Below are 140000 nucleotides of genomic sequence, written 5' to 3' on the forward strand. Positions count from 1 at the left end.
CCGATGAATCCCCCTTTGTAAGCGTGTAGAGTGCTGAAGCACTTATCAGAAAATGACAAGAACACAAAACAAGGCTAGGGCTATAATGCTGAGGTATTTTTGTAATAATAACCTTCAACCACTGACTCTTCACAGACTCATCTTTGGGTTGGGAAAATAACACTAACTTCCCTCACACTACAGAGCACAGTGTCTTCGTGGCATGATTCAACCGGGAACTGCTACAGTGTTTGTCTTCCTCCTTTTCTTTCGACATTGTTTGTGGGCGGGGCCGGGGGGTTCAATTTTCCCAGAGTTTTTACTGCTGCAATTTATTCGAACCACTCTGAGTCGACTCTAGTATAGATGAATCAATAATTTCAAACACGGTGCACTTTCAGATTTAAGCCTTAAGGCTCCAACACACCAGGACGTTTTTAGTTTGCGTTTATCGTCAGTGTTTTACGAGATGTTTTTCAGTGTTCAAACCAAAGCGCTTTTCACTGGCGTCAAGCAGAAGAGTATGCTAAATCACTCTTTTGACGTTAGATGGCGCTGCACAACTATAAGCTTCTGACACCAGCTTATAACACAGAAGAAGAGGAAGAGAGGAAGTTCACATACTTGTTGTTTAAGTTACTGGTGACTCGAACAAGCATGGATGGTTCAAGTAGCAGCTCCAGCTGAAGAAATGATTATTGTTTACAGAGCAATAAGCAGCTCCACGTTCATATCGCCTCTGGGCATCTTCAATGTGCGCTCGCATTGACAGTTTTGCACTTGAGCGCCTCCAAGTGATGTTTACGGTAACTTCAGCAGCTCCGTGCACGTGAACAAAAGTGCCGATCTGATTGGTGGAGAAGGTTTTGACGCCGCGCCTCAAAACAAAAAAAAAACGAGCATGAGGCGTTTTTTTTTTCAAATGATGCTTTTGCGCCTTGTGTTTTCCACGTTGGTGTGCACGATCACATTGACACCCTTTATTTAGTCACGAGGCATTAAACGTCAACGGAAAACGCGAGCAAAAAACGTCTCGGTGTGCATGAGCCTTTAGCTGGATACTTCACTTCACACACCATGTGTTACCCATGTGTTAGGTAATTTTCAAAACCCATAATAGGGGCTCTTAAAAACAATTTGCCTTAGTAATGTTGGTATCCTTAAAGATTTCCAATAATTATCGATACCGAATGATGTGAAGCATTAAATCGTTAGCATTTTTTGCTGTGTCGCCAACCCCTATGTGTGTTAGCATGTTAATGACATGTCCTGCTTCTCTCTCAGGTGAGGAACATCGCAGTCAGTCACACCTTCAAGATCGAGAAGGCTCAGCGTGATCTGGGCTTCAGTCCTCAGAGATTCAGCCTGAAGGATTCGGTGGATCAGTATCTGCAGAGTCGACCGGTGCGCTCTGCCTCGTCCTTCAGCGCACAACACCTGATGCTGCTGCTGCTGATCTGCGGGTTCTTCGCTCTCTTCATGCACTGCTTAGCCTGAAAATGGCAAGCCTCACGTACAAACAAAAGCTAGCTGAGTTTCAGTTAAAAGGGGCCAGTTATGCAAAAATCACTTTTATAAGGGGTTTAGGCACAGTTGTGCAGAAATACTCTGTGAATATAACCAGCTTCTAATGCTAAAAATTTATTAATTATATTTTGTATAATCACACTTGATATTAACAATCTGCAGAAACAATTTGATTTACATCCTCCCTTTCTACATGTCATCAGAGGAGAAAAACCCCGCCCACTAGTGACCATCTCTCCCTCATAAGCATAGGATGTTAGTCTTTGAATCTGTAGCTATGCTGACACATAGGGATTTGTAGCTCCGCCCTCTTTTGAAAACAGCACAATCTCATTTGAATTTAAAGCGACAGTCACCAAAATGGCACAATTAGGATCAAAGCCTAAAAGGGGCAGTTTCAAAAAGTTATAACACATTATATGTGTGGTATTTTGAGCTGAAACTTCACATACACACTCTGGGGCAGGCACGTGCACACATAGGGCTCAACCTGTGCAGTGCACATGCCCTTTATAGTCTTGGATAGAAAGTGCCCTTCCAAAATGATCAAAAGTGCCCCTGCGACGCGGCACACCTTCGGTCCCACCCTTCAGTAGGCGCGCGACAACACCGCTCTTGAGTCTGCGCGCGACAACACAGCTGATCAGTACGCGCGCGATAACACCGCTCTTCAGTACGCGCGCATCCACTCTGCAGATCTGCACCTTGTGAAAAGGGGCATACTAGGTCCCCTTTAGGTCTGTTTTTTTAGAAACTTCACAATCTCCTTTTTGTTGAATGTCATACTTGATGACTCTGTTGACTGATATACGTCACTTCCTTGGCAAAGGAATGCTAAAAATGAGTTCTCGAGGGACTGCCCTGGTGGCTAGTTCCTGATTCCTTCTGATTATTCTTAAAGGGCTAGTTCACTCCAAAGATCTAAGTTCTGTCACGTAGTTATCAGGGCCGCCGCATCCATAGAAGCGACCTAGGTGGCAGAATAGTGAAGGCGGCGTCCGTGACCCAACGTTTTCGTCTTCACTTACGGGTTGAGGGCAGCGTGATCGTTCTTTGCTTAGTTCAGCTTGCTCCAGCCCTGGTAGTCATTCTCAACCACTTGACATGATACGTCACACTTCACTTAATATAGTGGCCGTGTTTATGTACACTAATAATCTTGAATCAAAACTTAAACTATTCGTTCAGCAACATCTCTGCCCGTCTCTGATTGGTGCTTACTGGTGTGTGTGCAGGGCTGACCTGCCACTCATGTCAGATCAACTAAAAGCAAACCACAATCATCCAATCAATCCCTCAAGTCCAGTTATTCCATAGTTTGTTTTACTTTTATGTATGCTTTCTGGAGTTACAATTCACTGTTCTCTTTTTTATTTTTGCGCACAAAATTGTGTACAATTATTACGTTTTATTATTGTGTCCTGTTATAATGGTGCATATAAATATAAACTATAATCAAAAACACAAGACGTTTCCTTGTGTTTTAAATGTAATAATGTTGGTTTGAGATGATTGATGGACGTTCGTGTAAATGTGAAATATAACTTCCTGGAAACTGTATCCAATTTTCAAAACTGTGACTGAATGAGGAATCAATTGCTAATTGATGTCCTTTAATATTATGCTAGTACTTAGACATTAATTCATGTATTTATTTATATCAATTAATAAATATTTCTTTAAATAATTGTTTATTAATTTATTTCTATTAATTAATTATTCATTCATTCGAATTAACTAATTAATGTTCATTAATTTAATTGTTTTAAATTATTTTAAGTCTGCACCTGATCTACATTAAGCATGGTGTTTGTGATGCCGGAAAAGTTGATGAACTCGGTGTGTACAGTATTTTGGGTGTAAGTGAGCAGATTGTTCCACAAGTCTTCCACAGAGCGTGTATTAATATTCATTGTAGGGGTTTCTCACATTCATACTATAAGAAATAGAGTTATATTTGTCCTAATGATCCAGGATACATGTCATACATGTCATTAATCAGATTTGAATATACAGACATATTCATATTAATGTTTAGTTAGAGAAAAGACAGACACTATAGATAGACAGACAGACACAGTAAAATAAATGAGAAGGTCATTTCATCTTAGTGTTATCAATGAAGTTTGCAGAATCACTTGAAGAGCCCTGTATGAACTGATGGAGTGTGTTTGGGGAATATGAGTGAGATTATTGGAGTTAATATGCTTTCAGGTATTACATTGGAGTTATGTTGACATTTCAGAAGTGACATGAATTTATATATACGGATGGCATAGATGCAATAGAAGAGTGTGTTTAGAAAAATATAGATGTAGATGGTTGATGGTGGTGTCATCTGTTAATGGCAATGTTAGTCTGTGTATCATGCTTCAGTGAACCAAATTTATATATTTAATTCAATTACATCTAATTAACCAAACATATTGAAATGTTCAGTGTTTTGAGGGATATTGAGTGTTTTCTGACCTGCAGTAATCTATATTTCAACGTAATTTTGAAAGATGACCTGTTTTTGTATAAAGCAAACGATGACAAGTTTGCGTTCTTGCAGTAATAAATGAAGAACTGTGAAAGATGGCGTTAATTTAAATGTTTAAATTCCATGTTCAAGCAACGGTGTCTTTTAAAACACAAAACTATGAGTAGAATTTAATTTACTTTTAGGCTAAATGTAGATAATACCTATATTTTAGAAAACTCTTGTAAAGTGTAAAGGCTTTTAATCTAATTAATGCATATTAAATCTCTTTAACGTTAGGCCACTGAGTGACTGATGTTGTTGGTTTGCACAGTTCTGACGTTCGTTTTCAAACCGTCTGCTAGTTATTATAATGTCTGAGGTTTGCTAGCTTATGTCAATAAATGTCAAACGGTGTTCAAACTCAAATTGGTAGCATTTAACTCTGAATAAAGCTGAAGTGTGCCTGTACCTGAGGTGATCAGTTGTAGTGTTGTTGTGCCGCGACATCGCTGAAATAAAAATCGTTTCTAAAATAGAAATTTCGCGCGTCTTTAACATTGGCGCGGTTAGGCGTTCACAATGGTACGATCCATAATAGGGGTGGTGACATGTATAATTTATATTCTCTGTTATTTTACTCAATTATTATTAGTTGAGATAAATATTGGAAAAATCTATTTCTCACTGACCCCGCATAAATGTTGTTTTGACGTCCTTCAGGGGATCAAGTGTTGATTTTGTTGATCAAGTGTGGATAAAATCCCCCTGTACTGTTTTCCCCCCAGTGTCTATAAAGGTTAATGTATGCCATTGAAATGTTTTATATTCTGAATCTGTACGTTTGATGGCACATGCAGACGGGTGTAATTGTTGGTTTTGTCCCACTTGTGTTTTCTGTAAGACTTTGCATGTTGTTTTATGTTGTTTGTCATGTAAGCTACAACTGTTGTTAAGTGTTTAGTGGTTATAAATTAATTAATTGTTGTGATTCCTTGTGCTTTATTATAATATGATGTCTATGAACATTTTTTCCACACTAAAGTGGTTCCAAATGCGTCTTTCTAGATAATCAGAATGTTAAGCCATTGATTTCCATATAATATAACATTTTTCAGTATATCTTCCTTCGTGCTCAACTGAAGAAGAAACAATGGGTGTTTTTGAACATCTAGATCAGGGATGTCAAACAATTCCTGAAAGGTCGCAGCCCCGCACAGTTCAGTTCCAGCCCTGCTTCAACACATGCCTGTAGGTTTCAAACCAGACTACAGCACTCAATTAGTTTGATCGGGTGTGTTTAAATCACTAAATACTAGTCATTAGTTACTTATAAGCCCCTGTGCAGGGCTGCGCCCCTCCAGGAATTGAGTTTGACATCCCTGATCCAGAGGATTAAATGACTTTCATTTCATCAACTAATATTTCCTTCAATGTACCACAAGAGGGCGCCACAAGTCATAAAATATCGCAGAAATTAATAATGTGGCAATGTATTTTATTATGGTTTTGTCAAAACAGAAGTTAAAACGATATTATTATAACAATAAACTTTCTTCTTATATCAAATAGAAATGGCTTAATTTGTAAAAATAATAATAATAATAAAATAAATAAATAAAAAAAAGCCTTTATGCTTGCTTGAAGCTGATTTAGAAAATGGTTAATGTGACTAATTGGAGATGGAAACACAATTGTGGAATGGATCCGGGTTTCTCAGTAGCGGAAGTCATCATAGCTGGATAAACTTAGAGAGCAGTGCATGGAAGAGTACAACAGATCATTTTTGTATAATCCTATTTGCTGAAATAGCAAAAGAAAAAACTCCATGATGGTGTTATCAAGACTTTCAAAAGAAGAGAAAAAAATAAACAGAGAATAATGTCAGATTTCCTGTCCTGACCCTTATACGCTGCATTAGAGATGCTTTGCATAAGCAGTAATTCATTCATTAATTTTCTTTTCAGCTTAGTACCTTTACTAATCTGAGGTCACCAAAGTGGGATAAATTTGTCCATTGTGTTTTTACGCAGCGGATGCTGTTTTAGCTGCAACCCATAACTGGGAAACATCCATACACAGAGATTTGCACACATACACTACAGACAATTTAGCTTACCCAATTCACCCGTACAGCATGTCTATGGACTGTGGGGGAAACTGGAGCAACCAGAGGAAACCCAGGGAGAACATGCAAACTCCACACAGAAATGCCAAATTACCCAGCCGATGCTCAAACCAGTGACCTTCTTGCTGTGAGGCGATTGTGCTACTCTCTGAGCCATTGTGACGCCCCCAAGCAGTTATTTGTGTTTTGTATTTTTATGCAAAGATGATTCATAAATAGATGTTCATACATTTTTTTATTCAAATATTAAAAGCTTAATACGTAATGCTAGACACTGATGACCATTAAACGTGTCATAACAGTTTTGTGAAAAGGGAAACTCTGACATAGCGAACATTAAACTCACCTGACAAATCAGCAGTCTCCATTATACTTGCCTTGTTTACCGCTGGTTGCTAGGTTACCAATACACATGTCAGCTGCTCTAACATTCATTCATACAAGTATTTTCTTTTTCGGCTTAGTCCTTTTATTAATCCGGGGTCGCCACAGCGGATTGAGTGCCAACTTATCCACAGCAAGTTTTTACGCAGCGGATACCCTTTCAGCTGCAACCCATCTCTGGGAAACATCCACACACACACTCATACACTACGGACAATTTAGCCTACCCAATTCACCTGTACAGCATGTCTTTGAACTGTGGGGGAAACCAGAGCACCCGGAGGGAGAATATGCAAACTCCACACAGAAATGCCAACTGAGCCGAGGCTCGAACCAGCGACCTTCTTGCTGTGAGGCGACAGCACTACCTACTGCGCCACTGCTCTAACAACTGGATAAAAAGTTTTGCATCTGGGAAATTGTTTGACAATTTGCTTCATGCTAGTATGGAAACCCTGATAATGATAATTTAAGCTTCATTATGTCACAGGGTATATACAGGGATCATAGAGTAAAATTCAATACCATTTAATAAATATTTTAAGACACTTTCCAGACATTTTAATAACCTCATCGCCACTTTAGGTCTGAACCAGTAACATTGGTAACATTTTAAATACATTCATTAAATACTTTAGCATACAACTACAATTATACAACTGTATTTTCAAAAATGATGAAAATTTATTACCTTAGTGACAGCATTTAAGACTTTTTAAGTGGCTTAAATTTCTTTACATTTATTTAGCAACTTTTAATACTTTTAAAAACCCTGCGGACACCCTGTGTCATCATTAGGGGTGTAACGGATCATGGTTAATTCGTGATTCAATCATAACCCACGCTTCGGAAGACACATGGCTCACGGATTATTACTTTTTATTTACTTGTAGATTAATCCTAAATTTGTAATGATTGCAGAGAGACCGTGTCCCACGTCATTCAAATCACACGTATGAAAGAATTTCCTGCATTTACAGGCTTTCCTAAAATATGAGGACAGAAGTAGTTGTGGTGGGTTATTCAGGATGTGGTGGGTTTCTTAGGTCATTAAAGGCGTTTTCTGTCACTACTTTCATTAAGGCATTCAGTGTAAGCAGCACGATTAATCATTGAAAGATCAGGATCTCAACACCCACGCAACACAAACTAAATGATGGTAATTTGCATGCCTTTATTAATTCTTCGAATCGCTGAGAAAGAGAAAGATTGAGTCTTTAGTTTACAAACAGTCAAACAAACACAGAAGTACTAGGAGAATGGTTTATAACAGATAAATACACGGAGGTTTATGATTAAAATAAAATCACTGATGTTCTTTAAAAGGTGCAGTAGGTGATTGTCTTCAGAAGCATTATTTGTTGTGCTGATTGAAAGTCTCTTCACTGTCCAATAATAACGATTACAGTAAATGATCTAATTGTGTTTATATGTATTTTTATATTCTGGGTAAGGCATAAAACTAAAAAATGCTCATCCAATCAAATATTGTCGGGCCGACATCTCCCATAATTCCGATAAGCAGCTCAGACTGTCTGTCAGCAAATGTAGATTCCGACTTCTTCGCATCTGTACACGCAGATCCCCCATTCGCGCGTGCCCTTCTGCATAAGCGCCGCGCAGTCACGAGACAGACCTGGAGAAATCAAATGCTTAATTGAAACTTTTAAAAACCTGAATCAATTTTTGATACAATAAGTGTTATTAAATCAATAAGTGTGGCTAAGTAATAAATGTAATTCCTGCACGCTGACGCCGCTGCCTAAACACTAACTAACTGGCGAATGACATGAACTAGGGGGTTGTCTGTCTTCTGTTGTGACACCGTGCGCACGCTCTTGATTTCAGGGGGTGTGGCTTTGAATCACAGTCCCTCCCCACCGTCCAAAGATAATATGCTAAGCGGTTAGCATTTCAGCAGATCACCTACTGCACCTTTAATTTGACACCCAAAAATAAAAGTTGTAGGCAGCAATTACATTATTTAACCAATGGGGTATATGCCGAAGCATGCTAATAGGACTTTTAACTTGCCAGTAACCTGGGTTAAGCGCTTCCGGCGAATTGAATGCCAATGCAAAATCAGGTGTGTTTAAGGTCTGTTTTCTTTAAAAATCAGCGATCTCCACTGGCTGAGTGATATCCGATTTAAAGTGGGTCTCAGATTGTACAAGAAGCACTGCATTAAATTACATTTCCCCCGCCATGTCTTTATAATATGAGCATTTATTTTACCCCAGTATATTCAAAGAGCTTTTGCGTTAGCCTGCCGCTTCTGACAGGCGCGTGCGAGTAAACAGCTTTTTGTCTCGTTTTACGCTTGAGCAACTAAATAAATGCTAAAGTTTATTTAACTGAATGTATTTTAACGACATTACAACATCGATGCTGTATAAGGAACCGTATAAAATGGAAAAAAGTTCACAATAACAGGTCACCGGAAGTGTATCAGCATGGGAACAGCACTAGCTCGGCGTATTGACCTTATTCTCCGCAGACGAGCGGGCGCTGCCATTTGAATCTTTTTGCCACGAGACTTCCGGTCTCATTCACTTCCATTTATTTTTAGACATTAAAAACTGCTAGTTTCGCTGTTTGATGTTGCAAACTGATATTTCCTTGTTATATTATTCTACTTGGTCTGTACAGTCATGCAAACATTTGTTTGTAGAGCAAGTAGTTTGACCGTTTTTTTGCCGTTTATTATTCCTTGTCATTTCTCCCAAACGGAAGTTTGGACAAACAGGAGCACTTCCGCATTTTAGAATAAGGTCAATACCCTATAGATGGCGACAACCAGCCATCAAAAAATGCCACAGAATAATTCTTCAAAAATTACACATCTCGCAATGAAACAAAGTTTTATGAGTGAAGAACTGAATCATTTATTGAAAATGAGACTAAAAATAAAAATGGGTTCTACAAATTATGTTAGATTAATACATTTAGCATCATTAGAAACAGTAGTAGTAGTAACAGTGACATTTTCACAATGCTGAATATTTTACACTTTTTTTATTTTTATTTAGCTGACTATTTCTTTATTTTAAGTTCTATTGGGTAAAACCAAAATTGTCTTGCACTACTGTTTTTGTAACAAATGGAAAGCAAATTACATCCGTCTCCTCCCCCTTTTTGGCTGTTTTGAAAAAAAAAACCCTAATGTGATCCAAACCGTGAGACTTGCGATCCCTATACACCACTAGCCACCATGAAATAAACACAGCACAACTGTAATCGGTTCATCCATACAGTTTTATTTCCAGGCTTTTTGGTAACCCAAGTTCAATGTTAGTCATGCTGTTACACACACACAGCGATCAGAGATCTTCAGAAAGGCATTGGGTCTAGTCTACACTGCAGTATTTCTAAGAAGAACCGCGCATATTCAGCACCAGTAATAATCAGATTGTGCATTCCTTCACTACGCATGTCAAATTTTACAATCATCAACCGCTAATAATAATAATAATAAATAATGTAGAAAACTATTCTTTTACTTAAAACATTGAACTCCGGTTCCAGGATGGCTGAAACAATCAACTCTGGATGGAGGAGGTAACCGATTTAATATCGTCAACAAATACTAACGTGGTCGTCGTCACCAGAAATTTGATTGTTTTCCCAGCAAGGTAGGTATTATTACAAGACAATCCCAAACTTGGTCTACATTTGGTAATTTAACCACTTTAACACTTTAATGAACACTGCTGAATGCTTTATTTTAATAATATTACAAAATCAAGAGCTGTATTTTTCCGCTGCACGCTATCATCTGATCATGCTTTCCAACACATCGCTGACCGAGAAGCACATCATCCTACAAAAGCTTGGATGGTGTATGAAAATAATGACAGGAGTTTAATGCCAAAAATCACTTATATAGCTGAAGGACGGCTGCGGAACAGTAGCACCATTTTCCAAAACCAGTGTTTCCCAACAGTGTTCCTGAAGACACATCAACAGTACACATTTTCAAGCTCTCCCTAATCAACCACATCATCAGAACATTAGAAGAGACTCCAAAACCTGAATGGGTCAGATAAGGGAGACATCCAAAATACTGTTGGTGCGTCTTCAGGAACAGGGTTGGGAAACAGCATTCATAACACTGAAGCGATAAGCTCAGAAATGCAAAACACCACTTTTTTCATCCCTCATAAAACAATCTACAATCTATAAACACCTCCCTGTGACTAAAGGAATGGGTCAAATCAAAAACACTTTCCGTATATCCAGTCTGTCACTATCCTAGCTGTCTGACGCTATACGTCGATGGAAAACAGCTTGTTTACACAATCAACTCAAGGTATTTATGTACTCAAAAAGATCTGAGTTACGTATTAAATATCACATGAGCAGTGTTATGTGTTACCAAACACATAAGCCAGTAATAATCGGGTATTGTGGAACTATTAAACCACAAACTATTTCATGCTACACTGTAAAAAAAACATCCATTAATTAGCATTTTTTTGTATTTTGTAATTCATGTTTTTATTCTTTTCCATGTTTATTTCTGCTTTTGAATTGCTTTATGAGATCTTGATCTTTCTTCCAACAACTTTTAACATTGAAAAGTTTGAAAAAGTGACTTTTATTGACATCTTTAATAGTTTAAGGTCATATATTGTTTTGTATTGCTACTAATACATTGTAATAAACTGCCATTAGGTAGTGATCTACACTAGTTTTTAACACTAGATGGCGCTCTAGGTTAGTTTTTACCACTAGATGGTGCTCTAGGCTAGCTTTTTTTAACAGTAGATGGCGCTCTAGGCTAGTTTTTTTTTAACAATAGACGGTTCTCTAAGCTATTTTCTTTACAGCAGACTGCGATCTAGGTTAGTTTACCATTAGATGGCGCTCTAGGCTAGATTTTAATATTAGATGGTGATCTAGGCTAGTTTTAAACACTAGATGGCGCTCTAGGCTAGTTGTATACAGTAGATGGACTTTATTACAGCAGACTGCGATCTAGGTTTTTAACATTAGATGGCGCTCTCGGTTAGATTTTATTATTAGATGGTGATCTAGGCTAGTTTTAAACACTAGATGGTGCTCTAGGCTAGTTTTTTACATCAGTTGGTAATCTAGGCTAGTTTTTAACACTAGATGGCATTCTAGGCAATTTTTTTAACAGTAGATTACCAGTAGATGGGGCTCTAGGGTACTTTTTTTTTTTTTTACAGCAAACAGCGATCTAGGCTAGTTTTTAACATTAGATGGCGTTCTAGGCTAGTTTTTAACACTAGATGGTGATCTAGGTTAGTAGTTTTTAACACTAGATGGTGATCTAGGCTAGCTTTTAACATTAGATGGTGATCTAGGCTAGTTTTTTTAACAGTAGATTACCAGTAGATGGAGCTATTGTTTTTTTTTGTTTTTTACAGCAGACTGCGATCTAGGCTAGTTTTTAAGATTAGATAGCAATTTAGGCTAGTTTTTACCCATTAGATGGTGATCTAGGCTAGTTTTTAACAAGATGGCATTCTAGGCTACTTTTTTAACAGTAGATTACCAGTAGATGGTGCTATTGGGTTTGTTTTTTTCCAGCAGACTGTGATCTAAGCTAGTTGTTTTTAACAGCAGGTGACGTCCTTACAAATGGTTTGTTAGACATCGTCTGATGCTAAAAACTAGCCTATCTGCAGTTAAATACTAGCCTAGAGCATCGTCTGATGCTAAAAACTAGCCTATATGCAATTAAATACTAGCCTAGAGCATCGTCTTATGCTAAAAACTAGCCTATATGCATTAAATACTAGCCTAGAGCATCGTCTTATGCTAAAAACTAGCCTATCTGCAGTTAAATACTAGCCTAGAGCATCACCTCATGCTACAATCTTGTCTATCTGCAGTTAAATACTAGCCTATTTAGAGTGCAGTCTGCTGTTGAATTTAACAATAAAATTAGACAGAGCAGAGATCAACATCCCACAATGCAATTCACAACTGTAAAAAAAACAAAAAAAAAAAAACATGGAAACTGTTAATTAAGAGATTTTTTTTACAGTGTAGTCACTTTCAATATCCGTCTATGCTCAAAACAAACACATTCATGTCCATCAAACTGAACTTTCTACTGCTGATCCTAAGCACAGGAGAGAAAAAAAATAAATAAATCTGAAAACAGTAAACGAACGGCAAACAAGAACATAAATAAAACCTCTCGACACTAAATGAAAACAATAAATAAATAAAAACGTAACTCAAAAATCCAAAAACTGACCACAGGTCTGTCTAAAGTGCATAGTATCACAGTGGTGTTTACATGAACGCCAAAACAAAAAGTGCTTGAGACTATTAGCTAGAGTGAGTGTGTTTGCGAACGCAGAGCCACGATTTGATCCGAACAAACTATTTACACAGATTTTCAAGCATATCGTTTACATTGACAGGAGCTGATTCCGCTAGCATATCAAAGCACTGAGGTAAAGAAGCAGCAAAACAGCAAACAGTATTGCTCGAATACAAGAGATCACCGTTAGTAACGTCATCGAAATCACATGCAGCATTTTCTATTATAAGTTAATAAGTATTGCATGTGAAATGTCTAGACACTTAAAATCTAAGGCTACATACACGGTCCTACTGAATTCCATTTTGTTTATATACGTATATATTTCTAATGTTTATCAAATGACTCTCATAAAAGAATATCTGGTTCATATTCCGTTATAAAAAGCTTGTCAATTTTTTTTTATTACTATTATTCCTGTAACAGTGTTTTCTCGCACAATCTTAGATTTTAAATTAGCGCATTAAATACTTCTCAGATATTTTTTTTTTTTACAAATTTAATTTGTGCATTAATGTAATGGCATTTAGATTATTATTTTTTTAAATATGCAAATAGAATTGGGGATATAAAGCTGTTGCAAAAAATTGGAGAAACCCATTCTAAGATTTTCTAAATGCATTATTCTCGATTGAATCAACTTTGAGCTTAGTGTTTAACAGCAGATGACGCTCTAGGCTAGTTTTTAACATCAGATAGGCTAGTTTTTAACATTAGCAATAGCAATTTAGGCATTTTTATAACAATAGTTTGAACTTTAGGTTAGTTTTTAGTATTAGATGGTGCTCTAGTCTTGTTTAACAGAAGATCGGCTAGTTTTTAACATTAGACTGCGATTTAGGCTAGTTGTTATCAATAGAGGGGGCTTTAGGCTGGATTTTAACATTTAATGGCAATTTAAGCTAGCTTTTAACAGCAGCTAGGCTAGTTTTAAAAAATAGCAATTTATGCTAGTTTTTAACAATAGATGGGACTCTAAGCTAGTTTTTTAACATTAGATGGTACTCTAGGCTAGTGTTTAATCATTAGATGGCACTCTAGGCTAGTTTTTAAAAAACATGGTGCTCTATGCTAGTTTTTAATCATTAGGTGGTGCTCTAGGCTAATTTTTAACACTAGATGGCACTCTAGGCTAGTTTTTTAATGTTAGATTAACAGTAGAAGGCACTCTAGACTAATTTTTTTTAAACAGTAGATGGCACTCTAGGCAATTTGTTTTACAGCAGACTGCGATCTAGGCTAGTTTTTAACATTAGATAGGCTAGTTTTAACATTAGCAATGGCAACTTAGGCTATTTTTTTAACAATAGATTGGACTCTAGGCTTGTTTAACGGCAGATGGCTAGTTTTTGACATTAGACAGCGATTTAGGCTAGTTGTAAACAATAGAAGGGGCTTTAGGCTAATTCTTAACATAAGATGGCGATTTAGGCTAGTTTTTAACAGCATTTGCTAGTTTTTAACATTAAATGGCAATTTTGGCTATAGCAGATAGGCTAGTTTGTAAAATTAGACAGCGATTTAGGCTAGTTTTTAACAATAGATGGGAAATGTAGGCTAATTTTTAACATTAGAGGGTGCTCTAGGCTTTTCAAAATTAGTCCAGAATGCCGTGTGTTGCTATAGCTAGCCTGTCTGCTGCTAAATACTAGCCTAGAGTGCCATCTGCTGTTGAAAACTAAGCTCAGAGCCGATTCAAGATAGAATAGAAATGCACTTCGCAATCGTAAAATCCATTCCTCCAAATGATTGCCACAGCACTAGGGGCATTCGTCATGAAGATAACGTGTAATTTCAAACACAACAACAAAAACGTTAAATTTTCCTAAAAAACTGGCTCAAATTTACAATGTCAATTGCTTTTTTGTTGTTTTTGTTGTATTTTTCGATGTAAAACCTCATTTTAGCAGCTTGTGTGAGGTTCACCAATATTATGGTATATCATGTACATCAAGTTAGTTCCATAACTGTGTTATGTAGTTGTTAGTACTAATAACAATAGTCTTCCTCCAAACCTGATGTATCTCAGGCGTCTGGTATGGCTGATTCACACAGCTTGTGTGTGTCGTTCATTAGAGTAAGACGTATAAAAGTAGAAAAACCCCATTCAGACCATTCAGGTTCTGGATGTGGACGGTTTGGTGTTGTATACTGTGTATAGGCACAGCTGTTATAGTGCAATAGACACACACACAAACACACTGTTAAATCACATTAGCAAGTGCAAAGTCACTACACTCAACTTAAAGGGACAGATCACCCAAAAACAATGACCATTTACTCATAATTTACTCAAGTGCTTCTTCTGTTGAACGCAAAACAAGAAAAATGTTGGGAAAAAGCAGCCATTGGCATCCATAGTAGGAACAAACAAATACTATGGATGTCAATGGATGTTTTCCCAGCATTCTTCAAGATATCCTCTTTTCTGTTCAGCACTCTTCAGTTCATCTTCCTTAGTGTTCAACAGAGGAAAGAAACCCAAACCGTTTTGCAACAAGCAAATGATGAGTAAATGGTGACAGAATTTCATCAGAATTTTGGGTGAACTCCCCCTTTAAAACAGCCACACCTTACTGGGCCTGCAAAGCCCTGTTCTCACTCAGGTCCTCTTTGGTCTTCTGAATGCAGGTGAAGATCTCTTTGAACAGGGCTTTGTACTCGGGCTGATGGAGCTGGTCGGAGAGGCAGGCGGTGTCTGTGGCGGAGCAGCTCTGGGATTTGGGCGTCTGGACGGCTTTATGGCTGAGGCTGTTGGCCCCGTGCTGGCAGCGGCGCAGCAGCTCCTCGTATTTGAGCTGCAGGGCGCTGTACTGAGCGTCCACCTCATTGAGCAGAGAGATGCCGCGCTGCTTGACGGCCTGAGCTCTGCGAATGCAGGAGCGCTCGTGTCCACGCCGGATCTCCTCCGCTCGAGCTCCTCTGACGTAACTATCACTGCTGCAGCGGCAGCGCCCCTGAGGAAACTCCGCCTCCTCCTCACATTCAGGCTCCACCCCCAGCCGCTCCTCTGCACTGAAGAAAACACTGTCAGGCAGCAGCGTGTCGGTCAGTCTGGAGCTGGAAGACTCGGAGCGCCACAGCAGACGCAGCTCCTCCACCTCGGCCTCCAGCTCCGCCTGTCAAAAGTGAAACCGCATGTCACAATGTGTGTCACATGTTACAAACACTAAAACCCAACCTGAAACTGTTATATAATGTCGAGCTTGATGAAAACACTCGCATTCTGCCTTTCAGCTCATAAAAATACTTTGGTCATTTGCAGAAAACATCATTAGCCTATGCAACAACCACATGTTTTTGTTTCATTTCATTTCAAATTCAACATCACTGAGTGCAAACAAAGGCAGCATGTATCATGCAAGTATGGATGATAGCTTGTTTTATTGGGCGGAATGTTATATAACAACTAGCGCTGTCAAAATTAGTGCGCTAACGCATGCGATTAATTTTAAATAATTAACGCAGGGGTGTCCAAACTACGGCCCGCGGGCCATCTGCGGCCCGCGATCAGTTTTGTGGCGGCCCGCAAGGCTTTTTATGAATATTTTATAGAAACTGGCCCACTATACAAAAATGTGTGTAATTCAATAAATAACCACCGGGTGTCGCTATTACATGCCTTCAATTAGGCAGCAGTTCCTGTTATGAAGTAAAACGGACCGAACAACAAACTGAAAGAAACATAATTCATAATCAGGTTTAGGCGAGCCATGGCACAAGCAAGAACAAGGAAAATCAACAGTGAGTGCAGGAAATTTCAGTCAGGATGGGGCAAAGAATATTTCTTCACAGAGGTCAGCGGGAAATGTGTCTGTTTAATTTGCCAGGAATCAGTTACAGTAATGAAGGAATATAATATTAAAAGACATTATAAAATAAATCATCAGGCTTTCAGCTCTTACACTGGTGCCGAACGAGATCAAAAAGTAAAACAAATAGCAGCTGGCTTATCAGCTCAACAACAGCAGTTTTTTTTCGTGCTAATAAAGTGCAAGAAAATTCTACGCTGGCTAGTTATGATGTAGCCCAGCTAATCGCACAGCACAGGAAACCTTTCACTGAAGGAGAATTTATAAGGGAGGAGTGTTGCAAGTGTAATTTGCCCAGAGAAGATTCAAGATTTTAAAAACGAAAGTCTTTCTAGAAACACAGTTGGACGATGAATTAAAATAACAAATTAAAATAATTCTATAACACACACACACACAGGCTACATACATACATACATACATATATACACATATACATATTCACACACACACACACACACACACACACACACACACACACACATATATATATATATATATATATATATATATATATATATATATATATATATATATATATATATATATATATATATATATATATATATATATATATATATGCACGTGTCTGTGTAATGTATTTAATATATGGCCCGGGAATAACTTTTTTTTTTTTTTGCTTCTGGCCCTCGGCCCAAAAAGTTTGGACACCCCTGAATTAACGGGTTAAAATAAATTTACGCAGTTGCAGGTTTTTTTTACTTCCTGTTGTGGTGGACGTGTGTTCAACATGCAAGAAATGTGGATAAGACCAAGGAACCACTTTTTGAAGGCAAGTTTCAGTATAAAACAATTAGTCGCATAACCAGGCTCTCCAGAGTTTCATGCAATTTCGGGTGTTTCATTTTTAACTTTCGACATCTGTTGTAAGTTGATACCGCATGGCGAACAGAAAGAAAATCCTCCGCATTTCGTGACTCGGTGTTGCTTTAAGGTAATAAAATCACTGCTTAGGCTACACGGTAGAATTTTAATAAGAGTATTATCTTAATCATATTAAAATCGGAGTATTGGTGTCTTATGCGAATGTACTCAGAAAGTCTCTGATGAAGTCGCGAGCTGTCAAAGACAGGGCATTACTCTGCCTTTCAGCATGAACCCTCCAAGTTTAGCATGTTTCCTCATTAAACGCAACAAAAGCGTATGCTTCACGATGTTGTGTCAGAATCCTTGTGAAATACAGTAATACTTTAGGACGCTTAGTTTAGGCAAATTTGATGAACGTGATCATGCGTGTTGAATCTGAGGGGAGTCGCTCCAGTATGGAAGGCCGTTGGGGCCAAAACGTCTGCAGCGCGTTGTGTGTGTGTCTGTGTCAGGCCGGTTGAAGGGTGTCAGGGGTGGAGTGAGCGACATATCTGAGTAGGGGCGTGTGCGCTCGAGACGTACCTGAAGGACGGTGGGGGTGAGTGGTGCGACATAGGCTACCTGAAGAGGTAGGAGGGATCCTGTCAAGCCAGGATCTTGATGGTTTATTGTGGGTATGTTGTTTACGTGAAGAAATCTGTGTTACAAGTTAAACAAAAATTCTAATAAACAATTATATTTTGAATTTTAATTCTAATAAACAATTATATTTTAAATTTAAATAGTTTTTGTCTTGCGTTTACATTAATTTTACATTTGAATAGCCAAAATTACAAGTTTCAGTATTTTAAATGCGATTAATCGCGATGAATTTTTTTAAAAAGGTGCGATTAATTAGTTAATTTTTTTTAATCGATTGGCAGCACTAATAACAACCAAAGTCTCTTTTAAGGGAAGCCATTTCACTCGGCGGCCATCTTTGAAACGCCTCTCGGGCAGTATGCTCAGGCATTCTGTCTGAGCGGAGAAACATCAAATTCATCAAAGCTTAAGATCTCATTACATATTTGGAATCACCAGTAAAATTAAACATCATCTGTCTCTTAAGTTTCATTTCTAAACGTCCGAATCGAAAAAAAAAAAGACATATTTTTAGGTTGCCCAAGCTAATGCGCTAACGGGTGGAGGCTGTACCTGTCTGCGGCGGGCTCCCTCCAGCAGGCTCAGGCGGTCCTCCAGAGCACTGTTCTCCAGAACAGTCAGCTCAGTCTCTCGCTCTGCCTCCACCCGTCGGGCTCGCTCCGTCGCCAGCTGCTGCTTCAGCTTGTGGAGGCTGTGCTGAAGGGTAGAGGTCTCCTCTTCCTCCTCTACACACCGCTCACTAAGCACAGGCCACGACCGCTCCTCATGCAGACCCTCTGAGGTCCAGCTCCTGCAGGACAACAGGCATTTCATGAGGGAAATATTCAATGTAGCAGAACTAGTTCACTGACTGGAGACATCATAAACACATCATAAAACAAGTGTTATGAATGTAAAGTTAAGGTACGATGTTTTTAAATTCATACATTCATAATGTACATGCAAGAGTATTAAAAAATACAATCAAACATCAAAAATCACAACCAAATTATTTTTTTTTTATAATAATAATAATATTACCAATAATACTATTAATAATAATAATTATTATAATCATAATAATATTAATATCAATAATAATACAATTAATAATATCAATAATAATAATAATAATAATAATAATATAATTAATAATAATAATAATAATAATAATAATAATAAAAATTAATTTTAATAATATAAACAATAATGATACTACTACTACTACTACTACTACTACTACTACTACAAATATTAATATTAACAATAATAATATAATTAATAATAACAACAGCAACAACAACAACAACAACAATATACTTAATTATAAAAATAATAATAATATGATTAATAATAATACTAATAATATCAGTAATAATATTAATAATCATAATAATAATTATTATAATATAATTATTAATAATAATTATATAAGTAATAATAGAAAATAATATAATATAATAATAATAATAATAATAATAATAATAATATCATTAATAATATTAATAATATCATCATTAATAATAATAATAGTAATAATAATAATAATAGTAATAATAATAATAAACTAAGCCTTAAGGACACATTTTTCCTTTTAACAGGAATCAAATTAAATTTGAGAAGAAAAAAATCTAAAGTATATTGTCAATTGTAAGTTGTATATTTATTCAATTAAACTGTAGTTTAAAGTGTTAAACAACAAATATCATAATAACAGACTTTGTTTACTAAAACTGACTTTTCCCATATATATATATATATATATATATATATATATATATATATATATATATATATATATATATATATATATATATATATATATATAATGAATATTTATATTATATTTATATTTAGGCCCACAGAGATATATGCATGTATCAAAAAACAAAAACAAAAAAAGTATATATATATATATATATATATATATATATATATATATATAAATAATAAGAGGGGGAGGACTATAAAATAAAGTATTCATTTTCATTATGGAGTTTATTTGTATGGAGCTATTTAGGTCACACTGTTTGAGAACGCATTCAAGAGCAAAGCAGCTTTTCAAAGTAACGGTTACTTAAAGTGGAGCATTCCAAGGTGGAGTTGACATTCTTCACAAGCCTTACAGTGCAAACAACACAGAAATAAACCATTTGATTCCCAGGTCTGGCTTCTAAGGCTTGAAAAAGAACATAAACTCCACCTTGGAAAACTGAAACTATACTCATGTTATGGTGATGCACTTCATTTTTATGTTAGGCATCAAAATTATAAAGTAGAATACACAAAAGACATTCATTTTGAGATTCCAGAAGTAAAACAAATAAGTGTTTAAAGTCCATGTGAACCCAAAGTTGATGAAACTTATATTTCAGCATGTTGATGTGCTTCCAACGGAAATGGAATATTGAGTAGGGGGCGGGGCTTTCTTTTGCACATCATTCCCTTATAGCAAACTAACGGTGTGAGGGTATTCATTTGCAGTTGCTATGGAAACCCTCAGGTTGACATCAATAGAAGGATCTCAACCCCAAACACGGAAGCAAATGATCAGATTTTGATTGAAGATGACCAAAACAAACACATTTTCAGTGGATTAACTTACACGGATTGATTATTTACCATAAAAATAACAATGAGAGCTAGCAAAATAAACATCGTAATTACTGAAGACACGTGATCTTAAAATTAAAAAAATCTTGTAATTTTTATTAATCAACTAATGTTAGCTGAAATAAGCACAAAAAATTCCCATTTTCAAGGTGAGGTGCTAATGGTTTAATCCATTTTAATGATCTATACTAAGCTAGGCTAAAAGTGCACCCACAAGAGCTAGCGATCGGCTGAATGGATTCAAATATAAGACTTTAATTGCAACAGCACTAATTAACATGTGAGCTGAAATGAGCATAAACAATTCCCATTTTTTAAGCAAGATGCTAACGGTCTAATCTAATTCAATGATTTATGCTTAGCTAAGCTAAAAGTGCTCCCACCAGACCTAGCGATCATCTAAATGGATTCAAAAATTAGGACTTTTTTGCAACAGCACTAATTAACATGTTAGCTGAAATAAACATAAACAATCACATTTTTATAGTGAGATGCTAACGGTCTAATCTGATTCAATGATCTATGCTAAGCTAAGCTAAAAGTGTTCCCGCCAGACATAATGACTGGCTGACTGGATTCAAAATTGGTAAAAATTTTTATTTGCAACAGCACTGATTAACATGTTAGCTGAAATAAGCATGAACAATTCCCATTTTTAAAGCAAGATACTAACGGTCTAATCTAGTTCAATAATTTATGCTAAGCTAAGCTAAGCTAAAAGTGCTACCACAAGACCTAGTGATCATCATAAAAAGGATTCAAAAATTAAGACTTTTTTTGCAACAGCACTAATTAACATGTTAGCTGAAATAAGCATAAACAATTCTCATTTTTAAAGTGAGATGCTAACGGTCTAATCTGATTCAATGATCTAAGCTAAGCAAAAAGTGCTCCCGCTAAACGTAATGATTGGCTGAATGGATTCAAAAATGGTAAAACTTTTTATTTGCCACAGCACTAATTAACATTTTAGCTGAAATAAGCATGAACAATTCCCATTTTTAAAGCAAGATGCTAACGGTCTAATCCGATTCAATGATCTTTGCTAAGCTAAGCTAAAGTGCTCCTGCCAGACATAATGATTGGCTGAATGGATTAAAAATGGTAAAACTTTTTATTTGCAACAGCACTAATTAACATGCTAGCTGAAATAAGCATAAACAATTCTCATTTTTAAAGTGAGATGCTAACGGTCTAATCCAATTTAACTATTTATGCTAAGCCAAGCTAAACTGGCTCCTGTCAGAACTAGTGATCGGCTAAATGGATTCAAAAATCTAAAACTTTTTAAGTTTGCAACAGTGCTAATTAACATGCTAGCTAAAATAAGCCTAAACAATTCTTATTTTTAAAACGAGATGCTAATGGTCAAATCTGATTCAGTGAGCTATGCTAAGCTAAGCTAAAATGCTCCAGCCAAAACTAGTTATGGGCTGAATGGATTCAAAAATTATTTATTTATTTTTTTTATTCAACACTGATAAACAGTCCTCTCTAATCTCTGAAAGTAAATACAGTTGGATATGTCATTAGCTTTTCACTGGCATTCAAAGAAACCGGTAAGTATCTTCATGAACGTTCCGCTGCACTGTTTTCTCCCTGCTCTGTGCAGATTACAGCAGGATTACTGGATTACAATAGAAGGGTCAGGTTAGATTATGATGTCTGGTTTGGAGGCCCTTGAGATGCCCAGTCAGCAGGACTGAACGCTGATACTCAGATCACAGGGGTCATCCATGAGCCGGACATCATGGAGAGACATGTCCACTTTAATTATCTCAGTGGCGGTAATGTAATTAAAGCCCAGACCCCAGTGGAGGAAAAACAACCTGCTTTCTGGAGACGAGCTGTTTTCTTGTGGAAAATACAGGATCTTAAAATGAACACTTCATTTTTTCAGGTTTTTTTTAAAGGTTTACTTTAACCACTTTTTAATCCATTCAACTGATTTGTTGGTCACTTTTAGCTTAGCATAATGAATTGAATCAGATTAGACCATTAGCATGTTGTCTTTCAAATCTCTGTGGTTTTAAGGCACTTTATTACACAATGTAACTACAGAAGGTTAAAATAGGAAAATGATCAACCCTTTAACAAAATGCTAATGGTCCAATCTGATTTAACTCATTATGCTAAGATAAGCTAAAAACAAAAGTGACCCCGCCAAAACAAAACTAATAAAAAACAATGATAAAATTTAAATAATCGGCTGAACGATTAAAAAATGGTTCAAATTAGCTGTTTAGCTCTAGGAGACTTTTAAAATTAGCCTTCTTTAAAATATGTTATTTTAAAAGTCTTCAAGAGCTAAACAGTTGACCATTTTTAAATCCATTCAGCCGATTTCTTGTCCTGGGGGGACCCTTTTAGTAAAAGAGAGTGATATACTTTAAATAAATGTCACTTCATGGGTGCATTTAGCCATATTTCTCAACATCTTGAGCTCAAAGCTAACAGACACAACCTCCACTTTTTCAGTACAAGCAAGAACTTCAGCTCAAAGTAGGTCAATCTTTGGCACGTCGAGACATGAGTGTATGACTGTGTGTGATGATGATGATGTGAATGATAGTGGTTTCTTGGCTCCACACTCACTTGTCTTGCTGCAGATCGTAGATTTCCTTCAGGCAGGACATGCTCTGGGCCCCGAGGGCTCGGCGTGCCGCTGTGAAATCCCTCCTGGACTGGGACGCCTTCAGCTCGTCCACCTGCTTCTGGAGGCTCTCCATATGAGCCTGCAGGCCATCGATGGTCTCCGTCAGGCTGCGGATGGAGAATAATAAAGTTGCAGATGCTGTGAGAACTGCTTCTCTAAAATAAGCAGCTGTGAAACTGCTGAGTTTTAACTTTGTTTCATGCCAACTTTAAACAAGTGAGACATGCACGATATAAAGAACGGGAGGGTCATTTATTTTTATTTTATTTTTTAAACCAGCCAGAACTGGCCTGATCCTCACCTCTGGATCCTGTGCTGGGACGTGCGGTTCTCCAGCACCAGCCGCTGGTTGCTCTTCTCCAGGTCTCGAGCAGCCAAGTCCAGCTGCTCGTACACTTTGGCGTGCTGGTCGTTCATCTGCCGCAGGAGATCCACCTGCTTGGTCAGATACTGAAGAGAGAAACAGACAGACAAAAGGCTTTCAATATTTACTCTTATCCAGATTCAGATGGACTCATACACACAATGTTAATACAATTATCGGTTGAAGACTGATGGTGAATTAACAGTGTTTAGTGTCAACGCTTGACAGAGGGCGTGTCTGAAGTTGGGGCTGGCACGTTTGTCATAGCAAGCGTCAGCCAATGAAATTAGCCAGCAATCAGCTACTTTCTGAGCTGGTGTATTTGCATACAGCGATCTGATTGGCTGATGCTTCCATCGGTGCTTGAAAAGTTGAGAAAGTCTCAACTTCTGCAGCAAGCAACGCCACTGAAGCAGCACCGACAGATCCACAATGCAGTTCGGCAATGCCTGATGTCACCCATTCAAAGTGAACGAGAAGCCAAGTGTGAATGGGGCGTAAATGTTTTCAGTCACCAAAATAGTACATATTCAATACAGCGTTACTGTCCATACATTCACTACATTTGTTCAGGTTATATTCTTATTTCCTCTTGTGGTGAAAAATAAATGACTGTTATATGTTTTAATAACAATTTTTAAAAGACACCCACTACAATGCCATTCGGTGTAATATCAACAGGCATATTCAGATTAAGAACAATTGATGACATTAACAGACTGTAAATATCATAGTTTTGCCCTTAAATACTCATTAACTATCATTTTAAAGCTTTATATTTTACATTCTCCCACAAACCACTAGGTTTTACCCATTTTTCAGATGATTTTAATTGCTTCAAATATGTAACATAATTAACATACAATAATTTTATATAACTCAGAATGAATATGTTTTAACTTTTTTCATATGCTTAATGTCATTGGAACTATTTCATCAAAAAAGTACATTAAAGAAGACAATTTATTTGCATGTAATTTACTAGATAAATACAACTATATATATATATATATATATATATATATATATATATATATATATATATATATATATATATATACATATATACATATATATACACATATATATATATATATATACATATATAAACACACACACACACACACACACACACACACACACACACACACACACACACACACACACATATATATATATATATATATATATATATATATATATATATATATATATATATATATATATATATATATATATATATATATATATATATATATATATATATATATATATACACATATATATACACACATATACATATATATACACACACACACACACACACACACACACACACACATATATATATGCATACTAGGGTTGTAACAATATACCGGTATGACGGTTTACCACGATTTGAACGTGCACGATTATCATACCATGAACAATTGCATATCAACGGTTTTAACCCTTAAAGACCGAGACAGCCGCCCGCGGCTAAAAATAAGTATTGCTCTTAAATGTTTAATAACTTTTGATCCGCTGATCCGATTCATACAATTCAAAGATTGGCATAAAGAAGAGAACCTCAGCTTTCCAGTGCTGTATCACATAACATTCGCGGACTTTCAGAGGCTCCGGAATCAGTGCGGTTACGTCATCAACATTTGACAACGCTGATTTGACAAAGAAACGCTCGTCACTGTGTCTCCGGACAAATCAGACATGATACATTGATGCATTGTCCCTCCTCCATGCCCAGATTGGTTCAAACTCGCAATATCACAACCAATAAGCATAGGTTTCACTTTTGTTTGTGGACCAAGCTTTTTGAACAACACGGAATGAGAGAAAGGCATACATTTATGCGCGGCTAAATAAAACGCAAAAAAAAAAAGTTTTGCATGAAATAATTCTCATACTAAGTACTTTTGCATGCACAGCAGCACAGAAACATGACAAAACAGTGACACAGCAAAGACAAACTGCTGCTCTTGCTGTTTTCAAAAGACGCAAATGAAGATGCAGCTGTTTGTCTGCATTGCAGACAACCATATCCATATCCATAGACAACCATATCCATGCTGGCACATAAAACCTAGGGATGTTCCATATTAAATCTAGTTTCGTTATGTAACTATTTATAGTATAGTAAATATTTATATCTATTTTTTACTGAGGATTTGCACCATGTTTATTTGGACTTTATTTGGACTTTGACACATTATTTATTATTTTCTTATTTTTATTTGTTCATTGTAAGTGGTGTTGTTTATAGTAACTAAAAATATATTATTTGGAAAAAGTCAAATTTGCTTCACTGTTCTATTATTTTGTAACATACCGTATACCGCGAAACCGTCAAACCGTGGTATTGTTTTAGACGATTATCATACCGTGAAAAATTCATACCGTTACAACCCTAATGCATACATACACACACACACACACACACATATACTTTTTTTTTTATAAATAGATATAGAGATATAAATGTAACAGAAAGGAGAATTTCTAGTTTCCTAAACAGTGCATCATCAGACCAGTCTCATGCTCGTCTCATGACTCCTGAGTATCTTCCTCACCATTGTTTTCAGTCTCCTCATTTAAACATTAGATGTTCAGAATACAAGTGTGAATCATTTCAGTGAATCAGATCACACTGGGCATCTCAGAGAATGTCTAAAAAAACATATTTGCATAATTATATTGAAATGCATGCTAAGCTTCTCCCTTACTTTGAATATTTTTTTAATATTGGCACAGTTCTTCAGGCATCCAAGAGTATTTTTCCAATTCATTTTCCCATAGAGATTTTTAAAAAGTCTTGGTTAAACCATCAACAAAGCCTTGAACAATTTCAAACCTGCTAGGACAGGGATGGCCATGGAGAGTTTTGATTACACCTTATCCAAACACACCCGAACAAGCTGAACAAGGTCTGGGTGTTACTAAAAAAAACAACAATTAAAAAAAGGAGTGTTTTAATTAATCAAGTCTGAACTTGCCTGTCTTTGTGCGAGGAGGAGTATCACAGCATTACAAATCAGACAAAAAGACAAACCAGTGAAACAGTGTTTAACAATAGAACTGATGAGAAATGACTGGAAATGACAAAACTCGACACTGTCCATTTAAAGGGGACCTATTATGCCCTCTTTTTACAACATACAAAATAAGTCTCTTAATGTTTCTAGAGCGTGTGTTAATAACTTTGACATGGTGTCTATGTTATTGCATCTTTTCTATAATATGTTTATATTGTGTATATACTTTTTTCTCTCTCTCTTTCTCCTTTATTATATGTATATTTGATATTTTTGGTATTTATGTTACGAAGTGTTCAGTAAAAGCGGAAGTCTTTTATTTTGAATTAATTACCATTACGGATAAAAACAGACACACAGAAAGATCGCACATGATCACGGCGACTCAGCTGTGCGGTCTGCTACGGACTAAAGGTTTAGCTTCTGGTTTGATTGGAGAACAAGGTACTAACACTTCGTTTAATATGTTTGTTTGTTTGTATTGAGTTTGTATATTGAGCTTAAGTGATGTCTGTTTGTTTGTATACGGTTTTCATATTTGCTTATATGTGGTTTCATTTTCTCTTTGTATACAAGCTCTTACGGTGTTTGCCGTATGGTGCAAGGTGTTCGGTGTATGGTGCAAGGTGTTTAGCCTACGGTGTAAGGTGTTTGATGTAGATGACTGCACTGCTGTGCAATGCTGCACTGAAAATAAATCATGGGAAAACACCAGTGAAAGAGTCAATCCTTTATTGAACCAGGGAGCTACAGTGTGTATGTAAAGTTTCAACTCAAAATACCACACAAATAAAGTTCAATAACTCTTTGAAACTGCCCGATCCTGTTTGTGTTGTTTTGGTGACTGTCACTTTAAATTCAAATAAGATTGTACTCTTCTCAAAAGAAGGCGGAGCTATAAATGCCTACATGTCAGCATAGTGGCAGATTCAAAAACAAGACTAATGTGATATGTTAATGAGAGACAGATGGTCATTAATGGGCGGGGCTTTCCTCCTTTGATGCATATCTGTCAACCGTGTGAAGTGAAAATAAGGGATAATCCATTTTGCGTTGTAAGGGCAACAACTCCTGTAATGGAAAGGAAGGGAATCCCGCCATTTTTATATTCATTTCAAAATGTTTTCATGCCTAAACAAAAATTAAAGCACAGAACAGATTCACATTTAAGAGCAAGGAGCGTCCCCTAGTGGTTTGGTGGTATGGGTTGCGTATAGGGAGGATCGGCTCTTATGTATATTGCCACCCTTCATAGAAATATTAAAAATATGGGAGGGAAAAAAAAAAAGGGAAAATATCTTTAGGGGATGATAGTGAGATAGAATATAGGGGAAATCCCAAAAAAAATAAAAAACAGGGTTGACAGGTAGGCTCTGATGACACGTACAAAGAGCGAATGTGAAAAAGTGTTTCTGCAGGCTGTTTCTATCAATTGTGATCATAAAAAATATAGTTAATTTTGACCATTAGAAGCTGGCTATATTCACAGACGTCTTCCACAAAACGGTGTTTAAAAGTGCATAATAGGTACCCTTTATAAAATAATCAACGCTCAACAAAGTCACAAAACTGCATTGGTTTTCAGAACTTTCTATGAAATTCCACAACTAAACGCCACTGCGGCTGTCAAACGCTTCTCTGCTCTGTTAATGTTTCACTACAAGAGACGGAAGAGAAAGTTCATGCTGTTAAAACTTCCCAGTACACTGTTTAATATTTAACTAGTGAGACAATGAACTGGAGAAAACAGTAAAGTATGTCTGAAACCATTTATTACAGCATGCAAACCAGTTACAACACAGGATTCAAGAAGCTTTTAATCCAAAGCTGATCAAGTCTTTTGGAGATGCAAAATCCCCAATTATTCGCCCTCCAAATATTTCCCAAACGATGTTTAGCAGAGCAAGAAATTTTCACAGTATTTCCTATCATATTTTTCTTCTGGAGAAAGTCTTATTTGTTTTATTTTGGCTAGAATAAAAGCAGTTTCTAACTATTTTAAAACCATTTTAAGTTCAATACTATTAGCCCCCACTTGCCTAATTAACCTAGTTAGGCCTTTAAATGTCACTTTAAGCTGTGTAGAAGTGTCTTGAAAAACATCTAGTCAAATAATATTTACTGTCATCATGGCAAAGACAAAAGAAATAAGTTATTAGAAATCAGTCTAGACAATTAGACTTGTTAGTGTAGTAAGAAAATTTGTTAGTTAGAAATCTAATTAGTAAGAAGCCATAGATATTTACATTAGATGTCGCCTACACTACTGTTGTATATTGGAAGGAATTCATCAAAAGCCGCCATTTTAGTACAGGATAGCGCTCCTTTGAAAATAAATGTGGAATCAAGGTGTAGAGGAGGACTTTGGCCATCCAGAGACAGAGATATACACATGTACATCTATCTATGATAGGAAGTTTTCCCGGTGGTCAATATGCAAATATTATTTTTGCTATTTACTATATCACTATTTTACATCGATGGCTGAGTGACCGCATGGGCATTTCTGACAAAGAGCGAGTGTTTGTGTGTATGGAAATGTATTATCTCCTTCCCTGTTTAATTTGATCTAATTCGCGTCCTGAAACACACCTCCTCTCCTGCTTTCACTTCTCATACTGACGGAGGGAGCGATTCGTTTGTGAATGAATCTCTGTTATGACTGACTTGTTCACTGAGCCGACAATAATACTAGTTTCTAGCACCGCAGCGTCTTGTTGGCATACTTCATTTACATTGTTTGCTTATTTTATTCAACCAAGCTAGCATAAGCAGAGTATTTAATGCAGGTTGGTGCTACTGTCCTTATGGTCAGTGCAGTAAGAGACTGTATTATCATTAATGCTTGTTTAGCACAAAAAGTTAATTACATACAAAAGTCTAAAAACTAAATCTTAAATGTTCTGCACTTTGTGCCTTTGTTTGCTTGTTACTACATCCATAAACAGCGCTAAAGTCCCCATCTTCACATTGTCTTTAGTCTAGACTAGTGTGTTTAAATGACATTGGTCCTGGGAGCCCTGTACAAATATGGCGGCAGCACTGAAGCATGCTCAGGATCCATGTGCGATATCTAATGATAATAATTCCTTACATTTATATAGCGCTTTTCTAGGCACTCAAAAGTGCTTTACACAATAGGGGGCAATCTCCTCATCCACCACCAGTGTGCAGCATCCACCCGGATGACACGACAGCAGCCATTTTGCGCCAGCACCAGCTGATTGGTGAAGAGGAGACCGAGTGATGATATGCCAATTATGATATGGGGAGGGTTAGGAGGCCATGATGGACAGAGGGAAGATTTGGCCAGGATGCCGGGGTTAAACCACTACTCTTTTTCGAAGGACATCCTGGGATTTTTAACGACCACAGAGAGTCGGGACCTCGGTTTAACGTCTCATCCGAAAGATCTAGTGTATATATATAGATCTATGGTAAGAAACTATTATATTTAGAAATTCCGTTAAATCAGAAATTGAGGGAAAAAATATACAGGAGGGCTAATAATTCTGACTTCAACTGTATATAAGTGTTAAATAAAACATTTCTACAGAGACCCCTTAAGGCTGATTTATACTTCTGCGTCAAACGCCGGCGTATGCTACGGCGCTGACGCATAGCCCTTCGCCGTGGCCGTCGGCATCACTGACGTGCACCTCTCAAAAAAAATGTAACTACACGTCACAACAACGGGTAGCGCAAGCTCTGTGATTGGTCGGCTTGGTAGCGCTGACGAGTCTGGGCGGGACCGAGAGCCGCGTGAATGGCGCGTGCGATTGTTTACAAGTGTGGAGTCCCATGAAGGAGCTCCGGATGGAAAGTTTTGTTGTGTGTTTACCTCATAGTTAAAGTTGTTGCACGTCCGCCGGTTCCTGCCTCAAAATGAGCGAGTTTGAGCCACTTGTACAACCAGGAAGTGTTCAGGAAAAGCAAAACAGCAGAGAAGAAACTCGACACAGAGGAACATTTACACCTCACTGCCAACTAGCGTTTCGGAAGTGTTAATGCAGACCAACAGAGACAGCTCGCAGAAGTATAAATGCACAGCTGCGCGCGTTGCCTGCGCCGTGAGTTACGCCGGTCACTTGACGTAGAAGTATAAACCAGGCTTTAGCGCTCACTTGTGTCCTCCTGGGGCTCAAGTCAAGCGCATTGCCTTGCGGGATGCAACGCAGGGTGCAAATTACTGTGGGGATTGGGAGGGGGAGGGGGGGGGGGTGTATAATTAACGCTTGATCCCCTCTGAAGGACATGAAAACAAGATGTATAAGGTGTCAGCCCTTTAATACCGAGAAATAGTTCACTCTGATCTGCATTTTAAATAATAATGGTAATAATTAAAATAATGGATAATATAAATATACATTTGACCACTCCTTTTATGGTTTATACCATTGTGAATGCATAATTGTGCCAATTTGTCTATGCTAGAGTAAAAAAAAATCCTTTATCAGTCTGAAACTGCAGATCTAAAGCACCAAGTTCTCGTAAAATAGGCGTTTGCTTCTACATATACCCTAATAGTAAACTCAAAGTAGATGCATGGTTTGAATAGCTTGACCTACAGTAGCCTCTGAAATAGCAAATCAGATGATAATTGCAAGTCGGAAAACACTAAACATTCCTCAAAACACTGTTCATATAATAATAATTTAGATGCAATTCAAATAAATACATAAATGACTGAAGCATGTATTACACAAACTAGCATTACCAAAGAATTTGCTTTCTGATGTAATGTATATTATAATGTACATAATGGCATTCTGTATACAATACTGTAGTAGCATGCCACTGTAAACATTACATAAGACTATACTGTCATGCCAAGCCAAACGAGACAGTGTTAATGTCTTTTTTCAGGCCTGGTGCCGTGCCAGACACACACACACACACACACACACACACCCACACAGAAATAGAAGACCTGCAGCACGATATCCACACAGTGAGGAGGAAAGAGGATCAAGCAGGAAATCTCCCACTGTTACTCACATCCCCTGAAGAGAAAGACTAGCGAAGAACAACACACGAACACACAATCCAGCCTGTTCACTAGACGACTGACTGGTAGACTTTTCAGGATTTTAGGTTACAACATTGTGAATAACTGTATTCTTGGGCCAATTAGCTCATCAGCCTTTTTGCCACTGATTTCTAATCTGACTTTTTCTCTGGGTTCGTCTCATTTGTTAATTTTGAAAATCATTCGGCTGAGTCAACAATATTTTATTTTCTCAATACGTGATACGATGTGATTATAAAAGATGCAGGCATAATTGTTAATACTATTGACATGCAGTGCATTCGGAAAGTATTCATAGCGCTTCACTTTATCCACATTTTTTTATGTCACAGCCTTATTCTATATATTGTGTATTATAGTATATATTAGGTCCTGCTGCTACCAACAATTCAATTAAAACTCAGCTAGGATTTCTAAGTAGTAATCTGCACAGTCACGCCAAAAATCTCGGAGTACTTTTTTATCCACTTTTGCAGTTTGACAAGCATGTAAATGCAGTTGTAAAGAGCAGCTTTTTCAAACTTGAATTGGTGGCAAGAATTAAATCATTTCTTTCTAAAAAAAAAAAAGATTTAGAAACTGTGACCCAAGCTGTAATCTCCTCTCGGTTGGACTACTGCAACTCCTTATACATTTGTCTACCCCAGTCAACAATCTCTCGGTTACAGTTTTGGTCCAAAATGCAGCTGCCAGATTGATAACAGGAACTAAGAAAAGAGATCATATCTCCCTTGTCCTCGCCTCATTGCACTGGCTTTCTATAAAATTCAGAGTTGATTTAAAGAGCCTTCTTTTTACATATAAAGCTTTGCACAATTCTGCCCCAGATCAAGTCAGTGAGTTTATTAGGCTATATACAGCTTGTAGACCAATAAGGTCCCATGATCAGTTTGTTTTGTCCGTCCCTGTCTCACTGCAAATCAAAAGGTGATCGAGCTTTCTGTGTTGCGGCCCCAAGGATTTCTCCATCAGGATTTCTCCATCCTTGGATACTTTTAAATCTAACTTGAAGACCTATTTTTACTCCCTTGCCTTTGAGTGACTCATACATGTACTTTCTATACGGTATTTTAGTATTACATATATACATATATTTCCTTTTCTTACATTTTTAATACAAGTTTTATTTTGTTTATTTTCTTAAAGATTTTATCTCATTGTAAAGCACTTTGGATCAAGTATGTTTGTATAAAATTGTGCTCGGTAAGTAAAGTTTGCCTATTCCAAAATGAATTAAACTCATTTATTTCCTCAAAATTCTCCACACAATACCTATAATGACAATGTGAAAAAGAGTTTTTGAAGTTGTTGCAGATAAATTAATTTAATCCAAACAGCATCTTAAACCATTACAAAAAAAAAATAATAATAATATATATATATATATATATATATATATATATATATATATATATATATATATATATATATATATATATATATATATATATATATATATATAATAAAATTATTAAATGTATAAATAAAATCATTTGATACAAAAGCAATGTATAAATATAAATAAATAATAAATCACTTTTAAAAAAATTATTTTACTGCCATAACATTGTTTTTTTTATTTATATTTTTTTAAATGCAAGAAACTACACTAAAAACACAGAATAAAAATGACAAAAGCATGCAACAAAATGATTAAAACTCAACAAAATTCTATCGTGAAATAATAGCGTTTTAGCTTGCAGAGCTTTTGCATAAAACTAGTGTGTTTAGAAAGGTTTTGAAATATCTTCAGCATTTGGTAAACATAAAATAAGAATGCAAGTTTCATAGGAGGGCTGATAATTGTGCAACTGTACATCAACATAAGCATCCAAGACCAACTACCCACTCAGATCCTCAGAAAAGAACAGTTTTGTGTTTGATTATATTACGTAGGGTGGAACTATATTACATAGGGTGTGTGTGTGTGTGTGTGTGTGTGTGTGTGTGTGTGTGTGTGTGTGTTATTTTCTAAGCAGTAGGTGTGTCTGTGTTTCCTCCAGTCCTCTGCACAGCTGTATGTTTCTGCTGACGCGACCGTGTGTATATCATGTTCTGAGCAGTGTGTGGTGTGTGTGTGTTAAGGTCTGAGCATTGAGAGAGAGAAAGAGAGAGTTTCCTCCATCAATATCAGTGTGTTATAGTCTGAGCAGTGAGTGTGTGTGCTGTGATCTGAGTGGGAGAGTGTGTGTTATGATCTGAGAAGTGTGTGTGTGTGTGTGTGTGTGTGTGTGTGTGTGTGTTTTGTTTATTAGAAGCTTCACCTCGATCTCCTGCAGCTGCTCGTGATTGGTGGAGTACATCTGCTGAAGGCCCTGCTCCAGCTCATGGTTCCTGTCCAGCAGAGTCTTGCCCAGCTCAGCAGCCAAGTGCAGATCTGTCACACACAAACACAGGAGAGTGCACAGTAAGATGGAGGAAAACAGCAGACGTCATCCAGCCCGATGCACAATCACAGCGGATATTTTAAAACATTTTAAAATCCTACCGATCCCAAACTTTTGACCGGTAGAGTGCATGTACACAGCTCAAAATAAGCATATCGTTTCATTTTAAATAAATAAATATTAAGCTTAAGCCTGTCATGATAAATTATTATTGTTGTGTGAAACAGAGCTCATATGGACAACTTCCAAACCATTACAAGATTGAGGAAAGTAGGGGTGTCAAAATTAATTGTTTCTTTGGTGCACCGCGATGCAGACGCGGACAATAAGGTATCAGTTCAGTAATAATCATAACCGTTTATTATATACTGACGTCATTTATCTCCTATGCGCTCTGTCGCGAGGGAGGTGAGCGCGAGTATTTACAACACTCAGCCAACTCAGGGCCGGCCCGTGGCATAGGCACCATAGGCAAATGCTAAGGGCGCTGTATATCCAGGAGGGCGCCAGAAATGAGCGCGGTTCAGTTGGTTTTGTTTTCAACATTCCTGACACACATTCAGTTATAGCGACAATAACTCAAAAACCTCTCACCCTAAAAAGATCTAAAGTGTGTTTCCTACAAAAAGACAAAGCTGGTTATGTTTCACAGCTGTCTTTCTTTTTTTTCGCTCGACATTACGAGCACTGCTTCGTTTAAGCCCTCGCAAATGTGTTTAGCCGGGAGAGCTCACGCTGAGAGGAGCTCTCAGTAAGGGACATCGCAAAAGTGCTTATTTTTTTCGTTTTTTTACGTTTTTCTGCTCTGCTCAGCGCGAGCTCTCCCTGTTGCGAGGGCTTTAGTGCGTGCGTGTGTGTTTGTTTGTTTGGTGCTGTCTATGTTTGTGAATGTGTTTGAATGAGAGACAGTGTGGTGCTGTGTGTCTGTGTGTTTATACAGACAGCTTGTTATAGCCTCCCCCCTAAAATATAACACTGTATATGGAAAGCATCGTCAATGCACCGTGATGCACCGAGATATTGAATTGAACCAAAGGCATGATAATCATAACCGAACCGTGAGACCAGTATAGGTTCACACCTCTAGAGGAAAGTGTGAAAATTCAGATTTTTCGACATTATATTGACTGAAAATGCTGATGGGATAAGGATAACTCTTCCTTGCTTTAATCTTTTATTAGTCATCATTGCTTGTGTACTTGTCTTTTCCTCTTATTTTAACACATCAGCTCAATGTCTCACAAATGTATCCATTTCAGTGTGCTTGTGGTCTTGTGAGGGTGGGAAAAGGGTGGAGGAGGTTTAGAAAAGAATATTTACACATATACTGGAATGATTCTGTAAATAGTTGATATGAAAATATGACAAGTTTTGATAATCAGCTTTTCTACATCCAGCAATAACTATTAATTGTTTTTAAACCTGAACTCTTTGACTCAAAGCTGAGATTAGATAAGACGACAGAGGCTGCCCAATCGAAAATTGCATCATCGAAAATTATTATGGTCATTTTTTTTGCGCAATAAGCTGATATAATGATTATTATTACCACAGGCCAGCTAATGCAGAATGATGCAACAAAATTCCACACATATCTAGATATTAATTCTTTATAAATGTTGTTATATAATATATCATAAGGCAGAATACTGTCTCTGAGACATATTCTGTGAATAACAAATCATTTAACATTTTAGACCTATAATGAATACACGAGTTCCTTAAAAACAAATACATATTACCACTGCTTTGGAGAGAAAGAAGGAAAAGGCGTCCTGCCAAGTGCAAACAAAGTCCCAGCACAACACTCACCCCTATTATTATCAGAGGAATGAAAGCATTATCTACATTATATTTACAAAATAAAACACTTTTCAGCATTAAATATTTGTATTTATTCTGAAATACATGAGCAAATAAAACACCAAATGGGATACATCATGTACAGTACACAGATTCAAATGTCCTTTGGCAATAGAGTAAGGCCTTATTTTTGTACATTAGTTAATATGTTAAACAAATTAAAGCAGGTCTTTAGCTGATTACCAGACGTTAACCACTGATCTTTAAATTACTGAAATTGATGATATTAAGATTAATAAATGCTGTTTAGTTAGTTAAATTAAAGGGCACATAGTTTATCCCTTTTTATGATTTAATATTAATATTCTGGTTGTTCTGAGTGTGCCAGTTCAGGTTCAGTTCAACACAGTTCAGATGTTTTCATTATAATGTGTTTAAAAGTATCATGTTGGGGGTGTGTACACCGCTCGCTGTTTTAGGGGTGTGTTGCTTCACATGAAAATTAGTTTCGGCTCCCAGCCAATGTAACAAGGGGGCGGAGTCAAGAGCTCCCACGCTCTGTGTTTGCAACAGACAGGCTGACAGACAGAGAGAGAAGCTAAGCTAAGCTAGGATAAGCATTTAGCCGTACATGTACGACTCGGACACAGATCATTTGTGTCTTGGTATAGTTTGTATAGTCTCGGTGTACAAGTGCCGAGCTTGTACACCAAGACTAATAACCACACACACTGAATTAACTTTGACTGAGGCACCGAATGCGCAGCGACACGGCACAAAACATGAAGTGTCCCTAATCGTCGTGCCAGGCATTCCAGAACTCCAAACACAAACCTCCACCAGGGCAAACACAACGGCGGCGCGACCATCGAGCCGCCAAACCGAAGCCCCGCCGCGTGCACCTTGACAGAAACCCGCGTCCAGAACCCCGAAAAGCACAGCGCTACGCAAAAGGTACAAGCAATAATTCCAATTAGAGCGATGATGTGGAGAATATTGAACTTGTGTTGAGCCCAATGAGCCTTTCATCTAAAAATAGAGCACGGGTGTTACTTTAGTGATATCGCTTTGACTCACACGCTGAAAATGGCAGACTTGAAACAAGAAACTGAGGATATGATTGTGACGCGAGGCTGTCAATCAATATTGATGGGCGGGGGGACCGCTCTCCTACGTAAAGTTGCGGTCGGTCTAAAAAACCGCTCCAATTGGTCCACCATTTTTATGTTGTTAAATTGAAAAACAAGGACTGGGTGTGTTTATATCACCCCTATATGACTGTTTATACACTAAACCTACACACGTCTGTCCAAACAGCGTGAAAAGTAAATTTTTCACCATAGGTGCCCTTTAAATACTTATTTAACAGTAAACAATAAAACAGTTGCTTGTTTTTATACATTAAAAAATAATATATTTATTGTAAATATTACAGTGCTTCTGAACCATACTGTAGTAAAGTTTATTATATTGTATATTTTATAGCATTTTCTATATTATTGACCTTATTCTTCAATGCTGAAGTGTGTTCGTTTTTGCAATTGATTTAGAACTTCTGATTCTGTTGCCTCTGAGAGAAATGACTAGGAATAATGAACGGCAGAATACAGTCAAACTACTTTCTCTACAAACAAATGTGTTCATGACTATTTTTTTATTTTTAAATATATATATATATATATATATATATATATATATATATATATATATATATATATATATATATATATATATATATATATATATATATATATATACACACAGGGACAATGTACAACATGACATCTGTAGTCCCTGGGCAGGAAGTAACAAATTTAACAGCAATAATCAATACAATATACACTTACAGTTTAATAAATACAATACATCATTGTCAATAAAATCAAATCAAATCAGTGCCTGCATATTTGATTTTGTTTAAGCCAAATTTTAAGAACAGTTTTAAAATGACTAAAAGTGGTACTCTCTCTAATATACACTGGTATTTTATTCCATCTATTCCGACTATACAGACAAAGAAGAGCAACAAATAATAAGAAAATATCAGTTTGCAACATCGAGCAGCGCAACAATTTGTTTTTAACCTCTAAAAATAAATGAAAGTTAATGAAAGCGAAAGTCTCCAGCCAAAAAGATTTAAATGGCTGCAACCACTCGTACGTGAAGAATAAGGTGAATTATATTCATTTACAACACTTCGGAAATGAACACGACAGCGTAGTGTAGAATAAACTGCAATGAACTAATAAACTGGAATAAATATTGAAGTATACTGTAGTTTTTACTACAGCAAACGGTGGTGTATTATGGTATAAAATATATAGCTGTAGTAAAATACAGTACAGGGTTTTCATCAGTTTATATTACTATAGTTGCTGTGTTACTCTTGCAACTATAGATTTACCTCAACAGATTGACTTTGGTATGTCTGTTACAACAGTATAAAGTACTATAGTATTTTTTTCATATGGGATTAAGTGATTTTTAAATCCATCAAACTAATTAAAGAGTACTTTAAGTTTTAAACTGCTCAAACAACATGCAACACACTCGTCTGTGGCACAAAAACACAAAAGCAAGCATCTTGAAGTCTAAAATGTTTCAGTGTTTGTTTAGGGATTTTACCAGCTTTTTTTATTTTGATAGGATGGTGTAGATTAGACAGGAAATTGTGGGGACGTCGACAGGCAGGTTTGGCAAAGATTGAGGTATAGTTGGTTTTATATTCTTCTCAATAAGATAACTTAAGAAAAGTAGTCTTTGCAAATACTCTAAATGGGGTAATCACATTTGCATTTAGCATTTTCAGCCAATTAAATAGTGCGAATGTTGTTTTAAAGTTATACTTGCATGCAATTCTAGAGCAAATATTCAAATTAGCGTGGGTAAACAATTTAGGGACTGAGTCACAAGTTGTCATTGAATGAATGTGCAAATATAAAACCAATCCTTTTCCGAATAAAGAGAAAGTTGAGGTAAAGTTTGGTTTTATATTCGCAGACTTATTCAATTTAACAGTGCCTATATTGTTTACCACACTACTTTGAATATTCAGTCTGAATGTTTCAATAACACATAACTATAGTAATATAAACTGATGAAAACTCACACTTTACATACCTGAAACTTGCCTACAGCACTTATTCATTGTTGCTCTTATAATTGTGTAAACTGCTTTCTTGTCCTCATTTGTAAGTCGCTTTGGATAAAAGCGTCCGCTAAATGACTAAATGTAAATGAGAAATCACATTTAAATATGACTTCAAAACAACATTAGCAGTATTTATCTGACTGTGTTATACTTTAATAGACATTGGCTGGTAATGTTTTCCTTATATTATTTTCTAAAATTATAAAATTAAGGAGAAAGTCTGAATGTGTAAAAATAAAAACAACTTTACCTTAATCGGAAACAGACATCGAGCCGGGAATCGAACTCGGGTCACCGTGAGCACCTCAGCACTATATGTCGACGCACTTTAAAGACTACCTTTCAAGCATTTCAGAATATATTTTTTGTTTGTTTGTTTTCATCATCATACTCCATCATCATCATCATCATCTTTTTTTGTTTGTTTCATCATCATCTTCATCATCTGATGACGTCAGCGGTGCGCATTTAAAGGGCTTCAATGGGCGTGACCTTCAGTTAGACAGATTACACACTGCTTAGATTATCGCCTCATTAACCTGCTTCTCATTCACATCACTCAACATTTAAACCCTACAGTTTTACCCTGAATATTTCGCCTGACCTTCGCGAAATTCAGGCTGTAACGTTATCCCGATTGATGCTGAACATAGTAGCCTGACTACAACCGTTAACTGCAACATTTGTAATAAAACGTTACGTTGGACATTTCTTTAAACCATCTTTTCCTGTAGCAGTCTACATGTGTGTGTGTGTGTGTGTGTGTTATTAATGATGCATATATTATTAAAGGAGTTTGTTTTACCGTGCTCCAGGTCTTTTCTGCTGTACCACAGCTCCTCCTCACTGCGGTCAAAATCCTCCTCTACTATCACGTCCGTCAGCATCTCGACTCCTTCTAAAGCTCCCACAAGTACCGCCTGTCTATTCTCTTTTTCCCGTGTATTTTAAGACATCAGCGCTCTTTGTCTGCGGTATAAACGCCGGTGAGTGGCTGCTTCGGTCCCTGGCGGTGAGAAGAAGCGGCGCCCGCGGCAACGTGGCAGAGTCAGACTCAGCACTGGGCGAACACTGGATAACAACAAGAGCGGATCTGCCTGCTGGCCAATTAGAGAGCGAGGGCGGGATCTGCGCGGCGTCTTGTCCAATGAAAATCTACTACTGGATCGATTTGCGTACAAGCCACGCCTTAGTATTGGAATACCAGGAAGTGGTGCAGTGCCTTGTATTTGGATGAGGTGAAATTGAACTCTGTTGTGGATATACACTCAACTGAAAAACATGTATTCTGTTCATGCTTTCTGATATAATCAATGGAATTAACTAATATGGATCACATATCAGCGACTGCACGAGTTTTATAATAGCGTCTCTTTGTATTATTATTATTATTAGTATTATTATTCAGCTCTGACAGACATCTCATCAATCTCAGCATCATGAGAAACTTTGCTCATCCCGCCGCTTTGGCTTATTGCATGACGACGCTCGGTGCAGGCATGATGAACAGCATTTTCAGTTTCTACTATGTGAAGCTGTTCTTGAATAAGTACAGGATATCAGAGGCGGCTTTCCACCTGTCACAGGTGAGCTTTCAAATCTTTTAACATGAACTCCTACAAAATAAGAAGTCCACACAAGACTTTAAATCATTTACAAGTACTATAAGCTCTAAAAAACCTAAACAGTTTGTGGGAGGGACCTGCACTTTTTTTTAGCCAATCAGAAACGGTCGTTGTCTGTCAGTCACTTGCTGTATTTGTCATTCTGACACGGGATTGGCTGGCTTTTGTTTGCAGGTGTAGAGTGGGCGGTGTCGGAGTGTTAATATTTATTCATTCGTTTTCTTTTCGGCTTAGTCCCTTTATGAATCAGGGGTTGCCACAGCGGAATGAACCGCCAACTTATCCAGCATGTGTTTTACGCAGCGGATGCCCTTCCAGTCGCAACACAACACTGGGAAACACCCATACACACTCTTTCACTGCCAATTTAGCTTATTCAATTCACCTACACCGCATGTCTTTGGACTGGGGGAAACCGGAGCACCCAGAGGAAACCCACAAGAACATGGGAAGAACATGCGAACCAGCGACCTTCTTGCTGTGAGGCGATTGTGCTACCCACTGCGCCACCATGACGCCCTGGAGTGTTATTATGGGTTTTCTTATTCTGTGCATTACATTTTAGCTTTTTAAATATTTTCAATTGCTTTACGAAACCCATTTATACAATAATTTACACAAAAAAGTGAATGTGGTTTTGACAGTTTTGCACAAAGCAATGTCCCGAAAGCAAGTTTTGCTCGGGTGTCAGCATGGTCAACATAATTACAAAGATACATTACAATAAATTATAATAAAAGGTTTACATTTTTCCCATTATTTAGCATGTTTCAAGCTATTATGAGCAAAAGTAATGACTATCATACATTTGTTTCACCATTTACCCACACTAAAATATCTTAGGCATATTTAGGTCAAGAATGATTTAATGAAAAATTCAAAAGCTCTGTTACAGTTTGGTCCCAAAATAATCATTAATTATTAAATGTTTATATTTTCCACTGTCTTTTAAAACCACCAGGTTGTACCCATTTGTCAGCAGGGATGTTTTAATAATTTAAACAGAAATTTTTGTATGGTTACTTATTCTTTTACACATTTTAATAAATACAGATGACAATAAGTATGTTTTGGTTTACCAAACGACTGAAGTTGCCTCTGAAATGGCATATTTCCATACTATAGAGGTTATGCTAAAAAAAGTATGCAAGTCAAGTAGCATGTCCGAATTTAAAAACTGAAAAAAATTATTCAGAGATGATTCCTTGGATTTACTAAATGTTTTTAAGTTAAGGGGCTGTAAACAATTTATTTGGGCTGAATTTAAACAAACAAATTAAGTTGAATTTTATTAAATTTAATTTGTTTGTTTAAATTCAACACAAATAAATTGTTTGCAACAGTTTTGCAGACATCATTTTTTTCATTGCAGTAGGTGAAGTATCCTGATGACCTAATACTTCTGTTGAGATTCTGATGGACGCTACGCTATCCCATGTTGCACTACTAGAGAAATCATGCATAGAAGTAAAGTGATACAACTGACATGTGTAGATCACATGATAATGACAAATGGTGGATGTAGTACGTCCGAGCTCCATTCATACTGCTCATATTCATATGGTATATAACACACTTTTCTAACGGTCATGTAGTAAATTTTAATTCGTATGTAGTACTTCTTGAGTAGTAGGCGATTTCGGACACAGCCAGCGGGTCTGACAAAGTTTGGTGACTTTCTGGTTCTATGAAGGCCCTCCCTCTTAAATACACATTGGTCTCTGATTGGCCCAGTGTGCTTTGATTTGCTGACTTCCTAGTGCATGTTGGAGGAAGGTTGCATTCCAGTCCTATTTTTTATATCTTTCATTCACTAATGCCGAGGTTAGAATGCATGATTTTTTAAAATAGTTGTGTCACTCGGTCTGAACTCAGCATAACTTCTCTCCATCTTGTTCCCTCTGATGTACGTCATTGATTACATCACCAAAGTGTCCACTACTGGCGGAACATCTTAATGGGTTTAAATGCAATGCCCTCAAACTCAAACTCAACTCCTGGAGAGCCACAGCTCTGCACAGTTTTACTTCAATCCTAATCTAACACAGCTGATCCAAGTAATCAAGCTGTTCAAGATAGGGTTCGGCCGGCAGACGATGCCATCGTTCATTGCCGATGACCAATAGAAAACACAATGCTGAGCCGGCATCGCCGATCCTCCGCCCTGCCCCCGTTGCAAACTCGCTCGCGAAAAATACACACTCAGGCCCCGTTTACACTAATACTTCTTAGTGTAAAATGGCATTTTAGAAGGAAAATGATCCACATCCACACTATCTGAACAGCCCTTCATCCGCTGAAAACGCACATCACATGACCACACACAGACACACATTGTCATGCACTCCTCTGAGCTCCAGAGAGCAGTGCACGTCGGACAGTTCATCAAGAATGTACCACTGGATCGCGTCTCACTATAGTTGTTAAACATGATATTCAGACATCCCAAGTCTCCCGGAAGTTCCAGAAGTCTCTATGCATTTGCAGGACTCATAATGGCCGCAAATGAGTGATAATTTCCCTGAAAAAGGCGTGTCTCCCTCCCGGTCCTCAAATAAGTCGCGCACCCTTCTCACCCACGGATCCCTCCTCGCTCTTCAGACATCGTACGATGCCAAATTGGTCGACATCGCCCAACCCTAGTTCTAGACTCTTTTGATCACCGTAAATTAATTGGATCAGCTGTGTTTGATTAGGGTTGAAGCAAAACTGTGCAGAGCTGCGGCCATCCAGGAGTTGAGTTTGAGACCCATTCCCTAAACCTTTGAACACTTGGGAACAGAGGTGGACTGGCCATATGAAGCAGCGGGACGGTGGCCTGATGGGTCAATCTGACCTGCCACCATCACTCTGACCTGCAGCTCCCCCATCCCGCGCTCTTCAATTACCAATCACTTTTACGCCCCCTCCCCCCCCACCCCCCACTGCTCTTCAATTCCCGATCGCTTCTTTTTCTTTCCCTATCTAGTCTTTTATATCCACTTGCTCTTTTAAAGCAGAATTTCGATGCATTGCAGTTTCAGTTACTTCTGTATTTGCTTCACGAGGGAGAGCAGTAGGCTGCTACCTGGCTCAAACTCATCAGATGAAAAACAAATGTGAAGCATCTTGAAGGGAGCGGAGCATGTCAGATACTAGAGAGCATTTGATTGGTCTGAAGATTTGTTGAGAAACTGAAATATGAGATGACCTCAAAGAATTGTTGATCTATTTAAGCGAAAGTGACAAACTGCAAGCTTTGGATGCTTATATGAGGTTAACATCTTCCAAATGCAAATATTGTGACTGTTTTGGAGCACACTAGCTTATAGATATCCTAAAAACTAACATACTTAGACTAACATCTAAAAAACTTGTGGATAAAGCATTATTTAGGTTTTTAGATATTTTGCTAAACTCTTAAAAAGTGTTTCAATTGCACATGCATTAGTTGATCATCAACACTATGAAATATGATACATGTTATACTTTGATAAGTGAAGTCTAAAGTAAGTTAAGCAAACAGACTTAAACCAGATTAGCGGGTTTAGCTGGTCATCCACCCTTTCCACCTTACAATGCAGTTATAAACCCTTGAAAACCATTGAAACAGACCAGCATAACCAGTTGAGCACCTGAAGACCCCCATATACCTCAAGCTAAGTCATGTAAGAAGCTGGTTCCTTGTGTATTTTGATGGTTCAGCTCATCAGCTTCACAGTTAACCAAAAATGAAATAGATGTTAGTTCAAACCTGGATTCATTCTCTCATTTTGTGAAACATGCAGACATGCTAAAATGTGTAAAACGTCTAAATAAAGAAAACCAATGGCAAGCAAAAGTGTTTGATCACCAGCATTGATTACTAGGATATCTAAACAACGTGCCAGTTTGGACCAATAAGGATCCCTTATTTTTCATGTCTCCACACAGGTGGTCTATATGATCTGGAATGCTCTGAATGATCCTCTGTTTGGATATTTGCAAGACAACTCTCGGATGGAGTGCTGCTCCCGGCGCAGGCTCTCTATCTTATACGGAGCCCCTCTGTACTGCCTGTCCTTCCTGCTTGCCTGGTTCCCCTGGAGGACGTACGAGACCGAAGACTGGCTGAGCGGCGTCCACCTCATGGTGACCCTCTGTGCTTTCGACGGCATGCTCACATTCGTGCTGCTGGCCCAGTGCGCTCTGTTCGCAGAGATCTCTGGAAACCACCACAACCGGCTAAGGCTCATCAAGTACAGCCAGTTGGCGTCTCTGGTGGGATCCTCCAGTGTGCTGTTCTGCGGCCTCCTCTCAAAAAACATGGAGGATTTCGCATCCTTCCAGGCCTTCAGCGTGCTGGTGGCTGTAGTGGCATGCGTCTGCATGCTGTACACGGGCCTCCACAGTGAGAGCCGTTTCGACAGCAAGAGCTCGGCCGATGACGCGCAGAGTCCGCCACTCTCACTGGCATCTGTGCTGTCCATGACCTGGCAGATCCTGACCAACAGAGACTTCCAGGTCTTTGTCTTCATGAACTTCTTCCAGGTCTTCATGGTGGCGTTCTGCAACAACTTCACCATGATCTTTGCAGAGCAACTCATTCCTCAGGACGTCCTGCCGTCACTTGCCAAGAGCATCATGTATGGAGCCGGATTCATCTGTCCGCAGGTGCATCAGACGACAGAACTACCACTTATATTCTTAAGGCTCTAGTAAACTGATTAATGTGCATATTTATTGTCAAGTTTAACACTATAACTAAACTAAGGTCGTTTAATGGCAACTTTAAAATCAAGACTAGAGCGCCATCTGCTGGTAAAAAAAGTAGTCTAGAGTGACAAATGCTGTTCAAAACTATCCTAGAGCACCATCTGCTGATAAAAACCAGCCTAGAGCACCATCTGCTGTTAAAAACCAGCCTAGAGTGCCATATGCTGATAAAAACTACCCTAAAGCGCCATCTGCTGCTAAAAGCTAGCCTAGAGAGCCATCTGCGGTTAAAAGCTAGCCTAGAGCGCCATCTGCTGTTAAAAGCTAGCCTAGAGCACCGTCTGCTGTTTAAAGCTAGCCTAGAGCGCCATCTGCTGTTAAAAGCTAGCCTAGAGCACCGTCTGATGTTAAAAACAAGTTTAGAGCGCCACCTGCTGATAAAAACTAGCCTAAAATGCCTTCTGCAGTTTAAAAACTAGCCTAGATTGCCATCTGCTGTTAAAAAATAAGCCTAGAGCACCGTCTGAGGTTAAAAACAAGTTTAGAGCGCCATCTGCTGCTAAAAGCTAGCCTAGAGTGCTATCTGCTGTTAACAACTAGCCTAGAGCACCATCTGCTGTAAAAAAGTAGCCTAGAGCGCCATCTGCCTTTAAAAACTAGCATAGAGCACCATCTGCTGTTAAAAACAAGCATAGAGCGCCATCTGCTGTTAAAAACTAGCCTAGAGTGCCATTTACTGTTAAAAATTAGCATAGAGCGCCATCTGCTGTCAAAAACTAACAAAGAGCATCATCTGCTGTCAAAAACTAGCCTAGAGCGCCATCTGCCTTTAAAAACTAGCATAGAGCGCCATCTGCTGTCAAAAATAAGCATAGAGTGCCATCTGCTGCTTAAAACTAGCATAGAGCGCCATCTGCTGTTAAAAACTAGCCCAGAGCGCCATCTGCTGTTAAAAACTAGCCTAGAGCGCCATCTGCTGTCAAAAACTAGCGTAGAGCATCATCTGCTGTCAAAAACTAGCCTAGAGCGCCATCTGCCTTTAAAAACTAGCATAGAGCACCATCTGCTGTTAAAAACTAGCCTAGAGCGCCATCTGCTTTTAAAAACTAGCATAGAGCGCCATCTGCTGTCAAAAACGAGCATAGAGTGCCATCTGCTGTTAAAAACTAGCCCAGAGCGCCATCTGCTGTTAAAAACTAGCTCAGAGCGCCATTTGCTGTCAAAAACTAGCATAGAGCATCATCTGCTGTCAAAAACTAGCCTAGAGCCCCATCTGCCTTTAAAAATTAGCATACAGCTCCATCTGCTGTCAAAAACTAGCATAGAGCGCCATCTGCCTTTAAAAACTAGTATAGAGCGCCATCTGCTGTCAAAAACGAGCATAGAGCGCCATCTGCTGTTAAAAACTAGCCCAGAGCGCCATCTGCTGTTAAAAACTAGCCTAGAGCGCCATCTGCTGTCAAAAACTAGCATAGAGCATCACCTGCTGTTAAAAACTAGCATAGAGCGCCATCTGCAGTTTAACGACTAAACTCTAAATTAATTTAATAGAGAACAGCAATAGCAATGCTGTTTGAAATCTCAGAATCAATGCAGAATGGATTTATTGATTTATTGACAGCTCTAGTAAAATCTACATTTCTTTCACTGACAGATAAAGATATTTTAAGCCAACCCCGTATGATTAGTTTACATCTTTTCCCCAAACCAGAAAGGATTTATCAAATGCAGAAGACGAATTAGGAAAATGTGGATAATAATTTTGATCAAATCAGCCTTTTAATGTATTTAATTTGTACAAGTCCTCATTTAATGCACAGAAACATTCTACATCACCATTAGAGCCGAATTAAAAACACTTTTGTTTTGACCGGTCTTTGTGTTGTTAAGCAGATATTGGTGTTGTGCAGTCAGGATCTCCTGCGTAAGTTCGGCTACTTCAGACTGATCCTGATCTCCTTCTGTGTGGAGGCCGGAGCCGCGCTCATCATGCTACTGCTCGGCCCACACAACTACTACTTCCTCGCATTGTTCCTCACTTCCAACATGTAAGTATTTACACTGCTCTTTGTGTCCTGCTCTGGGCTAAAGGGAAAAATATGAAGAGACAGCTCATGATATGTGCATACGACACCGGGAGCGGCTTATATGCCGTCTTTTAAGTTGGGAAGTTTATGCATCTGTACATATGCACTATTGTTTAAATGATTAGGGTTGCCTTTCAGCATATTTGGGTGTTTTGGCTGCATTTATTTAATCACAAACACTGTAAAAAGGGTAATATTAATAAATAATAGTTGTAGGCATGCACTATTGCAACATTATCGTTAACGCAATATTTGTATAAGCAATGTTCTCCCTGCGTTCGCGTGGGTTTCCATTGTCTGTAGTGTATAAGTGTGTATGTGTGTGGATGTTTCCCAGAGATGGGTTGCGGCTGGAAGGGCATCCGCTGCATAAAAACGTGCTGGATTAGTTGGCGGTTCATTCCGCTGTGGTGACCCCAGATTAATAAAGGGAATAAGCTGACAAGAAAATGCAGCCCAAGCTCATTCTGGAAACGTAGCCCTGCGGACGTTTCTGGAGACCGCGATTTACGTTTAGTTTTTTTCAAGCGAACGCTGCGGGGCGGTGTGGCGCCGCTCCGCTCCTCCTCTTTGCGCTCGCCGGTCGACAGCTTGCCTCCGAGTGGAGGGCTTTCCCGATGCAACTAGTTTGTCCGCTTAGCTCCCAGCGTTGCGTTGGCGGAGCGGAGGCCCCGGAGGAGGAGGAGCCGGCCGCGGGGACGATGACCGGGATCGAGTCCGGGGAACAGCAGTTCCAGAAATCAGGTAATACGAAAAACAGAATCCGAAAAATAAGGGCGAGAACGCGGCGGGATCCAAAAACGCGGTCGAAATCGAAGAAGCTTTTTTTTTTTTCTGGACGGCTTTTGCAAACCGTCGCTCGGGTTTAGGGAAGGAGGAGGAAGAGGAGGGCGGCCGGGTCGGCCGATCCGGTGGCTTTTCACACAAGAATAGCGCAGGTGCGAACGGCGCGCGCTCCCGAGAGGCGCCCGAGACGCGAAAAATCCGCCTCTCGCGGATCCGCGAAAACAAAAAACGCTCGAATACAAACCTCCCGGGACGTATCTCGCGGTCCGCAGAAACGTCCGCGGGGCTACGTTTCCACAATGAATCCGGGTTGAGAAAATGAATGAATGAATGATGACCGATGCATGCTTTTATATATTAAAAACCGAAAAGGTTTTGCTGCCTAATATTTTTTTTTGTAAACTGAAGAATAAAAGCAGATGCATTTATTTGAAACTAAAAACTTTACAGTAGTGTATTTTGAGTGAATAATCACTTTAGGAATGCAGGCCAGATTATGTGTTTTCTGCTGCTTAGTGCATAAAGCCTTCTTTCATGCATAGTAACTAGACGTATTACAATATGTGTTGTGTTTATGAATCCACCTTTGGACCGGTTTCAGCACACAGGTCAGAATCATTAGCCCCCTTTTTATTTTTGTCTTTCTTTTTTGAATATTTTCCAAATGATGTTTAACAGAGCTAGGACATTTTTCACAGTATGTCTGATAATATTTTTTCTTCTGGAGAAAGTCTTATTTGTTTTATTTCGGCTAGAATAAAAGCAGCTTTAATTTTTTTATGAACCATTTTAAGGTGAATATTATAAGCCCCTTTAAGCTATATTTTTTTCCGACTGTCTACAGCAGGGGTGCTCAATCATGTTCCTGGAGATCTACCTTCCTGTACAGTTTAGCGCCTACCCTGATCAAACCCACCTGAACCAATTAATTAGGACCTGAAATCCACTTGATAATTACAGACAGGTGTGTTTGATAAGGGTTGCAACTGAAATCTGTAGGAAGGTAGATCTCCAGGAACAGGATTGGCCACCCCTGGTCTACAGAATAAACCATCGTTATACGAAAACTTTCCTAATTACCCTAATCTGCCTAGTTAACCTAATTAACAAGCCTTTAAATGTCACTTTAAGCTGTATAGAAGTGGCTTGATAAATATCTAGTCAAATATTATTTACTGTCATCATGGTAAAGATAAAAGAAATTAGTTATTAGAAATGAGTTATTAAAACTATTATGTTTAGAAATATGTTGAGAAAATCTGCCCTGTTAAACAGAAATTGGGGGAAAAATAAACAGGGGGGACTTAAGTTAAGGAGACTTAAAATGATTCAATGTTTGTTTAAAATGAAAAAAAATAAATTGAAATTACAGTTCAAAAATTAATTATCTTACATAGTTTTTTCTTGTTTCTAGACCAAATATCTATGAAATCTTAAATCAAAAAGCATTTAAGTCAAAAATAGTTGTTTTATTAAGTGTAATTATTAATATTATTCAGAAGTGCAAAGGATTATAGGAAATGAAGTTAAACTACAAAACAAGCTAGTGCCCTCAAGTGTCCAAAAGAGGGCACTGCAACAGGTGTGACAGAAACTGGAAGTTGCTGAGACTTTTATTTCAGTATGCTGATGCACTTCCAACTGATATGGAATATTAAGTAGGGGGAGGGGCTTTAATATTAATAAAACAGAAGGACTGCCAAACTTGGAAGCAAATGGTCAGACTTTGATTGAATATTACAATACAACACATTTTTATAACTAATTATGGATTAATTAGTGGATTAATTAATTGATTAGTGGATTTTAAAGGGTCTTTGAAACCCCCAACTAAATATCAGAGATTTTAATGTGTGCTGAACATCAATTAATGATCTGTTAAAGATATTAGTCAAGGAACAGCTGGCTAGTTTTGAGCTTTCCCTGGGGGTTGTAGCATAAAACTTTTTGTATTATGATGATGCATCTGTGTCTAATTATTATTCATGAGAATGAGTTTTCTTATATGTGAAGACACTGTTTGTCAACTATTAAGTCAAGCTGTAAAGCCGTATAAGTTCATGAAATACCATTAATACTATATTAACCTTACATGGAGAAGGCATAAATAATGCAACTGTTCATAGTCAAGTGTATAATGTATTATTTATGTTGTTTTGCTGGTGATTTAGGGTGCTGGTTCAGGCCGCCTTCAGTCTCTTCAATTTGCCTCTGGCAGACATCATTGACTCCGACCTACAGAAATACAAACGCAGGTACAGTGTGTTGCCTCTTTCTTTTCCTTTGTGAAGCATTTAGGTCATATGTTATTTAGCTATACATTATTACAAGGCTTACATTGGTCAGTCACGACATTCCAAGGTATGTTATTCCCAAATAACAACTGCTGAATAACCCAGCCTACTCCGAGAACTTCAAGTCACCTTGACTTTTAGTCAATACGTTCCAATCAATATGTTTACATTCACATTCATAAGTATCCGCTAGTCCAGGGGTCACCAACATGGTGGGCACCAGGTAGCCCGCCAGGTTCACATGAGTTGTCCGCAAGGCCTGTTCTAAAAATAGCTCACCATAGCACCACATATGAGTACACTGTATCTAATATTTTTATAGGTATTCTTTTTAAATCACACTTGCATTGGTGTAAATTTGAAAATTACTTTAAGTTATATATTAAAAAAAAAAAAACTTTAAAAACAATTTCAGACAAATGAAGTGTTGCATATTGATAATTATCTAACTTGTTAAATCATTGTTGACAACTACTGTGAGAAATCATTAACATGATCAATGTCTTCACATAGATGAATATTATTAATTATTAATAATAACATATAACTAAAAGTAAACTAAGAAAAAAATGTGTTATTTAATAACTAGTAGCCCTTCACACTAATCGGTACCCGAGAGGTAGCTCTCAGTTTCCAAAAGGTTGGTGACCCCTGCGCTAGTCTGTCTCGCTGTGGTTTTTAGCTGTTTGCCGGCATCTTGTGAATGAATAATGCATTGGTAAGCAGTTTTGAGGGAAGTTACTTTTAAAAGTAATGCATTACAATGTTGAGTTACTCCCCAAAAATGTAACTAGTTGGGTTACGTAGTTACTTTTTATGGTAAGGGATGCATTACGTTAATTGTTTTTGAGTTACTTTTGAGTAATTTTTTCTAATGCTGTGTTCACACCAGATGCGGAAAGCGCGAATAATCGCGCTATTTGCGCGTAAATTGCCGCGTGAACATTTGAGTTTCCTTTCTTCATTCGCGCGTCAAACCCCGCTTCATTCGCCCGTCAAATCCGCTTCAATTGCGTGTCAAATTCACTTCAAAACAGACGCGGATTCTCGTAATGGGCAGGGCTTCTGTCTGCCCGGCGACTCTAGCTTCAAATGCTAGCTAAATGGCTAACATGGATTTTATTAAGAAAATAACAGTATTAATGTGCTTTTTGGAGACTGAAAAACAGCGTCGATACGTTTAGGGTCCTGTATGAGTCCACTGCATCCTTTCAGAGGTGCATCCAGCTCTGTGAGCTCATAAACTCCTCCAGAAACTGAACATGGATGACGGAGACTTTCATCGTTGCCTCTGACTGAGCCAAGCCCAGTTTGATGACTTGTTGTCGTTGTCGCCTGGGGGATTTGCCCTGGGACACCATCAACAGGTTCTACGTCACAATCACGCCCCCACAAGAGCAAGCTTCTGATTGGTTAACGCGGCGCGAATGTCCACTGAAGTTCAGATTTTCGAACTCGAGAGATTTGCGCAAAACGCTCGTTAAGCGTGTCAAACAGCAAATGCTCAATTCGCCTCACGCGTATTGCGCTATTTGCACCGCGCAATTCGCCTCATTCGCTCGGCAGGATGTCTATTCGTGCATTTGCATTGACTTAACATGTAAATCACTCGCGCTTGACTCGCGTTCCGCGTCTGTTGTGAACGCAGCATTACCCTGAGGCTCATGGGCATTGCTAGGCCTATTTTAGGGGGGGTGTAGCAAAATGTTCAAAAGAAAAAAACACATTTTCAACATTTTAATAGATATTTTGCATTGAATAGATCACAAACATAATTTGACAACAATTGGGAACATTTTCTTATTTATGACAGGTGTATATCCTTAACATTTAAATAGTTCCGCCATCACCGTCCTGATGAAGTCATGTGATTTTACTCACATGAAGTCCAGGCTAAATTTATAATAAAAGTCCTGTTGACTAAATTTCGTTAGAACAGAAATAAACACACTAAAACTTGGGTGTCCCAGATTACCCAAATTCACCCTTCTATATCCCCAAGATAAAATATTGTAGCATCAACCACAACGGTGTTGTTCTTTAGAGCTAAAACGGTAAATATGAGGCTCTAAAAGTCTAATGTCAGCTATGAGGGAATGTGCATGTGTTGGATGTGTTCAGTCTGATTGATTGCTTCTGTGATGTTTTCTCCTGAATGAGTCCAGCTCTCCTCTCTCCTCAATGGTTTTCGGGACCAATGCTCTCTTCACGAAGCCGGCTCAATCTCTGGCTCCAATGCTGGTGGTGTCCGTCCTCAACCAGTACGGATATGCAGAGATAAAGGATGCGGGGAAGAATGTAGATTCAGCGTGAGTTTACTAGTCAATTATTACTACTCACTCAGATGGATTGCAGAACAGAGTTTTTGTATGTTTTGTTCATCCTTGACTGAAACAAAACTAAACCGAGCCTTAAAAATAAGATTCACCAAGCATCAAATGTAAGTAAAATTGGGGAATATATATATATAGTGTCTTTAGAAAATCATTATAACCTGTGAAATCTATACCCTTTGCTCACCTTGCTTTCAAAAGACCTTCAGGATAAAGTTGTAGAATTTTATACCTGTGTACTGTACTACTGTGTACTAGTACTGTATAATAAGGATATATACTTTTTTCTTAATTGTCCTCAGACGAGAATGGATGAAAACTTTGGTTAACGTTAGCAGCCTCTAGTGGTTGAAGAGCAGCATTACACTGCATTACGGGAGTCTGTGCATTTGTTTCTGCTTTGTGTGTGTGTGATTATAATAAATGTTGTGTGTGTGTGTGTGTGTGTGTGTGTGTGTGTGTGTGTGTGTGTGTGTGTGTGTGTGTGTGTGTGTGTGTGTGTGTGTGTGTGTGTGTGTGTGTGTGTGTGTGTGTGTGTGTGTGTGTGTTTTTCTTCTGCAGTGCTCTGCGCAGCTGTATGTTTCTGCTTGTGTGTGTGGTGCCGCTGTGTGTGGCGCTGCTGCAGGTGTTGGTCTGGAGGCTCTTCTCTATACGAGACAGTCACACACTGGACGCCAAGTACACCGATGGATGATTGCAGATGTTTATTTCGTGTGTGTGTGTGTGTGTGTGCTTCTGTAAAGGTACATTTTGATTGTCAGAATGTACTGCAGTGAGAGGGTGTTTCTAGATAAAAAATGATTCAGGGATTTCTCATTGATGATTTTTCTGGTGGTTTTCTTGTTTTATTTATTGTTGAAATGTATGCTCAGATTGCATGCAAAATGCAAGACATGAGATGCATTATCTGAAATGTAGGAAGCTGTGATATATGAAAGGGGAATCTGCAATCAACTAGTCATCTTTAGGAAAATAAACTGTTAATGTTTGATTAAGGACTGAAATGGGAAGGGAACAGATGGATCTCCTGACCTGGTTAAAGGATTGTAAGTAACTTGGTTTATCAAAAAACATGCACTTGAGTGTATGTGATGTATGAAGGAGGAGAGGGAGATGGAGATAGTAAAGTCTTGCAGAATTACAGGGACCAAAAGTGCCATTTGTCACAGGCCAAATTGAATTTGCCATTTTCTTTAAAGGGCCATGAAACCCTCTTGTTTCAGCAGGGTGTTTCCACACCTCTACTTTGGAATATGTCAGGAAAGTGGGCGTGTCCAACTCTGTTCAGGGGGGAGTGTCGGAGGAGCAAAAGAGGGATGATATGGGAGTGTCGATTTAGGCACGGGCTGATTTTCAGAGTCAAAACACAGACACATACACATACACAGGGGAGAAAGTAACTGTGTTTACTTGGACATCTGTAATCAAATTATTTGACAAATTATTAAATGCTGGACTTTAACTGCAGTTTGGCTCTTTCATTCAGGGAATTCATTCGTGCCCCTCGTGACAAATGAGAAATTTGGTTCAAGGAGCTGCTCTAAGCGTATAATTTCCATGCAATGTTTGTTACCCCACAGCGAATAAAAGAAAAATATCAGAATAAACAAAGAGCACTGGTTGCTCACTTACCAAATCTGTAGAGACAGGAAAATCCACAGCAACTAGAGCCACGTCTTTATTAAGAAGGGACGAGCAGCAAATCTGGATTTCACAATTTGCTGATGAGAAAAGCTCTCGGGTAAATAATGTTCCTTAGACTTGTACTGTTGTGGCACTGCAATCCACACGTGAGTCCAGCTGCGCTCTCATAGAGAGACAATGAAAACAAAACCTTCACTGCAGCAAATTATAAAAGCAACACTGCATGTTGTTTTGCCAACACAAGGTGGCGTCTCTCTGCCATCTGAACACTGTAGCATTAATGAATATTAATGAAGTTGCTCAATAGAGCGTGCTGATTGGTTTGAACCAAGCCTTACTCATGCATTAATGCAGCACACTCTGAGACGTAATACGGTACTCCCAGGTACAGACGTTCAGTCTACATGCTGTAATACAAGCTAAGATTTCATGGCCGTGACGCAGCTTCAAAAATTAGTTTCAAACCGGAAGTACGAATTTGCTCAAAATAACGCAAAAAACAACCAATTTACACTTTTTAGTGAAATATAGGTGTCCTAATAGTGTTTTTAGTAGTGTGGGACACATATACGACTGTCAACAGCTCAAAACATGTGTTTTGGTGTTTCGTGACCCTTTAAATATAAAATGTCATTTTGTGGTTGAACAATCAATCCGAATATATACACACACATTAATATTAAGCTAGGAAAGCTGTAAGGTGTTTTACTAATTAAATGAATTTGACATTGAATGGATTTTTGTGCCTTTTACATTTGATTCACTGTTTTTTATGTATGTATTTATTAGTTCGGTAAGTGGACAAATGGTTGTTGTTGCTTGTTATGTTCTTTAAGGCAATAAACTTGACCTACTTTGTGTGGTGTGTCTTAATTATGTTGATTTACTGTATATAGATAGAACAATGCATTGATACAGTATAAAAACAACCGTGATAAAAAATTAAAAGAACACTGTAATACGCCAGCAACACAAATTTGGGTAAAATACGAGCAAATTCAGTGGTTGGGGTAAACATTATAAACCATAAAATTTTAATTTTTATTTATTTCGTTTTTATTATTATTATTTTTATTATTAATTTTTTGGTTGCATTTTATGTATATAGTGTATGACCGAATAATCTAATGAAGGGATAAAAGAGTCCACTGTAAACTCATGTGTCAGTCAAATTAAACAAAAATGCTGAACCTGGGTTCTTGAGTTTTTTTTTTTTTTTTTTTGTGAAAATTATATGAGAATTAATGTGAATTTAATTAAACAGCCTCAGTTGCATTTTTAAACATAACATTTTTGAAAACATGTAAAACAAAAATGCATTTTTTTAACATGATAAATGAGCTGATAACAGTATTCACTTATCTTTTCATATACTGTACACACACCGGACACTTTATTAGGTTCTCATGCTCATTAATTCAAATTGTTAATCAGCCAATCGCATGGCAGCAACCCAATGCATTAAGGCCTATAGACATGGACAAGATGATTTGCTGCAGTTCAAAGTGAGCATCAGAATGGGGTAGAAAGGTGATTTAAGTGACTTTGAACGTGGCATGGTTGTTGATGCAAAACGGGCTAGTCTGAGTATTTCAGAAACTGCTGATCTACTGGATTTTCACGCACAACCATCTCTAGGGTTTACAGAGAATGGTCTGCACAAGAGAAAATATCCAGTGAGCGGCAGTTCTGTGGGTGCAAATGCTTTGTTGATGCCAGAGGTCAGAGGAGAATGGCCAGACTGGTTCCAGCTGATAGGAAGGCAACAGTAACTCAAATAAGCACTCGTCACAACTGAGGTCTGCAGAAGAGCAACTCTGAACACACAACACGTCCAACCTTGAGATAGATGGGCTACAGCAGCAGAAGACCACACCAGGAGCCGCTCCTGTCAGCTAAGAACAGGAAACAGGCGACAATTCCCACAGGCTCACCAAAACTGGACAATAGAAGACTGGAGAAACGTTGCCTGCTCTGATAAGTCTAGATTTCTGCTGCGACATTTAGATGGTTGGGTCAGACTTTAGCATTAACAACAATAAAGCATGGATCCATCCTGAATTGTATCAACAGTTCAGGCTGCTGGTGTAATGGTGTGGGGGATATTTTCTTGGCACACTTTGGGCCCATTAGTACCAATTCAGCATCCACACCAAAGCTTATGTATTGTTGCTGACCTGCTCTCTGTTTAATGTCTTTTTTTCATAATTATTTTGTGTGGTCACTTTATGTACACTGTAGCCAAAACAAATTCCCTGTGTGTGTGTGTGAAGCACACTTGGCAATAAATCTGATTCAGATTCATCACCACCTTAAATAATACAGCACAGTTACTTTATGTATGACATGTAACAAGTTACAAACAAATCAGCTGGGTCAACAAAAAGAGCAGAGATCGGTCCAAAACTGAATATGGGACAGCCAAACAAAAGAAAAGAAAATGGGGGGAAATTGTAGACCTGACATGTAGAGCTACAACATTAATATTGCAATTAAATAAGTAGTGTATCTGTTTAAAGCTCATGGATTTCTCCGTTCAGTTCACATTTCTATTTTTCTCACTCGAGGTCGAGCTGAGGTCAGTTTTCCCTCAGTGAGTTTGATAATAAAGCGCTCGATTGGCTTTTATTTTGAATTCGCTCTATTGTGCTGCGCGTTCCGGTCGCCATGTTTAGCCGGATTCACTCAGTTAAACAGAGGAACTGCCTTGTCCTGCTGTCGCCTGTACTTTTACTCTTTTATAGGATTTTAGACCAGATTCATTTTTAAAATAGCCGTGCCTTTGGAAACATGTTGCGGCAGTGAAGGGACGCGCTATTCCTCTGGTAAGTGTCTGTGGGTCACTGACACCTGGTGACTGGTTTACTGGTTAGCGTTATTAGCCTCGATCAGGCGGCCGATCAGTTATTAATATCAGTCAATACATCGATCCAAACCTAAGGCAGAACAACTCTTAAAACCGCAGTAAACAACACTGCTTTTACTGAGACTCATACAGCTAACTTAGTCATATCTGTAACGCTAACGTTACTTTTTTATTTGGGTTTGCTTGAAGATGTTTCATACCTGTTTGAGATCAACTTTAAGAGAGTCCGAAAAGGCTGTTCTTTGTTTATGAACACTTTATTTTAAATCCATTTTTTGGTTAAGTGTTGAATATTGTTCATTAACACCCACAGAATATTTCAGTTTTAAAGTGAAAATCTATTTTTATTTTCACTTTATCGACACATTGATGTCTGTAGTGTGATTTATTGTTCAGTAAATCATAGTTAAATTAAGGTTAAAATATATGGTCTTTCTTTCTTTTTCCAATTTGTTTATTAATTTAGACCCTTAATAAAGGCAAGATTAAGATATATTGAAATATATATATATGTACAATGAATTATTATTGTTATTATTAATTAATATTTTAATCAGGATCGCAAATATAATTTTATAATTTATATTTTTAATTTATTATATAAAACTTCTAAAATTTTATATAGTTTATATTAATATTTAATTTTATGATTTGTATATGTATAAATACAATTTTATTGCTATTCCTATAATTTATTTACTCTTTTAATCAAGCCACAATTTAGGTATTTTCTAAAAAAAAAAAGTATGAATAATTAATACATTATTATTAGTATTATTATTTTAGCTGTCAGTAGAGTCCAAATTTAATTCTAATTAATGTAATTTTTATTACTATAATTTATACTAACTTATATAATCAAGTCATAATCAGCTTAAATACAGCCATTCTTTATTTATTTAGATTTTTAATCAAGGCAAGATTAAGATATTTATTATATATATATATATATATATATATATATATATATATATATATATATATATATATATATATATATATATATATATATATATTAAAAAAGCATGAATAATGAATATATTATTACTGGTATTAATAATTCATATTTAAATATATTTCAGTGACGTCAAAATTTAATTATGTAATTTATATAATTAATTTATTATATTTAATTTATATAATCAATCATATAGTTTAGAATTATATAACTTATGCATGTATAAATAATCTTTTTTTGCTATTACTATAATTTATTTACTCTTATTTTCTAAAAAATAAGTATAAATATTGAATATATTATTATTATTTTAAAGGTCAGTAGAGTGCAAATTTAATTCTAATTAATGTATTTATTACTATAACATGTTATACTCCTAATCAAGCCATAATCAAGATATATTCTTTGAAAAGTATGAATAATCAAATATTTGTATTATTACTATTATTATTGTAATTTATAATTATTATTTTAAAATATGAATAGAGACCCAATTTGATTATACAATTAATGTTTTAATTACTATTACTAGAATATATTTGCACCTTTAATCAAGACATAATTAAGATTTTTTAAAATAAAAAGCATGATTAATGCATATGTTATTATTATTTAGATATCAGTAAAGTCCAAATTGAATTCTAATTAATGTAGTTTTTATTAAAATGACTCTAATTTGTTTACATTAATACTCAAGCCATAATTGGGATATTTCATTTTAAAAAAATACATATGAATAATGAATATATGATTATTTATTAATAATTAAATAACAGTAGATTCCAGTTTAATTATATAATTAATGTTTTTATTACTGTTACTAGAATATTTACATATTTAATCTAGTCATAATTAAGATATTTTCTTAAAAAATAAGTATGAATAATGAATAAATTATTAGTAGTATTTAGATATCAGTAAGGTCCAAATTGAATTCTAATTAATGTAGATTTGATGACTATTACTTTAATTTATTTACACTTCTAAAAAAGTCATAATGATAGAGACTCACTGCAAATGAGTCACTGCGAAATCATTTTAGGCTGCAAAAATTATTTCTTTAGCACATTTCATACACCATGGTAATTCAAAGTGTTTTACATAAACAAGTTTAAAAGAAACAAGAAGAACTAGAAAGTTTAGTTAGAGAGTCTAAATTTGCCTTGATCAGATCAGACTGTCCTTTGTCCTATCAGTGTGCCATGGTTTGTGCAAATGTTGCAAACCATTCATCGGGCTCCCATAGACTCCAAAAGAATAATAATAAGAAAATTCACTGATATTTCATGTCTTGGACAAAAATTAATATTAAAATCCCTGATATTCTATGCCTGGAATAGACCTTCAAAAATTCCATGATTTTCCAGAATGTTCCATGACCGTGGGAACCCTGAGTGTATATTTGCACTTTTGTTTTCCAGTTATGGACCCTCATGACCAGGCTGACGTCATGCACCTTCAGGACTCTCGTTCCTCAGCTCTGGATCTGTCGGTGGGCTGCAGGCATACAAACCCAATAGAGGCTCTGGATCTGGTGAAGAAGCCTAGCTGGTGTGGCCTTACCTCAGGAAGCAGGAGTGTCAACCTGTCAGAGTCCTGCTACATCGAACAGACTCCACCCCATCGTCCCGAGCCAGGAGAGACACCAGCCCATGACTCCTACTCCATCCCCTTACCCCTAATCAATGGCATGCCCTCTGTGGCACAGATACTGTCCCAGTGCTCATCCACAGACCAAGAGTTTACAGATTGTCATGAGGAAATGGAGGAAGAAGAGGAGGAGGAGGTGTTGATGCAAACTAAACAGTGTCACAAGAACGCAGAGTCTGTGCTGGAAAACAGCATTCTAGGAGGTAGGATAGCGCACGTCGTATTAGAGAAACATCCACAAGACATTGGGAGTGACACAGTTTTTTCTAAGGGCTCGTCATTTTTACCTCAGGACTCCAGTGCTGCTGCGAACACACTTCACTCCACCAGCTCAGCAGCAGAGCAGACCGCCATCGAAACCCTCGCATCCGAATGTACAAAAACATCTACCGAGAGCACCTCCAGTGATGCCGACAGTGACATCATTGAGGTTCCAGTAAGCAACTCTAGATGCACAACCCGCCCAAACTTGCGTCCCCGACCAACAAGTGTTATAGTCAGCGATACAAGCGGCCGGACGCTCAGAAGTTCCCGCTTAAAGCAGCAGGTTGATGCTGATCATCAAATGAACTTCTCTCCCAAAAATGTGAACAGCGTCTACACTATGGATGAAGCCGTTTTTGAAACCGCCAACCATAGGGTTGGCTCCGAATCCAAATCGCTGCTGTCTTGGATGGAGTCAGTGTTGATCCCCATTTCCCCGGAAGACAGCGAACAAGACACCAATTCTTCTTTCCCTAAAAACTTCCCATCTACCTCCGATGCAGAAAACTCAAGCATCTTAAGGTCTCCAGAGAATCGGAGATCATCATCTTCAACGCCAAGCCATCAAGAAAGGACTCCACCTTCGAAAAGCAGGAAACGGGCAAAACCAAGGCCCAAACCGAGACCCAAACCAAGACCTAAACCCAAGAAACAGCCGAAGAGAGCGGCGCCAGGCCCCAAAACGACGAAGAAAAGACGACGGAGGAAACCTCAGCCATCAGGACCGTCATCCATGTTTTCTCCTAAAGAGCCGGAGATCAAACTAAAATTTGCAAATCACAAAAGCGAGAAGAAAGAGGTTCGGACTGCCGTTCACTGCTTCGTGCCGTACATTCGTATGGAGTTCTCGTCCTGCACAATTGTCAATTTTAGGGAGGAGGAGGTGGCCTCAAAGAAAGGCTCCCAGCTTGCAGACTCAGGGGTCATCCCAAAGACATCCTGTCTACAGCTGGGTCGCATTGGCTCTGACGCCAGGCTTCAGGAAACGCGTTTTTGCTGCCTGTGTGGAAGTACTGGGAATGTTGAGGGTCTTGGGGATTTACATGGACCGTACCATCGCAGTGGAGCTCACCCCGTCTGTAAGGTTGACAGCAGCCTTCCTCTGGCCTTAAAACAAGAGCCCGACTGCAGCGACGTGGACTCGTTGGACAGTTTAGAGGACGGTGGGTCTCAAGTCAAACGACGGAGGAAGGAGAACGGCTGCGAGAGTCTGGAGGAGTCTGGTGCGCCTGGGGAGCACTGGATACATGAGGACTGTAGCATCTGGACGGCAGGCGTCTTTTTGGTTAAAGGGAAACTCTACGGACTGGAGGAAGCAATCCGGCTCGCGCAAGAATCAGTAAGTCATCTTTTCGTATATACAGCCGAAGCCCTGCACAGTTTAGTTCCAACCCTGCTCCAACACACTTACCTGTAGGTTTCAAACAAGCCTGAAGGACTCAATTAGTTTGATCGGGTGTGTTTATTTGGGTTGGAACTAAACTGTGCAGAGCTGCGGCCCTTTTGGAACTGAGTTTGACACCTGTGCCTTAGGTCATTTTCCATCCGCACTGTGAAGCGCCGTCCAACGAGTTCTGAAGCATTTAGCTTAATATGAGCAGAAAATATTGTCTGAAACACTTTAGAATTCATCCTGCTGCTTTTGTCAGCAGTCACAACATCAATAATTATAAGAGAATCAATTCTATTTACAGCCATACATGCCCACGTTACGTCACTACTACCATCATGCTTCACTGCTTAGGATCATGAGCAGTTCCTTCTCCATACTCTTCCCATCACTCTGGTACAAGTTAATCTTGCTCTCATCTGTCCATAGGATGTTGCTCCAGCACTGTAGGCTTTGTAGAACTTTAAACTGGCCTACCTGTTTTTGAGACTCACCAATGGTTTACATCTTGTGGTGAATGCTCTGTATTCACTCTGGTGACGTCTTCTCTTGATTGTTGACTCTGACACACATGCACCTACCTCCTGGAGAGTGTTCTTGATCTGGCCAACTGTTGAAGAGGGTGTTTTCTTCACCAGGGAAGAATTCTTTGGTTTCTTATTAATATAAGTTTTTCTTTAGGATGTTTGGTGTCAGTTTATCAGGAAGTGATCATTTTGTTTTCTTCAACTCATTGGATGGAAACGCTGCTTTATTCGCAAATGTTTTAGAAATATTTCAGTTTTGCGCATACAGTTTTTTGGATTGAAACATGTCTGCAGCATTTTAGGCAGACTTTAAATAAAATCACCTGCTAAATTAATGCATTCATACATGTCTATTATAATAAATGTTAACGTTTCTCTGTTTTTGTGAGGATTATTATAATATTGAGAAATTTTGATTAAGAGAGATATTTAATGTTTATGTTTAAATAATTCTGTGAGGTCTGTCTGGTGTTTTTCCAGGTTTGCTCGTTCTGCAACAGGGTTGGTGCCACTTTGGGATGTTTCTTCAAAGATTGCCCTCAAAAATACCACTTCCCTTGTGCCGTGCAGTCAGGTAAAGGACAGCATGCTACCTGTATGGTCACCATCTCATCCCACCACACACTGTCATGCAGTGAGTGTATAAATCCACAATGGCTTGTTTGAGCTGTGGTTCTTCTAAATCAGGGGTCACCAATCTCGGTCCTGAAGGGCCGGTGCCCCTGCAGGGTTTAGCTCCAACTTGCCTCAACTCATCTGCCTATGTGTTTCAAGTATACCTAGTAAGACCTTGATTAGCTAGTTCAGGTGTGTTTGATTAGGGTTGGAGCTAAAGTCTGCAGGACACCGGCCCTCCAGGAACAAGTTTGGTGATCCTGTTCTAAATGAATAATTGACTTCTTAGCACATGTTGAAGGTTTGCTGTGTCTGACACTCATGCATTTCAATTCTGCCCCATCAGAATTGTTCATTTCACCTCCTTCACATGCCTGAGCATTTGTAATGAGTATTAAGACCTTGATTAGCTGCTTCAGGTGTGTTTAATTAGTGTTGAAGCTTTAAGCTGCGGTCACACTAGAGTTTGGGTGTGCGTACAGTGCTGTGGGTGGGATTAAACAAGATTATTAGACATTTAAAAAGCGAGCAATTGCTGCATGTTTTAAATTTCTGTCCGGAGAGGTCATGTTTTGATTCTCGATTGGTCTCACGCAGTCAAGTGATGCGATTTCGCAGGTCAGAGTTCACCAAGCTTGAACTTTGCACCCTGCCAAACGTAACGCATGACCCTGCGTTTCCGGTCTGATGCATTCGCGTGCGTATAAATGGAAGTCTATGGGAGGGAAAGCCCAGTGTGACCGCAGCTTAACTCAAGGCCCTCTAATGCCAAGTTCAGATTGCATGATTTTCAGAGCAGTTGCGTTGTAAATGTTTTTACACTGCATGACTATCTGGGGTAGCATTTCATAGTGGAGGGCAAAGCGAGGCTTCATGAAACACTGAAACAGTCGAATCAAATGTGTTTAAGCTTCGAAACGTTTCGAAACCCCACTCTATAGTGACACCCAGTGGTCATTCTTTATGTATTGCACCTAAACAGCTTCAGCAAAAAAAACAGTTAAGGAAATTGGGGTATTAAACCCCATGTTGTAGAGTTAAAGCTTTTTGTGATTTAGTGGAGCGGTGAGAGTTCCTGACTAGCATGCAGAGATGGTGGGTTCGAACCCAGGGTGATGCAGTTATGCACTTGTTAAGTGTGACGTCACGCGAAGCGGCTTCCGGGTCCAATTGCTCTATTCAACTGAATGGGGAGACTCATGAAATGGTAATAATAAACATTTACAAAGCGATTTAATACTTACGAAAGTCACGATCGCAATATATATGTCCATGCCTAATATCCGATGGCCAGAAAGTGATCCATTGTTTTATAAATTGTTAAAATTTTGGTATTTGTTATGCAGCAAGCCCAGAGATTGTTGTGTACACTATGACTTTATGTAAAATTAACTTTAATGTGTGATAGGAATAAAACGCGATCATAAACGAATGATTTCTCCACTCAAATGAATGGCGGCTTGGACCCGGAAACAGTATTACATACGTCACAAACACGTCACCACTTAACAAGCGGATAGATATTAGGTTTGAAATGCTCTGTTCTTGTATCGTTTTGTTTTAACATTGATCTGACATTCAAATGAACACTTTGTGAATAAATATGTCTTGTTTTAGTCGTAAAAAAAGAGGGTTGTTGCTTGATCGGATATGATTGCAGCCGGAAATTAACAAGAATTATTTATATTGTTCATTAAATTTCACATTTATTGTATTTTATTAATGTCTACCCGAAGCCTAAACCCAACCATCACAATACTGTGAAAATATTAATTATTGTTATACAGTGTTACAAAAATGATTCTGTATAGATAGCATATTCGCAACTGTATCCTATATAGACTACACCATAAAACAGTAACATTATTAAAATACATGAAATCATAACTTTGCAGTATTTGTACAAGTCGGGATTTGTACCCAAAAGACATTTTTAGCACAATAACAACGTCCACATGATTGAGCAATGCATCCTTTAAGCAGTACACCTTGAGTGGCCTTTTAATGTGACCAACCTAAAGCACACCTGTGCAATAATCATGCAGTCAAATCAGCATGCATTGTGAAAAGTATGCCATTTGAGATGCAGCTATACAGTTGTATAGTCCAGCAGTGTTGTTTTGCCAGACACTTGGTTGAACCTGTGTAGTCCCGATTTGTACAAAATCAAGTTTGTATAGAGCAAGTGTCTTTTTTTTGTGGAGGTGTTCATCTGTGCTGTTGTGTCTTCACAGGCAGTGCTCTCAACGAGGAGAACTTCACCATGAGATGCCCCAAGCACAAGGTGACCTTAACTTGTTGCTCTAGCTCTTATACAGGATTAGGATGGCATAAATGAAAGGGATAGTTCACCCAAAAATCTAAATTTACTCTATTAACTCACAAGCAGGGTTCATGGTGTAAACTCCAAAAATGACATTTGCTGTTTGTTCAAACTACTTATTTAAAATAAGCTGAAACAACACAATTATTAAGTTTTAATGCGACAACTTGTTTGTTTTTACAAATTTAAGTGGATTGAAAATGAAACAATTAAATTACCTTAGGGTGCTTTCACACCTACACTTTTGTTTCGGAACGTGTCTCGTTTGGCCAGTTAGCGCGGTTCGTTTGGCATATGTGAACAGGGCAATCGCTCTCTGTTCCGCGCCAAAGTAATCGCTCCGAGATCGCTTGAATGAGGCGGTCTCGGCTCGATTGAAACGAACCCTGGAGCGGTTCGATTGCAGTAAGAAAGCGATCCGATCTGAGTGCGATTATATCACAGTGTTTTATGGATATGTAATAGGCATACGGCTATATGAAGAGAGAGTTATGAGTAGGGCGGGAAGTTTTTACTTGCACGTGACTTGTTTTAGCTCTTTTGGTCTGATTAGAAACTTTGCAGTGTGAAAGCGAACCGCTTCAAGAGCAAAGAGCAACAATGTAACATTTGTTATCTCTGTTTTGGAACAACTGAATCGATTCACGGGTGTGAAAGCACCCTTAAAGCCAGCATTGGAAGCCAGCATTTATTACACTGTAATAAATTTCAATGTGCATTGTTTTTCTTATTATTTACCACTTGTATATTTTATCCATAACCTACAGAAGAACAAAATTGTAGGTAATAATTACATTAAAAAACAACATGCATATAAATAGGTATCAGCCTTTCGATATTTATTTTTGCGACCCCTGGGGTGATTATGTTATAATAAAGGCACTCCAATAGCGTCAGATGCAGAACATTGATTTGGTGGCACTAGATAAAAATTTCTGACACCTTTACGCCCCATTCACAAGGGGCTTCAGCTTCAACGCTTGACACAGGGCGTGTCTGAAGTTGGGGCTGACGCGATTGTCATAGCAGCATCAGCCAATGAAATTAGTCCGCAATAATCCACCGTCTGAGCTGGTGTATTTGCATACAGCAATCTAATTGGCTGACACTTCCATCGGCGCTTGAAAAGATGAGCAAGTCCCAACTTCTGCAGCAAGCAGAGGATCCAAAATGCAGTTCGGCAATGCCTGACATCACCCATTTAAAGTAAATGGGAAGCGTTGAAGCTGACGTCCCGTGTGAATTTAAAAACAATATCCCGTCATTTCTTTTTGCCCTCAAACGCAGAATGAAAAAGAACTTATTTTGAAGTGAACCTATTTTATTTACACCGGGGCCAGAATATTCATTTTTGGGTGAACTGCTCCTTTAACAAATTAAAGTACTGGCTTACTCTGATTTATTAATGCTTCACTGATCACAGCTGTGTTTGTCTCCTCAGAATAAAGTGTCCAGAATGAGCGTCAGCAGACTGAAGAACAGATGACGTTTGGCAGGAGTTGAGATATCTTTGAAGGTCTGTTCCTGCAAACTTTGACTATGTCTTAAGCTACATCTGTAATCGCATACTTCCCTAGTAGCTGAAAGCAGCATGTAAGCCAATTAGTATGTCTGAAAACAGAAAGTGAGAATTATCTGGATGACCTACAGGCAAGATTACGTAGTTTGCATCCAATGGGTGCTATGCTGTCCTATGATGCCATGCAAGTGAATTCATGAATGAGAATAAAGCCTGGTTTATACTTCTGCGTCAAGTGACCGGCGTAACCCACGGCGCAGGCAACGCGCGCAGCTGTGCATTTATACTTCAGCGCGCTGTCTCTGTTGGTCTGCATTAACACTTCCGAAACGCTAGTTAGCAGTGAGGTGTAAATGTTCCTCTGTGTCGAGTTTCTTCGCTTCTGTTTTGCTTTTCCTGAACACTTCCTGGATGTACAAGTGGCTCAAACTCGCTCATTTTGAGGCAGGAACCGGCGGACGTGCAACAACTTTAACTATGAGGTAAACACGAAACAAAACTTTCCATCCGGAGCTCCTTCACGGGACTCCAGACTTGTAAACAATCGCTCGCGCCATTCGCGCGGCTCTCGGTCCCTCCCAGACTCGTCAGCGCTAACAAGCCGACCAATCACAGAGCTTGCACTATGCGTTGTTACGACGTGTAGTTACATTTTTTGAGAGGTGCACGTCAGCGACGGCGATGGCCACGGCGAAGGGCTATGCGTCAGCGCCGTAGCATACACCGGCGTTTGACGCAGAAGTATAAATCAGCTTTAAGGCGACAAAACTGAAGTGGGAAGGTCATGTGTTAATGACTAATGGTGGATGTAGTACATCTCAATTCCATTCTTAAGGCTGATTTATACTTCTGCGTCAAGCGCACGCATATGCTACGGCACAGCCTTGCGTGCGCCGTTGGTTACGCCAGTCACTTGACGCAGAAGTATAAACCAGGCTTTAGCCATATATTTATGTTGGCTTGAGAAAGCCAACATACTGTTATACTACTCTGTCCTTGAAAACAAACGTATCTCCTCCTAGGCCGTTCATGCCACAAGGCCCAAATGTGGTCAAAATGTGCCTTCTACCTTCAAGATTGTTGCTATATCTCCTCATGCCTATAAGACTTATTGTTTTTTTAATAAAAAATGTTAAATATAATTTTTTTATAATCCGGGCATATAAAAAAATTATACAAGCCCCAAATTTGGCCAAAAGCTGTATTTAGATGCGTTAGGTTTTGTTGCTATATCTTTAACGTTTATCAGACTTATAGTTTTCCAATAAATCATTTTTAATCATTATTTTTCTTAAAATATGGCAAGCCATTTTTGACTTAAACTCCATATTTTTTACTGATATGGCAAGCCATTTTTGCATGTATCACTTTCACACTTAAGCATTGTATTTTCAAAAAAATACGGCAAGCCATTTTTACATAATGTTCATTCCCTTAGTCCCTTTATTAATCAGGGGTCGCCACAACGGAAACTTATCCAGCCTTTGTTTTACACAGCGAATGCCCTTCCAGCCGCAACCCAACACCAGGAATACATAATGTTCGAGTCCAGTTTTTGACACTCATAAAGACTGTCATAGAAACATCGGGCTTGATTAAGATCACTCATATTGCCAAGAAGCTTTGAAGTATCATCACTAACCTGTCAAATGTCCCCATAGCAATAAAACAGTATAACCTAGCAACCATTTAAAAATAGCAATATCTCCACATCATTCCCAGTCCTAGCGCAGTCACGTTCTCAAGCGAACATCAAAGTTTATCAATAAACTTTAGGTTCTAGTTTTCTATTGTTATTCCTCTTCATTTGATATTAATTTAACATTATTTTTTTATCATTTAAAGGGCACCTATGGTAAAAAATCTACTTTTCAAGCTGTTTGGAAAGATCTGTGTGTTGGTATAGTGTATAGACCGTCATACTGGGGTGATATGAACACACCCAGTCCTTTTTATTCAATTTAACTGCAAAAAAAGGGTCGGCCAATTGGAGCTGTTTTCAAATCGATCGCACCATTACGTAGGTGTGCGATTCCCCCCGCCCACCGAATTGATTGACAGCTGCGCGCATTAACATGTTCCGGTAGTCGCGTGTATATGTCAACAAGACCAGGCAGACATACACAAAGCAACCGGGAATAAAAGGTCTGTTCTGTTCGCTAGGATCAGCAATCATCATCAAATGTGATTAAGAGTAAGTTTCACATGTTTAAAGTGTTTTAAAACAGAGTATGTGTGTAATTAATTACAGCGTTTTACTTCAGCTTTACTTCATCAGCACAGCGTGTCCGAACAATTATAAAAGTAGACGCTTCAATCCCAGTTTGTGGAAGTTAAATCAGGTTTATTTTGTACATTAGCATAACAGATATCCACACAGTACTTGAGGTTAGCCTTGACTAAGCTAATCGCGCTCTGTCTGTCTGCCTGCGTGCGTGTGTGTGTGTATGTCATCTGCGGTGTGTGTGTGTGTGTGTGTGTGTGTGTGTGTGTGTGTGTGTGTGTGTGTGTGTGTGTGTGTGCTCGCGCGCAAATTTGTAACGATATTGTGTGTGACTCATCAATGCAACTTCACAATACTGATTAGTAAAGGTTAGTTCTTACTGTAGTATCTCACAAACGCTACGTGAGACCTTCTTCCTTTAAGTCTGTCTGTTGTCTGACGCAGCTGAGGGAGGAGGCATGTAGAAATAGTAGGCAGGAAAGACTCGTCTTAAAGGCGCAGTACGACAAAACCACCCCCTGCTGGAAATCAGTATAAAACAGCATCTTGTAAAAGGTATAATGAAAAATCTGATGGGTATTTTGATCTGAAACTTTATATACACTTTCTAGAGACACAAAAGACTTATATTAAATCTGAAAAAAAGGGGTAACCTAGGTGCCCTTTAAGTCAGAATGATAACAAATGAAACATGCATCCTAAACTGTCATCTGTGGCATTGCCATTGCATTCAGCAAAAAATGCTGGGTTCCACACAATACCTCCAACACCAATAGATTTTCAATTTCGTGCGAACGACCCCTTTAAATTGAAATATAATCATGTTTTTCTCCTCCTCCACAGGCAGACTTCACCAGACATGGGTTTATCCGGCTGTGGAGCAGACGCCTGATGTGTTTACAGCTGATTTTTGTACTTCACATGTACGTATGAGTGTTTACACGTGCTCTCAGGCAGATAGATGAATGTTGGGACTGGATGTGCTGTTTTGAGACGCCGCTGGCTTTTTTTTTTTCATCTGGCACTACAGCGGTACCCTCGGATGATTGATGCTGGATGATCTTCATTACATTCCTCAGTGTTAAAAGCACTCACAGTTTTTTTTAACCATCAACTCTCTTGCATTGACTCTAGGCCAAACATCTCCATCTTTAGACTGAAGCACCTTTGGTCATGTCTACACAACAGTGACGTCATTAATAATACCCTCGAATCATCTGAAGAAGCAGGATGTGCTTTATTTTTTAATTTTCTCCTTTATTTATAGTCCTGAAGAAGAGCTTCAGATGATTAGTGCTGTTAGACATGCTGTCCAATCTAAATCAGTGCTGTCCTCATCACATAAAACTGAAATGCTGAGTGAACTCCGGTGGTACCGTATGCACTAATGAGTGAGCATATTTATTTCTATTTATGTTTAATGCATATGCGTCTATTTATTTGCCAATGAACAGCCTCCTTCAAAGAGACAAGAGTGTGTTTTAGCACCTTGTGTGTCCGCATTAAAGGAGCCGTTGTGATTTAATGTCGTCGGTAACAGCTACAGGGTGCTTTGAATATGAATTTCCGTCGATTCGTTTAAAACGCGTGGCCTGAATCAAGCAGTCGCAGTGTCTGTAGGGTTTCCCCATTTCACCTGATGCCTTGTGAAGTCTCCAGTTCTGTTTCAATAAATGTTTTTATTCTACATTCCTACCATTGTGTGCGACGCTCCCTTCTTTTGGCATTGATGTGTTGATGCACTGTTTGTCCTGGAGGTGGTGCTGAACAACCTTAATGTGTTGATGTCTGTTTTACAGCTGATGAATCTTATTCACAGGCAGCCACTGCTTATTACTAAATCAGACTGATGGGTTTAGGAAGTTTGAACCTTTTCATCATAGAAAACATTACAGTGGTTTCCACAAATAATTTTAAATCAGCTGCATAACCTGAGCTCTCATATATACTGTAGTGTTGAAAATGTGCATATTTGAGTTTAATACAGACACTATTGAAGTTCTAAATAAATGAATTCAAGGTTTTCCTGTGTGGAGGTTCTTCTCTTGTATCTAATAAAAGAAAACAAATCAAAAAGCATTTTTAATCATTTTAGGTTGTTTTGCTGACACCACTGGCAGATTTTGCTTGTTTTAAGGACAAAAACTGTAATTAAATTTTTTTCTGGCACATTTTGCTTGTTTTAAGGACAGAAAAAAAGTAATTTGTTGTCCTTTAAACAAACTAAATCTACCAGAAAAGGGTTAGAATTACAGTTTTTGTCCTTAAAACAAGCAAAATTATGTTTTTTTTAGTCTTCAAAACAAGCACAATCTGCCAGGAAAAAAAAAAGTTAGAATCAGTTTTTGTCTTCAAAACAAGCAAAATCTGCTAGAAAAAAAAGGTTAGAATTACATTTTTATTTGTCCTTAAAACAAGCAAAATAACAGTTTTTGCTTGTTTTAAGGACAACAATTGTAATTCTAACCCTTTTCTGGAAGATTTTGCTTGAAGCAAAAACTAATTCTAACCTTTTTTTGTCAGATTTTGCTTTTTTTCTAGCAGATTTTGCGCAAAAAAAGTAATTTTGCTTGTTTTCAGGACAAAAACTTTAATTTTAACTTTTTTTTGCAGATTTTGCTTCATTTAAGGACAAAAACTGTAATTCTAATTTTTTTTCTGGCAGATTTTGCTTGTTTTAAGGACAGAAAAAAACATTTTTTTTGTCCTTAAAACAACCTAAATCTACCAGAAAAGGGTTAGAATTACAGTTTTTGTCCTTAAAACAAGCAAAATTATGTTTTTTTAGTCTTTGAAATAAGCACAATCTGCCAGGAAAAAAAAAAAGTCAGAATCAGTTTTTGTCTTCAAAATCTGCTAGAAAAAAGGTTAGAATTACAGTTTTTTTTTGTCCTTAAAACAAGCAAAATAATCGTTTTTGCTTGTTTTAAGGACAACAATTGTAATACTAACCCTTTTCTGGAAGATTTTGCTTGTTTTAAAGCAAAAACTAATTCTAACGTTTTTTGTCAGATTTTGCTTTTTTTTCTAGCAGATTTTGCGCAAAAAAAGTAATTTAGCTTGTTTTCAGGACAAAAACTTTAATTTTAACTTTTTTTTTTTTTTTTTGCAGATTTTGCTTAATTTAAGGACAAAAACTGTTATTCTAATTTTTTTTCTGGCAGATTTTGCTTGTTTTAAGGACAGAAATTTTTTTATTTTTTGTCTTTAAAACAACCTAAATCTACCAGAAAAGGGTTAGAATGACCGTTTTTGTCCTTAAAACAAGCAAAATTATGTTTTTTTAGTCTTCAAAACAAGCGCAATCTGCCAGGGAAAAAAAAATTGAATCAGTTTTTGTCTTCAAAACAAGCAAAATCTGCTAGAAAAAAAAAGGTTAGAATTACAGTTTTTTTTTTTTTTTGTCCTTAAAACAAGCATAATAACCGTTTTTGCTTGTTTTAAGGAATTACTTGTTTTAACTGTAATTCTAACCCTTTTCTGGAAGATTTTGCCTGTTTTGAAGAAAAAACTAATTCTAACCTTTTTTGTCAGATTTTGCACAAAAAAACTATTTTGCTTCTTTTCAGGACAAACTTTAATTTTAACTTTTTTTTTGCAGATTTTGCTTAATGTAAGGACAAAAACTGTAAATCTAACCTTTTTCTAACAAATTTTGCGCAAAAAAAACTGATTTTGCTTGTTTTAAGGACAAAAACTGTAATTCTAACCTTTTCTGGCAGATTTTGCTTGTTTAAAGGACAAAAACATTTATTTCTATTTCTGTTTAATGCATATGCGTCTATTTAGCACCTTGTGTGTCCGCATTAAAGAAGCCGTTGTGATTTAATGTCGTCGTTTACAGCTCTGTTTCAATAAATGTTTTTATTCTACATTCCTATCATTGTGTGTGTGTGTGTGTGTGTGTGTGCGCGCGTGTGTGTGTGTGTGTGTGTGTGTGTGTGTGTGTGACGGTCCTTTATTTGGCATTGGAGTTGATGCGTTGATGCACTGTTTGTCCTGAAGGTGTTGCTAAACATCCTTTATATACACATGTCTGTTTTACAGCTGATGAATCTCTTGTGTACAAACAGCCACTGCTTATTACTAAATCAGACTGATGGATTAGAAAAGTTTGACCCTTTCCTTCAGGAAAACCAATGCAAATCATTTAAAATCCTCTGCATAACCTGACATAAACTGTCCTATAACTCTCATATAGTGTTAAAAATGCATATTTGAGATTGATAATATAAAGATAATATAAAAGTTCTACCTTGCAAAACAAATAAATACACATTTTTCTTAAGCTTTTGTCTTGTTTCTAATAAAAAAACTTAAATCAAAAAACATTTTTAGACATTTTAAATTATTTTGCTGACTCCACTTGCAGATTGTTTATTTTAAGGACTAAAAACTGTAATTCTAACCTGGTTCTGGCAGATTTTGCATATTTTAAGGACTAAAAACTTTAGTTCTGACTTTTTTTCTGGCATATTTTGCTTGATTTAGGGACAAACTAATTCTAACCTTTTTCTGTCTAATTTTGCTTCAAAAACTTTAATTCTAACCTTTTTCTTGGCAGATTTTTTTTTTTTTATTTAATGACAAAAACTGTAATTTTAACCTTTTTGGAAACTTTTTCCCATTTAAAAATACTTAATGATTTCATTTTTCAAAGATTTTTGCACAAGTAACAAGACAAAACCTCAAAGTGAGAGAATCAGTCAGCTGAAGTGGCGCTATGACTATCTTCTCAGCGATTGGCTGGTTGATTAGGAGGGCGGGAATGCTCCGTCTTTTTGCCGTTGCTCTGTTTCTCTCGTGTGCTTCTGGTAGTTTACTGAAGCGCATATTCTAGTTTTTTGTGTAATTTAATGTTTTATATTCAGTCTTTGTTTTCCCCTGGAGCTGTTCCTTAGTTTTGGTGTCCACTCCCACTCAGGTAGGGCTGTAACTGCTGCGATCAGTCATGACTGCTGAAGGAAGCTTTGAGAAATATCACGATTGTGGCGTCGCCATCTATTGGTCTTAATCGTGTATAGCAGTGAACCACTGCTTTTGCTTGCATTTTTGTGCTCCTAATTCATTTGATTCAGATTAATAATTCTTTATTTTAAATGATGCTTAAGATTTTATTTGATTTAACTATGACTATAACCAGTGTTGCGGAAAGTTAGTGAGCTATATGGATGTGACATTTGCAGTAAAATCTCAAAACATAAATTGACAGAGGAAGTATATGTTAACATCATATTGAAACATCTCTTTGTGTGGTTTATTCATAAACTAATTTCGAGAGAATCATGTGCTTATAATCAACACGGCTGGCTCCTTGTTAGCTCCGTAATCAGCCCTATTAGATGATTACGGAAGCATTATAAATAACCTGAGTTTTTCACTCCAGTTATCTTTGTCTTGAAGCCCCCCCCCTTTCCACCCCTACATCCTCCCACTTTTTGTGATCGGGCGACACGGTGGCCCAGTGGCTAGCACTGTTGCCCCACAGCAAGAACACCGCCAGTCCAACCCATCGGGCCGGTTGGTGTTTCTATGTGGAGTTTGCATGTTCTCCACGTGTTCGCGTGGGTTTTCCCCGGGTTCCCCGGTTTCCTCCCACCGTCCAAAAACAAAAACCATAGCCAATCGACTAAAACAAATTATCACCCAATACAACCTCAGTTCACACTTCTCACGGTGACAAGCAGGGGAGTTCTCGAGACCTACCTGACCTCGAATTCCCCTCTCTCCCTTCTAACGGGGGCGAGCCCCGGGCTCGAGGATATTACGAGCTCAGGGCTCTCTCCCGGGACAGCATGCCAAATACGCTTTATTGATTATCAGCTAAGTGTGAACTCTTGAAATATTTTCAAAACAACTAGCCACACAGTTGTGGGAGCAGAAAAATATAGCAAAATTAAATTTGACCTTCATATGATAACATATTAGTAGTAATAAGCTTAAAGGAAAGTGAGGTGAGACTTTGTTATAACATCCAGCAGTCTTTAGAACTCTAGAAAGTTTAGTCTGACCAGTTAGTACAGCCTAAAACATGACAATGATTGAACTGTCACCGGCAGTAATCAGCAAAACATGCATGTGTCTTTTGGTTCAGTGGAACTGTTTACCTTCTGCTCATCATCATGACCGACTGATGATGCATCGTGAATTAACTCTGCATGTATGTTCTCGGATTCAGCTCAATTCAGGCCTTGCGAGGGATTCTTGTGAGTGAAAAGTCAGTGATATTATTCTTATTCCAGTGAAATCCGCATGACTCACCCTCATTAGCCTATCAGATCAGCTCTGCTGGGCTGTCAAGGTCCCCGCTGACATCCGCTTTGTTTGTGGTGGAAATAGTGCACTCGTCTCTGAGCAGTGTGTGAATGATATAATGAGCGCCGTCTCCATGCAGCGTGTGAATGATATAAAAACAGACCTCTGCCTTTACCTGCCTGCGCCTCTGCTCTGTGATTATCCCTGAATTCTCTGATAATTGGCTTTGAGCTGATTTTCCTGGTCGAGTGAGAACACAAGGACATCTGTCCTGCTTCCTCAGGGTCTCACCATGACTGGACAGGACAAATATCTGAACTCAGGTTTCCAAATTGTGCACATGTAGACAGAGAGTCATATTCCTGTCTAATGTCATACAAACATAAAGGTTATTTTAGTATTTCAGTAATGATATTATTAGACTATTTTCACAAGATGGTGATCACATGATTCAACAGTGTTTGATCAGGGAGAAGGAGCGCTATCCTGCTGAAGAATTCAGCCCTCTCCTGTGGTTTGTAATGTAATTAGAAAAATCAGGCTAATGATGTTGCCATCCACTCGCACGCCCCCATACTGAAGGTAACCCCGAACCATGATTTTTCCTTCACCAAACTTGACTGATTTCTATGAGAATCTTGGGTCCATGTGGCTGAATTCTGTAGGAAAGTAGATCTCCAGGAGCAGGGTTGTTGTCTCGCTGCCCTTCTCAGTTGTAAACTGGTTCGACACAGGATCTTTAATGCTAACTTTGAATATTTCAGCCTCAGCCTGAAGACCACTCTATAGTCTATCACTGTCACTGTCTTTGTGGTGGTCTTTAGTTTTAATAAAGCATAGTTTAGTATAGTGCCTTAATCGACCAGAACCATCTTTCGGGACATTTTATTGCAAGTGTAATAATTTTTTTTATTTGGGCTCAAGTCTCCTTCATTAACACGGAGGAGGCGGGCTTTATGACTTGTACTGCAGCCAGCCCCCAGGGGGCGATCTAACGGCCGAGACCTTCACTCAAACGCAGGCTTGCGGCACACTTGGTAAATACCAACAGTTCTGTTTTAATGCCAACAGCACAGTTTGCATTGGCGCAAGTTGAAAGTAAGTCTGGTCCTTATTGATAATGTTCAGCAGGATTATTAATCACCATAATATGCGAGCCAGTTCAGTCAGTAGCACTATTTACGTTCTGCTCTCTAAAATAGCCTATTGATGATGTGTCACGAAAACACTGTTTAGTCAGTCATCGAAAGTAGGTCTTCTGACATGAAAAGCATCCACTAGTGCTATTATCCAGTGTGTGGACTAATCTGTCCTGCTTATCTCCAAGATTACCCATCAGAAGATGAGAGAGATGAGATACAGGATCTGTCACGCTTGCATGGAGTTGCTTTATGACTGAAGCCTGCAGCTAATGGTGCACACTCTCTCTTTCTCTCTCTGTGCTCGGCTTCTGATCGCTCTGGGCATTAACACTATCTCAGAAGCCAGAAATCCAGCAGCATAATTTGTTTTCTCTTTTTATCATAATCTCCAGCGCTACCCAGAGGGATTCAAGATCATACACATCCTGCACCTCTCGGATCTTTCTACAACTTTATTAATTAGTGATGTACAAGCAAACGCCGTGCACTAACAATGAGTTTCTTCTGAAATATGCTTCTGTATCCTCTTCATCTTCTTTCATGTATTCCCATTATGCAGTTCTAAAGGTTTCTCTTGGAGTTCTTCTACAATAGCATTTGCATTGAGTCTTTGATTCTAATATAAACCGCAGCATCAGCTCTGTGATATGGATCATTGATCTGGTCTCCCTGACTTTCTGAGAGCCTTGATTGGTCATGGTACTGTGTGTTGTGTGCAGTCATAAGCTAAAATATGGACAGTAATGATGGCCATTTCAATTTTAGCCAGTCCCGATTAGGCATGGGACGATAACTGTTTTCAAGGTACAGTAGGTGAGATTTCAAAGTGGCTATTACCGCCGCAGCATATACTGCCGCCATTTGAAATAACTGCCGCTCTGTTTTTAGTGTATGACCGCAGTTTGTGAGTAAGCCGCCAGGGGGCGCAAAAGGACGGGATGCAAACGGACAGAAATAGCCTATACAGCAGCTTTAAATATGCCTCTGTGCTTGTAAATGAGATTAATCAAGAAGTCAAAGCATTATAATTCCTTCATTAATCATTTAAAATTTGTTAACACGCTTTATTGAAAACTTTTTAAGTGCAAAGAGGATTCATTTTGGAAAATAGAATTGAAGAAATAAAAGACAACTAAAATGAAAGCACAAACATTCAATACAAATAATTAGTCTTAAATAAATAAATAAATAAATAAATAAATAAATAAATAAATAAATAAAGCAGTTTTTTAGCCTAAATATAGAAAGATGTTCAGTGTTAGCTATTTTGATAGGACTAAGACAAGACATTTTCATTTGTTTTTATTACTGTTTTTATTTCCATTTTAATTGTTGATTATATTTTACTATCTCATTTTATGTCTCAATTATTGTACATAATAATAAACGAATAATGAAAATAAATGAATAATGAAAATAGGCCTAAATAAATGATTTATTTAAAGACATAGCCGCGAAACACTGAGAAACGGTCAGCAGCATGGTCTAAAGAGCTTAAGTTGAATGCTGCTTCATCAAAAGCAAAAAAATAAATTGACCTACCTTAAGCAGATCACTAAAAGTATAATAAAAATATTTTTCGCAGGTCATAAATTAAGTCTCGCAGGTTTATTTTTAATAATTTAGTTTCAGTTAAGTTTTTTTGTATACCGCGGTTTGGACAAGTCACGGTTTTAAAACCACCAACATTTTCTGACATACCGTTCCTAAGGTATACGTAAGTTTTTTTAATTTATATATATTTATAAACATGCTGTTTTAAATTGAAAAAAAATCTGTGTTTTTGAAACTAATAAAGACAGCAGAAGTCAATGACTCTTTGAAATATTTAGCCTGACATGTTTACAGCTCCAAAATCTTATAAATCTTTAAAAAAATAAAATGTTGTTTTTAAAGTTTTAGTTTTTGACCCAGACATTTAAAAAGAAGATATTTTAGGGCAGTAAACACAAAACCGTGATACTGTGAAACCGTGATATTTATATCCAAGGATATTATATCGTCAGAATCTAATACTGGCCTATGCCTAGTCCCGAGTGCAAGCAAAGTGGATCGGCTTTAGCTGCATCAAAACTCTTCCAGTCTTCTGCTACAACTGCAGTATTTAGACTAGCATTATGCAAATTTAGCTAAAACAAACCTGCGTAGGTTTGTGCACAAAGCTGAAATTACAACTCATTAATCGTGATGCTAGAGTATTGTCTGTTAAGGTCTTGTCCTATATATCTTCTGCTAATTAATTAGCCAAATTACTTACATGCCAGTATGGTAAATAAATCTGTCAATATGATAATGGATGTCTACATATTAACATATATTAGGAAATGTCCAACATGTCAACAATAAACATGTGCCTTTCCTTCCTGGTAGCCTAGCAACACAGGCTCATTCTGAAAACGTAGTCCCGTGTACGTTTCTGGAGACTGCGAATTATGTAGTCAGAGGTATGTATGGCTGCATTTCATTTTTTTGAACGAAGGCTACGGGGTGGTATGACGCCGTTCCCTTTGTGTGGAGGGCTTTCCTGCTGCAACTGGTTTGTCCCGTTAGCTCGTCTTGAGACACAGAGAGGAGGTGACCACGACGACAACGACAGGGTTTGAGTCTGGAGAAGAACAGTTCCAGAAATCAGGTGAGGCAAAAACAGAATCCAAAAACTAAAATGAACGAGTGAACAACAGGGTGAGAATGCGGTAAAATCCGAAAACGTGGTAAAATCAGATGAATGGATGGCTTTTTTAAACTGTAGGTTGGGTTTAGGAAAGTAAGTGGGTGGGCGGGTCAATTGATAAAATTGGTTGGGTTTAGGGAAGGAGGAGGGTGGGTCAATCGATTGGTTGGCCGGCTAGTCAGTCATCCACTCATTGTCAGTCAGTGAGACAGACAGTTGCATGACAGCGACCTCTGGTGGGTTCACGTGAGAACATGGGGTGCATTTGGCACTCGTGAGAGAAATGTGCGATATGAAAAAGCGCACACAGCAACCTCTCACAGATTCGCAAATACAAAAACTGCAAAAATACATACCTACCGGGACATATTTTACGATCTCCAGAAACATCCATGGGACTACGTTTTTAAAATGAGCCTTGGTTGTAGCCTTGACCTAGCAGGTTGGTATCCTGCTAGCTGTTTAATAAGCTAGAACATGATGTAACATTATTGTGGAAAGATTTGATAGAAGAGGTGTAATTTATATACGTTCCTTAAATAGCTTTAATAATGTGCAGCCAATGTTGTTTTGGGGGGGATGTGCTCGGATGATTACAGCAATCAGCAGGCTTCACCATGTGTTCAGTGTGAATCACTTTAAAACCATATGCTTCCACACATAAATAGTTTACATCATTGTCTGATGAATAGCTCTTGCCCCCAGCAAACTGCACAAAACATTCAGCATATGCGTGGTTTAAAATAGGCTGATGTTGAGAACTTGGAGTTCCGGTTTGAGGTTTAGGCATTAAAATCCCATCAGACGAATACATATCATACTGTTCTTTCTGTCCTGACTGCCTGTACCAGGCTATATTTCGCTACCACCCACTGCTAGATGGTCGACAGTCAACGTTTTCTCCTATTCATATACCTATAAATTGTCCTTATGCAAGAACAGCCACTGAGTCACCTCGCTAGATGTCCAAAAAAGCACCACAGGGTTGTGATTTGAGCTATATAATCTTGCTAAACCATGTTTGGCTCTGAGGTGTGAAAGAGGAGGAACGCTAATAAGGTGGGAGTGAGATAAATTCTGTCCTTACCCAGCATGTACCATGGGAACAAAATGTACAACATAGCTGTTGTTTTGTTTTCCTGCTTCAGTCTTGCAGTCCGAGGCATCCAGATGGCAGAAATACTAGAGCCAGTGCTTCAGTCGAGCATTCCCAGCAAATCTTTTGACAAATCAAAGCACATAAGACATCCTCATGAAATTTTTAATCACCTTCGTGTTTGTTTTCAGTGGAGAATGTTAAATTACAGCACCAAATCAACACACTCACAATCCTCTCCAGGGCTTTTTCTCACTTCGCATCTTTCTTTCTCATTAGCATCCCGTAATGAGTCAGCTCACTTCTGTCTCTTTATTCTTTGTAAGTAAACTGGACAGTACTTGCCCTAGTCGTCTCAAGCACACCATATTTCATACATTAATGCAGTTTATCTGATTATTTTAGTATTCATGGACTTATATAAAACAGACACTGTTGTGTAACAACAAATGCATTTAGTCAGAAAACAGTATTTAATATTTAGTGGGGGTTTAGTTCATCATTCTAAAATAAAAATTGCTCAACATTATTTCAAGAGTTCTCACTTAGGGTGCTTTCACACCTACACTTTTGTTTCGGAACGTATCTCGTTTGCCCAGTTAGCGCGGTTCGATTGGCATATGTGAACAGGGCAACCGCGCTCTGTTCCGCGCCAAAGTAATCGCTCCGAGATCGATTGAATGAGGTGGTCTCGGCTCGATTGAAACGAACCCTGGAGCGGTTCGATTGCAGTGGGAAAGCGATCCGATCCGAGCGCGGTTATATCACAGTGTTTTATGGATATGTAATAGGCTTACGGCTATATGAAGAGAGAATTATGAGTAGGGCGGGAAGTTTCGCGAATCTCCGGATGCCCGCAAACGAGTGATGATCTCCCGGTAATCTCGCGTCTCCCTCCCGGTCCTAAGCATCGTCGCGCACCCTTCTCAATCCTCCCCACCGCGTCTCTCCTCAGACACGTCACGCGCGTGCACCCTGTCAATCACCATCAAACCACCACCTCTCCTGACAGCTTAGCGGGACGCTGCAAAATAAACCCTGACACTCTGACCAATGTGAGGTGAGTTTACTCGCACGTGACTTGTTATAGCTCTTTTGGTCCGATTAGAAACTTTGCAGTGTGAAAGCGAACCGCTCCAAGAGCAAAGAGCAACAATGTAACAATTGTAATCTCTGTTTCGGAACAACTGAATCGATTCACAGGTGTGAAAGCACCCTGAAATATGCTTGGCATTTAAGCAGGTTTGGCATGCTGTCCCAGGAGAGAACCCTGAGCACGGAGATATTTGAGTCCAGGGCTCCCGCCCGGTCGATAAGCATATCAGGAGGTTCGAGATCAGGAGGGTCTCGAGAGCTTCCCCTTTCAAAGAAGGGGAAAAGGATGAGTTTGGGGTGGAAGGGGGGATTCTTCTAAAATGAAGATAAAGCTGTAGGAGAAAAATGATCTATTTATGGAAAACTAAGATCGCTCTGATTGGATTATTACTGATTACGGATGAGCGGCCAGACGTGCTCAATCATATCACGTGTTCCTCTCGAAATTAGTTTATGAAACTTCACTTATTCATTCAATCATTCTCCTTCGGCTTAGTTCCTTTATTCATCAGGGATCGCCGCTACTGAATGAACCACCAACTATTCCGCATATGTTTTACACAGCGGATGCCCTTCCAGATGCAACCCAGTACTGGGAAACACCCAGTCACACCTGCCAACATTTGCATCTGAAAATGCGGAGGTGAGGGGCGGAGAGGTGTGGCTTGGTGTCGGTGTCTGAATAACACAGCTGAGAGCCAGGTACTATGCATGAGTTTCTGGTGGCCGTCGTGATCGGATACAATGCCAAAGTCATGACCCGGGGGTTTTACAGTTTGTAAAAAAAACCTGGGGACTGGGGAGAGAGAGAGAGAGAGAGAGAGAGAGAGAGAGAGAGAGAGAGAGAGAGAGAGAGAGAGAGAGAGAGAGAGAGAGAGAGAGAGAGAGAGAGGGAGGGAGGGGGGGTGTTACAGGAGTTTTTTGGGAGAAATAACAAAATGGGAGTTTGGCAGGAGATGGATCTGAAATGCGGGAGATTCCCAGGAAAACCCGGAGTGCTGTCAGGTATGCATCCAGTTATGCTAACCACTGAGCCGCTGTGCTGTCCTTGCTTACCATTATCTCGTTTCAAACCCACCAGAAACACAAAAGAAGTTAAATCTTTAATTAACTTTGAGAGATCTCTCTCCCTCTATTAAAGATGTTTGCCCAAAACTCTTGACACTTCAAAGGATTCTTAAAGAGACAAAATAAATGTGAACATGAACTGAACGAGTCTTCTGAGGAACTTGTAGAACCTGACTGGGTGAACAGATTTAGTTCAGGCTTTTATCCACATATAAACATTGCAGCAAACAAAAACAAATACTTAATGCTAAAGAACAAACTTCACCGGTTCTTGTTGAAGCTATATTAAATGTATGAAGCTGGTTGAATGTGGTGTTCACTGTCCACTGATCCCACACCTTGAACAGACCAAATGCTGTAGCCCATTAGAAAGGAAACTTCCAGAGAATGCCAGAGATAACACACAAACCAACAATTGCCCAGAGTTAGAGCCTACCTCAACCCTATTCCACCAGCATGATCTGGATACTAGTTCAAAGTCAGTGCAATTGCTGGTTTGGAGCTGGTTCGTCTAGCAAAACTTTGAAGAACCACTCTAGTTTGGAACAAGAGCCACTGTAGAATATCACTGAACACATCTTATCTTTCCTAGAAAGCCAAATGCAGAAGCTCCACACACAAAAACACCATTGATGTTGCATTGTTATTATTGCATTGCACATTTACATCGACATCCAAACACAGCGAATCCAGCATGTTTAAGCAGTGCATTGTAGTTTGCATAGGCCGAGATTACAAGCAGAACTTTTATGTTCGCACAGCATGACTTATTTGCATTGACAGAGAATATGAATAATATTAATGTGTTTGTGCTGCATGCCTTAGATAGACGGAGATTACAAGTGATAATGCGTTTAGCATTGTGTTCCATTGCTTTTAAAATCATGTTCAGAACTGTGTCTGTTCATCTCAGCTCCTGACGCAAGTGGTTCTTACTTTTTGCCCAGCAATGATTTGCTGCTTCTCATAAACCAATTTCCAAAGAGCTGATTTTTAACCAGTCTCTGGCTCTGGACCAACAGCAAAATGACCTTGATGGAGCAGAGGTTCCAGAGGGTCTGACTAGGAGTATGAGCTGAAAACATAGCCCGCTCCTATCAGGATGCCTTTTGAGGCATGGAGTACAGACCAAGCAACATTCTTATTTCCCATATTCCCTTGTTCTTGAATCTTGCATCTTCACTGATTCAGTCCTGTCCTGAATATCTCACACCTTCATTGATTCTGTTCAACAGTGATTCTCTTTTGGCAGCGTTCTGTCTGCCTATCCCTGAATCTCACTTATTGGCCACTTCCAAGGGTCCTTCAATTATTTCAAAGGCTTCCTTCAGCATTACTACCTTACCTTTTTCTTTACTAGTCCAGGCCTACTGCTGATATTTACTTTGAGCTTCTATGGTTTTCAGCTCCACCTTATGTTGTTGACCACGGGCTCCACTTTGGTTTTTCGACCCTTCAGCTCCTCCTTTGCTCCACGCTTTCTCAGATCTACCTGGTTCCATTAGTCTTTGGATTCAACTTCCCATCTCATTGCCTTTGTCAGTTGTTGACCTGCCTTTATAATGATTTTACACTTCTCTATCTGAACTTACATCCCTCTATAGTTCTATAGTGCTCCTCCTTTGCTCTAGCTCAGTCTTGGTCCTCAATCACACCAGCCATTCAAGCTCCCATCATGGTTCCTTCTTTCCTTCAATTGTGCCATGAGCCCTCCTCCTTTCTGGACTCACTTGCCTCCCCTTTTTCTCATCTCTGTCCCCTGTCTGTATTCTTCAAACTGTTTTTTTTCCACACCAGGAACTGTTCCTATTGTGGCCTGTTATTGGCTCGCCCCTCAACAGCTTTCCCCTGCCCCTACCCACCCACCTACCTCTGCTGGACATTTGATCATTTTTGTTTCCTATGATGCATTGCCACACCTTTTAGAACGCGTCCCACTTTCCTGCTCATGCTCGGTTGTCATAATTACTCAGTAATTCCATAATCTGTCTTAGTTGTGCTGGTAATTGGCTCATCCGATGTATTTAAGTGTTCTGAGTTCAATCTTTTCTATGCTTGATGCATGTAGATGGTTTGTCTGTTGCTCATGTGGATTTAAAGGTCCTATTTGAATGTAATCTGTCTCACTCGTTGCATTTTACTACTGCTAATGCTAATGTACTAAACTTACCACGCTTCACCTTTGCTTCAAACATTCTCATTCATTCATTTTCTTGTCGGCTTAGTCCCTTTATTAATCAGGGGTCGCCACAGCCACCAACATATCCAGCACATGTTTTACGCAGTGAATGCGCTTCAAGTCGCAACCTCCCTGCTGAAAAATCCAGCTTAAACCAGCCTAGGCTGGTTGGCTGGTTTTAGCTGGTTGACCAGCCTGGTTTTAGAGGGGTTTTGGCCATTTCCAGGCTGGTTTCCAGCCATTTCCAGCCTGGTCTTAGCTGGTCAGGCTGGAAAATGACCAGCCAAATCCAGCTAAAACCAGCTTTACCAGCCTGGTTTAAGCTGGTTTTGGCTGGACTCCCAGCTTGACTAGGCTGGTCAAGCTGGTTTTAGCTGGTCATCTCCCAGCCTGACCAACAAAGACCAGGCTGGAAATGGCTGGAAACCAGACTGGAAGTGGCCAAAACTTCTCTTAAAACCAGCCTGGTTGACCAGCTAAAACCAGCCAACCAGCCTAGGCTGGTTTAAGCTGGATTTTTCAGCAGGGCTAACACTGGGAAACATCCACACACTTTTACAATCACACTCATACACTACCAATTAGCCAATTAGCTAATTAAATTCACCTGTACCGCATGTCTTTGGACTGTGGGGGACACCGGAGCACCCAGAGGAAACCCATGCAAACATGGGGAGAACACACAGAAATGCCAACTGACCCAGCCGGGGCTCGAACCAGTGACCTTCTTGCTGTGAGGCGATTGGGCTACCCACTGTGCCACCATGCTGTCCTTGCTTCAAACACAACTTACAAAATGAATATTTATTTCTATATGCAAACATTTTGTAAGACTTTGCTGTTCCCTTGCGCCATTCCTGCCACCTCACCAGACTTTTTCCTGCCACCTCACTCTTTTTCTTATAATTTGTCTCCTTTTACAATCCCTATTTCACATGTAAACATATTTTCTCATCTGGAGTCCCATTTTGAGTCTTGTCTTGAGGTTCCACTGCTAGGTCTCAGCTAATTACGATTTTGCTCCATGTTGCTACAATTCATCCTAAATATGTGACCAAGATAGAACTTAAATAACACTTTTTTCAGTTGCATAATGGTGATGGGGCTGAAAAAATTGCAATATCACTAGACTGGAATGATCAGGAGCTCCAAGTTGTCTTGATACAGCTGTCTAGAAGTTCGTAGCATGCATGGTAAGTCCTTGATTATATGATTAAGCTGTGTTTATTTAGGCTAAGAGCTAACCTTTGCAGGACATCGGCCCTCCGAGAGCAGGATTAGACACCACTGATTGATATGGATGGATGGATTCCTTCTCATTGTTCAGACGTAAAGTTACCCTATGATATCATAAACATGACGAGGGAAAAGGTTTTGCATAGGGGGCTGTGTATGTGCAATGCAATGGTATAAAAAAGCCACAAAAGCCACACGACTCAGTACATTGTTGTTTATTTCTACAATGTTTCTCCAGAGCAGTGTTGATTCATGCAAACATTTCTGGATAAGACAGCACAATGAAATGTCTGTTTTAATGTTTGTCCTTTTCATGAAAGATTTGTCATAATTTCCTCGTATGAAGGGTTGAAGGTTTTGCAGGGTTGAACTGTCTTTTAGTGTAACATCGATCTTCTTTGTGAGTTATTGATTATTGAGAGCATTTTCCAGCACTAAAGAAATCAATATGTTGTGTACTGCCCATCACTGATATGTGAAGTCCACGTTTTGCTATGCGAAGTCCATGCTTTGTCCATGACAAAACAATTTTCTCAATTTGCACATTGTCCTTGATGACTCCACTAAAACGTGTATCCAGTTAGGGAAACGTGTGCTAATTAAAATGACTACACAATAATTGTCACAGTTCTAAAAAGTAGCACAGATACCAACTCTTCTTCTAGATTTCTGTTATATCCATGCAGAATGCCCCCTTTTTTGCTTTTTTTTTTTAATCATACAAGAACAAAACAATTCCACCAAATTAACGTTTGCTACCATTCTTCAAACGAGAGTACAAAATTGAACAAATTACATAATAAAACGTATAAATATAAAAAAGAAAAATTAATTTGCGCAAGACTGTGGAACAGGAATTACGCTCCACTTTGTTGCGATTTTAGTAAATTTAAAAGCAACTTATACCAAGTTTAGCAGCTGGTAATGTTTTTTGAGTTAATAATCGCTCAAATAAAAGGATCTAATAGAGTTACAACTGGACCTTCATTCTCGGGTCCAAAGCAGCAGATAATTTAGACATCACTGCTCCATTTGTCATGAAACGTAAATCATACATAAGACATCTTCATATTTCCATACCTCAACTGAGAAACAAAATGATTGGTGAAGACAACATGAAATTATGTCAGTTTACTTAAACTCAAAATTTGAATGTTACATACCGGAATTGAAGTGGGGATGGTAACCAACAGGCACACAAGGTCATATGACATAAATAATAGTTCAAGAGTTCACACTTAGCTGATAATCAATAAAGCGTATTTGGCATGCTGTCCCGGGAGAGAGCCCTGAGCTCGTAATATCCTCGAGCCCAGGGCTCCCTCCCGTTAGAAGGGCGAGAGGGGAGTTCGAGGTCAGGTAGGTCTCGAAAAACTCCCCTGCTTGTCACTGTGAGAAGTGTGAACTTAGGTTGTATTGGGTGATAATTTATTTTAGTCGATTTGGCTATGGTTCATGTTTTGGACGGTGGGAGGAAACCAGGGAACCTGGGGGAAACCCACGCGAACACGGGGAGATCATGCAAACTCCGCACAGAAACACCGACCGGCCCGAAAGGTTGGACCGGCGGTGTTCTTGCTGTGAGGCAACAGTGCTAGCCACTGGGCCACCGTGTCGCCCAATCAGAAAAGGAGGAAGGATGAAGGGGTGGAAAGGGGGGAGCTTCAAGACGAAGATAACTGGAGTGACAAACTCAGGTTATTTATAATGCTTCCGTAATCATCTAATAGGGCTGATTACGGAGCTAATAAGGAGCCAGCCGTGTTGATTATAAGCACGTGATCCTCTCGAAATTAGTTTATGAATAAACCACACGTAAGATTTAGGTCATGACGTCAAGTGACCAAAACTGTCTAGCCAGTGTCTAAGGACAACGTTATGAACGACGTTGATATTTAGTTGATTTTAGGTTGTGTTGGAAAGTGACCAAAATCCAATGTCAAGCCAACATCTTAAACCAGGGGTGTCCAAACTTGGTACTGGAGGGCCGGTGTCCTGCATAGTTTAGCTCCAACTTCCTTCTACACACCTGTCTGGAAGTTTCTAGTATACCTACACTCTCAGAAATAAAGGTACGCAAGCTGTCACTGCGGTGGTACCTTTTTAAAAGGTACACATTTGTACTTAAAGGGTCCATATTGGTACCCCGAATGTATATATACGTACAAATTTTAAAAGGAACACTTTTGTACTTTAAAGAAACTAATATATAGCCTTGACGTATTAATATAGAAGAATTTGTACCTTTTTAAAAGGTACCACCCCAGTGACAGCACACGTACCTTTATTTCTGAGAGTCTAGAAAGAGATTATATAGCTGGTTCAGGTATGTTTAATTGGGGTTGGAACTAAAATATGCACTCCAGGACCGAGTTTGAACCCCCCTGTCATAAACCAAGGTCATATTGACGTCAAATACTGACATTTATTCGTCAGGAATGACAATCAAAATCCAACGTCTGATAGACGTCATAGTTGTAACATCCAGATAACGTCAAACTGTAACATTATTAGACGTTGATGTTTGGTTGATTTTAGGTTGGAGGTTGACATTGAGTCCTGATGTTAACCCGATTTTCATTTCCAAATAAAATGCCCACGACGTTGCAATACAACGTCAATCTGACATCATGTTGACGTCCTGTGCCTGCTGGGAATTGAGTGGGATTTGCGATCAAAATAATATTAGAAGCAGAAATGTTGGTGAACATCCTGTAAAGATAACCAATTTCATCTTGATATAATGTGAACATTAAACCAGGAATGCGTATTTAAAAAAACAAACGGGTAATGTGGATTTCACATTGATTTTCAATGTAACACAGTGAATGGTATACCTGAGAAAGCCTCAAACTTCACTCGGTAAGCACATGTGCATCATCAAGACATCCAATATAGAGGACATCCTCTGGAAAGATTAACATTCTCTAAGAATCATGTTTCATGTACAGACTTTTCATAAAAAGAGCCAAGTCATTTATAAATATGTCTTTATAGCATCAGCCAGGATGTCTTCATAACATTGCAAAGACTCTTAAACTTACTGATCTTCTATAGGATGTCAAAAAAGAGATCTCAATGACATACATGTGCTGTTATGTCCCCATGTATGATGCTCAGACAGAATGCTAAAAGAGGAAATGTACATCAATATGTGGCATTGCACTGTACTGTATGAACATATCAATACACAGCGGCTGAATGGATTTTGAACTGTGCTTCCGGGAGCCAGTATGCCTGAATCACTCTTTTCTTTAACGGTACAACCACAGCCACAACTGTTTGTGAAAGTAAAGATTTATCCAGTTGTTCAGTACCAAGGTGGCCAAGTACTGCACTCCTACACATGGAGGAATTACTCATTTATGCGGACTGCATCGATACAGGCGTTTACATTTATCATTCAAACTTATCTAACTGAAGTTTCAAGAGTTCACACTTAGCTGATGATTGATTATAAGCAAGTTTGGCATGCTGTCCCGGGAGAGAGCCCTGAGCTCGAAGGTACTTGAGCCCTAGGCTCCCTCCCGTTTGGAGGAAGAGAGGGGAGCCTCAAGCTCAGGTAGATCTCGACAACTCCCCCTTGATAAGAGCTGATGACTAAAACTTGAATGCTAATAAAAGAAATGCTGCATTATAAGATTACCTGAATTGCAAATTTAGATTTATCAATTCACTTGTCGTGCATGTTTTTGGAATGTGGGAGGAAACCGGAGGACCCGGGGAAAACCCACGCAAGCACGGGAAGAACATGCAAACTACACACAGAAACGACCACCGGCCTGTTGAAGGACTAGAACCGGTGACGTTCTTGCTGTGAGGCAACAGTGCTAGTCACTGGGCCACCGTGCTGCCCTATGGAGGCAAAGGTGAAGAGGTAGGGGTGGAAGGGGGGATTCTTCAAATCGAAGATGACTGTAGTGAAAAAACCCTGGCTCTTTATAGTGGGTTAGGAATGGCCTGATTGGTGGATCATGCGTGCTAATGCAGAACCAGCCGTGTTCAATCATAATCACGTGCTCCTCTCGAAATTAGTTTATGAATAAACTTCACTTAGAGTGGTCTATGTTTTCTTGACAACAATGAACGTACAAAAGAAAAGGGAAGGATTAGCTCAAGGTGTAATGCTGCATTGTGATTGCCAGGCCAACAGGGAGGTGATGTCACTTTCTGAAGAAACAGTCCAGCAGCCAACCATTGCTGTTTTAGAGTTTGGTGCTCTAGTTTTCAGTAACACATAGGCATTAAGTAAGACTGTTATCACAACAGTCAGAACAATTTTCTGGAGAATATTCAGTTTTTAGTTGACGATTGTGTTGTGTAAATGGCCCCAAGTGACTTTCTTGCCAGTTTTGGTGTAATGGTGAGCAATTTGATATTTGACAGTGCAGTTTCTCTGCAAATTAAAACATTGTAATGCTACAATATTAAATAAATAACAGAAAGACTGAAGACTGAAAATGAATAGTACAACATTTATCAAGTAACCAATAAGCTTCCAAAGTCCAATATCCACTGACCACAGGGATACACACAAGCACAAAACAATACCGACACGTTTCTCACTGTGCTTCAGAAACCGCCTGTCTCCACGTGAAATGTTTGTAAAAATCTCTTCACCTCGACATATTGCTTCAGTTTTTCATTCTGCTTTCTTCTAAAGAGTACAAAACTTTCATTTTGGTCTTAATATACGTGGAAAACGTGGTTGAGACACAATCTTTGGCGATTGTCTTACACATTCCCTCAGAGGTACTCGTCATCAGGAAAACGTTCAAGCAGTGGCTCTTCTTGAGATGATCTAGTGCACCAGCTACCGCCTTTTCCCTCTATGTGTTTGCTTCACGAGGACTTGACTTGTTTTGGTCATCCCATGTGTATATGTGCAAGATTAAAGTCGGCGATGTCTCTACACGCATATTTCGATTGGTGTCGTGACTAGAATGCGCCCACTGTTGCCGTTATTGTCACGGGACACACGCTCATAACCTCCGGTGGAGGAAGCAGGGCTGTTTGTGGATGTTGAGGAGTAGTGTGTGGTCACTGGCTCCATGATGATGCCTCCTTTGGTCACCCCGCACACAGGCGACAAGCTCTGCTTGTTTAAGCGGTCTACCAGATCGTCCTCCTCAGAGGAGGAAGAGCTGAGCTCAGCCTGGCGGCCGTTCATCACCGTGCCACTGTTGCCGTTACTGCTTGAGATATGGGTGGTGTTGCCGTTCTCAGTATCAAGCATCCAGCAGTGGTTAAAGTAGCTAAACACCTCTTTGACGGAGCATCGGCGGTCCTGCTCGATGGACAGCAGGCATCGAAACATACAGAGCGCCTCTTCAGTGAACCGTCGCCATTGTGAGGGCACCGAACTGCTGCGCCGCCTCCGCTGCTGCCAGCGCACAAACTCCTCGTAGAAAGCATCCGAGGGCAGCGCTTTCTCCCAGGGGAAATTCCCGGTGAGCATGCAGAACAGAAGCACGCCAAATGCCCACACATCAGTGCTGTAGTCCACACACAAACCCTCCTGCCGGCCTGGGTCACAGAGTTCTGGTGCCGTGTATGGGATGGTCCCGCTTACTCGTTTGACTGGAGAACCGGCTCGCCTTGTCATCCCGAAGTCTGACAGCTTTACCTTCCGGCACTCCTTATCAAAGATCAGGACGTTCTCTGGCTTTATGTCACGATGCACCAGCTTCTTGCAGTGCAGGTAATCCAGTGCAATAGCCACCTGGTGTACGCAGCGCTTGGCAACGTTCTCCGGCAGTCCCACCTACACACAGGAGAGAGTGTTGAGAGTACGGGATTAGACAACTACGGTGTGGTTACATAATGAATATTACGATCATAATTCTCACAGAAACAGCATATGAAGCCTCCGCAGCTAAAAACCTTACAGGACTTGTTGTAATGCAGCAACTTTGCAAGGAACATGAAGTCCTTGTTTACTTCAGTGTGTGTGTGTAGCACTGTTGCCAACTACGCTCAATGGAAACAAGCTGAAGTCTGCTAGAGCTGCTAATTTTCACATCACTGCATTGCATTAGCGCCCTGTCTAATGTCAGGTCTTCACACTCCTACTCTTTAAGCTCGTATAGTGTGTTTTAACAAAATCTGTAAATAGTTTTCTGTTTCTGTTGTCAGACAATGGAGTGGTCTGCAGGCTGGTGTCCTGCAGGCCCAATCCCAATTCTATTTTTGTACCCTTACCATCGGGAATGGGCTTTAACCTCCATCCTAATCAAATGTACCAGAACAACCTAATCAAGGACCAGAATTGCCCCATGTAACACTATTCCCTACACAAGTCCACTAATATAGTCCACTTAAAGGTAGGGGTGTAATGATACACTCAGCTCACGATACAATGTGTATCACGATACAGTGTTCACGATTCGATATGTATCACGATATTTGGAATAAAAATTGAAAATTAAACTGAAATGCAAATTTTAAATTACCAAGTAAACTATTTTGTATGTATTTCTTTTGTTTCAACTTGTTAAACTGAACCTTCTTTAAGAAAATAAATTAAACAGGCCTGTCTCTGGAAAATAAAACAATTTAAAAACTTCTTATAAAATATTATTGAAATGATTCAATTGAATTGAATTTAACAGTAAGAGCTTAAGGCTTTGCTTGGTGACTTGCGTTTTTTGTGTGTGCAAAAAAAAAACAAAATCTACATTTCCAGGTAATCAGCAGTTCTATAAAATAATCCTGAACTGATGTGTATCTGTCTGAGAGGTTTTTATGGATGGCTGTCTTCATGTTGGGCATGATAAGTGACAGGGTGGCGCGCGTGCGTCTATCATAGTCCGCCCTCTGTAGTAACAGCTCACGGTCAGCTCACGTCATGTGTGATTTTGCGGCCGCCAATACATCATTATATGAAGACAGAATGATATTTTAGGGTGAATTGTACCTTATAAATACAGTATGTGACTCTTTTAACACCAATTAGGAGGTATCCATGTCGCTGTGCAAAGTATGTAAATCACTGTGAAGACTTTACTATGTTTGACCCAGTATGCGTGTCAAAAAGCAAACGAGTCTAAAGCAATGACTGTACAACCGAAATGTAGCCAGACGTCTGATTTTTTAGAGGATGGGCCATCCTCTATTTCAACTCCACTCATCTTGGTCTGCTAACATTACTGCTGCTGCAATCTGAACTCACGTGCGACAGCAGGTGGAACGTAGCTCACGTGCAAACAGCTCAACTAATGAGAGAAAACGGACGTCATATCGTAATCAAATCGTCATAATGCCATGATGCATATTGTGACATTTTTGCATCGCAATAAATCGCACAACGATAAATCGTTACACCCCTACTTAAAGGTGTGAATGAAAAACGAACGGAATCCTATTGGTGTGTTACAGTCATATGTATATGCCTGTCTGTTTTTCTTGTGTGTGTGTGTGTGTGTGTGTGTGTGCGCTCTCTCTCTCTCCCTCTCTCGCTCGCTCGCTTGGTCCCTCCCTCTCTCTCTGTCAATTCTCAGGTTCGCCCATTCCAGTATGCCATTGGTCCATTAACACGTCAATCTCAATGCCACCTTGTGACGTCATCACCTTCACAACCAATCAGCATAGGAGCTCACAGTTTAAGGCCGTACTCACACTAGGTACAGTTGCCTCGAACCGGGCCAAAGCACGCTTGTCCTCCCTCCCGTCTCCCCCGACGGCCCGCGCTCACACCACAAAGGGGCTTCTGCACGCTTACGTCATCGCTGCTGCGCTGTTCAGTGAGAAGCGCTCTCTCACTCAGCAGCACAGTGGAGATTTCTCTAGTTATATCGTTTTAGTCGTTTGATATGCAGTCAAATATTTCGCCAAACAGTCCTTAGGGATGCAGGGACACGCAGTCAGATATTTTGCAGAACAGATCCGCCACTTTTGGCGCTCATAAACAATCATAAAGCTCTCATGCTGCAGGAATGAGGAGGTCTGCTGAAGGTGCAGCTGTCATGCAGTGAGGGGTTTGCGTCTTTAATAAACTACGTTGCTAAACTAGCATAAAACTACCGTGCTTGAGCCCAATTCAGCGCACTCACACTTCTCAAACCATCCGGGAAACGGGCCTGGGCACGGTACGGATGGCATAGTGTGAGTAGGCCCTAAAGGGACGCGAGCGGGGAAGCTCGTTCTGCTTTCGCTCGGACTTACTTGCTGTCTTTGCTTGATTTTGTGTGTGTTGTTGGCTTGTTGTTGTGTGCTGTGATGTTGACGGGAACTTAGTTTTGATTTTGGTCTTGTTCTTGTGTTTATCGCTGTTACCGTCTTGGATGTGTATATGTCTGGGGTCAGCCTCTTCCTTGGATCCGAGAAGTTTCGATGTCACGTGACATACACTTTGCATCACGCAGATAACTCCACTGTTTCAACACACTAGTTTAGAAGTGAGCGCCACCCGCTGTAAGATTTCTCCGTATTTTTGGTTAGCAGAGTAGTTTAGTTTTGTTTGTTTATTTTGTATTAGACAGTTTAGAAGGTAAATATTAGTTAGATTTGGGGTTTTGTTATATTGCTTTCATTTATTTGGCGCCACTTTATTCTCGTTTCCCCCATCCCTAATCTATATTAATTGATTTATTTTATGTTAGGTAATACTTTATTGCTTTTTGACTTCCTTTCACTATTGTAAATAAATTCACTTATTTTTGCAGTATTTCTGTTGTCGTGTTGATATTTTGCGACCAACTCACCACAAAGTATTATCACCTTAAATGTTACCTTTTAAACCCTAGAGACAAAACTTAAAAGTCTTAACAGTAAGTTTCTAAATAAATTATTTATCTGTGAAATTAACATCTGTATACATGACAGAAATTAAAATACTTTGTTCCATTACTAATAGATAGCTCGCTAATGCTGTTAAATAACTATCAAAGTTTCTCACCAATAAGCTGAAAATCTAATGAACCAGTAAAGCTAAAACCAACTGGCATCCCTCCAGTGCCCTCGCCCATTACTATCTCACACTTTTACACAACCAAATCATTTTAATGCTTATATTTAGCACTTAAACAGTGCCAAAAACAAGTATGAAGTAGCACAGCGTGACTAGCTGAACTTCTCTCACCTGGGGAGGAATGATGTCAAAGAGATCTCCAGCCGGCGCGTACTCCTGAGCGAAAATGTAGTATTCGTCAGTCTCGAAGGCGATGCCGTACATGTTGATGATGAAATGGCAGGGTGACAGGTAGAGAGAGATGCTGTACTCGCGCAGGAAACTCTTCAGCTTGGTGGTTTTCTTCCGCAAGAACTTCAGAGCCATTTTTGTGCCTGAAGGGAAAGAGAGAGAGAGAGAGAGAGAGTTTTAAAAGAAGTACTGATTATTCTGCCGGTGGCGCAGAGTTAATGGCCTACTCGTGAGATCTGAATGTGCTCCGTCAAATGTCAAGCCGAGACAATGTCAGGTCACGCATTAATGTGGGGAATAAATGGCAACAGCTCTGATTCTGACCAACTTATTATGAAGCAAGTTTGATAGAAATACGAAATGAAGTTTCTCTAACATTTAGGGTGCTTTCACATCTGTAGTTTGCTTCATTTGGTCCGGACCAAGGGTAATAAATGATGCATTGTTGCATCTTCTGCCGTCTTTGGGTCGTTTTCACACCACACTGCTGGCTTTGGTTCGAACCAGTTGAAACGAACCAAAATGCAGTCATCTGACAAAATCCACATCTCTCATTGGCCAGATGTTGTTGAACATATTTCCTAAACTGCTTATTGATTGGTCAGAATTCACGTGCGGGAAAATGCCAGTGAACTTCCACAGGTAAACAAAACCTTTTACTCTGGAGGGACGACTGCGCTGGCTGATTGTATCCCTGCTTTAGACAAACTATACATTACGAAAATGAAGCGCCACCGCGGCTGGAAAACAGTGTTTAATGCATCGCTCGTCACTTCAGGAGGAGACGTGAATTAATTTAGCTAAACTGCGACATGATCATCTTGCGGAAATATTACCAACGATCCATCAGGTAATGTTTTTCCCTTTCTCTCTCTCTCTGTTGGTTAAGCGCTGTCAACAAATATTTTTCCTCCGTATCCCATAATGCACAGCGCATCGGCCTACGGCAGCTGAATTAGTGCAAAACGTGCAGTACTTTTTGTGGTTGGACCTGTTTTAGTACGAATCATATTCTCATCACAAACCAACCGCTCCAGGGTTCGTTTAAAAGCAGGTCTTCAAGCAGGTCTCGGTACGCTTATTTGGTCCGCTTTTGGTGCGCACTCGAGTACGATTGCTGCATTCTCACCTGCCCAAACGAACCGTAAATCGAACTAAATAAGGCAGGTGTGAAAGCACCCTTAATTACGGAAGGGAAAATACGTACTAAACAAGTCATGTTTTTTCCAGTGAATAATATTTGTAAAGGAGCTGTTGACATGAAATTAAAGCAGATTTTGGTAAAAACCCAAACAACATAAACATAAAAATAAAACAAAACAAATCTGAAAAAAATGGGTGATGTGTAATAACAACGAAATGACACAAGGAGAAAGGGCTGAACTACTAAAATTTATTTAATACTCTATATTAAAGAATTGCTTGGTGATGGCAGCTTAAAGACGCCTCTCATATGGAGAATGAAGTCACAGACATTGCTCAGGTGTGATTATATTACAGACTTCAACAGAGTGTAGAAATCTTGATGGTTCTGCGTGTCTCGTCTATCAAATCTGAGCTTTAATTTGTATTCTCTATTGGATTTAGGTCAGGTGATTGGCTGGGCCATTCTACATTTGCAATTTTTCTTTCTCTGAAAGCATTCGAGAGTCTCCTTGGCTGTGTTTTGTATCATTGTCTTGCTGAAATGTCCACCCTGGTCATCATTCTGCTAATGTAGACGTTGAACTGAAGCACTGCCTGGGCTTTCACTGCTTTTCTACAGCTCACTTTTTTTGCCTGTATCATTTCATTTTATTACACAACTTCATTTGTAAACTATTTTGTTTTGTTTTCTTTGCACATATTGATGTCTTTGGTTGTTACCACAGAGTGTCCGCGGTGTCTTAAAGTATTAAAAGTAAAATAAATAAATTTAGAGAAATTTAAGACCCTTATAAGGTCTTAAATGATGTTACAAATTATTACATTTTCATCATTTTTGATAATAACGTTGTATAATTATAGTTGTATGCTAAAGTATGAAATTTTGGGATGCTGCGTAGTTTATGAAATCCATAAAATCCAGCTATATTTGAAGTCACACTGCTACTGCAGTAACCAAGGCAGCACCATTGTTTCTGCTGTTCTATAGGCGACACCTTCTGCATTAACATTTTTATTAAGTATATTAATAATGTTTTAGTTTAAGATTCATTTCTTACAATCAGTATTAAGTGAATATATTTAAAATGTTGCCAGTTAAGTACAAAAGTGGGGATGAGGTCTTAAAATATATGGCAAGAGTCTTTAAAAATGTCTTAAAAGGTATTGAATTTTACTCTCTGATTTTTGTATATACCCTGTACCCACATCTGTTGAAAATCAAAAAAAGTCAAAAAGCTCCTTTAGAAATATTTTTCAGAGAAAAATAGCTGTAACTTCTCTTAGCTTTCTTTTTGCACACATTACATGTATTAGACAATGAATGAGAGAAAGCAGATGCTTCTAGCTACACAAGTCTGATTATTTGGAGTGCAGCAAATTGTATAAACGCCAAGTCACCAGTCATTTTTACTTTCAAACAACATCCACTGCTAGATACACGGTCTGCTCATTTGCATTTGTTCTGTGCAGGTTTATCCAGTGCAAACAGAGACATGCGTTTCATATTGTGTATGGAATATATATATTTTTTTGTCATGGTATTGGTGCATTTCTTTTATCTTTGCCATGATGACAGCACATAATATTTGACCAGATAGTTTTTAGGATACTGGTATTTAGCTTGAAGTGCAATTTAACGTTTTAATTACACAATTTAGGGTAATTAGGCAGTTCGTTGTATAGCCAATTAAACAAAATATATTGCTTAAGAGGGCTAATAACATTGACCTTAAAATAGTTTTTAAAAAATTTAAAACTGCTTTTATTCTAGCCGAAATAAAACAAATAAGGCTTTCTCCAGAAGAAAAAATATTATAGGAAATACTGTGAAAAATTCCTTGCTCTGTTAAACATCATTTGGGAAATACTTGAAAAAAAATTCACAGGAGGGTTGATGATTTTGACTTCAACTTAATTCAATAGTTTTGACTATTGACTTCATGTCTGCCAATTTCTCCACAGTTTTGTGCTGCAAACAGAAACATTTATACCTCATTGTATTGTTTTTTCCGCAGCTCAATTATTACATTTAGTCACCTTTAAATAATCCAAACTTTGCCTGTCGGTTTCTAGCTTTATTACCGTCCTTAATGAAAATACACTTTGAGCAGATTTTGCCTGCGAGTCACTATTGAAGGTCTTTGCATAACACTGCGGAAGGTTAAGCAGTTGCTAAACACTTTGAAAGGAAGGTCAAACGAACCCCCCCGCCCCCAACTTTGTTATTGCATAACACAACAGATAGCAGAAGCTGCCTGTGTGTTTAAGATAAAGGCCTTCACAAAGGGCCGTCATTATAAGCGGCAGTGACAGCTGCACCTGCTCAAGCAGATGACAGACAATCTGCCACTGCGCCAGGTGGATCCTTAGCGGGAATTATTGCATTATCATCCACGGGCAAAAACACAGACACAAATGCATTTAACTACTTGATACACAGCTATGGGGACTATTTGAAAACACTTACTCAAACTCCGCAGTTAATATTAGTTGTACTCTATAAAATAATTAATTATATATCTCATTCAATTTCCTTCGGCTTACTCCCTTATTTATCAGGGGTCGCCACAGTGGAATGAACCACCAACTATTCCAGCATATGTTTTATGCAGCGGATGCCTTTCCAGCCACAAACCAGCATTGGGAAACACCTATACACACCCATTCGCACTTTCACTCATACACTATAGCTAATTTAGTTTATTCAATTCACCTATAGTGCATGTCTTTGGACTGTGGGGGAAAACAAAGCACCCAGAGGAATCCCTCGCCAACACGGGAAGAACATGCAAACTCCACACAGGACACAGGAGCAAACGGGTATATACAAGGAAATCCAGAAGCATAGTCAGGTCACATGGTCAATAGAGGTGGCAGACAATGTAAACAAGAAAACAAGGCAACGGTCAAAACACAGAGCTTCGTAATGTTACAGGGTATAAACCAACAAGACTCAGTAATGCGAGTGTCAATCTGAGCAGTTTATATAGTTTGAGTAATCAGTTCTTGAGCAGCTCCTAGCTGTGTGTGTAATCAAAGGTGAACTAGAACAGGTGTGAGGGAGGTGCACGACAGGATTTGTAGTTCATATGGTGACAGGATTGTAGTCTGGGTGATAATGAATGCTCTTCAGTGATTTATAGGGGTTAGATAACTGGTGATCGTGACAATATACATTGCTTAGCATAATTGAGTACACGCCATTTGAATATTTTTATCTACTCCTCATTGAATATAGGCAATTTACTTTGGTGCTTTTAAACCAAACAGATTTATTAAACTAATAATATCACCAAACTATATCAGATATGTCACCAAACATATTGAGAAATTGAAAGATAACAATTAAATTCAAGCTAAATATTGCAAAAAAAAAAAAAAAAAAAAAAAAAAAAAAAAAAAAATATATATATATATATATATATATATATGTATATATATATATATATATATATATATGTATATATATATATATATATATATATATATATATATATATATATATATATATATATATATATATATATATAACCTACAAAACTTCATCTAAATTTGTCAATTGTTTTGCTTCTTTTAATTTTTCCTTTTTTAAATTTGTATTTAATATTTTTCTATTATATATAAGTTTGGCTGTGCTAGTTTTTGGACTGTTATCGTAAGTTATTTTGTTAGATAAGCTCCAGATTTGGCTTCAGTACTGACTAATCTAATGTATATGCTCAAATATAATATTGTAAGGCTTCCTATTTAAAATATGAGTTTAAAAGAGAGATTTGTGAGGGGTGTACTTATATATTCTGAGCACTGAATATTATTTCCTATTTTTCACACTACTAAAATGTCAGTAAAAGTCACTTTGTTAAACTGTAGAGTTGAATTTTAATCATCAATAGTCGACAGAGCAGAGATCAACATCCCATAATGCAAATCTCAACTGTAAATAAAGGGCACACACACAAATATGTTGTTTTTATATATTTTTTAGTGTGGTTAACCATGATTTTACACATGCTCGTGTCCCTCATGTGACTATACTGAATGTTTTCCTAATCTGAAAAGTGCAGCCGGACACTAGAAGTCAAGTTTTCAACGTGAGAAACTGTGCCGAAATCCACAACCTGAAATGATGACATCAATTACATCCCCTACTACAGTGTTTAACAACCCTGTTCCTGAAGGCACACCAAGAGTACACATTTTCAAGCTCTTCCTAATCAAACCCACCTAAATAAACTCAGAAAAACATCGGAAGAGACTCCAAAACCTGAAGTTAAGAGGTCAGATAAGGTAGAAATCCAGAATATGTACTGTTGATGTGCCTTCAGGAACAGGGTTGGGAAACACTGCCCTACCATTTATCAATTTTTCCTTCGGCTTAGTCACATAATTCATCAGGGGATCGCCACAGCGGAATGAACCGCCAACTTATCCAGCATATGTTTTACACAGCGGATGCCCTTCCAGCCGCAACCCAGTAGTGGGAATCATTCATACACTCTCATTCACACACATTCTGACCACCTCTCTAGAACTGCTCGATCGTGCAGATTCGCACTCTACAACATCAGAAAGGTCCGACCCTTCCTATCTGAACATGCAGCTCAACTCCTTGTTCAAGCTTTTGTTCTGTTCAGACTGGACTATTGCAACTCTCTACTAGCCGGGCTTCCAGCTAACTCTATCAAGCCTCGTCAGCTGCTCCAGAACGCAGCAGCACGAGTGGTCTTTAATGAACCTAAAAGAGCACATGTCACTCCGCTGCTCATCCGTTTGCACTGGCTGCCAGTTGCTGCTCGCATCAAATTCAAAGCTCTGTTTACTTACAAAGCGACCTCTGGCTTTGCTCCTTATCTGCTCTCACTTCTGCAGATCTATGTGCCCTCCAGAAACTTGCGTTCTGTGAATGAACGTCGCCTCGTGGTTCCATCCCAAAGAGGAAAGAAAACACTTTCCCGAACTCTCGCAATTAATCTGCCCAGTTGGTGGAATGAACTCCCTAACTGCATCAGAACGGCAGAGTCACTCGCTGTTTTTAAGAAACGACTAAAAACTCAACTATTTAGTCTATTCACGGCCAATTTAGTTTATTCAATTCACCTAAAGCGCATGTGTTTGGACTGTGGGGGAAACCGGAGCAAACCCACACCAACACGGGGAAAACATGCAAACTCCACACAGCAACGCCAACTGACCCAGGACTCAAACCAGCGACCTTTTTACTGCGAAATGATCCTTTCTGCTGCTGATAATCGCACACCTGCAGAACTAACACTCGCTTCATCATCTATCCACTCTAATCTGGTTGCTAGGAGACGTCTGGAGACGAGCAGAGCAACAGCACTGACATTTTGCTACTTTTAAAAACCCTTTGGGCTGTAAAACATTTTAATGGTCAGAAGTCGGGAGATGTTATGCAGCAGTGTCCCACATTTGGAGAGATCGAAAAGTGGTAAACTAGCCTGAGCAGTGAATCCAGGCATTATAATTGTTCATCTGTTTGTTCTTTTTGGAAGAGACAAGCAGTATAATATAAAATACTGATAAATATAATAATTAGGGCTTGACATTAACACCTGCCAACCCGCCAAATGCGTGTAGATTTCAGCTCTGGCGAGTAAGACAGCCGCTCCCACTAGCCACTTTGGCTCCCCATTTATGCGTATTTAACTGCTGATCTGGGACTTTTAGCCATGGCATATTACTCTGAATATTTTAGACACATGACAATAGATCTTTTTAAATGTCCAATTTTTAAAAAAAGACAAGTTTTGTTGAATAAAAAGCACATGTATACAGCTATATTTTGCTTGTTTTGATTAATATAAAATGTGTGGCCAAGACATATTTCTTTTTGGTGTGGTCAGAAATACATTTGGTAAATCCTTAATTTTGAGCCCTAAAAAAGTCATGTGAAATAAAAACTAATTGCAATGCGACACAACCCGTTTGCTCATGCACAGTAAGCAAGCCCACATGCAACACACAGAAAAATTTATATGAATGAGGAGGACATAACAACATCTAAATTAAGTCATTTTAGCATGTCAAAGTCATATTTATTCATATATAATATATTTCCCAAACAACAAAATTGAGGCTAGTGAAAATGCTGAATGGCTAGTAATGTTGGAAATCTATTAGCCACAGTGGCTGGCGATCAAAAAAGTGAATGTCAAGCCCCGATGATAATAATATATGTTAATAGAGGGATATTTCCACTGATTTATAAGTCATATACATTGAGGAAAATAAGTATTGAACACGTCATGTTTTTTTTTCCTGTGAATAATACTTCTAAAGGAGATGTTGACGTGTAATTGAAGCAGATTTTGGTAAAAACTGGAACAATACAAACATAAAAGTAAAACAAAACAAATCTGAAAAATGAGTGATGTGTAATAACAACGAAATGACACAAAGGAGAAAGTACTGAACTACTGAAATGTGTTTAATACTTTATATCAAAGGTTTGTTTTGGTGATGGAAGCTTAAAGATGCCTCTCATATGGAGAATGAAGTCACATGCATTGCTGTGTGAGTTTCTCACAGAACTTCAACAGAATGTCAAAAACTTGATTATTCTGTGGATTTTGTCTATTAAATCAGATCTTTAATTTGTATTCTCTATTGGATTGAGATCAGGTGATTGGCTGGGCCATTCTACAGCTTGATTTTCTTTCTCTGAAACACTTTGAGAGTCTCCTTGGCTGTGTTTTGGATCATTGTCTTGCTGAAATGTCCACCCTGGTTTCATCTTCATCCTCCTGCAAATGTAGACGTTGGACTGAAGCAGCTGATATTCAATTACAATGAGGAAGAGCAGAGAGTTGCTGAATAACTACTGAGGGATTTCAGCTGCTGTCTGGGATTTCACTGCATTTCTACACCTCCCTTTCTTTATGTGTTCAATACCTTTGCCCTGTGTCATTTCATTTTATTATACATGACTTGATTTGTAATCTAATTCGTTTGGTTTTCTTTGCATATGTGGATTTCTTTGGTTGTTATGAACACCTGATGAAAATGTCAAGTCAACAGCATTTTCAGAAATATATTTTCTTTGAAAAATGGTGACATGTTAAATAATTATTTTCCCCGCTGTAGACATTAGTCATAAGATAGTTCACCAAAACTGAAAATTCAGTCATCATCCTGCTGAAAAATCCAGCTTAAACCAGCCAAGGCTGGTTGGCTGGTCTTAGCTGGTCAGGCTGAAAAAAATTACCAGCTAAATCCAGCTAAAACCAGTTTGACCAGCCTGGTTTAAGCTGAATATAGCTGTTAGCTGGACTCCCAGCTTGGCTAGGCTGGTCAAGCTGGTTTTAGCTGGTCATCTCCCAGCCTGACCAGCTAAGACCAGGCTGGAAATGGCTGGAAACCAGCCTGGAAGTGGCCAAAACCCCTCTAAAACCAGCCTGGTCGACCAGCTAAAACCAGCCAACCAGCCTAGGCTGGTTTAAGCTGGATTTTTCAACAGGGTGGCTGGTTTTAGCTGGTCAACCAGGCTGGTTTTAGAGGGGTTTTGGCCATTCCAGACTGGTTTCCAGCCATTTCTAGCCTGGTCTTAGCTGGGAGATGAACAGCTAAAATCAACTTGACCAGCCTAGCCAGGCTGTGAGCCCAACTATGTCCAGCTTAAACCAGGCTGGTCAAGCTGGTTTTAGCTTGTTTAGGCTGGTCATTTTCCAGTCTTTCCAGCTAAGACCAGGCCAACCTAGGCTGGTTTAAGCTGTTTTTTTTCAATAGGGCATTTATTCACTCTTCACTTGTTTCAAACCTTTATGAGTTTAAAAGACAACTCATGATTGTTAAGCGCTTTGGGTGTATGGCCATACACAATAAATCAACCCAAGCTCAATCTGAAAATGTAGCCCTGCAGACATTTCTGGAGACCGCGATTTACTTGGCTGGAGGTACGTACGGCTGCATTCGGTGAAGCGGAGGCCCGAGGGAGGAGGAGCCACCCGCGTCAATGACCGGGTTTGGGGAAGAGCAGTTCCAGAAATCAGGTAAGATGAAAAACAGAATCCAAAGAATTAAAAGCAAACGAGTTTGTGATGAGAATGCGGCGAAATCCGGAAACTCTGTCAAAATCGGACGAGGGCTTTTGCTTTTCCTTTCTGGACGGCTTTTGTAATTCGTCGCTTGGGATTAGGGGGCAAGGAGGAGGGCGGCTGGGTCAGTCGATCGTCCAGTCATCCGGCCCAGGCATGTGCACACATAGGGCTCAACATGTGCAGTGCACATGCTCTTTTTAGTCTTGGATAGAAAGTGCCCTTCCAAAATGATCAAAAGTGCCCCCGCGACGCGGCACACCCTCGGTCCTGCCCTTCAGTAGGCGCGCGACAACACAGCTCTTGAGTACGCACGACAACACAGCGGATCAGAACGCGCCTGACAACACCGCTCTTTAGTACACGCGCAACAACAAACCCCCCCCAACACCCCTCCGCTCTTCAAAAAATGTATCCTGCATATGCCCTTTGGACGGTCTCTGCACGGGCCTGATACAGCCAGTCGGTCAGCCGGACAGACGGTCGTGCGACAGCGGCCTTCGCCGGCTTTTTGCGCGAGAACAGCGCGGGCGTGAACGGCGTGCGCTCCTGAGAGGCGTTTGAGTCGCGAAAAAGCGCGGCACAGCGGCCTCACGCGAATTCGCAAAAACTGCACAAATACGTACCTCTCAGGATGTATTTCGCGGTCTCCAGAAACGTCCGCGGTGCTACGTTTCCACAATGAGCCCGGGTTGCAATAAATGCACTATATAAATACACACTAAATTAGATTGACCTCCATATTTGTTTTCTTACTATGGATATCAATGGATTACAGTATTAAGCTTTCTTTAATACTCAAAGTTTTGAAACCCCTTGATGTTGAGTAAATAGTGAGTACATTTTCATTTTTTGGTGTGAACTATCCCCTTTACATGTTCATTTTAGCAACATTTAATCATGCACATATTGAGTAAATGATTTCCATTTTTGGCTGAACAATGCCTTTGAGTTGATTCCCATAGTGATTTTCTAGCTGGTAAACACACTCTTCCTCCTGAAGGAAATCTCCTGATACTATAGATGTAGTGTGTGTGTGAGGTGTTGGAGGAAATTGCACTGAAATGTGAACATTTATGAGGCCTGCAGGACTGCTGTGTCATCCTCTCGGTTCTGTGAATAATAAATGAGCTGTGCACTGATGGGGTTTTGGATGCTGGCAGATGGTGTGTTTTGCATCTCTTTGAAACCTCAAGGATGCAGATGACACACACAGGGGTAGTTTTATAGACTATTGACCACCATATGCTTGTGAACAGAAAGGTAAACACGACGGATTGAACAGGATATCAGTGGACAGAAGTTTGTTTGTTTAGGTTTGCCTTTATGATGGTCTAATTATTTGCTAATGATAAGACAGAGGATTGTGTTTTGGTTGGTGATTCCCAGAATGGGTTTTTATCAAGGCTCCTGAACTAGCTCAACCTGAAAGACCACATCAGTCATTTAGCAGTGCAAAAAATTACGAGCTTCGACAGCAACTTTTCAGAGAAGAATAACATTTGAGCACTAAGTGACCTGCAGGTTTCCCACTGTACCTCTGTTTCTAAGAAAATAAGGTTTGTACGAGCTACTGTTTGTGTGCCCTGTTGAAAAACCAAGCTTAAACCAGCCTAGGCTGGTTGGCTGGTTTTAACTGGTCGACCAGGCTGGTTTTTGAGGGGTTTTGGCCACTTCCAGGCTGGTTTCCCGACATTTCCAGCCTGGTGTTAGCTGGTCAGGCTGGGAGATGACCAGCAAAAACCAGCTTGACCAGCCAAGCCAAGCTGGGAGACCAGCCCAAACCAGCTATGTCCAGCTTAAACCAGGCTGGTCAAGCTGGTTTTAGCTGGATTTGGCTGGTCATTTTCCAGCCTGACCAGCAAAGACCAGGCTGGAAATGGTTGGAAACCAGCCTGGAAATGGCCAAATCCCCTCTATAACCAGCCTGGTCAACCAGCTAAAACCAGCCAACCAGCCTAGGCTGGTTTAAGCTGGATTTTTCAGCAGGGATTTGAGCACTAAGTAACCTGCAGGTTTTCCACCGTACCTCTGTTTCTTGGAAAATATGGTTTGTACGAGCTACTGTTTGTGTGCCCTGTTGAAAAACCAAGCTTAAACCAGCCTAGGCTGGTTGGCTGGTTTTAGCTGGGGTTTTGGCCATTTCCAGGCTGGTTTCCAGCCATTTTCAGCCTGGTCTTAGCTGGTCAGGCCTAGGCTGGTTTAAGCTGTTTTTTTTTCGGTAGGGTGAGTTAGCATTGGTGTATTTAGCCATTTAAATTGAACCATTTGGTGGACGCTTTTGTCCAAAGCGACTTACAATTTAGGACATAAAGCTGAGTAGAACTACAAAGTGTAAGCTACTGGTTTTGTGAGCTCCCTTAGAAAAATGAACCATGACTTCCCTGCTGAAAAATCCAGCTTAAATCAGCCTAGGCTGGTTGGCTGGTTTTAGCTGGTCGACCAGGCTGGTTTTTGAGGGGTTTTGGCCACTTCCAGGCTGGTTTCCAGCCATTTCCAGCCTGGTCTTAGCTGGTCAGGCTGGGAGATGACCAGCTAAAACCAGCTTGACCAGCCTAGCCAAGCTGGGAGTCCAGCCAAAACCAGCTATGTCCAGCTTAAACCAGGCTGGTCAAGCTGGTTTTAGCTGGATTTGACGGGTCATTTTCCAGCCTGATCAGCTTCTTTATCCTTGTGCTGCAGATCTGTTTAACTCAGATCTGTTTTCTCGCTAGTGAAGCATTTCGTTTTTCCACTTACAAAGTCTGTCATGTAAATAGCAATTGTGCTATGGCGCAACTGGATCATAAAGGGAATGGGAGATCAGGCTCTGATTGGTTTAATGCACGCTGTGCTCAAAACACACCTATAGCTCATTAAGAGAATAAGCACAACCCTGTTAGACCATGCGCCACGGCGCAGACTGTATGTTTCTGTCCTTAAAATAGCAAAGTGGATTCTAACACGCCCTTAATGCATTTGCGCCATGCGCTTTAGACTTTGTGCATAGATCATTAAAATAGAGCCCTTATGGTTAAAAAATAAACAGTGCACATACTTATGTACAAAAAAGGTGTTATCAAGTAAAGCTGCATTACTCCTTTAAATTTTTCTGATGTTTGAAAACCCTCTGTTTATCCTTTTGAAGCCACTATAAATGCTAAATAAAGAACGGCATTTGCTGAATCATATAGTGGCATTCTGAATATAAATGCATGAGAACTGTAGGCTGCAGCACTTTCTCAGAAAACCATTTTTGCTGTGGTCAAACAAATTAAACTTTGGTGTCATATTGGCCTTGCATTCACGTCACCAGCTCTAGTGTGAAAGGGCACGTAATGGCTGTGAACTGCGGTATTCGTTTGATCTACAGGATCATGAAATATGACAGATGACTGATAAATAATGCATGATTTCACAGGATAGAGAGAGAGATGTGTGCTTGTGTGTGTTTGTAAATGTAGGTGGTTTTTATTTTGTGTGCAAACATTCTTTGTCAGTTTGATCGGGAACGTTTCCCACAGGAAGGAAAAGCCACAAATGAGATCTGTTTCCAGTCTTAGACATCAGTTGATATTAAACAATGAGCGAATAACAATCTCAGTTTGCGGAAACTTGCATTTCCAGCCTGCTGCATTTGCATACGTATTAATAGAAGTCCATGGGGCGAAAGTCTGTGCATTCTGGCCACGACCTAAACATTAAATTAACCCCTGTGGACTCAAAACGTGATCTTTTCGACACAACATGGTCAATTCACACACAACAAGTCATTTGTGCATCTTTTGCACACAGAATTGTTGCACAAATATGACTCTCCTTAACCCACCTCTGATCTTGTGGACGACGAGGTCCACTTTGCCGTAGGTGCCTTTGCCGAGCTCCCGGATGACCTCATAGTACTTATTGAAGTCCAGCTTCTCCAGGTTTTTGGCGGTGATGAGCTGCAGCTCCTCCAGGATGTCATTGGAGGAACGGGACACGAGCGGCGAGGAGCTCATCGTTCCAGAGAGACACAACAATGGAGATGAGTAACAAATCTGAAAATACAAGGAAAAGAAAAACAGGTTGGTAATGAAATACATTATATACAAATATCATTTCATGATACAAGTCATCTCATGTCCTGATAATTTTATATATTAAGAATAAAGTACATGCAGGAGGTTGTTATCACAGAATAAAGTTTGACGGGCTTATTGGCAGCCTGATGCAAAGCGGAGCACTGTTGTATAAGACTGAAAAGCTTAGCGCGCCGACATATGGTGCAATATCACGTCAGGGCGTCGCGAGTTCGAATCCCGGCTCGACGACATTTCCCTACCCTACCCCCTCTCTCTCTCTCCCACTTTGCTTCCTGTCTCAATACTGTCCTATCTAATAAAGGCAAAAAGGCCAAAAATAAATCTAAAAAAACAGACTGAAGGGCTTTATTCTGCAAAAAACTTGCCTGGATGCACTTTATTTTGCTTATTACATGGCTACTTGCCACAAAAACATAAACATTAGACAAAAACGTTGTGAGCCATAATAGTTTATTAATTCTTTAATTAAAGGCAAAGCTGACAGACATAAAAACAGCTGATGGAGTATACACTAACTTGCGCATTATTCAGTCACAAGATGGCGCCAAACAGTCAAAAATGTATAGATGACAGAAACAAAACCAGCAAAACAGAGTGTAGACTAACCTATGTATTATTAATTTACAAGATGGCGCCAAATAGTCAATAACATAAAAACCACAACGTTACAGACAAGCAGATACAAATGAATGTGGATGTAAGCAGGGCTTAATTTGTGCCGCAACATGCCGGATCTGGAACCTCATTTTACCGATCCCCCTCCTTCCTCGACAGCTGTTCACTTTCACTTTGTTCCGCGACTCTCCGACCCTCTTCACTTTCGTCTGCAACAACCAACCCCCCGCCCTGGCTCTTAACTTACGTCTGTGACACCTCTATATCCTTGGGTAGCACACTGGATTCGTTACCCTGATTTGTTCCGGGACATCGCAATTCACAAATTAAGCACTGGATGTAAGTATATAGATTTGAACAAATTCATTCATGGTCAAGTTGATTCGAGGTTCCCGGATGAGCCTGCGTTATTTAGCTGTTGTTATCTGGGAATAACATACCTTTGAATCTTTTAACTGACCAAGACACGGCATGGATAAGATTGATTGACAATGGTCTAAAGCCAATAAGGACGCAGAACACAATGCATTGTAAAATTGGACAAAACAAAATACGCAAACTGCGAGATCGCGAAAGGTGAACCGCATTATAACGAGAGTACACTGTACTCAGAACTTTACTCACTTATGTGCTCATACATTTCACTTTATTTAGAACTTCAGGGGAAATGTAAACAATGAGAAAATATAAAAATTAACGATTACAGATACTACATAAAAATATCAAGCTAAAATAAAAGCAAAGTGTAGATCGCAACCTTCTGACTCTGCATTTATTCAAGCTTCTATCTGCATCCCTGTAATGACATATATAATATTGCGCTCATTAAAATACTATTAAATAAGTACTACCGTAAACTACTGTAAATTAGTGTATTTTGTGATAACATGAAAATAAATTATAGGACATATATGAAACTACAGACTTTTTTTGTCCATACGATATACAGTTAACGTCAAAATTATTAGCCCCCTGTATTTTTATTTTTCCATTTTTTGTTTAACGGAAAGATGTTTTTGTTTTTTTAACATTTTTAAACAATAGTTTTAATAACTCATTTCTAATTACTGATTTATTTTATATTTACCATGATGACAGCACATAACATTTTTCAAGATACTAATATTCAGCTTAAAGTGACATTTAAAGGCTTAAATAGGTTAATTATGCAAGTTTGGGTAATTAGGCAAATCATTGGTTAACGATGGTTTGATCTGTAGACAATCAATAAAAAAAATACTGCTGAAGGGGGCTAATAATATTGACCTTAAAATGGCTTTTAAAAAATTAAAAAACTGCTTTTATTCTAGCCAAAATAAAACAACTAAGAGTTTCTCTAGAGGAAAAAATATTATAGGAAATACTGTGAAAATTTCCTTGCTCTGTCAAACATCATTTAGGAATTATTTGAGAGAAAACTCACAGCAGGGCTAATAAATGTGACTTCAGTTGTATATCATGATATTGCACAGCCCTACCCTGAGTAAACCGGCGTCCCATTGTGCACGATTGCATCAGACAGAAATTTAGTCGCCCGCATCATCAAAGTTACAGAGACTGTGGGACCGGCTAACGAACACAAACCAGTGCTTATGTAAGTCGCGCATCCCACAGCTCACTGATCTCCAGTCTGTCCTTTGGTGGCTCTTTCATGTGCACAGCTTCACAGGCGCTGCTTCTGAAATGAGCACGTATGAGAGGATCCGAGCTGGACAAAAGATCAGAGCACAGAGATTGATGAGACGGCTCCTTTGTACAGCTAAAATCACATCGTTCCATAGGGCTGTTCGCTTCCGCACCGCCAAACCCTCGCTGAAAGGTGTTAGAGGACAGACCGGCCTGTTGTGTAACACCATTCCTTTTCTTTTTTTTAACTGGCACGAACTGTACTGGTACAAGACATGAGCTCGGTAACAAAATAACTACAAGTAAAATCCTACACAATAGATGGTGTCAGCGTTGATATTGCAATATGTGCGCAATAGGATCTGCAATGTCAAACTGCTATCCAAGAGTTACCATTTAGATATGCTTAGCGTTCATATCAGGTTTGGCATGCTGTCCCAGGAGAGAACCCTGAGCTCGGAGATACTTAATAAGCATATAGAAAAAGTTGTTTCTGCCCAATTATGCTCCTTTGAAATGCTTTTCAAGTGTTCCAGTCAGGTTTCAGAGCTCATCACAGTACAGAAACTACATTAGTGAAAATAGCAAACGATTTACTCTTAGCTGCTGACCAAGAGTGCATCTCGCTATTAGTTTTACTCGATCTTAGTGCCGCATTTGACACCATCAACCACAATATCCTCATAAATGTGTCCAGGGACAGGCTCTACAATGGTTTAAGTGATACTTAGCTCACCGTTAGCAGTTTGTGAATATTAATGGACAGCCTTCACAAGTCAGGCCAGTAAAGTATGGGGTGCCTCAAGGATCAGTTTTAGGCCCTTTGCTGTTTACAATATACATGCTACCCCTGGGAGACATTATTAGAAGACATGGGATCAGCTTTCACTGCAATGCAGATGATACTCAATTATATATTTCAACTAGACCTGATGAGATGTCTGAACTGTCTAAGCTAACTAAGTGTATTAGAGCTGCTAAAGACTGGATGACCAACACTTTTCTTCTCTTAAACTCAGACAAAACAGAATTATTACTTATTTGGCCTAAATCCTGTACACAGCAGGTCTCACAACTTGACCTGCAATTAGAGGGATATAAAGTTAGCGTTAGCTCTACTATAAAAGATCTGGGTGTCTTATTAGACAACAATTTAACTTATGGTAATCATATATACCCTGTCACAAAAACTGCCTTCTTCAACTTCTTTCATCTGAGAAATAAAGTTATGAAGTATGCTATCCATCCAACCCAAGCTCATTATGAAAACGTAGTCCCGCTGACGTTTCTGGAGGCCGCGATTTACGTGGCCGGAGGAACGTATGGCCGCGTTTGTTTGTTTTTTGAGCGAACACTACGGGGTGGTGTGATGCCGCTTTTGTAAATCGACGCTTGGGTTTAGAGAAGGAGGAGGAGGGCGGTCAGTCAGACAGTCAGTCAGCCGGACAGACGGTCGCTCGACAGCGGCCTCCGGTGGCTTTTCGTGTGAGAACAGCACAGGCGCAAACAGCGCACGATTCCGAAAGGCGCGGCACAGCGGCCTCTTGCAGATTCGCGGAAACAAAAACTGCACAAATATGTACCTCCCAGGTATTCCGCGGTCTCCAGAAACGTCCGCGGGGCTACGTTTCCACGATGAGCCTGGGTTGTATCCATCTCAGATGCAGAAAAGCTAGTCCATGCTTTTATGACTTCTAGGCTGGATTACTGTAATGCTCTGTTTGCTGGCTGCCCAGCATCCTCTATTAACAAACTTCAGCTAGTACAAAATGCAGCTGCCAGAGTTCTGACCAGGTCTAGAAAATATGATCATATCACCCCAATTTTATCCTCCTTACACTGGCTGCCTGTTAAGTTTCATATTGATTTAAAATATTACTTCTCACCTATAAAGCTCAAAATAATCTAGCTCCTGTTTATTTAACCAACCTCCTGTCTCACAATAATCCAACTCGCTCTTTAAGATCTCAAAACTCAGGGCTTCCGGTAGTACCTAGAATAGCTAAGTTGAGTAAAGGAGGTCGAGCCTTCTTATTTATGGCTCCTAAACTCTGGAATAGCCTTCCTGATAATGTCCAAGGTTCAGACACACTCCCGCAGTTCAAAACTAGAGGATTTTTAGTAAAGCATACACTTTGTGCATTACTTAGCGGTATGATACATGAATGTGGTCCACACAGGTTTCTGCATCTCGTTTATATAAACATCTCATTTATATAGCAGCTACTATTCTCTTAATTCTCTATTTCCACTTGGGGATACTCATCTTGAGGCCCCCAGAGAAGCCGAAAAGAAAATAAATGAATAAATAAATATTAATGCTGTTTTGTGTGTAAAGGCATTGTGGATGTTGTGAAACACGAAATTAGACTGTCGTGAGGTTTCAGATTTGGTAACAGAGAATGCTCGGTGGGATTTCTGCTAATATAACAGACTGTCTGATGAGATTTCTGAATGATTTTGCAGTCCTGATGGCACGTTGGTCCTGCCAGTGCTCATTAATAGAGAGGAATGTGTTGAATGAGACAGGATGACAGCACTTCCTGTTCACTGACACCATCTGCGGACATCTGAAAATCTGTGCGTGTGTGTCTGGGAGTAGGATAGGGTAAAGAAAAGTGTTTATGAAGCTGCAGGAAATGTGTTTTTTTTCCTGCTTCACATCTCAAGGATGAACGGCTTTCAAAAACGAAGAAAGAAGGGTATCAGGTAGTATGCAAAATCTAATCTGCAGCAAGAAATGAGTGTGTTTTGCTTAATTCAGTTCTGTTAAAAGAGAGTGACCACTAGATATTACAAAAAATGATTAGATTTTTTTTCCACGGTAATTAATATATGTGACCCTGGACCCCAAAATCAGTCATGAGTGTCATTAAAAACAACATCATTTGACAGCTAATTTTGAAATAATCTGAATAAACATTGAAGTATGGATTGTTAGGATTGGACAATGCTTGGTCGAGATGCAACTATTTGAAAATCTGCAATTTGAGGATTCATAAATATCTAAATATTGCAAAGATGCAACATAGGCTCATTCTGAACACGTAGCCCTATATACATTTCTGGAGATTGCGAATTATGTAGCCAGAGGAACATACACTGAAAAAAGTGTTGCATGCAGAACTGTTGCAAACAATTAATTTGTGTTGAATTTAAACAAACAAATTAAGTTTAATAATGTTTAACCTAGTTTGTTTGTATAAATTCAGCCCAAATAAATGGTTTACAACCACTTAAGGTAAAAAATTGAGTAAATCCAAGGACTTATCTTTGAAATTTTTTTTAAGTGTATGGCTGCATTTCTTCTTTAAAACGAATGCTACAGGGCGGTATGATGCTTACCAACTGACCATTTACCTGAGTGTCAAGCAAAGTATGGTTCCAGAAAGCAGGTAAGACAAAAACAAACGCCAAAAAATAAATAAATTAAGCAGTAAATAAGAGGGTGGGAATGTGGTAAAATCTGAAAACGAGGTGAAAATCAGGCGAAGGCTTTTCTTTTTCTGGATAGCTTTTAAAAACACGTTCAGTTGGCTATAGGGAAGGGGATGATTGGGTTAATCTGTGCTTTTAAAAACACTATCGGTTGGGTTTAGGGAAGGAGGAGGTGGCTTAGTCAGTCGACAGCGGCCTCTGGTGGATTTACCAGATTTAATTTAAGATTTCAAAAAGCTCCCGGCGCATTCGGGAAAACAAAAACTGCAAAACCATAAAACCAGTCATAAGTGTCTTTAAAAAATTAAATAATCTTAAAGCTTGCTTTTACATAATCTGAATAAACAATCATCCTATTGATGTATGGTTTATTAGGATTGAACAATATAATTTGAACCAATCTACAAGAAAACCTAGAATTTAATGGTTCAAAAACATCTAAATATGGCAAAAAAACCTTTAAAGTCGTTTAAATAAAGCTCTTATAAATGCACATTATCAGGCACATGCACAGGTAGGGCTCAACCTGTGGTTAATTAGGCAAGATCAATTAATTAGGCACATGCCCTTTTTGCAACTACACTCGAAAGTGCCTCCCTTCATTTCAAGCGATTGAAATCCCCCCAGGTCTTCACTATGCGATCACTTCCAGCACATGCCCCTCGAAAAGGTCATTGCACAGTCCTGCACATCTAATTTTTTTAATTTTATACAATTTATTTTTAGCTATTGCCACAAATTTACAATGCAAAGAAAGAAAAGTTCCAGTAAAGTAAGCTTTCAGGCTTGAATTAGTTTTTTGACTGATTTGGACTGCTAGTAGCTGGCCCATGTCTTAAATATCGGTTCATTCATTCAATTGATTTGTTCAAAACAACCGATTCATTTAGAAAATAATCAAGTCTTTAGAAATGGATAATTGAATCACTGATGTGAGTAATTCATTCAAAAACAGATTAGCTCAGGCACAAAACACTGCAGTTTTGCACTGAGACATAAATGTTCTGCTCTGGCTTTGTTTGGAGCTCTCGAAACAGACAAAAAAACTGAGAACAAAGTGTCTAGAATGACTCACGCTCAGTATGAACTTCTTGTGTTTTGAACTCTTGCATAAAACCAGCAACACATTTGGAGTGGCGCTCATAGCACTCTAGTTTGTGTGATACTACTGAACTAAATCATGTCCTATAAAAAATGCTAAGGTGTTGCTAGGCAATGTGTTGTGCATTGTTGCTAGGTGCAAACCTACTAGTACACATGGTTGTACATTTACGATACTGTTTGTACGTTGCCATCAGAAGCACGACTAACTGCTCTCAGCTGACAAACACTCTTGACGCTACAAGTCCGGTGAGACCTCGCTGACATTAGCACAAACACACAACTAGATAGACAGAAAGATGGATGGAGAGATAGACTGAAACATAGATGGATGGAGAGATAGATCGAAAGTTGGAAGGACGGATTGAGAAATAGAAAGATGGATGCATGGATATATGGACCGATATATGGATGAACTATAGTATATGGACAGATGGATGCATAGACAGATATATGGATGGATGGAGAGACAGATACATGAATACATGGACAAAAAGCAGATGGATGGATGGATGGATTAACAGATATCTAAATAAATGAATGGATTAACAGATGGATAGATGAACAGATATATGGATGGATGGATGGATGGAAGTCCATAATGGACAATTATGTGGATTTATGGATAAATTAACATATATATAGATGGGTGGATGAACAGTTATTTGGATGGATGGACAGATTTATAGATGAATGGATGAACATATATATGGATGAATGGACAGTTAAATAGATAGAGGGACAGATAAACAAACATATGGATGGATGGAGAGAGATATATGAATGTACACTGTATACGGACAAATAAACAGATATATGGATAGATAAATTAATTAATAGATTGATGGATGGATGGAATGACAGATGGATGGACAGTAATTTGGATGGGTCAATGAATGAACAGATATATAGATGGATAATCAGTTGCATGGATACATAGATGGATGGATGAACAGATATATGGATGGATGATAGAAAAACAGATAGTCTGTTTTTCCTTCTAGGTGTTCCTTCCTTTCCTTCTATCCTTCTATAGTCCATCTATATATATATATATATATATATATATATATATATATATATATATATATATATATATATATATGGATGGATAGATGGATGGATAAACAGATATATGGAAGGATAGACAGACAGACAGATAATATCAGTGTAATGAGCTGTGTGTGTGTGTGTGTGTGTGTGTGTGTTTGTCCTCTAGTAAGCACGTCTCAGCCCACACAGTTTTTCCTCTGTCAGTATATATGTGTGTGTGTGTGTGTGTGTGTGTGTGTGTGTGTGTGTGTGGTGCTGCAGCTCATGCAGATCTGCTTTACCAGTGCGCAGCTGTGCTGACCTGTTCCTTATCTCCCGCTCACTGTTTATTTTTCTGCCTCTCCTCCTCCCGCTTGAACAGAAGAAGACGAAGCGGCTGCCAGAATGCTGCACTGAGCCATTTAGAGGTAATCATCATTTCCAAGGGTTTAATCAATGTTGCGCGGACTCTTCTGGCCAGCAAATTCAACACCCTGACTGTAAATATCCCTCTAATCCTCTTTCAGATGCGAACACTGTCACCTGTTTTTACATATGCAGTGTAGCTGCAGCAGGATTCACCACTACAACCTGCAGAAGATTTGATATTAATATTGATAGACCTGATATAAGAGCACTTCAACATAGTTACTAGAGAGTTTGGCAGTTTGGTGCAAACTGATCAATTCTGTGAAAATCTAGTACAGAGACAGATATATGGATGATTAATGGACAGATATATGGACGGATAAATAGGTGGATGGACAAATGGATGGATGGATAGATAGATGAACAGATAGATAGACAGACGGACAGACGGACGGACGGACGGACGGACGGACAGACAGACAGACAGATAGATAGATAGAATAAAGTAGTTTATAAATAGATAGATAGATAGATAGATAGATAGATAGATAGATAGATAGATAGATAGATAGATAGATAGATTAAAGCAGTTTATAGATAGATAGATAGATAGATAGATAGATAGATAGATAGATAGATAGATAGATAGATAGATAGATAGATAGATAGATAGATAGATAGATAGATAGATAGATAGATAGATAGATAGATAGATAGATAGATAGATAGATAGATAGATAGATAGATAGATGGATGGACGGATAGATAGATAGATAGATAGATAGATGGATGGATGGATGGATATATAGATAGATGGATGGATGATCGATGGATGGACCGATAGATGAACAGATATATGGCTGATGAATGGATAGATAGATAGATAGATAGATAAATAGATAGATAGATTAGCTGTGTGTGTGTCACAAGGGTGCTTGTAGGTAATATGTGGACATTTTGTGTCTTCTACATAAATAATATTTTCAAAATTTGAAAATGTATGATGTTTTGACACAGATTTGAATAATAACACAAATTATATTGTCTATGTTTTATTTGTATTTACTGTACAATTGAAGTCAGAATTATTACCCCCCTCTGAATTATTAGACCGCTTGTTTATTTTTACCCCAATTTCTGTTTAACAGAGAGCAGATTTTTTTTAACACATTTCTTATCAAAATAGTTTTAGTAACTCATCTCTAATAACTGATTTATTTTATCTTTTCCATGATGATAGTAAATAATATTTTACCTGATATTTTTAAAACACTTCTATACAGCTTAAAGTGACAGTTAAAGGCTTAACTAGGTTAATTAGGTTAACTAGGCAGGTTAGGGTAATTAGGCAAGTTATTGTATAACGGTGGTTTATTCTGCTTAAAGGGGATAATAATTTTATCCTTAAAATAGTGTTTAAAAAATTATTAACTGCTTTTATTCTAGCCAAAATAAAACAAATAAGACTTTCTCCAGAATAAAAAATATCATCAGACGCACTGTGAACATTTCCTTGCACTGTTAAACATCATTTGGGAAATATTTAAAAAAGAAGAAAAAAAATTGAAGGGGGCTAATAATTCTGACTTCAACTGTATGTCATAAAGTCAGACTGAACGCCAATGAAGATGCACCAAACACGAAATAAAATGCCCCCGGAGTTTGACGTCATCCACCCGTGACACTTTCACTATCCTGCGTTCTGAAATGATTCCTCACAGCAAACGTAAACAATCTCTAGCGGCAATTTTGCACACGCCCTGTCTCAATACTAAAACCAGGAAAAAACAAACTGTTTTGACATTTCCCTTCCGTCATTTAAATTGTCGCATGAATTGCGTCATCAAATCAAGAGCTCCTTTCACAGCTGTGAAATCTTCTGATACTAACAGATCTTCAACGAAGGAAAAATCTGATCGCAATGGGCACTAAGCAGCTGTGAACAGAACATGTCAAACCAACAATTAAAGATCACCGAATTTAGCCTAGAATTTCAGGAATCTTTTAGGATTTCCAAATTTTTTCTCAGAAAACAAAATCGTGGCTGAAATCTCACAATGTGAGCAGGGCTTAAAGAAAGGCCTTTTTCACATGCACTTTAGGGGCCATTGATTTCTTCAATAATGTTATCTGCAAGTCCATTTTTTCTTTTTTTTAAATGTCCAGTACATTAAAGATTTGAAGCACACTGCAAGTGCACATTCAAAACAAGTAATCACACCTTTTAGAGTGCTCTTTACTGCAGCCACTCGTGATGTTAATGTTTATACAGTACAAAAGACTACACTTTCCCACACACAGAGAAACGTGAACAGAAATGGAAAGCAAATGCACAGCAGAGCGAACTGAATGTCATCACACAAGACAGAGCATTTTATTGACTGTGTTCCCTTGGTAATCAAGTAGCCAACAGATAAAAGCTGCGGCGGAGACTGAAAACGGTGTCAGGACCCTGTGTACTTTCAGAAAACCTCCTGCCATCAGTCTTCATAATGAAGAAGATTTGTCTTGCGTGGAAAACAGGACTAGACTGGGTCCAAAGCCAGATTAAAATTGCCAGTGGAGTTATGGAGTAATCAGCGTATAGAGGTTGGACGTATAAGCCTGTCGATCGGTTTTACAGCTCTAATCCCTCTACCGTTCATCACAACCCTGAACACGTGAAGCAGGGATGCAGAGGAAGCCAACATCCAGAGCGTATTCAGCATGGATGCCTCAGTTACTTGATGACTTTGAGCAATCGTTGGTTTTCCAGAGCCTTCAAGTGGCAGTATATGGGAGGATTTTTCATGTGTATGCTTTTATATGACCAATTACGTGAATAGCTTATAATATAATGTCTATTAGGGTTGTAACGGTATGAATTTTTTACGGTATGATAATCGTCTAAAACAATACCACGGTTTGACGGTTTCACGGTATACGGTATGTTACAAATGTTACAAAATAATAGAACAGTGAAGCAAATTTGACTTTTTCCAAATAATATATTTTCAGTTACTATAAACAACACCACTTACAATGAACAAATAAAAAAATAAGAAAATAATAAATGATGTGTCAAAGTCCAAATAAAGTCCAAATAAACATGGTGCAAATCCTCAGTAAAAAAATAGATATAAATATTTACTATACTATAAATAGTTACATAACGAAACTAGATTCAATATGGAACATCCTTAGGTTTTATGTGCCAGCATGGATATGGTTGTCTGTGGATATGGATTTGGATATGGTTGTCTGCAATGCAGACAAACAGCTGCACCTTCATTTGCGTCTTTTGAAAACAGCAAGAGCAGCAGTTCGTCTTTGCTGTGTCACTGCTTTGTCATGTTTCTGTGCTGCTGTGCATGCAAAAGTACTTAGTATGAGAATTATTTCATGCAAAACTTTTTTTGTGTTTTATTTAGCCGCACATAAATTTATGCCTATCTCTCATTCCGTGTTGTTCAAAAAGCTCAGTGTTGGTCCACAAACAAAAGCGAAACCTATGCTTATTGGTTGTGATATAGCGAGTTTGAACCAATCTGGGCATGGAGGAGGGACAATGCATCAATGTATCATGTCTGATTTGTCCGGAGACACAGTGACGAGCGTTTCTTTGTCAAATCAGCGTTGTCAAATTTTGATGATGTAACCGCACTGATTCCGGAGCCGCTGAAAGTCCGCGAATGTTATGTGATACAGCACTGGAAAGCTGAGATTCTCTTCTTTATGCCAATATTTGAATTTTATGAATCGGATCAGCGGATCAAAAGTTATCAAACATTTAAGAGCAATACTTATTTTTAGCCGCGGGCGGCTGTCTCGGTCTTTAAGGGTTAAAACCGTTGATATGCAATTGTTCATGGTATGATAATCGTGCACGTTCAAATCGTGGTAGACCGTCATACCGGTATATTGTTACAACCCTAATGTCTATAAAAACATGCCGATTGATTGATATGTGAAGCTTAGCAAGCAATTTTGAATAATTTGACTGACTGAGAGGTGTTTCAAAGATGGCCGCCGAGTAAAATGACTTGCCTTAAAGAGACGTTGGTAACACGTAGGTTAGTGTAGGCTGCATTCAGCTATTTTTATTTCTATCAGCTTTGCCGTAAATTAAAGTGTTAAACTATTACAGCTGAGTTTATATAAGGATAGATCATCCTTTAATTAAACAATATAAAGTAGAAATTATATAACGGTGTTTCTCAACCACGTTCCTGAGGACCACCAGCACTGCTTGTTTTGGATTTCTCCTTAGTCTTTCACACCCATTACAGGTCTTTCAGTCTCTGCTAATGAGCTGAGGATCTGAATCAGCTGTTTTTAGTTAAGGAGACATGGACATTGTGCAGAGCTGGTGGTCCTCTAGGAATGTGGTTGAGAAACACTGACATAAAGAACTCAAATAGGTTTGGAACTACATTAAAGAGTCTTTAAACTGTCCCTTTAAATCAACTGTTCACCTCAAATGACAATCAAATCATCATTTACTTGTACATGTTGTTCCATACCTATACTTTTTCTTCTTTACAGCTGTAAAAGAAATATATTTTAGAGAGCGCCGGGATCTGGACATCATCAGCACTCATTTATACAGGATGAAGAGAGAGAATAAAAATCTTCTATTGTGGTGAACAGAAGAAAGTCATAGCGGTCTGGAACAGCATGGGGACAGCATTAATCTTTTTTAAATCAACAATTTGATTATTATAATGCCATTTTCTTTGATGGTGGGTCCCAGATTTCTTTTAAACCGTTGTTTGTTTATCTGCTAGTCCAACAGCACGCTCTACTGTGTTCTGTGACAGAGATGAGCTTTCTGAGACTTTAGAGAAAGCCCCATAAGCCCTGTTAGTTCTGGTCTGTTTGCCGGTTCTGTTCGCTCCGCATCCTACACACACACACACACTCAAACACACACACACACACACACATCAAAGGCAGTGGGCTTGGCAAGTCTCTGCATTTAGCGTTGAGGCTATGAGGCAGATCAGATCAGCAGAGACACTCAAGCTCCAGGCTCCTGTTCTCCTGTCCGCTGCTTTCACAGCGAGCACAGCACTAGCCGCTAGTCAGAAAACACAGGCAGGTCACAAGTAGCACGCAACCTAAAGTGACCACTTTTGTGCAATAAAAGTGCGTAATTATGCTATTTGATATGTTTTAGCAGTTAGCTGATCTCCCACATCAAGTTTTTATACATGTACAGGTAAAGTCAAATTGATTTGCACTCCTGTGAATTGTTTTATTGTTTATTAAATATTTCCCAATTTATGTTTAACAGCAAGGACATTTCCACAGTATGTCTGATATATATTTTAAGCTCTAAAAACCATTTTAAAGCCAATATTATTAGCCCCAAGAGACAGTCCTAACCTTCCACCACCACCCAATCACAATGCACCTGCCCCTTACGACTCCCCCTGTAGGTGGTGGGCCCGCAGGAGGATGTTCCCACGTCATTCCTTTGGGCTAAGCCCAACCTGGCAACCAGGCGCTCGCATACAAGCCCCAGCCCCAAGCCTGGCCCCAGGGTGGGGCCCTGGCTGCGGCAGATGTCACGGTCCTCGATGTTAATAAGTTCATAAGGGGTTTTTGAACCGCACTTAGTCTGACCTGTCACCTGTTCCTTGTAAAACCCTACCAGGTTCATTAGCCCCTGACAACATAGCTCTCGATTTAGCGGTAAATCTACATTCCTACTCTCACCTATGGTGACAAGCTTTGTGTCATGACCGAAAAGACAAGATCTCGGGTACAAGCAGCTGAAATGAGTTTGATTTAAATGACCCCATAATTTATTAATTCTCATTATTCTCATTAGTACCCCATAATTGACTTATCTTCGTAAACACAGTTGGACTCGTTATAAAATGTATCCTGGCTCTTCCATGATGTGTATTCTGCTTGTTAAGTGTGATGTCATGTGAAGTGGCTTCCAGGTCCAAACGCTCTATCAAACTGTATGGGGAGACTCATCAAATGGTAATAATAAACGTTTACAAAGCAATGTCATACCTTCGAACATATCCATGCCTATATGTGATGGCCAAGTGACATCAAAATATTGATGTTTTTGATGGAATAAGTCCAGAGACTTTTATGTACACCATGATATTATATAAAATTCACTTTAATGTGTGATATGACTAAAAAGTGGCCATAAACGAATTTTCTCAATTCAAATGAGTAGCGGATTGGACCCAGAAACAGCATTTCATACATCACAACTTAACAAGCAGATGGTGTTGCATAGTGACTTTTATTTTGAAGCTTATTAAAAGCACATAAAGCCATCCTAAGATTAATTTGTAGTGGAAGCTCCAGGAGTTGACATATCTTGCTGAAACCACTAAATCAGACAGTTGTTTACACACAGAAGTCAATGAACAGGAAAACTAGTTAGCTTGGTGTTATTGAATAGGGTATATGCAGAAGGACTTTTATTTTTCAATAACCCAGTGAAAGTGCTTTCCATGAACTGAATGACATTACAAAAATCACTGCGTTTAATGTGTGTTTTCCTTAAAAGTCAATGATCTTGACTGCCTGATTGATATACAATATAAAGTGGGTTTCAGACTGTACAAGAAGCACTGCATTTAAATCCATTTTCCATACCATGTCTTTAAAATATGAACATTTATTTTACCCCAGTATTTTCAATGGAGTTTCTGTGCTTGCCTGCTGCTACTGACGGCGCTCGCATTTAAACAGTTTTTCATCTCGTTTTACGCTTGAACAACTACATGAATGCTTATGTCTCTTTAACTGATTGTATTTTAATTACATTACAACATCCATGCTGTAAATGGGACCGTACAAAATTGAAAATAGTCACATTATCCGTTCACCAGAAGTTTATCGGTATGGGAAAAAACACTAGCTGTACACATAACCTAGCACTTTATAGACTAGCTTACAATGGCGGATACATGTGTCTACTGATCTTATATCATGTGTATAACATGTCAGTGATTGGAGTTTATAATAAAAAATGTTTATGTTAACCCCCTGGCGACTTATGGGTTAGATTGACAACAGAGTTATGCAATTTTGAAAGCTTCAAAATAAAAGTATTACATAAAAGGTTACGATAAAGATGCCTTCTGAGACAAAACACTATGTTTTCACCAGGTTGACAAACCAAACTTTTCCAATATTCAGCAACAACTGCAGTGTTTGAAGGTCAAAGTAGATGAGGTTGTGTGTTGTGACAACAAGTAAAGAATGTCTGAAAGTTTGCAGACCAATAATCATCATGGGGCAGCTTTAAATAAAATCATAATGTCATGATAATCTTTCCTTGACAACTGCAAAATGACTTACAAAAATACTGCACAAAATACTAAACTGGCCGTCGTGTTTTCCAGTGCTGACTGAAACTGCATCCGCAGCATAAAGCATATACCAGAGTAGTTGGTGATTCATTCTGCAGTGGCGACCCCTGTAAGCCAGGGATTAAGCCAGCCTCAACCTCTGAGACTGCAGCTCTGCACAAGACTTTTGGCCAGGGGAGAAATTAAAATGGTCGTGCCGAACTGAGTCTGGTTCTCTCAAGGTTTTTTTTCTTCACTCTCCTATCGGTGAAGTTTTTTTTCCCTCTCCGCTGTCGCCACTGGCTTGCATGGTTCAGGATCTGTAAAGCTACGCATCGATGAATTTGCTCTTCAGTGTTTGGACTCTCAATAATGATTTCAAACCACACTGAACTGAGCTAAACTGAACTGAACTTAAACACTAAAAACTGAACTACCCTGATCCAGTTACTATGACCATTTATGTGAAGCTGCTTTGACGCAATCTACATTGTAAAAGCGCTATACAAATAAAGCTGAATTGAATTGAATTGAAAATGGAAAATGAATAAATAAATGGCCGGAATACAGAAATCGGGCAATTGGGTAAAAGTACAAGTACCCTAATAAAATATTACTCTAGTATTAAAGTGTAAAGTACATGTTTTATTAATTTACTTCAGGTTTTTTTGCAAGAAAATGTTCAAGTATGATGATAAGTCAACTAAAATATTCCTGTTTTTGTTGGAAATTAGATTATTTTACTTTCCCAATCGGCAGATTAATTAGCTCGTTTTAATAAAATAAATCACTTAAAATTGACTTGAATAGAGCTGGGGTGCCCAAACTTTTCCTTATGAAAGCCCAAAAACCAAACTTGATGGAGGCTTGTGGGGCGAAGGCAAATATAGGTGAGGTAATTTACCATGGGTGATTTCCTAATTTATGTTATGTTTAAACATGACTATAAAAAATTGCTTTATATTAACTAATACAGTATTTTTTTTTAACATTTTATAATGAACTTATTAGAGAGAAAACAAAACAATCTCATTCATAACAGAATTACACTAGTCTTTGCCCTGATTTGCTTGCCGATGCCGTCTGCATTGTCCTCTATCTGTCGAGTGACTGTATTTACATTTTTTTAAAATCTGATTAATTTACAACATTCAATTATAACATTTAATTTCAGTTTGCTTTTTTTAAGCTTAGCAATAAAACAAACAAATAAGGTTGCGTCAAATTAGAAATCACGATCTCTATGTTAAAATCATTTGCCCCAATCCTATTCTTCCCCAATACTCACTCTCCTCTCAGATGGGATGGTGGGCCAAATCAAAGGTTACAGCTTTGGCCCGCTGGCCCTACTTTGGGCATCTCTGCTTTAGAGGTTATTTGCTTGTCTAGAAAATCCTTCTTGATTTAAGATTCTTTAGATATGTGGGCTAAAATCAAGACAAAACTAAGTGAGTCAATTAATTGTTAATAGTGAAAACATGAAATCTGAAAATGCTCAAAAACTGAATGAACTCCTCATATATTCATAAAGGACAGGACTCAAAATGTAATATCCATTCAATGCACACATTTTAAAAGACACTTGTCTTTTGATTTGTACCAAACAGAGTGCTGCAATTTGGATAATGAAATAACTGAGCGCATCTAGACAAAGGACACAGCGGTGTGTCTGAACACACATCACATCCAGACACAAGCTCATCACATATTGTACTGAACAAACATGTAAACATTGAAATGAACAATGTGTAAAAATCTAGTCTAAAAACATGAATGCATTATATCAACTGCAGTATAATACACCATATCAGAGTACTAATGCATTTATTTGACTATCCAGCAACACCCTGTCCAAACAGTGTCATGTAAAAACACTGAATGTCCACCTTTTACCCTTGAGCTCTGTGTGAGTGCGTGCATGTGGATGTCCATGTGCTCGACTAGGTATCCGTGTGTGCAAAACACCAACAGTGAATAAATAAATAATACATATATATATCTATGGCATCTACATGACAGCCCGTGTGACTGACATGGCTTGACTTTGCTGTATACCCGCCTCACAGCAGCTCGAGATGTGTTTTTGCCAGGCTATTGTTCTTCAGTGTTTCCTATGCAGATGACAGTGATGGCCTCAGCTGCATTTCAAGATGTCAATATTACAAGAAAACGATTGGATTATGCTGTGTGTGTAAAGCAAGCCAATGCACACACTCCCAATCATGTGTGTTATTATTATCTTATAATGCATATGGGAGATGTGGTGGATAATAAACCTGCAATGCATGCAAATATTTTAATAAACGCTGGTAGTCTTCGGTTATTGCATATGATATTTACAAATGCGAATTGAGATGAGGATTAATAAGCAGGTTTGATTAATAGCTTACCTTTCAATGAAGAAATGATGCGCAATCCCTGACTGTCATTCCGTAGTGCTTATTAAAGTGAATTATTCGGACATCATCAACAATTTCATCTGTCCAGTCTGTTATTTTGCTCGGAGCCTGGATGAAACGCTGTTGACTCCTGTGCACACCGCGGGTGAGCGGCTGTCAGATCCTCTGCTGTTCCTCTATTGTCTCTCCGTTGGTTGTGTTGGTCTGTAATGACACCGCTGACCCAGCCCACAACCACATTGACCAATTAGAGAGCAGAATGAGAGAGCGCTGGAACAGCCCACTGCAAAGATCAACCAATCAGAGCGCAAAGTGAGACACCGCTCTTCCAGCAGCGGCCAATCAGAGGAGAGAGCGATGGATCGCTGGAGTCAGGACTTTCTGTCTCCGTACAGATTTTTCTGTTTCCCTGAGGAGCTTGAAGATTCTGGAGGAGCCGCAGACACACACAGGTGAAGACTTTCAGCTCGTGACATCAGGAAAACTGTAAAACGGTGCATTTATATAATGATTTTCACTTAGAGTAGAGTAAATCAAGCTCTATTAGTAGTAATGCAATATTTATAGTCCATCTATCTCGACATTTGGGCTTTAGTCATTTCAAATATGTCAAATTCTAGTTTAACAAGACTTATTAAAAGACTGTGGGCTACTTAAATTAGCAAGGAACTCAAAATTTACTGTATTATAATAAATAAACACACATCAGGGGAACTTCAGGGAAAACAAATAGATTCATTCATTCATTCATTTTCTTTTCGGCTTAGTCTCTTAATTAATCCAGGGTCAGCGGAATGAACCGCCAACTTATCCAGCACGTTTTTACGCAGCGGATGCCCTTCCAGCTGCAACCCATCACTGGGAAACATCCACACACACTCACTCACACTCATACAATACAGACAAGCCTATCCAATTCACCTGTAGCGCATGTCTTTGGACTGTGGGGGAAAACGGAGCACCCGGAGGAAACCCACGCGAAGGCAGGGAGAACATGCAAACTCCACACAATCGCCAACTGACCCAGCCGATGCTGGAACCAGCGACCTTCTTGCTGTGAGATCTAGAGCTGATTCTCTGACACCAGAAGCAGACGACAAGCTTCTGCAGAGATTAAATGCAAGTATACGCTATGGTTGCTAGAAAGGCATTAAAAATGCTGCTTTAATGACTTTAACAGAGAGAATGTAATCATGTCCTGCACTGTCTGTGTTTATGTGTGTACCTTGTATTCCTCACATCGTCGAGACCAATTGTCCCCACAAGTACAGTGATACCAGTAATTTTTGACATTGTCTGGACATGTTTTTGATCCCCATGAGGAAAACGGCTCATAGCTCACAGAGACTGAAGTATTGTAAAGTAATATAACAATGCAGATTGTGTCCTGTGAGGGTGGTGTTTAGGGGTAGGGTTGATGTAGGGGGAGAAAATATACAGTTTTTATTGTATAACATTATTATAGCTATAAGAAGTCCCCATAAAGATGTACAAATGTGTGTGTGCATCATAAAATTCACACAGTCAGCTTATGTCAAGCCTCATAACAGTCCATGCTGAGACACGTGTGCAAAACCCAGATAGCAGAATTGATTAAATATTGATCTAATAGTGATTCATTATTGATTTCTATGTAAAGTAAGTAATTTAGGTTGAACATATATTGATTTCATGTCCATCTTGATCTATTATTCATCACTGAGATAACCTCATGTCAGGGTGAGAGTCAGATCAATCAATCTGAGGTTTTGGTGCATTGATGGGACCCACATTCCTATTAAAGCTCCTTCAGTCAATGATGGAGACAATGCTGATATGAAAGCTGTTCATAAATGTGCAGGTAGCAACTTGTATTTACGTCTTTAATGTTTTGGTGTTACAACCATTGCACTCCAAGTGGGACTCCTTTTCAGCCCTGGAGTTTCAAGCCAGACCGGCCCACCTCAGTTCACGACTGATTATATTAAAATAAGGTCATTTCCAATTCAGTTTCTAATGACACTATCACGTCTTTTTCAAGAAAACAGCGGCTTTAGAACTTGAAATGTTCCAACAACCCAAACAGAATTATATGTCTTAACAATAAAAATGAAAAAAAAATATATATATATTGAATAGGTAAGGATCGAACTCAGGTCCTGATGTGTCGTGGCACAACTTGCTGACCACTGGACCACAATAGCACTGTTGTTACAAATTGGTCTATTGACGTCTTAATCTTTTTCTCCCCTTTCTAGATTTCTGACCCATTTATGTCAGATTTATAAGTGAATCATCTGATTTTCATTGAGCAGGTGTAATATTCATTAATATTAATTATTCAAATTCTTATATTCACTAAGGTGCCGCTGTTTGGGGTCGAATAATAGTTACGTTTAATCATTACCCTGCAGGCTGCGTTTTGCTCATGGGGCTGCGAGAAACTAAATAAAAAGAGTGGAGCTGCGTCAAAATAATGAATAAAAAGAGTGAGGCTATGGTCAAATACATGAATAAATGAAAAAAGTGCGACTGCTGAGAGTGCAAGCAGCTAGGGACACCAGCCCTCGGGGCCAAAAAGCGGACCGGCCCACCTGGAATTCTCCCGGTCCTCCCGATTAGCCAATCCGGACACCAAATACATTCCCGGAGGTATGTGTTTTTTTTTTTTTTTTTTAGCAGTTGTTAATATGGTGAATCCACCAGAGGCCACTGTGTATGCTTTTTGAGGGCACACATTTCTGTCACGAGTGCCAGTCATGCCTGCTCTTCCTGTGTAAATCCACCAGAGGTCGCTGTCGGTTGACTGACCGACTGACCAACCAACCAATATCCCAACCCACTCCCTTCCTTAAACCCATTCGACAGTGTTTTCAAAAGCAATCCAGAAAAAGAACAGCCCTCACCTGATTATTACCATGTTTTCATATTTTACCACATTCTTATTTACCTCATGATTTATTCAATTCAATTCATCTTTATTTCTCTAGAATACAATGTAGATTGTGTCAAAGCACACTGCAAAAAATGCTTTTCTTACTTAGATTTGTTGTCTTGTTGTCCAAATATCTAAATATTCCTAAATCAAGAAGAATTTTCTAGACAAGCAAAACATATTGTCTTGTTTTGAGAAATAATATGCCAAAATTAAGTGAGTTTTTCCTTAAAACAAGCAAAATAATCTGCCAATGGGGTAAGCAAAATAATTTTAAGCCTGGTTTATACTTCTGCGTCAAGTGACCGGCGCAACTCACGGCGCAGGCAACGCGCGCAGCTGTGCATTTATACTTCTGCGTGCTGTCTCCGTTGGTCTGCATTAACACTTCAGAAACGCTAGTGGGCAGTGAGGTGTAAATGTTCCTCTGTGTCGAGTTTCTTCGCTTATGTTTTGCTATTCTGAACACTTCCTGGATGTACAAGTGACTCAAACTCGCTCATTTTGAGGCAGGAACCGGCGGACGTGCAACAACTTTAACTATGAGGTAAACACAAAACAAAACTTTCCATCCGGAGCTCCTTCACGGACTCCACACTTGTAAACAATCGCTCGCGCCATTCCCGCGGCTCTCGGTCCCGCCCAGACTCGTCGGGGCTAGCAAGCCGACCAATCACAGAGCTTGCGCGACGCGTTGTTGCGACGTGTAGTTACAATTTTTGAGAGGTGCACGTCAGTGACGGCGACGGCCACGGCGATGGGCTATGCGTCAGCGCCGTAGCCTACGCCGGTGTTTGACGCAGAAGTATAAATGCACAGCTGCGCGCGTTGCCTGCGCCGTGAGTTGCGCCGGTCACTTGACGCAGAAGTATAAACCAGGCTTAAAATTATTTTGCTTACCCCATTGGCAGATTATTTTGCTTGTTTTAAGGAAAAACTCGCTTAATATTGGCGTATTATTTCTTAAAATAAGACAATATGTTTTGCTTGTCTAGAAAAGGCTTCTTGATATAAGATATTTTAGATATTTGCACTAGAAATAAGTCAAAAAATCTAAGCAAGAAAAGCATTTTTTGCAGTGCAGCTTCACATAGAAGATAAACTGAAACAGTGTCAGTTCAGTTTTCACGGTTTAAGTTCAGCTCTGTTTAGCTCAGTTCAGTGTGGTTTAATAATCACTACTGAGAGTCCAAACAGAGAAAATCCATCGATGAGCAGCTCTAAAAGTCCCAAAACCAGTGGCGACAGCGGCAAGGAAAAAAAAACTTCACCAATTGGTGAAAGGCCCAGAGGAACCCTCAGTGAACCAAGAGTGCTATGAGACACACGTTTAATTGTTTTTTCTTTTTTGATCTATTTCTTATCTTATATTTCGATCATTCACTGATGCATTTGTATCGTTTTTTTCTTATAATCAGCTTTAATTCCTCGAACACCAGCATTAAACCTCCGACTTCACTAATAGGTCAAGAATAGGAGGTTGGAAATGTGCAGCTACTGTTTGAGATGAGATTTATCCAAATTTTAATACCTGCCGAGGACCATCTAGTTTTTTTATTATGTCCTCCTGATGCAGAAAACAGTGAAATTCAATAGTGTGTTTAAACTTTGACTGTACATATGAATAATGTCATGAATCAGGCAGATTAAAACATTTTATTTGATAATGAGAAACATGAATACAGTCAAGTGTCTCATTGATTAGTCCTTTGATTGTCTAGAGCCCCCAGTCTGGGAGGTTGTAAGCACAGTTTAATAATAAAGCACGGTTTATTAGCACTGAATGAATTTCAGTGAAATGTTTTAATGAGTTCCCCTGAGCTTCACCTGTTCACAGACGTGCTTTGGGAAGTGTCTCAGTAAAGCTCAGAGATCTGGAGATTGTGCTCACGCTGATGAAGATGTGAGTCTCCTGTGCCGTGTGCATGTGCAGCCCCAAACAGCAGTGCCATGTGAACGTGACATGAAGGCTGTGTGAAATCCTCCATTCTTCAGCTCTGATGAGGCTTTCTGTCTGTCTGTGTGCTGAACTGTCACATGGAGCACAAGGTGAGGCTGCGGCTGGACTGTATTGTTCAAAACACAATCAGTACTGTACTGTGTACAAAGCCAGACCGCTGCTCATTTCAGAATCTTTTCTATCCGACTCACCTCACCTTCATCACAAATCGTTCACGTTATCTCTACATAAAATGATTTAGTTTACTTATTTTCATTGATAAACTTGTGGATTTAATGTAATACAACATATATTAATGTGATTGTTTCAGCTCATTTTAAACAAGTCACTTAAAACAAAAGTAGCAGCAATGTTTTTTTTTTTAAGTGTACATTTTGTACAACCTATAGACCAGGGATGGGCAAACTTGATCCTCGAGGGCCGGTGTCCCTGCAGAGTTTTGTTCCAACACTAGTCAAACACACCTGAACAACCTAATCAGTGCCTTCAAGATCACTAGAAAGACAGGTGTGTTTGATTAGGGTTGGAGCAAAACTATGCTGGCCACCAGCCCTCCAAGTTCGAGTTTGCCTATCCCTGACCTAGGCTCATTCTAAGTACCCCTATATACATTTCTGGAGAGCACCAAATACGTCCTAGGAGGCAAGGTTTTTTTTTTGCAGTTTTTGTTTTCGCAAATCCACCAGAGGCCGCTCTGTGTGCTTTTTAAGGTCTCGAATTTCCAACATAGACTCATTCTGAAAATGTAGCCCTATATACGTTTCTGGAGATTACAAGTTAAGTAGCCAGAGCTATGTATGGCTGCAATTCATCTTCAAAGCTAACGCTATACACCGTTCCTTTTTGCACTTACCAGCTATCCGCTTACCTCTGTATGGATAACTTTCCTGCTGTTACCAGTTTGTTCGGTAGCTCGACACGTATGTCGGCAGACTTGAAACAAAAAGCAGAGTTGACAATGGCAATGGGATTTGTGTCTGGTGAAGAAGAGTTCCAGAAAGCAGGTAAAACAAAAACAAAATCCAAAAAATAAAATAAACAAGTAAATAACAGGGTGAAAATGTGGTAAAATCTGAAAACCTAGTAAAAAAACTAAGGGACTTTTCATATTCAGAATTGCTTTTTAAAATACTGTGGTAGGGTTAAGGAAAGGGGGTGGGTGGGTCAATCTGTCATTTTTAAATTGCTATTGGTTGGGTTTAGAGAAGGGTGGGGTGATTGGCCTCTGGTGGATTTGCGTGCAAAAAAACAGCAGGTGCGAATGGCACTTGCCAGAGAAATTTGAGAGCTGAAAAAGTGTACACAGCGGCCTCTGGTGTATTCATTCAATTTTATTTTGGCTCAGTCCCTTTATTAATCTGGGGTTGCAACAGTGCAATGAACCGCCAATTTATTCAGCACATCTTTTGCACAGTGAATGCCCTTGCAGCTGCAACCCATCTTTGGGAAACATCCATACAAACTCATACATTCATAAACAATGGAAAATTTAGCTTATCCGAATTATCTATACCGCATTTCTTTGGACTTGTGGGGGAAACCGGAGCACTTGGAGGAAACCCACGTGAACACAAGGAGAACATGCAAACTCCACACAGAAATGTCAACGGATCTAGCCAAGACTCAAACCTGCTATCTACTGCGCCACCATGACACCTCTGGTGGATTAGCGAAAAACAAAAACTGGAGCTCCAGGCACGTCCCTGCTGAAAAATCCAGCTTAAACCAGCCTAGGCTGGTTGGCTGGTTTTAGTTGGTTGACCAGGCTGGTCTTAGAGGGGTTTTGGCAATTTCCAGGCTGGTTTCCATCAATTTCCAGGCTGGTCTTAGCTGGTCAGGCTGGAAAATGACCAGCTAAATTCAGCTAAAACCAGCTTGACCAGCCTGGTTTAAGCTGGACATTGCTGGTTTTGGCTGGGCTCCCAGCCTGGCTAAGCTGGTCAAGCTGGTTTTAGCTGGTCATCTTCCAGCCTGACCAGCTAAGACCAGGCTGGAAATGGCTGGAAACCAGCCTGGAAATGGCCAAAACCCCTCTAAAACCAGCCTGGTCGACCAGCTAAAACCAGCCAACCAGCCTAGGCTAGTTTAAGCTGTTTTTTTCAGCAGGGGTATTTGCCGGTCTTCAGATATAAGGGTACGTTTTCAGAATGAGCCTGTGTTGCAAATTTCTCTCGCGAGTGCCATTCATGCCTGCTGTTCTCGTGTAAATCCACCAGAGGCCACTGTTGACTAACTGACCAATCAACTGACCCACCCTCCTCCTTCCCCAAACCCAACCAATAGTGTTTTCAAAAGCACCGACTGACCCACCCACCTCCCTAAACCCAACCAAGAGTTTTAAAAAGCAATCCAGAAAAACAAACCCACTGCACCATTGTGGCGCCCCCCACATTTGGAGGAATACTTCACTAAATGAATTTCAGTGTATGTCATATGAGTAGCCTTGAAAGTCGGTTAAATTACAGATCAAGTCATGCCTGTGTGTGTATCTCTGAGCATCACTGTTGTTAACTGTTTCCATCCTCAGTTGTGAAATTATTGTATGCGCAAAATGAGTTACTGCATAGAATATTTGTGAATAAAACACCATTTTATTCACGAAACACCATTATATATGTAACCCACTCACTCTATGCATGCTCGCATAGAGGTAAAGTTGGTTTAATATTTGCAAATTCGTTCATTTAGAAGTCTCTATACTGTTTACCATGTTACTTTGAATATTTGATTAGAATAAGCATGCCAGTATGACTTGAAATCAACATTAACACTGTTTATTTGACCGTGAGCAATGTTGTACTTTGATAGTCATTGGCTGCTAATATAATATAAGATTTCGCTACCTAGAGTTTGCAAATAATACTTTTATGAAGTTATATGATTGAGGGGAAAGTCTGAATCTGCAAATGTAAAACAAACTTTGCCTCTATTTTGCTCGCTGGCCTGGCCCCACCGCTGCTACTCTGTGTTGTTGCATGTGTTTGTGGGGTGGTAAACGGGAGATGCAGGCAAAGAGAGGTTCGCGATCATAACTCAACCATTTATTTGACAGAAGGGCACCTATCAGTGTTGATAACACAAACTCGGTTGTCTCAATACAATAAAAGATCTCAAAAACAATCACTATTATTAACTACTGCTGCTTATATTGTAACACAATGGCTTTGCATGAGCTGTACCTCTCCTTAACCACTTTATAACAAAAATAAAAAATAATACAACCTTTTAAATCTTCATATAACTCTGCATTTGATCTTTAACAGTTTAGTACACAGAATATCTCATTAAACAGAACTTTTGAGCATTAACAACAAAGATGTATTTCAGATGAGGATCCCACGATCATGAACACGTCTTACCTATCAGTGCTGATAACACAAACTGAGGAAAATATGGTGCACTACACATTGTTCAACACTACAGTATGCCAAGAGGCTCAAACAAAACAAGGAACTTCAATACAACAAAAATACAACAGTGTCATGGCGACATCTTGTGGACAAAACAAACACTGGCCTACATATACACTTGCGCAAAGCATACAACCACAAATCAGAACAGGTTGGGACATTATAGAAAAAGAAAAACATGGTTTCTAAATTTATGTTGACACGTATTTCAATGCAAACAATACAGCAAACATTATTTACAGTGTTCCTCATGATTTAAATATTACTTTTGTCTATTAACACATTCTAATTTTGATTCTTGCAACACATTTAAAAAAAGCTGTAGCAGTAAAGCATTTACCACTTTGTAGTGTTGCCATTCCTTTTCTCAACACTTAAAAGATGTTTAGGGACTAAAGAAACCAAGTGATGAAGTGTTACAGGTGTAAATATGTCCCATTCTTCCTGCAAACAAGTCTTAAGGTGGGCAACAGCACAGGGTCTTCATTGCCGCATTTTGCGCTTCACACATTCTCTATTAGACACAGGTTTAGAGTGCAGGCAGGCCAGTTGAGTTCCTTTATCCTCTTCCTCTGCAGCCAGGACTTTGTAATGTGTGCAGAATGTGGTTTTGCATTGTCTTGTTGAAATATGCATGGGCGTCCCTTGGAGAATAAGGCACCATATTGTGCTCCAAAATCTCAATGTACTGTTCAGCATTAATGGTGCATCACAGAACTGCAAGTTACCTCTGACAAGGGCACTGACACAACTTCATACCATGACAGACCCTGGCTTTTGGACGTGTTGTTTGTAACAGTCTGGATGATACTTTTCTTCTTTAATCCAGAGCCCACGGTTTCTATTTCTCCCAAAAAATTCCTGAAATACTGATTCATCTGACCACAGTACATGTTTCTACAGTGTGATAGACCATCCCAGATACCTCTGAGCACAAGTTGACGGTGCTTCTGGACACTGTAAACATACTGTAGGGCTTCCTTTTGGCACAGTACAGTTTTCACTGCCATTTGTGGCATCAACTTTGTTTCAAAGTACTTGGCAAAGGTTTGCCAAAGTAGTCCTGATCTCATGTGGTGATCTCGCTTATAGATTGTTACATGTATTTATTTCTGTTATTTTGTCGCCCTCTAGTGTTTTGTTGCTGTTTGTGTTTTTGATTAAGTCGATTCCTTTACACCTGTGGATCAATGACCGCCAGCGTTATCAGAGCTCATGCTGCAGCACTTCAGTGACGCGGAGTTGTGCTCCATTCTGTGTTCAGCCTAAGTTTGTTGTGTTTTCTCCCCACACTTTGTTTACTTTTAGGTTGTTTTGTTAATAAAACCCCTCAATCGATCCATTTGTGTTTTCCCTCAGTTATGTGACTGTGGTCGTAACATTAACTGAATGAAGATTCTTGATGCAGTGCTGCTTGAGGGTTTGGAGATCACAGTAGTTCAGCTTAGACTTGTGCCCTTGTCTTTTATGCACTGAAATTTCTCCAGATTCTTTGAATCTTTTAATGATGTTCTGCACTGTTGAAGGTGAAATATCCAAATGTCCTCCCCTCTTACTTTTAGGAACATTGTGTTTAAACATTTCAATAATGTTCTCATATTTGTTGGTGTAACCCCACCAGTCCTACACCACCCAATCCGCTCCGAGCTGGGATCGAACCGGCGACCTTCCGCATGGAAGTCAGTCGCTCTAACAAGAAGGCTAAAGACCATGGCCTCTAGCATCTGCGCTAGAGCACCTTTAGAGGTCAGAAGAGCGAGGTTTACCTGCAGAGGTTACACTCACTCCCCTAAACCTCACTCCTATCCGGTTCACAGCACCAATCTAACCCCATCGGGTCATACGCCACCCAACCCGCTCTGACCTGGTATCAAACCGGGGACCTTCCGCATAGGAGTCAGTTGCTCAAACTAGGAGGCATGGCCTCTGTCGCTAGAGCACCTTTAGAGGGCAGAGGAGAGAGGTTTACCTGCACAGCACCTACTAGCTGGCTTCCGTTACATTGGCAAACTGGCGATCCTCAGCCTATCTTTACTTCCAAAGGACTAGACCTTCTTCTTCTTCCTGGTGTTTAATTGGCGGTTGACATTCCTAAATAGAGTATTACCGTCACCTACTGTGGGTTATGGATCAGGGACTCATTTCTTTACCTCTAGACTCTTTAAAACCTGAACCTTCCATGTTGCTGCATGTTCAGCTCCTCCATCAACAGCTCAGGTCCTTCAAAGCCGAGACAGAGAAAGATAGTAGAAGAGAGGGGAAATTTACATTCTATATCCTAGGTATTAACTGAGTTATTTTTAAGAATTGTATCAATTAGATACAATGTGTTATATATTCATCATTGATCTGTAGATCATTAATTAATATATTTCTTTCCTCTGTGTATTTATTGCAGCTATGATTACATGTCTACTGTCTCTCTCTGCATCCATCACACAACCCTGTTGAATGTTTTCCTGTCATGTGTAATGTAGAGTTCAGCCTTGTATGTCCTTAATCTTGAAAGAATACAGTCCTGCTTCCTGCTCCCACATGATTTCAAAATCTGCCCTACCCTTGGCTTTATAACATTTAAGTGTCTGCGTTCTTGTTCATTGTCCCAACTTATTTGCCAAACTTTGTGTATTCCCTCTTTAATTATTTATTTATGTTCAGCCCTACTGTACTGGATTTGCATTTCTATCCTCTCTTTTGCCATTACTGTTTTAGCTAACCTATCTGCTGCTTCATTGCCCTCAACTCCTGAATGTGCTGGTACCCATACAAAGGTCTAGACCAGGGGTCTCAAACTCAATTTACATGGGGGCCGCAGGAGGCAAAGTCTGGGTGAGGCTGGGCCGCATAAGGGATTTCACACAAAAAAGTCCTCAAATGTCATTATTAACAGTTTTAATTATTTCTTCTAAACATGAAGTGTCCTGAACATTAATAGAACATTGAGTGAAGATTATGAACAGTTCTTCTGAACATGGCATCTTTTGCCTACTTCTTGCTGCCAGAGACTTGACAGCGCTTCTTCTCACAAATCTGAACCACATTTGGCTTTAGAGCGGAAGCAGTTGAGACCCTCAGTATGGCTTGAAGATGATCATCATTAAGTCTATACCTGTACTTTGACTTATTGAAGTCCTAGGGAAAAAAGTGGGGGAACTCACTCAAAACTTCCATTCCCTCACCTAAAAAAAGGCGTATACATGTATAAATAAAACACCCCCACCCCACTCCAGTCACATCAGTCTGTACCAGTCTGTATCTACCTATAATATCAATATATATAAGATGCAGGGCAGGCACGTGCACACATAGGGCTCAACCTGTGCCGAGCACATGCCCTTTTTAGTCTTGCATAGAAAGTGCCCTTCCAAAATGATCAAAAGTGCCCCCGCGACGCGACACACCCTCGGTCCCGCCCTTCAATAGGCGCGCATTAACACCGCTCTTGAGTACGCGCGCGACTACACAGCTGATCAGAACGCGCGCGACAACGCGCATTGAGTGACAAGCGCGCTGTGTACGGATAGAATCAGCGGAGCGGGGAGCGCTCTCTCTCACCGCTCCGCTGATTCTGTCAGAGTACAGCGGTCGGCGCGGGCCACAAAATATTGCACTGAGGGCCGCAAATGGCCCGCGGGCCGCGAGTTTGAGACCCCTGGTCTAGACCAAGGGTGGCCAACCCTGTTCCTGGAGAGCCACCTTCCTGCAGATTTCAGTAGCAACCCATATCAAACACACCTGCCTGTAATTATCACGTGGTGTTCAGGTCCTAATTAATTGGTTCAGATGTGTTTGATATGGGTAGCAACTGAAATCTGCAGGAAGGTGGCTCTCCAGGAACAGGGTTGGCCATCCCTGCTCTAGTGAATAAGATGCTCCTCTGAATGGCAGACGACACACAAAAACTAACTGTGATGTTTTCTTCTGTTCGGAGTCATCACATGGTGTCTGTTGTAGGAAACAACAGCATCAATATTCAGCATCAAAGCTGAGCTGCCAGCAGAATTATTAAACAGCATTTCAGAAAGTGTGAGAGATCATATTGTCCTGTGTAGAAGATTATCTTGATTCAGTATAATGTTCTGATTATGCACATTCATAAGGGAAAACTACTCTTCTGTATGTATAATTCAGATGACTGTGTAAAGGATTGATGCCATTTAAACGATTTAAACACATAAGCATAAAACAAAACTGTTCAGAAGCTGGAAAAACACAACAGCTATTGATTATCCTCTTAGAAATGATACTGTATATGGCTTAAAAATGTCATGCCGGCTTCAAAACCTGTCCAGAGCAGTTTATTCTGCTCAGAATCATTCGACAGCACCTGTCCTCTCCTCCTGGTGTTCACAGTGGAAATAAAACACCTCTTGAGTTTCCTCTGATGGATCTGATGAATGTAAATGTTGCATAACTCTGTCTTGGCACGCGAGTGACAGAAGAACAGAGGAAGAGTTTTCTGGAGGGAATCAGACGGCTGATATCTGATTCTGAGCTGTTCTGTGTGAGCAGCAGACAGGCTGTGAGGTTGGCAGTCTGTTGTTTAAATGGCGTCCAGCAACAATTGAGTCCAAGACAGAGACATGTTCTCCTCCTCTAGACCCGCGGGTTCAGAAACACTCCCCAGATTACAGGCATTCCTTTGTGATCAGGAGCCGGAGAACAATGAGCCATGGCTGTAAAAGAGCCACTTCCACTGAGAACAAGCAGCTGATAGCCGTCCTGGCCCACTGAGACTCCCCACCCACTCACAGCACAAAGGTCATGATCAGGAAATGAGGAGCTTTTCAGCATTTCAAGAAGTCATAATATCCCAGTGCAGAGACAAGCAACAGGGCTGAAACTACAGTGAATAATAATGAGCATCTTCACTGTTTAGCGCTGCTAAACTACCCTGCTGAAAAATCCAGCTTAAACCAGCCTAGGCTGGTTGGCTGGTTTTAGCTGTTCGACCAGGCTGGTTTTAGAGGGGTTTTGGCAACTTTCAGGCTGGTTTCCAGCCATTTCCGGCCTGATCTTAGCTGGTCAGGCTGGGAGATGACCAGCTAAAACCAGCTTGACCAGCCTAGCCAAGCTGGGAGTCCATCCAAAACCAGCTATATCCAGCTAAGACCAGGCTGAAAATGGCTGGAAACCAGCCTAGAAATGGCCAAAACCCCTCTAAAACCAGGCTGGTCAACCAGCTAAAACCAGACAACCAGCCTAGGCTGGTTTACAGTTTTTCTCGATTGCTTGGATGCAGTTGTCAACTGAAACTCCACATTTTCAAAACAGTTAACACACAGGCCTAAACAGCGGCACTCATGGTCAAAATGACACATTTTGCTTGCAAAAGGCACATATCATGTCAAAATATTTAAAATATGCAACAAAAGCTAGTTTTACCTACAAACAACACAACTTGCAAACAAGTATATGAGCTCTTTCAATTAATCATTACACAATGGACAACAAAATGCAGAACTCAAAATGCACCACCATTGCTTGCTATTGTAGCTTATAGCCAATGGCATTTGTTGTCTCTATTTGGGCTGTCAAATTGGATCAAGAATAAGATGTGCTTTGATTGAATATATATTGATTTCATGACATTTTTCTAACTGTGGCTGAAAACTGAAATACTGTATATAAAAAAAACAGACAAAAGTAATAAAATACTGTAAATATTAGAGAAAACACATGTAAACTAATATACAGTCAAAACTATTGGGAGTATAGGACATAGCCATATTGACCTCCTCCATCAATGCTGGCACAGAACAACACAGACCTTCCATCGTTTTTATAAGGTTTGCAGAATGATGGCTAATTGAAGATTTGTGTGAAGGA

At 39.1% G+C, this 140000-nt stretch overlaps 6 protein-coding genes across 12 annotated transcripts in view; 3 read left to right on the forward strand and 3 right to left on the reverse strand.

Annotated features, from left to right (window-relative positions):
* The window catches only part of sdr42e2 (short chain dehydrogenase/reductase family 42E, member 2), a 42022-nt gene extending 38835 nt beyond the window's left edge, over positions 1–3187 (forward strand). Inside the window, exons 12-13 of one of the 3 annotated variants that reach the window (XR_012401280.1) lie at positions 1264–1976; positions 2203–2996. Coding sequence is in view for 2 of the 3 variants with exons in the window: in XM_021474762.3 (XP_021330437.1) it covers positions 1264–1476 (213 nt within the window). In the remaining variant the exon portion in view is untranslated. Of the gene's footprint in view, positions 1–1263 lie in introns of all 3 variants that reach the window. The other 2 variants (XM_021474762.3, XM_003198188.7) reach the window with 2 other exon arrangements.
* A 6528-nt stretch (positions 3188–9715) lies between these two features.
* cdr2a (cerebellar degeneration-related protein 2a) lies at positions 9716–40125 on the reverse strand. Its single transcript, XM_001921397.8, has 6 exons — positions 39879–40125; positions 33997–34109; positions 23612–23760; positions 23250–23417; positions 18615–18852; positions 9716–15899 (listed from the first exon to the last, which is right to left on the reverse strand). The coding sequence occupies exons 1-6, from the start codon at positions 39958–39960 to the stop codon at positions 15354–15356; spliced, it is 1296 nt and encodes a 431-aa protein (XP_001921432.2). The 5' UTR covers positions 39961–40125; the 3' UTR covers positions 9716–15353.
* Positions 40126–40278: 153 nt separating this feature from the next.
* mfsd13al (major facilitator superfamily domain containing 13a-like) lies at positions 40279–53690 on the forward strand. 2 transcript variants are annotated; one of them, NM_001122620.1, is given in 6 exon segments: positions 40285–40659; positions 44611–45330; positions 47266–47420; positions 50417–50500; positions 52705–52848; positions 53434–53690. In NM_001122620.1, coding segments are annotated over 6 exon segments (1383 nt in total). In that variant the 5' UTR covers positions 40285–40512; the 3' UTR covers positions 53567–53690.
* Positions 53691–57233: 3543 nt separating this feature from the next.
* Positions 57234–70547, forward strand: si:ch211-165g14.1. Its single transcript, XM_684281.9, has 6 exons — positions 57234–57341; positions 59762–61593; positions 62652–62745; positions 65021–65070; positions 66551–66625; positions 69696–70547. The coding sequence occupies exons 2-5, from the start codon at positions 59764–59766 to the stop codon at positions 66593–66595; spliced, it is 2019 nt and encodes a 672-aa protein (XP_689373.2). The 5' UTR covers positions 57234–57341; positions 59762–59763; the 3' UTR covers positions 66596–66625; positions 69696–70547.
* A 15247-nt stretch (positions 70548–85794) lies between these two features.
* On the reverse strand, positions 85795–126068 carry unm_sa1261 (un-named sa1261). Of its 2 annotated transcripts, XR_012401282.1 has the most exons (5): positions 125879–126068; positions 107742–107952; positions 94674–94876; positions 87964–91358; positions 85795–87589 (listed from the first exon to the last, which is right to left on the reverse strand). XR_012401282.1 is itself a non-coding variant. In XM_679124.9 (4 exons), exons 2-4 carry the CDS (start codon positions 107911–107913, stop codon positions 90504–90506), a joined length of 1230 nt encoding a protein of 409 aa, XP_684216.2. In that variant the 5' UTR covers positions 107914–107952; positions 125879–126068; the 3' UTR covers positions 85795–90503. The 2 variants fall into 2 exon arrangements, 1 of the variants encoding a protein (XP_684216.2); XM_679124.9 differs by having other exon boundaries at positions 85795–91358.
* Positions 126069–137046: 10978 nt separating this feature from the next.
* Positions 137047–140000, reverse strand: part of LOC137490780 (uncharacterized) — a 41012-nt gene continuing 38058 nt past the window's right edge. For all 3 annotated transcript variants that reach the window (XM_073945095.1, XM_073945094.1, XM_073945093.1), the window contains one exon: positions 137047–140000. This exon is cut by the window's right edge and continues 2642 nt beyond it. The gene's annotated coding sequence lies outside the window, so the exon portion shown is untranslated.

This window comes from Danio rerio, chromosome 3 (genome assembly GCF_049306965.1).
Source record: "Danio rerio strain Tuebingen ecotype United States chromosome 3, GRCz12tu, whole genome shotgun sequence".
Classification (NCBI taxonomy): Eukaryota; Metazoa; Chordata; class Actinopteri; order Cypriniformes; family Danionidae; genus Danio; species Danio rerio.

Bases quoted from the DNA above. Each gene is read 5' to 3' on its own strand.
- cdr2a (XM_001921397.8), bottom strand. From the start codon at position 39,960: ATGCTGACGGACGTGATAGTAGAGGAGGATTTTGACCGCAGTGAGGAG. The intron at 23,418-23,611 runs GTGAGGATCAGG...CTCCATCCGCAG, and splicing joins TCCCAGCACAGGATCCAGAG to CCTGACGGAGACCATCGATG. The intron at 18,853-23,249 runs GTGAGTGTGGAG...GTTGTCCTGCAG, and splicing joins TACGATCTGCAGCAAGACAA to GAGCTGGACCTCAGAGGGTC.
- si:ch211-165g14.1 (XM_684281.9), top strand. From the start codon at position 59,764: ATGGACCCTCATGACCAGGCTGACGTCATGCACCTTCAGGACTCTCGT. The intron at 61,594-62,651 runs GTAAGTCATCTT...GTGTTTTTCCAG, and splicing joins TCCGGCTCGCGCAAGAATCA to GTTTGCTCGTTCTGCAACAG. The intron at 62,746-65,020 runs GTAAAGGACAGC...GTGTCTTCACAG, and splicing joins CCCTTGTGCCGTGCAGTCAG to GCAGTGCTCTCAACGAGGAG.
- unm_sa1261 (XM_679124.9), bottom strand. From the start codon at position 107,913: ATGAGCTCCTCGCCGCTCGTGTCCCGTTCCTCCAATGACATCCTGGAG. The intron at 94,877-107,741 runs GTGGGTTAAGGA...CTTTCCCTTCAG, and splicing joins CGTCGTCCACAAGATCAGAG to GCACAAAAATGGCTCTGAAG. The intron at 91,359-94,673 runs GTGAGAGAAGTT...TCCTGTGTGTAG, and splicing joins TTGACATCATTCCTCCCCAG to GTGGGACTGCCGGAGAACGT.